Source organism: Acinonyx jubatus, chromosome A1 (genome assembly GCF_027475565.1).
Source record: "Acinonyx jubatus isolate Ajub_Pintada_27869175 chromosome A1, VMU_Ajub_asm_v1.0, whole genome shotgun sequence".
Classification (NCBI taxonomy): domain Eukaryota; kingdom Metazoa; phylum Chordata; class Mammalia; order Carnivora; family Felidae; genus Acinonyx; species Acinonyx jubatus.
This window is the reverse complement of record NC_069380.1, coordinates 9,916,850-10,060,729: the sequence shown is the minus strand read 5'-3', so window position 1 is coordinate 10,060,729 and position 143,880 is coordinate 9,916,850. Positions and strand designations below refer to the sequence as shown.

At 46.3% G+C, this 143,880-nt stretch overlaps 2 protein-coding genes and 2 long non-coding RNA genes across 4 annotated transcripts; 1 reads left to right on the top strand and 3 right to left on the bottom strand.

Annotated features, from left to right (window-relative positions):
• Nucleotides 1–1,325: 1,325 nt before the first annotated feature.
• Nucleotides 1,326–5,195, bottom strand: LOC128313769 (uncharacterized). Its single transcript, XR_008294828.1, has 2 exons — nt 2,881–5,195; nt 1,326–1,634 (listed from the first exon to the last, which is right to left on the bottom strand). It is a non-coding gene; the product is annotated as an uncharacterized LOC128313769 (long non-coding RNA).
• Nucleotides 5,196–42,338: 37,143 nt separating this feature from the next.
• TEX26 (testis expressed 26) lies at nt 42,339–73,155 on the bottom strand. Its single transcript, XM_015083725.3, has 7 exons — nt 73,032–73,155; nt 67,646–67,727; nt 62,777–62,942; nt 56,839–56,995; nt 49,222–49,398; nt 47,365–47,526; nt 42,339–42,514 (listed from the first exon to the last, which is right to left on the bottom strand). The coding sequence occupies exons 1-7, from the start codon at nt 73,090–73,092 to the stop codon at nt 42,423–42,425; spliced, it is 897 nt and encodes a 298-aa protein (XP_014939211.2). The 5' UTR covers nt 73,093–73,155; the 3' UTR covers nt 42,339–42,422.
• Nucleotides 66,891–75,095, top strand: LOC113601157 (uncharacterized). Its single transcript, XR_008294795.1, has 4 exons — nt 66,891–67,610; nt 70,350–70,434; nt 72,252–72,557; nt 74,545–75,095. It is a non-coding gene; the product is annotated as an uncharacterized LOC113601157 (long non-coding RNA).
• Nucleotides 75,096–80,514: 5,419 nt separating this feature from the next.
• Nucleotides 80,515–97,422, bottom strand: MEDAG (mesenteric estrogen dependent adipogenesis). Its single transcript, XM_027064634.2, has 5 exons — nt 97,000–97,422; nt 87,240–87,349; nt 84,510–84,622; nt 83,796–84,081; nt 80,515–81,706 (listed from the first exon to the last, which is right to left on the bottom strand). The coding sequence occupies exons 1-5, from the start codon at nt 97,284–97,286 to the stop codon at nt 81,582–81,584; spliced, it is 921 nt and encodes a 306-aa protein (XP_026920435.1). The 5' UTR covers nt 97,287–97,422; the 3' UTR covers nt 80,515–81,581.
• Between the last annotated feature and the right edge of the window lie 46,458 nt (nt 97,423–143,880).

Here is a 143,880-nt window from a genome sequence, read left to right as displayed (position 1 = left end):
AATCTGTCCAAAGCACTTTGGACTGAATTTTGGTGGATAATAAAATAGGAATATTATGTTGAATCTGAAATAAGATGTGCTAAAAGGTCACAAGACTGATATTATCCCCATCTGGCCCATACTTTCACTCTGGAAGTATTCCAAAAGAGGGCCTCTTGCCCGTGTTTGAGGCAATGACATCATTGCAATGGGCCAACCAAGGCCATAACTTTGCAAAGTAGCTTTGATTGATATTATGAGTGCCAGCATTTTTTAAAAAGGGCTTCAGGACTTTTAAATACCATAAATGTGTACGTGGCTGTGTAAACACACATGGAAATGGATGTCATACCACGACTGTTTCCTTCCAACTGAAGAGCTGCAGACACTCACCCAGTTGCTATGATCAGTTTGTTGTACTGTGGCATGCTGATGACATCTGTCACTCACCTGGGCTTCCGGCTGATGGACTTGTCCTAATGTGCGGAAGAGTGGAAATAAACAAAGATACGCCTTTTTAAATAGGACAATTTCATAAGACAGTAGGTGTGCTTAAAATTAAAGATTTTAGGGGCACCTGGGTGGCTCAGTTGGTTAAACGTCCGACTTCAGCTCAGGTCATGATCTCACAGTCCATGAGTTCGAGCCCCGCGTCGGGCTCTGTGCTGACAGCTCGGTGCCTGGAGCCTGCTTTGGATTCTGTGTCTCCCTCTCTTTCTGCCCCTCCCCTGCTCATGCTCTGTCTCTCTCTGTTTCAAAAATAAATAAAACTTTAAAAAAAAATGATAGTTTTTAAAAATTTGATGTTCTCCTTCAAGTAGAAAGAACTTACTACATAGATTCAAAGAGCCACCTTTATTCCCTCTCTCTAGGGCAGGCTTATTTCACAGCCTAATGGGTTTAAGATTGCAAGGAACTTCTAGTGTAGATGATAAGTTTCCAGAGGGCAAAGGTGAGTTTCTATACCCCCAGCACCCAGCAGAGAGCCTAGGCTATGTCGGAGACTCAACTATTTGTTGAATGAGATAACAATAATAATAAAGACTTTAAAGAGAGCATATATTCTGAAATAGGTCAGGCATTTTTATTCCTATCCTAAGTCTACTTCCCAGATGCTTTTTGCCTTCTGAATTTCTGATTCTGTGATTCAATAAGTTCTCTGAAGACAAACCCTAGGATAGCTAGCTACCTAAACTGAAATAATCATTTAACAGGAAAAAAAAAAAAAAAAAAAAAGAGAAGGAAAATTCTTTTCCATTTGTCATTCATTAAGACATACGACAAATTCCATGATGGAATCATGTGTAATTCATTACTCCATCTGATTTTAGAAGCAAAATGAAGCATTATCTTGTACTACATATAGAGATCATATTTTATTTGCATTCTATAGACTAGCAAAAGACAACGTGAATATATTACATTCAAGGACACAATTTCTGTAATCATGCCACTTGAAGAGCAGTTTAAAATAGCAAATAAAATCAAACTAGAGCACTCAGCATCCTTATCAAATGAAAATCACATACAGAAACTCTCTTTCTTCTTTTCAACTTCAGCAGCACAGCAGGCAGATGGAAGGAAACCTCTTTCTGTCGGGCCAAAGCATCCGCTTGCTCTGAATACTCGAGCTGCAGATATGTGCAGAAGCCATCCTGGAGGGTAAAAGGAGGTTCATTAAACATCTACTACCCTTCTTCCTTTCAAAAGTTCTCTTTACCATCAGGGTATGGATAATTCCTTTCTTGGACACGACCTAATTATTTGTAGAAACTGGTTCATTTGTATGCCAAAAACTCAAGAGTAATAATTGGGTGTGCCTGTTCAGCTGGGGCTGGAGGTCTGTCACCCAGCTTGGGCTCCCTTCCCCACCTCCAGTCTCTTTCTCTGTCTCTCTAAAGAAGATGGTGGTGGTGGTGATTGAAAGTATGCAATGTTCCACGCAAACTAGATCTTCCTCACAATTCTCATGATAACTGTATGAGATAGGTACCACTGTTCTTCCCATTTACACATTTGGAAACCCAAGCTTTGAAAAGCTACATAGCTTGCCTAAGATCAAACAACTGGTAAGTGGCTGGCCAGAGACTCGAGTCCTTACTGATCCCACTGCCCAGTTCCCACCCACCAGGATATATGCCTCATTTAGAATCTCAGCGGTATACCTAGGGGGAAGAACTATGGTCATAGGCACAGGGCGGGGGGGGGGGGGGGGGGGGGGGGACCTGTAGGGCCTGGGAACATCTCTTTTCTCTCCACTGCCCCCAAAGCCCCAAGGCGCTAGAGCTTTCTCTTCTCTGGAATCCTGATTTCCTATTCAAATCAGATGGCAATGTAAACACTTGTATTGATTTGGTTGGAGAATTGGCCCCAGGTCTGAATAGAGAAGTCATTTTAGAACTTAATTCATCCTGGAACAATAGAAGGGCACTGACAGACACAAAGGCAGAGAATGTTTAAAGCAGATGTCTCAGCTCCTTATTCTTATACAATCAAAATTAGGTAACATTAATAATAATGATGATGATGATATATGTTGAGAATTTACTTTGTGACTGTCCCTGTTCTAAACACTTGACATGTATTAACTGATCCAATTACGTCACAGAATTTCTTGCTCAGATGTTTCACTTTTGCTTTGGGGTAAGGTGACAAATGTATCCTTTATTCTCCGGTTTTAGGACACTCTTCTTGAAACTTGCCTTCGCTACTGAAATCCCCAGTTAAACTATTCCGAGTTTAACCTGACCTTATGAAATTTGAAAATTGTGAACAAGTATATCCTCTCAGATCAGTTTCAAGTAGATGAAGGCACTGAGGGACATATCATACTTGGCACCAACAGTTTTTGTGTTTTCCTTACTAATCTTCAATTTGACTATAAAGCATAACCCAACTTACCCATTCAGTTCTGCCCACTGATTCATAGTCTATTTTCATGAAAAGCTGTTCTATTTGTTCAATCCTCTGGAAAGGAAGGAAAAAAAACCCCGTTTATAGATGGCACAGGAGTAAACTCTTTACTAGGTTGTTGGGGGAGAGGATGAAGGAGAGGAAATCTTAATTTTTCCAATTTATAAATTTCATATTAAAATGCACCATACTCAAAGATCTCTGGAATGCCTGCTCCAAAACATGAATAGGGTGGTTAGTTGGAGTTCAGTGTGCTGACCCTAAAACTCTTTCCCCATGAGATACTGGGGCTCCTAGAACTTCTATCTTGGTATTCATGGCCTATGTGATCCCCTCCCCTTGAGCAGCTGGCTTGTAGCCAATAGAATACCTTAATGTAGAGGGTAATGTCATTTCTATGATTAGATTACATGAGAACCTAACTTGGGCCTTGCTCACAGGCTCTCTTCCTGGCTAGCTTTGATGAGGCCAGCTGCTCTGTTGTCAGCTGCCCTAATGAGAGGTCCACATGGCAAGGAACTGAGGGCAGCCTCTGGGCAACAGCCAGCAAGGAAATGAAGCCTGGCAACAACCATGTGTCCTCGGAAGTGGATCCTTCCCCAGTCAAGCTTTCAGATGAGACGCCGATCAGAGCTACCACCTTGATTGCAGCCTCATGAGACGCTCATGAGACGCCCTACCGCAGAGAACCCAGCTAAGTCATGACTAGATTCCTAACTCACAAAAAATGTGAGATAATAAATATGGATTGCTGGGGGCACCTGGGTGGCTCCATCAGTCAAATGTCCGACTCTCGACTTCAGCTTAGGGCATGATCTCACGGTTTGTGAGACTGAGCCCACAGCACAGAGCCTGCTTGGGATTCTCTCTCTCCCTTTCTCTCTGCCCTTTCTCCTCCCCACCCCCTCTTAAAATAAATAAATAAATAAATAAATAAATAAATAAATATTGTTTTAAACTTCTAGGCTTGTACTAATTTGTTATGTGGCTCAAAAGAACTGAGCTAATGGGTAAAATGTCAAGAAAGACCAATTTCAGTTCATAAAGGGGAAAAAGTTCCTAAGGTCAGAGCTCTCTAACCTTGAAATGGGCTGCCTTGTAAAGCACCGTGTTTTCTTTAGCTGAAGGTATTCAGGTATATGCTGACTCATGGCTTCTCAGAGAAGAAAATTTGAGCATGGAAGGGGTTATATACTCGGTAACCTCTAAAGTCATTTCAAACCCCAAGCTTCTGTAATTTCAGGAATGTATGCAGAAGGTAGCTTCAACAGAAATGGAAAGGTTATATGTCTATCTGGGGGAGTGAGATGCTACCTTTTCTCTTACAAGTCCCGGGTGTGTTTGCCTTTGTGTAGTAATGGCAGTAAAAGGGTAAAAATAAGATAATGCCTGGGTGTTCACGACACCAAGGCATTGCCCCTTGGTGAATCAACACTCCGTGCCAGTGTAGAGGTTGTGAGCAAAGACCCTGGCTGTGGAACTCAGTGCGGCCCCAGTTCCTTCTAAGTCATGCTCCAATGGAGACGTATCGTCCTCCTGGATGCGGCTGACAGTGCAGACTTCACCATGGCAACTAGACAATACCATGCACATAATATGGAACAAGTGTTTTTGAAATGGATATCCAAACAAACCAAAACACCCAGAGGGATGGACTCAAGAAGAGCCTAGGGCCAGAGATGGAACTGGAAACAGAAAAGCTCAGGATGGGAGAAATCGCTGCCTGGGCTCAGGCTGCCCACCTCGACCACCTTGTCACCACAAGGCAGAGTGGAGGAGAGCTGTGGGTACACCGGGGCATCTTGGAGCTCCAGACAAGGTGTATCCGGCAAGGGTCACGCATCATCGCAAGCCCTCGCAGGAGCTGGCCCTCAGGCAGGACGTGGGCCATCAGATGGTCTCTCTTCCAGTCCAGAGCTGGGGTGGGGATATGTCTATGCATATGGATTTTGCCCAAGGCTCTGCCTTCTCAGTGTGATGATGCGGGATTCTGACAGACACTTGCCTGCTTCCTCCACACGTTGACTCACTCATAGAAGAAACACAGGTTGAGCACCAGTGGTATACCAAGGGCGGTGCCAGATGCTGAGGCCTCCAAGAGCTGAAAGGTATGTTACCTTGCCCTCACAGCATTCGCTGTTTAGCGGGGTCACAAACAAGCAAATGAGGTGATGCAAAATGATTAGTTCTCTGCTCCAGGTAACCATAGACCGCTGTCAGGTTAAAAGAAGCACCTCTTAATTTCTAGGAAAGCTAGGACAGACCCCTTCAAGTGCACGGTGGCCACACCGCCTTCATGTCATCCATTCATTCAACAACATTTATTTGTCACCTGCACGTGTCATGCAGTCATGCACATGGTACTAGATTCTGAGGATATTAAAAAAAAAAATCATGGGGCGCCTGGGTGGCTCAGTCGGTTGGGCCTCCGACCAGCTCAGGTCATGATCTCGCGGTCCATGAGTTCGAGCCCCGCGTCGGGCTCTGTGCTGACAGCTCGGAGCGTGGAGCCTGTTTCCGATTCTGTGTCTCCCTCTCTCTCTGCCCCTCCCCCGTTCATGCTCTCTCTCTCTCTCTCTCTCTCTCTCTCTCTGTCTGAAAAATAAATAAACGTTAAAAAAAAATCAGGATTCAGAGAGTCATTTCTTAAGCAAAAAATAGGAAGAGAGCATTGTAGGCAAAGGGAACAGTGCGTGCAAAGATATAGAAATAAGAAAATAGGGTATCACCTCCTCTACTCCCCCAAAACCCAAAGGCTTGGTGGACGTTGGGACTAAGACTCCCGTTCCTACAGATGCCACCTACGTCTGAAATGCTCACCCTGTGCACTGTGCTCTCCCTACATGTTATTCTTCAGTGCCCTTGCCCTTTTCTGGCATTAAATTTTGACTAAGTCAACATTTCCTAGAAAGAGCCAAGGAGATACTTCCTGGTTTTTAGCAGGGACTAGACTATGAAACCCTAGAACAGTGGAGAGGACGTGGGGGTGTTAGCCATCCTTCCTTACTAAGAGAACGCACAACTTTTAACAGGATACATGCTTCCTCGGAAAAAAGATGACTTTTGCCTGCCTCCTTTGCAGCTACATATGACACGTGATTCATTTCTGATGGAAAAGTTAAAAACGTCACAGGCAGCTTCTGGGAACTGTCCTTAAAGGAAAGGAGTGCATCCTTTTTTGCCCCTTCTCTCTGCCTGCCGCCTGGAATGAGAGCATGTCCGCTGGAGTCTGAGCAGCCATCGTGAGCCATGAAGAGGAGCCCACGTGCGGAAGGTGGGAGAGCAGCAAAGCAGGACAGGCTCGCCCTGATGACTTCATGAAGCCCCTTGACTGCCTGACTTTTTACGTGAGAGAGAAAAGAATTTTTATCTTGCTTCCGTCTTGGTGGCTTAGCATTTTCTGTTACCCTGTAGGTGAACCTAATCTTAACCGATATATTGAGCATTAGTTTCAGACCAGAGTTTGAATCCCGAAGGCTTTCCTGAGTAGCTGAGGGGCTTCAGGTAACTTACTCAGATTCTCCAACCCTCTGTCTTTTCAGCTACAAAATAAGAATAGGAATGCTTTCCGACAAAGCTATTCTGCTGTTCAGAGACTAATGAAATGAAATATGTAAAGATTCTAAGACGGTATGGTCACACGGTCAAAAATCAATTAATTGTTTGATTAAATAAGAAAGACACACTTTCATGGCTCCTCGGTGATAGACTGGATAAAATTAACCTTAGTACAAATGGCCCCAAATAATCTGATCCTTGTCCTACATTTTGTTGCCCAGATTCCCCTAGAGGTATAACAGCAGTATGCTGGCTCTTGCCTATGTGCTTCTGGAAATGCTGTTCCCTCTTCTGGAAGACCTTGCCTGTCTGTCCCTCCTTTATGAAGCAATTCCCTTCATCCCTCAAAACTTAGCCCAAGGTTTGTCTCCTCCAGGCCCAACTACCTGGTCTGGATGATATGCCCCCACGGCCCCCATGCTGAATTAAAAAAAAAAAAATTTTTTTTAGTGTTTATTTATTTTTGAGAGAGAGAGAGAGACAGAGTGCGAACAGGGGAGGGGCAGAGAGAGAGGGAGACACAGAATCCGAAGCAGGCTCCAGGCTCTGAGCTGTCAGCACAGAGCCTGACACGGGGCTCAAGCCCACAAACTGTGAGATCATGACCCAAGCCGAAGTCAGATGCTTAACAGAGTGAACCACCAAGCACCCCTGAATTTTAGAGTGGCTCTGATCTCTCTGAAGGCGGAGACTATATCTTGACTGACTGTGTGCCACAGGGACTAAAACAAAGCCTTAGTAAATATTCACTAAGTAAATACTGGCCCACTAAATATATAGTGAATGATGAATGAGAGGATAAGGGAGGGAATGGCTGACTAGGTGACCAGGCATTCTTAGAATATAAGTAATTAGACTGCTTTGGTTAAAAAGAGCTGGAATGTTGGTAAATCACCCAATAATTTATCCATTTAAAACACTCTCTCCTCCAAACAGAAGTTCTTTGTATAGTATCGCACAAATAGAGGAGAGATTGTTTAAAAATAGGTTCCATTTAATGATCATTTCTCATTGTCGGAGAAATTTTAGACACACCTAAACTTCTACTGTAGCCATTAAAACTGTGGGCTTATACTTAGAAGGGGCATGTTTTTGCTCAAATTCCAGGGACAAGATCAAAGAGCTTTACCTTGAATTTGCTTTTATATATGATTTATGATGTAATCAGGAAACCTCAGTCACTAGAGCTTAAAGAGCCCCTTCTATCATAATATGATTATATATACATAATAATTACATAAATATAATTATCTATTGCTATGGACTGAATGTTTGTGTCCTGACCCCACCCCCAAATTCATATGTTGAAATCCTAAAGCCTGATGTGATGGTATTAGGAGGTGGGGCCTTTGGGAGGTGCTTAGGTCATGAGGAGGGAGCCTTTATGAATGATATTCGTGCTTTTATGAAAGAGACCCCACACTGCTCCCAAGTCCCTTCTGCCACATGAGGACATAAGGAGAAGTCTACAACCTGGAAGACAGCCCTCACCTGACACGGATCTCAGACTTCCAACCTCTAGAACTGTGGAGAATAAATGTTGGTTATTTGTAAGCCACCCAGGTCGTGGTAATTTGCTAAAGGAGCCTGAATGGCCATTCATTAAGATTTCATATTCTTTTTTTCTTTTTTTTCTTTTTGAGAGAGAGAGAGACGGAGAGGAGAGAGTGTGAGCAGGGGCAGGGAAGGGGAGAGAGAGAGGGAGACACAGAATCCGAAGCAGGCTCCAGGCTCCAAGCTGTTAGCACAGAGCCCGACTTGGGGCTGGAACCCAAGAACCGCGACATCATGACCTGAGCAGAAGTCAGACGCTCAACCGACTGAGCCACCCAGGCGCCGCAAGATTTCATATTCTGAGCTAACAACTGAGCTAACCAAGATGGCAGAGGGAATGTTTAAACTTTTTAATTCCAGCAGATTGGGGGTAGAATTGACGTCCACACTCTTTGGAAACAACAGATAGATCTTCCACCACTTAGGATTATCAGGGTAGGTCCTGATAATCCTACTGTAAATTGAAAATATTTTAAGTGGAAAATGCATTTAATATACCTAACCTATCAAACATCATAGCTTAGCCTAGCCTACCTTAAACGTGATCAGAGCACTTACATCAGCCTCCAGTTGGGCAAAATTATCTAACACAAAGTCTCCTTTATAATAAAGCATTGAATACTATACTGAGGGTTGTCTGGGTACAGAATGGTTGTCATTGTATTGTCAGCTTGACCCTCATGAACGCGTGGTTGACTAGGCACTGTGGCTGTGCCCAGCGTTGCAAGAGAGGATCAGACCACATCACTAGCTCTGGAAAAAAAATAAAAATTCAAAATATGGCTTCTACTGACTGTATATAACTTTCACATACATCTTAAAGTCAAACTATCATCTGTCGGGGACCGTCTACCGACATAATTAGTGATCCACCAAGAGCCTTTCCCTTCTTTTCAATAAAAATCTCTAAATACCTTGTTGGTCTAGTATTTTTTAAATAATTTAAAAATATTTTCCCCGGGGCCCCCCGGGTGGCTCAATCGGTTGAGCATCCGACTTCGGCTCAGGTCATGATCTTGCAGTTCATGAGTTCAAGCCCCGCGTCGGGCTCTGTGCCGACAGCTCAGAGCCTATGGAGCCTGCTTCAGATCCTGTCTCCCTCCCTCTGCCCCTTCCCCGCTCATGTTCTGTCTCTCTCTGTCTCTCAAAAAATGGATAAACGTCACAGAAAAATTTTTTTTTAATATTTTCCCCAATACACTGTTCCGTGAATCAGGTAGATACTAGCAGAAATCACAGTTTAGAGTTGAGAGCGATCTTACAGATGGAACATCAAGACTAATTGGTTCCTACAGGTGAAGTTTTAACTGTGACTTCAACGACCCAACATTTATAAAATGCATTTACTTTACTCTGTGACCTCATACTCTGCTTCATTATGCAATTGAAAGTTTCCATGTCCAGCATCTGTCTACCTCTCTTTTCATACTTCTTAGAAGGGAAAAAGAACAATTAGTGATGAACATAGTTGCATTTTTGTTTAGTCTAAGAGCAAGAACCCAAAGGATCGAATGTCTAATTAGACTTACCTAAACCTTGTCAACTTCTAACACTCTATCCCCCCTTGTTCATTTCTCTCATGCATTCGCAATTTGTTTCTAATTCCATTAAGAAATGACAACCAAGGAGAATTTCTTTTTCATTGTTATTTTATAGGAATTTAAAAAGATTAACCATGGAAGAGAGAAGCAAGTTACCCAATGAATATCTAGAAAGCTTACCTGGTCAAGTTTTACCTGAAAGAGTGCTTTTATGTTCTGTAGCCCTTCTAGAGTCATTAGATGTTCGATCTCATCAGAACAGAAAAAAAGTTAAAAACATATAATACTAATGGTAATGCCCATAAAATGCAACTTCTGGAAACCCATAATTTCTCCCTTTATGAGAAGCCAATGAGACAGCTAAGCCTCTGAATAACACTTAGGATAGCCCAACCCTCATTCTTCTAGCCTCTATTCCAATTCAACTGACCTCTTAGTTCCCAGTTCTGGGGGAAGATTGGCTGGATGGGGTTGGAAGGACGGAAGAAGTAGCGAGGCAGGAGGAGGAGAGGAGAGGACAGTTGAAGACCTGTCAGGACCTAGACGGAAATGGGGAAAGGGAGACTGGAAATGTTTTGCTACATCATATTACAGAGACTCTCTTTCCTGTCAGATGTCCTGTTCCGTAGTAGTCCTGTCCTGCTTTCTGCCACATCCTCTGGCCCCAGTTCCATCTCAACCCAGGCTGAACCAAGAGGAAGTCTTGGGAGAAGTGACCTGGGAACATTTTCTGAAGCTATGGCTAGAGGGCCCTTGGTACACTGGGTGTGAGGGAAACCAGCTGTCTCTTAGTCATCTGTCCTTAGGTCCATAAACAGACCACCAGAGGTTACCTCCCCTCACCCCCAGCCTCTGAGCTACCATCTCAACGATTAGGCTTTTATAAATGAAAATGTCTAAACTTCTGGCTTAGAATGAATGAATAAACTGTGCCCAGTGAGTAAAGCCAAGTTAAGCTCCCGTGTCCTTGCACCATGTCACGAGACTTGAGGAAGATACCAAAGGATGAAATTGGCTATTTCCCCAACAGAATCATCCTCTGAGATCACTACGTCCAGCCTCCAAGCTTCCAAGGTCGGTGGCCTTTACCATAAAACTCAGACCGACACCCAAGCTATTGAGAGACACATCATTTCATAAAATTGAAGTACCTTTCAAATTCTATCTTGAATGATCCCATAATTACTTTTTAATTTGCTTTCATCAAGGAACCAAATTGGAAACCCAGCTCCAGAAGGGAAAACACTCCACCCGAAGTTTCTAGTTAAAATTTCCCTGTAGAGCTTTTCTGGTAAGGCCTGAACTCAAAAGGTAGTATTAAAAAGCTGACTGGGGGAATCATCTCCATCGTATCAAAGATGATTCCATCCCACTGAGGGACCATTGCCCTTACCCAACAAAACCTATTATCACCGAATGAAAAATTTCTTGGACCAAACCTCTCTAGATCCAAAAAAAGCAGATGAGAGTTTACGAGGCTTACATACAACACATACAGAAAAAAGTACGTGAATCTGAGGTCTACCAAGATGGCACCTCTCAGAGCATATGACTTCTCATCCTGCACCCTAGATGTGAATTCCAGGGGGTAAAACAATTGTTTAAAGACTTTGAAAATTATTTCCCTTAAGATTGACAAATGATGGGGAAGACATGCTATCATTCCCATTGTTTTACATCGTATCTTTCTGTGTCTTTATGATTTTAAACATACAACATACTTTATGGGCCTATATGTTACATAAGACATGTATTCCTAAACTCACAAAGTGACTCTAGGTTTGTACAAGGCAATAAAAACATGTCGCATGTATGTTATCCTTCCTTCTGTCTTTTCACTGCCCCTGATACCTTTTCTTTCCTCTTAACTTCAAAACTTCCTGAAATTTTACGCTGTGCAATTATTTGTCCACTAACTCCCTGATTATGTGAAATTGGCCTTTGACCTTGCTCTATTTCCATTACTGAAAGAGAATAAACAAAAAAATTGCCCTACCTCCCAGGAGGGGGCTCCCCAATCCAGAAAGAGACTAACTCATCTTCTCTCAATAAATTTACTAGAAATGCTGCTGAAAGAGGAGTGTGAACGCCATCATAAATAGTAGTAATGAAGGGCACGAAATCTACAGCCGGTGTGATTATATGATTTATAAGGGGCTTTACAGGAATTTTCATTAAAGTATAAATGTAACCAAAAAGCCTCATTTTCTCCCCAGAGCCATCTCTCCATCCCCAGGAAATATCCTATCCGTCCCTGCTTCCTCCTACATTCATGACACTCCCACAGCCTTCCAATCTTCCAGGGTTCACTCTTTGTTATCCTAATCATTCTGTTCCATCCTGGCTACAAAAACAATTTTTCCTGCATCCCCTTCCCCCACCTTCCACCAAAAATAATAATAATAATAATAATAACAATAACAATAATAATAATGAAATGGATGAAAGGTAAGTATTTTTCAGGCTTGCAGTACAAAACGCTGTTAACTAAATTTCCACTGCACTTAAGAAAACAGTTCTTAAATCTCTCAGACCTCATCAAATTTTCATATGTCATGACGGAAATCGAAAACCCAATGATCATTAGCCAACTTCTTTTGAAAAGGCAGCAATATAAATCCGTTTTGGAGAAACACGGCTACAAAACAGAGCCATTATTGTGCTTTTCCTTGAAAATATAAATCAGGCCTTCACATAATTGCATGTTTTTTAAGGCAAATTTGGAACACAAAGCAGAGAAAACATATGTCCCTTCTGGGTACTCCTGTGCTTGGCAGAGCTTGAAAATTCGTAACTGCCATCGACAGCAAGTCACATTGTATCACTAAAAAGCTTGAATGACTTGTTTTCCTACAAATAAAAACAGGGAGAAAAGCCTGACTATTTTATTTCCAAACTATCATAGCTATAGTGACAACCATAAATAATTCAGTCTACAATTGTGGAGTCACATTTTAAAGATATTATCTATTGCCCGGCAATGCATTTTGCTTTACTCAAATGCAATTTCATAGAAAATTACCTGGATAATTCTCTAATATCCTATATTAGAGGGGAATTCATGGAGCTATGATTCTGCTTGTCCTTACACTGCAGTCTCCCCAAAGCAAGTGGTTTTTATGATTAGAGTGGTTTTCCCATAAGGATTCATTTGCCTGCTGGTTGCTCATTTGCATTGCAAATGAGCTCTCCTATTGTTACAACCCAACATCTCCGTGCTGCTCACTGTAAGAGTCTCCTCAGTCAGGATGGTTTAGGGGTAATTTCACATCTCCGACAAGGGAATTGACTAATTAATCGAATAAAGTATCCTTTTGAAAATCTGTTCCTTGAGCGGCTGTCTCTATAGCTTCAGAAAATAGATATGATCCTGTGCTCTTAAGATTCTCAAAGAGAAAATAACTCCAGAGGGTTTGGGGAGTTCTACGGGTTGAAATTTAGGAGATTCCGTGGCAGATCGTCCGGATGAAGAGGAAAAGAGGCAGGCTGCAGGGAGTTGTGCGACGAACCTACACGGTGAAAGCATCTGTGTGCCAAAAGATCATAGCATAACCTAGGGAAGAAGACGAAAAAAAAAGGGGGGGGGGGTATTCTGGGTGACTGTTCCGGGAACTCTCAAAGCCACCATCAGCCACGGCTCTAAGGCTCTAAAGAAAGATGGTCGTCTTAGCCATGTTCGGAGCAGGAAGATCAAAAGAGTAGCTTCAGTTTTGAAATAATGACTGCAGCCTAAGGCAACGCTGCCACACCCTCTAACCTTGATCGAGTGTATCGTGAGCTGGCCACTGGGCACTTTATCTGCATGTTTCCATCAACCTTCACAACTCTGTAAAGGAGATTATGTTCCCTATTTTAGATGTCAGGAAACAGGGGCGCCTGACCGTCTCGGTCAGGCAAGCGTCCGACGCTTGATTTCGGTTCAGGTCGTGATCTCACGGTTCCCGGGATCCAGCCCTGTGTCGGGCTCTGCGCTGACAGCACTGAGCCTGCTTGGGATTGTCTCTCTCCCCTCTCCCCTCTAAACAAACAAACAAACAAACACGCAAATAAATATAGGGAAACTGAGGCACAGAGAGGCCAGTGAACTTTCCCAGCTTCACACAATTCACACAACTAGTAACTGCTGGAACCAGGATCCCCACACAGGCTGTCTGTGCCGCTGACCAGGTCACTGATCGCCCAGCTCGATGTTTTGGTGCCCAGCCTCTGCCCGAGGTCCTGGGCCAGCTCCCAGGGGAACACAGACAGATGAATAGACTGTGGAGATGTATGGACTTCAAGACCTATACCGTTCATTATCACTCCCGTCCCTCCTCTGGACAGTCTAAAAATCAGAGTGGATTGTTTTAGCTCGGGCGACTGGTACCCTAAAGGTGGCCTTCAAATTCCCCTTTACTTGGAGGTATTCTTACTTTCTTATTTTGGTTATGGTCATATGTTGTGTGGTTAAAAGTGTGGTGACATTGGAAGAGGCAAATCCTCTCCTTTTCCTCAGCGAGTATTTAAGACTTCCCACCACAGGGAGATCTTATAGCTTGTGTAAGCTCTTAAGAGGATCCAAATTCGTTGCAAGGAGCAGCCCAAGCATTTCCCAGCTTGCTTCTCTAAATTAGTCTAAAATGAATACATTGCTGCTTTTCCAGCTGCTTGGGTAGATCCCATGGCCTCCTAGTGGTTTAAAGAGAGAAAGAGAGAGAAAGAGAGAGAGAGAGAGAGAGAGATGCTTCCTCCAGCCTCACCAAATAAGTAGGACACAGCTGACCTTGCATGTGTATTCTGATCAACAGTAGTGATCAAGTACTATGTCGAGGAGAATTCTGAGGCAATATTCACTCTTGGCAGAAAAAGGCCAGGGTGGATTTGCTCTGCCACGAGCACTGGAGGGACGAGTGAGTACAGGAACAACAGATCTGTACCACGAGCAAGGCAGCCAGGGAAAGAGCCAGAGAAAGACTGAGCTGGAAATGATCTTAGGACCCATATGGTCACCCCCCCTTCCTTTACCGTGGGGAAACTGAGGACCAAAGAAGATAAGTAACTTGCCCAAGGTCACAGTAAGATCACGTCTGGTTTCCTTCCACAACAGAAATGGGATGAAGCCTTCCCCTTGCTGGAACGGTTGACTGGAACTTTCCCCTTGAACCAAATGCAGAGTTAGAGGGACAAGGATGTTCCTGCGAAGGGAAGAGAGGCTCCTGTCCTACCTTCCAGAATTCTAGGCACCAGCTGTTGAAAGTCAAGATCAGAGAAGGGAAGACCAATAGCCTGGGGACAGAATCAATCAAAGCAAATCCAAGTTCATCGCTCATTGTTGTGGCAAACTGTGAAAATGGCCCTCGTCACCGGCCAGGTTACAATGTCTTCACACCTCGTTTCTGGATTTGGCGTGGAAACTTGCTGCTTTGGTCAATGGAAAATTAGAAAACGTGCCGCAAACAGAGGCGTAAAAAGTGTTTGCACAACTGGACGTGTCTTCTTGCTTATGCCATCAGCATAAGGACACGCCAGGTCTAGCCTGCTAGAAGATGAGGGACACTCATCTCAGATTGTCCCAGGAGTCCCGGCCACTCAGGTCTTAGATCAGCTGACAGCCTGCTGGTTTCCACACGTAAGCCAGCCAGGCGTGATGAGCGCAGCTGACTCTGCGGGCATGTGAGAAACCAGCAGGGAGTGTTGGATGCCACTGAGGTTTTGTGCTGTTTGCTAGGCAGGGTCACTGTGGCACTGGATAACTGCCACGCTGTCGCTCACCGATTGGCCGGGGTCCCACCACAGGCATGTATGCCTGAAATATCAGCCCTTGCAACGTTAGGTACTGTGAATGAACCACGACTTCAAAACTCTCTTTTATATCACAATCCTCGGTGAGAATCTGTTAAACATATACATGCATGCATGCTATAAATTACATATGTGTAAATACACATACATAAGCTCAGAAAACATTGTGAGCATGTGTATATATATATATATATATACTCATGCACACATATGATTTATAGCACGCATACATGTGTGTGTTTAACACGTTCTCAGGGAGGATTTTGATATAAAAGAAAGTTTGAAAGTCCTGATTTTGTGAAACGCTATTTCCCTTTAATATATTTGATGCACTCTCCTTCTTATTCTATTCTCTTTTATTTCCTTTTTTTTTTCTCCCCCTGAGTCGTGCTTATTATCATCCGCTAGGCCGATTTCATGACCCGCTGGCGGGCCGGGACCTGCGGTTTGAAGACCACAGCAGACCGTGTCACAGACTTTCTCACGTTAGCAAACGGGCCTCATTCGTTTTTGTGTTCTCGGTACCCTTGTCAGTCACGGGCACAAACAGTCACTCAACAAATATTTGTTGAATTCGGTTGAATTAAGAGAAGCTTATAGCCACCAAATTCCTCGGTTTGCATTTTTAATCCCTGCCTGCTGGATCTTCCCTTATCTCCCAAGACTTCAGAGTCACGACAATTACTCTTCCCCCAGCTCCGTTCCTAGACTCGACAGAAACCATTTCTGAGTCACTGTTCACACACAGCTCCATCCGGGCCAAGAATCTGGTGCCCTATCTGTCCACTCTCAGTGACAGACCAGCCGCAGAAGTGACAATCCCACTCTGAGTCTGCGCAGGTGGGTGTATGATGGTGGAGAGATAAAGGTAGGTACTGGATCACGTTAACCATTGCTTCCGTGCGTCGAGCATGCTGTCCAGCACAGAGTAGGTGCCCAAAAAATACCTATACAGTTGAACTTAGCTTACTTCAATCCTCTGGGTCTTGGTTTCTTTACAGAAAAGACAGGACGTTTGGTCCGGTTCTTCCCAGCCTTAAAAGCCAAGCTCTACGTGGTGCCAGCCAAATTTGAGTGTATGCACACGTGGGATGAGAAACTACCTACATACTGTGCTTTAACTGTGTCAAGAAGGACCCCACGTCCCCGACAGATGCTCTGCTCAGTGACCAATGTCAGAGTCCAGCTAGAGCTTTCTTCTTCACATTAAGGTACCCAGCCTCCCTAAAGCACAAAATCTTCTGCAAGGGTCAATTCAAGCTATTAGTCTGGCACACCCAAAAAAGAAAGAAACTTCTGGGTCTTGCCTTGGGAGGGCATTCAGAGAGGGAGGGGTATTCTATGAAGGAGCAGGTGGAACCGGAAGAAGGCTGGAGCCCTCGGGGATGGAATAAGTCTGGAGACGGTGATGATAGACTCGAACGAGCCCACAATGGGCTGGCTGTGCTGTCTGCTGTCTTTCCTCGGCTCCTTCCCCCTGGCCGTGGGCACAGAAGTTAGGGTAGAGCTGAAAAAGTCTTCCTCTCCTACATCCAAAGCCAGTACTCTATGAGCAACTCTGGCTCTTCCAGTTTCTAACACAAACTAAAAATAACTGCTGTGTGCCTGTTTTCCCACAGCTGACTTCAATATGTGCCACACAGGCCAGCCCTTTTGCTTTGAAGTGCCTTCAACCCACAGCCTCCTGCACCGCCTGGATTCCGCACCCTCCCACACCCGCCTCGTGCCAGGAGATTCAGATCCTGTCGCTATTCGGGACGGCAACAGGGAGCCCCCCGCCAGGCACAGCCCCGTCACCGTGTGGCCAGGGCAAGTGCAATTTGCAAAGGATCAGGCCCCAGGCTGGCCACAAGCAGCTAAAAACTCACCCTCAACTACAAAATGCCCCCCGTAGCTCGGCCATCCTCTGGCGATGGTGGAAGCTTCCTTCAATCGTGGGCGAGCGCACAAGAATCTAACGGGTAGAGCAAAGGCTCCCTACACAGAGCCACTGGTTTCAGACTTGTAGAGCCGCCACCCACTTTCCATCATGACGCAGCGCCCACTCAGAAAACAAAGGCTTCACCAAACACCACTTGCGCGTCTTCTGGAAGAACTCTGGTGTGAACGACCGTCCGTCTTTCCTTTAGATGCCAGTCATATTCCGGGAAATCCCTTTCCATTAGTTGATCTCACCCACAGTGTGCAGATCCCTTCCCCAGGAAAGCTCCTTTTGATAGATGGGTTGCGTGGGTCACAACGGCGAAAAGAACAAAACCCAGTTCTTCGCGCCCCATGATCCACTTCTAACCTCACTGTCCTGCAGTCATCGTGTATCGGCCCCTCCGGCCCTGTGTGCCTCAATCGCTTGTCTTGGCGTGTCCTGTTTCCTCCATGTGGATGGCCTCTACTGCACACGGTCTTGGGAAAACTCCTACTCATCCTTGGAGACCCGTCTCTAATGCCACGTCCTCCATGAAGCCTTTCTTGCCCCCTCCCCATCTCCTCATTAGGAGCATGTCTTTGATCTTCAAATCTTCCTCTCTTACCGAGCTCCTCCTCCGAAAAGCAGCCACGAATCCGTCATCCCCTGCCCAGCTTTTTGTCATTTCTCTGTTATTTACTTACTCTGTTTCTTTAAATAAACTTGTTTGTTTTACATGCTACCTTCTTTAGCCTCATCCTAAATAATGGTAATGAATGAAATCAAGGCTTTGATGTACTTGCTAGAGTTCTAGCACACATTTACCTGAATACTTCACTGTTACTAAAATTTTAAAAATCTCAGCCTACTACCATGTCCTGTGAGGAAAAGCCGTGCTAGTTGTATAAAGTCTCAAGAGACTATATTTTACTTAAGTTTGAGTTTTCTCTGGGGCTCCGTACACGGTATTGCCCCATAAATGTTTGCTGAATTGAAATCAAATAAAATGGATTAATTGGAACGTATTCACTCCCTTGACACGTTAGCATGAATCCGATTTATGTGAGGAGGCAATTGTGACCTTGAAAAGCAAAGAATGATACTGGAAAGCAGCCGGCCGTGTAAAAAAAAAGTTGCAAGACATGGAAAGGAGGGAGAGCAAGAAGCATGGCGAAGCTGGCCATGGGTTAGACGGAAGGGTCTGGGAGGTGCGTGCATTAGGGGAGAGGTGGTTAAGGAGCAGCAAGGACAGGGAGGACCTTATGCGGGAGGACACCACAGCGCACCCAGTAGGATCTCTGGCTTTAAACTGGGTTATCGGCCCTGGACCCTAGGGGATTCCAGCCAAGCCCCAGAGCTCTGCCCAAGAGACTGCATAGCCCAGGACGTTGTGGTCCCGCTCCCTGCCCCCTTACCTTTTCCGCCCTCAGGCTCCAAGCCAGGCCTGCGGGGTGCAGAGGCGTCCTCCCCTGAGCCAGACCCTCCATCCCGATGGAGTGGCTGCACATCCTCTGCCTGGCAAAGCAGGCCCGAAGCAGCCAGGCCGGGGGGGGTTGGCCCTCTGCAGCGCCTACTCCCCTGCAGGCTGAGGTCCAGTGGGGCAAGTCTGGGTTCTGAGCGTTACCGGCTCCCCCAGGATGGCTGCGGCATCCAGAATGCTGTCCAGACCCCAGCCCGGAACATGGTCACGTTAGGGGTCTCAGTTAGAAGACCGGGTCCCACTCCACCACCATTGCCCTCGAGCCCACATGCAACTCCCTTGGGAGCAGACTAAGCAGCCGCCTTCTCAGAAGTGGCACCAGAAGTAGGAAAGGACTTTGGGGTCGGGGTGTGTGGGAGCAGGATCTCTGCCTTCACTGACCAAGACGAAAGACAGCAAGCTGAGCTCTTCCCGCCCTGCTTTAAGGAAAAAAAAGGATAAAGGAAGAAAAAGACACCCCAATATAAGCCTAGAACTACTAATTTCTCAAATATTTTTCAGTTCTGGACAGACAATGTAACAAGTAAGCAGGAAACTATTAAGACAAAATCCATAGAAGTTAAGGATTGTAATTAAATAAGGGCTACACCAAAGTGAATCTGTCATAATTTTTATTGTAGTGCATGGTAATTAGATATAAGTGACAAGTTGTTTAAGCAATAATCCTAATTACTATTAATTTTACAAGACTGTTATGGGGGCTGCTCGGGAAAATCCCCAAAGGTGCCCGAGATTGCTGCTTTTTCGATGTAAGTATTTCCGTCTTAAAGAAACAGAGGCAATAATAGATCCTAGACTTTTTTCATAGGTACGTGCCCTTTTGTATTTGTGCTCAGAGAGAGTAACACTTGCTAGTCCCTCGCCTAAATTTCTTGCTCACTGGGATTTTTTTGAAATATAGAGACTCAGAAGAAACTCATCTCTTTGGCTGCCAAGTCAGGCAAAAGAAGTTTGTAATCTCATTTCATGTTATCGGGCTCATAATCTGGGCTCTCGGGAAAGGAACAAACAGGTAGACCGGTTATGCCGCTCAGAGGCTCAGCTGTAAGCTATAGGGTAGACTGTGGGTCCTCCTGAAGGTTCAGGATTATCGAGTGATTAAGAGGGCATCTTTCAGAGCATCCTGGATATTATTACTCGAATGCTGGATGTAGAAACTGAATCTACAGAGCCTGGGAAAACCTCTGAGTAGAGGCTCTTACTCTTGGTGCCCTGGAATTTTATTTCATGTGACCAAAAGGACATAGAGTCTGTCCTGGAACAAAACCTCCCTGCCAATGGTGGGTCTTACACCACAAACAGCCAAACCAGGCTTTTCCCGGATATGAGGAGGGGAGGGGAAAGACAGCCAGAGGCGAACTGAGTTGAGTAGGATTTGGATGAGTAGTGGAGGGGAGAAGGAGTAGGGATGCTATGGGAACATGGGCATTTAAATGAAGTACCTTGGATAACTGAAGTGAGGGCACTGGACCTCTGCAGGAAGAGGCCAAAGGGAAGAGAGTAGGCCAGGATATGGAAACATTGCAGAAGTACAATCCTTTTTTTTTTTTAAAGGATGGTAGCGTTTAGAGATACAGCTACTTGGCTTACGAAGCTTAATTTCCCCAACTGTGAAATGATCATAATCCTAGTACCTAACCCCCAGGGTAAAAAGTAAACGTGAGATGGAAAAGTGTATGTCAAGTATTTAGAGCAGTGCAAGACGTAGAGTTGGTGCTCTGCTCATATTAGCTATTGTTATTATTGTGTTATTATTGTTATTAAGGCTTGTCCTGCCCCCTCCTATCCTACATGAGATGGACCAAGGGCCCCCGACCCTCTTGCCCACGGCTGGTTGGATGAGGTAGAAAAGATTTCCAGCAGCCCATCAGTATCCAGGAATGGGCTAAGGAATCTCTAGGTTCCATTTGGGTTCTAAACATTATTGTTAATCTACTTATTATCCAGCTTAGCAGAATCTATACTCCCCAAACCTGCAGCTCGTCTACCAGCTCCTGAGTTCTGGAAGCAGTGACCCTTCAGAATGAGGGTGGGTGTGGGTGGCACAGCGTCGCTGAAACTCTGTTCATTTCTTCATTCATTCTCTTACCGAGACCAGCATTTGTTGAGCGCATGACCTATACCGGACATTGTGTCAGATCTTGGCGCTATAAAGACAAAAGAGATTACAGACAGGTGAGCCAATGATTTTAACACTGCAATAAATGCCATGTTGCGGGGGAGCACTATAACAACAGAGAGGAAGCACTTAACTCTGGCTGGACGGGTCCCGGTGGGGAGGTGCTTCCCAAAGGAGAAGCCATTGGAGAGAGAAGTATTCGTTCCAGGAAGACCAGAAGGGCAGTGCCTTCCAGGAAGAGCCAGAGCAAGTAGACCAGTGCAGAGGCCAGAGCGAGCTGGATGCTGGATGTCGTCAGGGAGCTCCACGCAGTTGAGCAGGGAGATGAAAGACACAAGGGCAAAAAAATTAGTGGGGGTCAGATCCTGAAGGAGCATGTATGTCACACTAAGGAGGTTTCATCCTCAAACAACGGAGAGCCAATGCCAGCAAGATATTTTCGAAAGACCCTTCTCTCTGTAGCAAGAGGAAAGATTAGAAGGGACCGAACGTGTTTGCAGGAGTCCACGGAAAACTGTAGAGGGCCTGAACCACAGCAGTAGCGGGAGTGGAGATGATGGTAGATGTCTGAAGTAACAGACTTCCGTGACTTTGTTGTGGGGCAGGCGAAGGATGGCTCCGGGTTTTGGACGAGATACATGGGGAGAGGCTATTAGAAAACCATGGCGAAAGGAAAAAGACGTGCCACTCAAGATCATACTGAATCAAAGCTCCTGTTGAAATAGCCAAGAAGAGAGATCTACCAGACGATCAGAAGTAGAGGTCTGGAGCGCTGGAGACCCGCCTGGGACACCGCCCCACGGTGGTCACTGCAGCGTGAGTGGAGGCAGGGAAGGCTGTGTGGAGACTGTCTTGTTCTCACTCAGAAACGTCAGCGTCACTGTTGATCGCGTGCCCAGGGAGCCAAGCACCTAATGGTGATGCTCAAGGTCGGCAATTCAGAGGAGCTAATGCACACACGTTAATAAAAAAGGATCAGGTTTGGGGGACAGATCTTGGGCGATTGGAAGCCTGAAGACTTGAGCACAAGGGAGAGAAGAGCCAGGGGCAAAGCCTGGAGCCAGAGACATTGGTGCATGCCCTTGCATGAAGTTTGGGAGGTGGAGGTGGGGGTTCCACTGTTCCCAGAATCCCGGGCAGCCTTCACTTCCCGGGCTGCAGGGTCTCTCCTTTTGGAGAGATGGCTTCCATCCTTATGGCTCCTGGGTCCCAGCATGCCGAGAGCTGTTCTAGTCTCATTTCCCTGGGATGGCCCCACCGTTGAACCAGCTGCCCGGTCCCCGAGTCTGAGACCTTTTTAATTCTTCCTTCTCCTCACTTTCCTGGGAGCAGAACCACCGTTTGAATAGCTGCCCAAACGCGGGAGGGTAGTCATCTTGTGCCCCCTTTCTGGCCATGTGTCCTCTTGACCGACCCACCAAGTCATTCAATCCTGTTATTCTCTGTTCCCATCCCCCCCAACCTGGTGGTTTCTGGGTCTCCCTGACTTTTGAAGCTCCCATCCCTGATTCTTCTCGAGCCCAGATCCACTTGCCTGCAGACCCTTTCCTCACGCCACCCTCTGCTCGAAGCTCCCCACTGCCCTACGGAACTGCCCACCTGTCACTCTCTGGTTTTCTGCCCACGGGCAAATTATGTAACTTCCGTGACCTTAATTTTCTTGTCTGTCTTTCTCGGATCAGCTGGTGTCCCAAGGACTTTTTGTGACTTCTCTGCTGCATTTTAAAGATTCCCATCACCTCAGACCTGTTAGGATGTCTTATTATAAAGAGATGAGATGACAAATGTGGACAAGGATGCGAAGAAAAGGGACCCTCGTGCCCCACTGGTGGGAATATAAACAGACACAACCACTATGGAAAACGGTATGGAGGTTCCTCAAGAGATTAAAAATAAAAATATCGTATGATCCAGCAATCCCACTTCTGGATGTTTCTCCAAAAGAAAAAAGAAACAAAAAAGGAAATCCTGTCTTTTGCAATAACACAGATGAACCTGGAGAGCATCATGCTACGTGAAATAAGCCAGACAGAGAAAGACAAATACTGCCTGGTACCAATTAAATGTGGAATCTAAAAAAAAAAAAGTCAAACTCGTAGAAATAGAGGAGACAGCAGTGGTTGTCAGGAGATGGAGGTGGGGAAAACAGGGAGAGTTTGGTAAAAGGATACAAACTTTCAGTTATAAGGTCTGAGGCTCTAAGGTATAACCGTGGTGACGACAGTTGATGACATTGTATTGTATAATTGAAATTTGTTGAGAGAGTAGAACCTAAATGTTCTCACTTAAAGAAAGGTAGGGAGGGAAGAAAAGAATCTCCTGATGGGTTTCCACACCAACTCACATAAACCCTCTGGCTTACAGGTCTCCCCCCCAGCCGCGGGATGCACAGGACTCGTCTCCTCAAAGACCTTCTGCTCACGTGGTTTGCACCTGAGGCACCTCTTCAGTGTCGCAGGTGTATAAACTGAGGTAGAACAAGTCCAGGCATGCTGCTGTCCAGTGGTGGGGGTGGGATACAGCCCAGGTCTCTCTGTCAGCTTTTCTTTGATTCTGACCAAGATTAGGGCCAGTGATGGGGGACAAGTCATGTCATAACATCACAAAACACCACCTAATTCTAAATGTTTTCATGATTTTTGTGAATATCAGTGGCTCTCTCACCGGGAACATCCCCTAATTGGGAACACCCAATACGCGTGCAGAAGCCCTGATCCCCCGGTGTGCTAGTACTTGGAGACTGGACCCTTGGGAGGTAACAAGGTCATGAGGGTAGAACCTCGGTGAGTGGATTCGTGCTCTTATAAAAAGAAACACAAGAGGGATGATCAGTTTTTCCGTGATGTGAGTACCCGGGAAGTTGACTGTTTATAAACCGGGAAGAGATGCCTCAGCAAGAATCCCACGGTGCCCACCATGCCAGCACCCTGATGCTTGGGCTTCCAGCTTCCAGAAGCACGAGAAATCCATATATGCTGTTTAAGCCACCCGGTCTGTGGTATTCCGTTGTGGCTGCCCGAGCTAACTCAGACCCCTTTGGCAGTGAATTTCGGTTTGTATTGACATTTTAAAAATTATTTTGAGAAGGGGAGAGAGAGCATGAGTGGGGGAGAAGGGCAGAAGGAGAGAGAGACTCTTAAGCAGGCTCTACGCTTAGCATGGAGCCTGGCGTGGGGCTTGATCCCTGGGATCGACCCTGGGATCACGACTTGAGCAGAAATCAAGAGTTAGACGCTCAACAGACTGAGCCACCCAGGCACCCCTGTGCCGACATGTTTGAATAGAACCATCATGGACCATTCCTGTGTGTCCTCCCTTCCTGCAACCCTTTTAGTGGGGCCTGCCTGCCTCTCACCACATTCCCACTATTTGCCTGTGCTCGACCACCTTCTCCTTTCCCTTCGTGACTTTTTGTTTCTGGCTCTTGTCTTCCCAGCCAACATAGGTCAGCTCCCAACATCTGATCAGGCCCTCTTTTGGAGAAGACCCACGGGGCCCACTTTTCCAGTTGACTAACCAGCCTGCTCCCTCACCTCTGACCTGAGTACTGCCCTTCGCTGTTCTGACCTTTAGCGGCCATGGCAGAGCTTCTCGTCACCTGCTCTACCCCACACAGCTCCTTCCACGCTCCCCACTCCATCCCCCAACCTGCTTAAACACAGACACAGAAGAGGTACTGAAGAAGTCCTGTGCAAATAGGAGCTTTAAAAAAGCTGAGCAGTTCAATCAAGAACTAATCCAAACCATCACAGGGTGCATTTGTGCGGCGGCCAGATCAGAGCCAACACTAACATCCTTGGCTCCCTTGGATTCTGTCTGCAGAATGTGCTTACCAGGCTGGGAGACATGGGCTCGTCTCAGATCACGAGCTGGCATGCCCTGGTTGCCCATGGCAACCCAGCTGCGCTGGAGCGTTAGCATTTGTAAATGTGTGTGGGCTTAAAATTATATTATTGATTCTGTCTGGAAGATGATAGTCTGATTTGTATATAGCTCTGAATAAATTACTCATTATCCTTTACAGCCATCAGAATATGAGTCTCTCTCTTTCTCCTTTAAAAAAAAAAATTAGAGAGACAGCAAATCGTGTCAGCAGATGTGGAATGAAATGTTTCCCATAACAACCGTACCAGAGGAACCAACATCCAGGGCACCAGCCTGGGAAGTTGTCTGGGCATTCCTGAATAGATAACTAACGGAATGGCTTTGGGAGGGATGGATATTATATTGGATAGCCTACTACAAAGGGACCGTAAGGTGTAGCTTGAATTACAGTGACAAGCAGACGGGAACAGAGGAAATTCAGCCCTACCCTGGGCTTGATTAGTTCAAGCTGAACCCGCGATTTCTCTTCCGTTTTCTTTGAAGTGTAGTATACAAGCAGGAAGATTGAAACATTGTTCTGATTCATCACCCCTCCCCCACATCCATGCTGTCTGCCCTGTAACCCAGTAGATCTTTCCGCAAAAGGCGTCCCTTACCGCTCTGGGTCTTGTAGCTTGCTTTGCCTCGTTGGCCAAAGTGGCAGTGTGCCAGTTCTGAGCCCACGACTTAAGAGGCTTCAAATGTTTGCATTTTCCCTGTCGTGCCTTTGTTGCCATCACCGTGCAAAGAACTTCCTTTGAGAACTGCTGTCCCTTCAGTTGGGACCCGGGATAAATACAAGTGGAACGGAGTCATCCCTGTCACACCCAGCTAGAGTGACGGCATCAAGAACTATCCCAGCAATGCCCAACCTAGATGAGCCACTGCAGCCAAGCGGCAGATGCGTAACATAACAAGGTTATGTTATGCGTAACATAACAAGGTTATGCAGCAGTAGCTGACTGGTGTAAGTCTCCATCTGTTCAACATCACGGTGTATCAGCATCATTAATGACGGCAAAGACAAGAATAACATCCCTCAGCTGAACAGTTCGTTAGTCACTGACCCAAGGCTTCTTGAGAGAAAATGCAGGTTTCGTCACAATTTCACTTCCCATTGGGCCCTCATTGTGCATTCACTATCAAACATGGTTTTGCTACCAGGAGCACGATGGAGGCCAATGCTGCTGAGAGAAATCCGAGTAAATTAGAAGATCCCACGGCCACCATTCCTTTAGCGCTCATGCAAGTCCTGTCGAAAACATTGGTGGGGGGGCACCTGGCTGGCTCAGTCGGTTAAGGGTCCAGCTCTTGATTTCAGCTCAGGTCACGACCTCACCGTTCATGAGTCCGAGCCCCGCATCTCTGCTTGGGATTCTCTGTCGCCCTCTCTCTCTGTCCCTTCCCTGCTTGCTCTCTATCTCTCTTTCTCAAAATAAATAAATAAACATCAAAAAAAAGAAAAAGATTGGTGGCATTCTGTTTGAACTGGGGAGGAAGACGCCATTACACCTGTCAGAAGGCACTGTGAAGGTTCCTTTCAATTTACCCCAGAATGAACATCTTTTATCAGAATGCCACCCATTATTACCCTCAAGCCCTTTCTAACCTTCACATTTCCATTCTCCAATCAAGGTATGTGCTGCATTAGCACATCCAATCAATTTGCAGCAAATGTTTGTTGAGCACCCACTGTGGGCTGAACCCTTGGGCCCGTGCTAGCTGCCATGTTGAACAGAAGAAAAGTAGTTGTGATGGGTAGTTAGGGAAGGTGAGTGTCAAGACTGACTCCCAGGCATCTGTTCTGAAACACTGGGTAGAGGGAGGTGCTGTTTTCTAGGATGCGAAGGCCTGCAGAGGGGCTGGTTGGGGGAAAATTAAAAGTTCAGTTTGGGACGTACATGTCTGAGATGCTTCTGAGGCACAGAAGTAGAGCTGTTGAGTGGGGAGTTGGATGCCAAATGTGGAGCTCAGAGGAGAGGTATGGGCTGACGATAGCAGTCTGGAGGGTTGCCAGTGCGTAAACGGCAATTCAAGCCACAGGACTGGATAGGATTTTCTAAGCAGAGAGGACACACAGAGAAGGGAAGAGGGCCCAGCTGAGCCCTGAGGAATCCCGATATTTCAAGGACAGGCAGAGGAAGAGAAGTAAGGAAAAGGACTACAGAGGAGCAGCTAAAAAGATGGGAAGAAATCCAGAGAGTGCCCTTGCATTCCGCCCCCCCCCACCCCAGCCCTCTGTCCCCACCCTTTCTTTAATGACAGAACTCTGCCTTTGGGGTGGGTGTCCAGGGGGCGTGCCCTTCATGAAAGGCAGGGCTCCTCCCTCGTCTCAGTGGGGGAGGGGGGGAATCCTGAGATGCAAGATGACAAAGGTAACCGCCTTTGTCCTTGCTGGTTTGGGCTTAGTCACAGGCACGTGACACAACTTGGCCAATCAGATGTGAGTGTAAGAGCACTGCGTGGCTTTTGGGAAAGGTCTCATGCGTTTAGAAAGTGAAGAGGGGTGCCTGAGTGGCTCAGTGGGTTAAGCATCCCACACTTGAGTTTGGCGATCTCACCGTTGGCGACTTTGATGGTGACTTCGAGCCCCACGTCAGGCTCTTGGCTGACAGCGTGGAGCCCGCTTGGGATTCTGTCTCCCCCTCTCCCTCTTCCCCACTCATGTGCTGGCTCTCTCTCTCTCTCTCTCTCTCACTCAAAATAAATTTTTAAAAAGAAGAAGAAATTTAAAAAGTGAAGAAAAGGGGACACCGAGGTTTTCCTTTGCCTCAGACGTGGGGACTCTGATTGGAGATGCCATAACCACATGCAACCCAGATAAATGTGGGGCCCAAAGCCTGAACAAGGAGGTTGGAAAGGATATTTTGTGTTAAATGACGCTTTTGTGTTGTTGATTTAACCAGCTTCGGAGCACTCCCTACCAGCAAATGGACGTTGTAAGGTAATGAGCTTTCTAAATGTCTAGGCAATGTGGGTCTCCTACGAGCTATGACACTAAGCCTCCTAGATGGTAACTGTGGCAGCAAATTTTAAGCGTATTGTTTGTCAATATAGATACTAATTTAATACTATGTTCACGGTTGTTTCTGTCACATCCTTCTGCCGAGCTAAAGGCACATTGTATCTTAGCCACCTCAGAAAATATGGATCACCTTTTTAAATGTTTATTTTTTTATTTTGAGAGAGAGATAGAGGCAGAGAGAGGGAGAGAGAGAAAATCCCAAGCAGGCTCCACAACCATCAGCACAGAACCCAACGCAGGGCTTGATCTCACAAACCGCGAGATCATGACCCGAGCAGAAAGCAAGAGTCAGTTGCTTAACTGGCTGAGCCACCCACGCGCCCGAAATGGGTCACTTATAATTACGATACTTCATCAACACTTGGCCAGGAGGAAGGATGGGTTGAAAGACTGAGCTGGAAATACTCTAGGGTTTCTTTTCCTGCTAACGTGCCTGGGCAGTGTGAGAAAAGAAGAACAGATACTTAATGGCCAGGACAACAAGAAAATTAGATAGAAACAAATATAAATAAAGTACCCCGAAGTCAAAATATTTGATGACACTTAGTACTTTAATTAACCAGATTTTAAGATAACGGCTGTAGAGTCTGTTATCTTCAAATGGTTTGGGATGTCCTTAAAGCTCTTCGAATAGTGTTCTTTTTATTCAATTAATGCTTCTGAAAGAGCTTTAATTTTGCATTAATCAAAAGCCCTCTCGTGATGTTATCAGGATTTACACCAATTCAAGGGGTTTTTTTTGTTGTTTTTTTTTTTAAGTGCAATCAAATTATCAAGGCAGAGGCTCTGATTACGGAGACAAAATTCCATAGCAACAGCCAGTTAAGGACAGTGAGCACAATCCACTGTAATACACTGATGTTCGTGCCGGTCCATGTGGGGTATGGTCGGGCTCCACAGTGAATGTGACAAATTTCTCTTTACCTTCCTCCTGAGGAGCAAAACCTGCTTCCTTGACAACGTAAACAGTCACCTCGTAATACTCACTGTTACAGCAAACAGCTGTCTGTACCCAAGCAGAATTCTAGAAAATTCTATGAGACTTAAAAAGAAAAAAAAAAAAAGGCAAGGAATGAAGATAACTTTTCTTACCTGTTAACGTGAGATGTTTCTCACCTTCCCAGAGCAGAGTCTGCTCTTCTTCCTCTCTGGTTCATGGTCTCAGACGGCAAAACCTGCCAGGTGCTGCTTTACTGATAAGAACTGTGTCCACTAGGTCCCCTAGGGCAATTACTAATGATCAGAGAGATGCCAGCGGAAGAAACTCTTGCTGCTTTCTCGCTGGGAGCAACCAGTGCTGATGAGCTCTGCCCAGAGTGGCTGCTTGCCTCTCGCTGCCAAGGTCTGTAATTGGAGTACCAGGGTAGGTACCTCCTCTCTCTGCTCCCCGCCCCCCCACTCATGTACCTTAAGGTACATGAATCCCATCACCGGAGAAGGTAACTGATGCTAACGTGAAGTTGGTGGTGGGGTGGGGAGGAGATGCCAGGGAGGGACCAAAGAGGAAAAATAACTCTGGTCTTAAAAGTGCTGTCTTGGGGCATCTGGGTGGCTCAGTCAGTTGAGCGACTCTTGATTTCAGCTCAGGTCATGAGCCCAGGGTTATGGGATCGAGCCCTGCGTCAGGCTCCACGCTGAGTATGGAGCCTGCTTAAGATTCTCTCTCTCTCTTTGTCTCCTTCTGCCCCTCTCCTTCTCTCTCTCTCTCTCTCTCTCTCTCTCAAAATAAAAATTAAAAAATGAAAGTATTCTCTCGTCACTTTGCCCTGCCAGGGCACAATTCATAATAATTACATTTGAACACCACTCACTGTCCAAAGCTGAACCCTTGATTACCCAACGCCACTCTCCCATCTTCCCGGACTCAGACAGCAACTCCATTTTTCCGGTTGCTTGTGGAAAAATCCTTGAGGTCATCTCGTCCTCTTTCCCTCGCGAACGCACGTTCAGTCCACCGACAAATTCTATAGGTTCTACCTTTGAAATCCCTTCAGAGTCCAACCATTCCTCGCTTTCTCCACCAACACCTCCTCCTGGTCCAAGCGACCCACTTCCCTTGCCTGGCCATTGCCACGAGCCTCCGGGTCGGTCTCCCTGTTTTCATTTCTGCCTCCCTGCTCTATATTCTGTGTAGAGAGCCATCGTTTAACAACAGAAGTTGGATAATGTCAATCCTCTGCTCAAAACCCCGCCATGACTCTCATCTCGTTCAAGCGAAATGCAATGCAAAATCCGTAGCGTCAGAGGCTCCTGTGATCTGCCTGCCTTTCCATCTTCCTGACCTTATCTCCTCCTACCATTCTCCGCTGGGTTATCTAGGACCACACTGACCTTCTCTTAGTACGTGCAGGCTTTCTGCCCCTGTTCCCCTACCTGGAAGGCCCTGCCTCTAAATATCCGCGAGATTCTGCCTTCTTCCGTGGCTTCTGTCGGCTCGGAACGAGCTCAAGGCCACCTTAGAGAGGCCTTCCTGACCAGCCCACCTAAAATAGCACCCCCTCATGTCTCTCTGTGGTTAGTCTGCTGTATTTTCCTTCACACTCGTGAATTCGACACTGGTGTATTACACGGGAAATACATATTTGTATTATATGTACGTTTCCTTCACCCTACTGGGACTGTCATTGTATCATGCACTTATTAGTTTGTTATCAATTTTCTACCTTCAAGAACATAAGCTCCATGGATATAAATTGATCTCTTTTCCAGCTGAATCCCCAGAGGCTAGAACTATGTCTGGAATAGGAGAAGCGAGAATGAATGGCACTTTTCAGTTTGCCCGTCGGTCCCAAAACTTCATCTGCTTATTCTCTGGGTCAACCGCCTGAAGTGTGGCGATCCTCATTTACACGTGAAGAAAGCAGCCCAGCTCGGATGGGACCCGTCTGAGATTTCTGCTTTGAGATGTGCCAGCTTGGCTCTCTGTCCTCAAGTGTGGGGTCCCCTGAACTTCACTACAGCTGCGTCCCCTTTCGTCTCTCCTGATGTTTTACACAAAGTGTGGAAGTGCTCTGACTTTAGGCACTACCTGTGAGATATCCTCTGGTAGCACTCTGATATGCATTCCTCGAGATAAGGCATATTATTGTGGACATCGGTGTAATCTTTTTTTTTATTTTACATTAATGTGAAGTTGTGTAATTTTATAGAAATGACATCGTATCACTTTTTTTCACTTAGCAAGATGTCTAGACTGGGTTTCTTTGTCAATAAGTAGAGATGTAGGGGGGCCTGGGTGGCTCAGTCGGTGAAGCGTCTGACTTTGGCAAGGGTCATGACCTCATGATTTGTGGGTTCAAGCCCCGCATCAGGCTCTGTGCTGACAGCTCAGAGCCTGGAGTCTGCTTTGGATTCTGTGTCTCCCTCTCTCTCTATTCCTCCCCTGCTTGTGCTCTGTGTCTCTCTCTCTCTCAAAAATAAGCAAACATTAAAAAAAATAGAGACCTAACTGTGTGCATGGTGTTACATTCTGAATTTACTTAACATTCCCCTTTTTTTAAAAAAAAAAATTTAATGTTTATTTTTTAAGAGAGAGAGAGAGAGAGACAGAGCGCAAATGGGGGAGGGACAGAGAGAGGGAGACACAGAATGTGAAGCAGGCTCCAGGCTCTGAACTGTCAGCACAGAGCCCTATGCGGGGCTTGAACTCAAAAACCATGAGATCATGACCTGAGCCGAAGTTGGACGCCCAGCTGACTGAACCACCCAGGTGCCTCTTAACATTCCCCTATTAATGGACATAATAGTCATTGACACTTTTCTCCAGTTTCATAGATCTTTGATTTAAAAAATAAAATGCGCATGTAACTTCTCCCATTTATCCAAAGATCTTATTGTGGTAAATTCGTGAAAGGGACTCTGACACATGTTGCCAAACTGAGATCAGACTGGATTAGGGTGGGCCCTTGTCTGATGTGATCAATGTCCTTATGAGAAGAGGGAAATTTGGACAGAGGCACAGAGGTGAGATGGTCTTGTGAAGACACAAAGACACAGAAAGAATGCCATGTGACATTGGAGGCAGAGGTTGAATTGATGCTTTTACAAATCAGGAAACACCTAGGTTTACCAGAAGCTGGAAGAATCATAGGATTCTCCCCTAGAGGCTTTGGAGGGAGCATGACCCTGCCAGTTTCCCCCTTGATTTCCAATTTCTCGCCTCCCAAACAGTGAGACAATAATTTTTGTTGTTTTCAGGCCGCCCAGCTCCTGGTCATTTGTTACAAAGTAATACACACCATAACCATGCATGAGGACATCCTTTCCCACCCTTGCCAACGCTGTTTGGTTCATCTTTGCCAACATGGCAAGCCTTTGCCCATTTTTCCATCAAGGTGTTTGTTAATTTCTGGTTGATTTGTAAAAACGATCTGAATATACTATTGCTACTTTGTTATAGGTGATGTGAATACTTTTTCAGTTGTCTCTCCTTTTCTTACGGTCAAGGTTGTTTTGGAGTTGGGGAGGTGGACAGATTTTATAGTCTCTTTATTTAAGAATCTGTGTTTTTTACCCTCACTAGGAAAACAAAAAATTTCTGGTGCCTGGAAGATGTCATGTTTTAAACATTTTACATTTGTTTATTTAATCCATTCTGCCATTTATTAAGGGAATGATGTATAGATATGTCTTTTTGCCCCCATGGTTGGCTTTCAGTGGCGTTTATTTGATAAGCCATTTCCTTCCTACAGTTTTGTACTGGCATCTTGATTAAATACCACATTCCCATATATGTTTTAGTCTTTTCCTCGCCTATTTTTTTCGTTAATCTGTTCATTTTCCCCCCACCTATGACAGAGTGTAGTATGGTAACTTTATGACACATTTTAATATTTACAAGGGAAATTTTCTCCCAATTATTTTCTCCAATTATCTTCTGGATTAAAAATTTCCTGGTTATTCTTGACATTTATTCTTTCCAAGCGAGCTTTGGAATTTTTTGTCAAGTTATATACACTCATGAAGCTACAGTTAAAAATTCTATTGGTATTAAATTTACAAGTCGATTTAAGAAAAAGTGGCATTTGTGCAATATTGAATCTTCTGTATGAAACTGCACCCCCTCTTTATTTCCTCAAGACTTACTTCATGTTCCTTAGAGAATTTTATGAGTTTTCTTCATATGGGTCCTGTACGTTTCTGATTAAATGTTACCCAAAGTATTTTATAATTACTATAAAAATAAGAAACATTAAACTAATAAAATAAAACTTAAAAACTAGTAAAATTAGTTAGTAACTGACTACTGATTAATTATATCCACCAATTGCTTAAAAACAGTCAACACGACTTTTGTTACTTTTTTTTACATTTATTTATTTTTGAGAGACAGAGGCGGAGCACAACTGGGGGCGGGGGGCAGAGAGAGAAGGAGACACAGAATCTGAAGTAGGCTCCAGGCTCTCAGCTGTCAGAACAGAGCCTGATGCCGGACTCGAACCCACAGACCGCGAGATCATGACCGGAGTCAAAGTCGGACGCCCAATTGACTGACCCACCCAGGCACCCTTAGTCCACACGATTTTAAAAATACTGTATGATTTTTTAGTGAGATATCCTTAACATGCCAAAAAAGACTCATTTTTTTAGTTTTATTGAGATATAACCGATATGTAACATTGTATAAATTTAAGGCACACAATCCAATGACTTGATACATGTTGGTATTGTGAAATGATCACCACAATAAGTTTAATTAATATCCATCACTTTATATAGTGACACATTTTTTTCTTGTGATGAGACCGTTTAAGATCTATTGTCTTAGCAGCTTTCAAATATACAATATAGCAAATCATCGTCTTCATGCTGTACATTGCATCCTCGGGACCTATTTATAAGTGGAAGTTAGAAACTGTTAAAAGACAGAAAACTTCAACTAAAAACCCTATTTCTGACTTTCAGCTTCCGCTCAGGGCTCTGGAGAGGAGGAAAAGGTATAATTCCCACCCTGATAAGAACAACCACCGCAGAAACCCAGACAAACTGCAAGTTTGCAACTTTTTTTGTGCCTATCACAGAGTTGAGGTCACAGGGCAAACCAACTAGCCCCAAATCTAAGGAGACACGGGCACCTGCGGGGCGAGATGGGAACTGATATTTGCTTAACCTAGGACAGAAGCAGCTGGACGCCAGAAAGAATTCTGCAAGAACAGTTGGTGATTTGATAGAAACTAAGTATGGGCTGGCAGTAGAGTGTGGAGCCCGGTGAGGCCGCGGGACTTGGGGGATCTCCCACCCCCTTGCAGACTTCTCCATGGACCCCGCCAGGAGTTCATGGGAGGGACTTGTGACTCTCCAGGGAAAATATGGTGCAGGCTTTAGGGAGAGTAGCTACCACAGGAGGAGCAGGAAGCCCTACCCCGACCCCTTTCCCTATCTCTCCTATGGAATATAAGCTTTATTCTATAAGGGGGGAGAAAATAATACTGCCTCTAGGGCCTAGGGGAAAACCCACTGCTGCTGAGGGAAGGGAGATGAAAGTATCCTCTATTCATGGGAAAGGGACAGGCACAAGGACTGGGCTCAGAACTATAGCTAGAGGGGAGGCAGGAGTCCTGAGAAGGCCACATCCCAAGACCCGGGAACCTAGTATCAGCCTAAGAATAAGGCTTAGCCAGTGCACCAGAGAACATCCCCACCACGACGCTAACAAGCTGAGTGACAAGTAACAGTAGAATACTGCCAGCAGAGCTACAAGTGTGGAAATATACCCATACTGAGGTGCATCGTACAGGAGACACTTAACGCTGGGAAGGAGCAGGAATTGAAAGTCTCTGGAAAGCCAGCTGCTATGGTACAAGGTACTGTTCCACTGCAAGGTATTGTTAGAGGAATCTGAAACCTGTGGTGCACCCAGGGTAACCATAGCAACAACAAACCTGACGGAAAGAACGCTAACTCCCACACCAAAGGTCTACTAGAAGACAAAGCACAACAGTACCCAGTCATGAAAACTGTTAACTCCAGATTCTACTGTCGTACGCAAGATGTTCCGCTTCCAGCAAAAAGTTATGAGGCACATGTAAGGACAATTTAAAAAAATCAGTACACTGTCAAGAGACAAAGCAATCAACAGAAAAAGACTCAGCTATGGCACCAATGTTGGAACTATGTAATGGGAAGTTTTAAACAACTACCATGAATATATTAAAGTCTAATGGAAATGTAGACAGTATGCAATACCAAACAGGTAAGGTCAGCACAGAGATGCAAACCACAAGAAAGAATCAAATGGAAATGCTAGAAATGAACAATGTAGAAATCGAGATGAAGAGACCCCTTGGATGGGCTGATCAGTAGACGTGACACAATCAAGAAAAGAATCAGTGAACTTGATGACTGGCCGATAGACATTAGCCAAACTGAAACACAAAGAGAGAATAGAGCACAAAAAAAAAAAAAAAGAACAAAACAGAATATTTCAGAGCTGAGTGACAATGCCAAGTAATATACGTGTGCTTAGCATCATAGAAGCAGAAGACAAGAGAACAGGGCAGAAGAACTCTTTGAAGGAATAATGGCTAAGAATTTCCCCAAATCAATGACAGAAACCAAACCATAGATTTAAGAAGCTCAGAGAACATTAAGCAGGGTAAATACCAAAGCCAAACAAAAGGACAAACAAAAACCTTAATATTATAGTCAAACTCCTTGGGGAAAAAAAAAAAAAAGAAAGAAAATTTTGAAGGCAGTCACCAAAGAAAGACCTATTACAGAGGAATAAAGATAAGAATTAGGGCGCCCCTTGTTAGAAATGACACAAGCAATAAGGCAAAGGAAGAACACCATTAAAATGTTGAAAGAAAAGAAATCTGTCAAGCAAAAATTCTGTAGCTCAAAAAATATCTTCCAAAACTGAAAGCGAAATAGAGACATTCTCAAACAGAAACTGAGAAAAATTTGTAGGTTTTGTTGTACCGAGGGTAATCCTAGCAACAAGTCACCTCAAACTCAGCCCAGCTCCTGATAAGATTAACCTTAATCCTCACGCAAAAGTCTACCAGAAGGAAAAGCTTTGGGAATGTTAAAGAATATGGCATCAGACAGAAACTCAGACCTACACAAAGAAATGGAGAGTGCTAGAGATACAACAAAGATAACATCAAGTTTGATTTTTCTAAAAGAAAGCTATCTAAAAAAGAATAGTAGTCTGTTGCATATTTATAACATCGGTGAAAATAAAATGTATGATAACAATAGCATAAAGGAAAGAAGGAGGAATTAGGCATATAAAATTATGAGGTCTTTAAACTCATAGGAGGCAGTAAAATATTTGATAGTGGATACATACTACTTCAAGATGTATGTTGGAGACACTAAGGCAAGCACTAGAAAATATTTGGAAAACAGCATATATAATAATAAGGAGACAAAGATGGAATAATAAAAATAATCTGGATCAATCCAACTGATTCAAAAAATATGCTGATATCAATCCACGAGAAGATAGAAAAAGAGGGAAAAAAGAAGACATGAAATAAAATGGAAAACAGATATCAAAATGAAACATTTCAATCCAATCGTACCGATAATCACATTAAAGGTGAATGGCATGAGCTCACTAATTGAGAGAGAGATTATCAGATTGAAAATAAAAGCAAGTCTAATTATTTGCTGTCTACAAGAAACCTACTTTATTTTTTTAATTTTCATTTTTTAAAGTTTTTTAAAGATTTCTTTCTTTCTTTCTTTCTTTCTTTCTTTCTTTCTTTCTTTTACTTATTTATTTTGAGAGAGAGGGAGAGCAAGCAGGAGAGGGTGGGGAAGGAGCAGAGAGAGAGGGGGAGAGAGAGAATTAATTCCAAGGAAGCTTCACACTGTCAGCACAGAGCCCAAGGCGGGACTCAAATCCACAAACCTTGCTATCATGACCTGAGCCAAAAATCAAGAGTCAGGTGCTCAACCCACTGAGCCATCTGGGCACCCCCATTTTTTTTTAAGTTTTTATTTAAATTCTGGTCGGTTAACATACAGTGTACAATATAGCGATTCAACACTTCCATAGGATACCCCGTGCTCAACACAACAAATGCACTCCTTAATCCCCATCACCTATTTAAGCCATCCCCCCACTCACAAAATACTAATTCAAAGGGATGCACACACCCTGATACTTCAGCATTATCTGCAATAGCCACATTATGGAAACAGCCCAAATGCCCATTGACTGATGAATAGAAAAAGATGTGGTATATACACACACAAGGAAGCCCACTTCAAATGGAGACAGGGGCACCTGGGTGGCTCAGCTGGTTGAATGCCTGACTCTTATTTTCAGCTCAGGTCATGATCTCGTGGTTCATGAGATCGAGCCCCGCATCAAAATCTCTCTAGGCCATTCTGTTGTGCAGCCAAGGTTGAGAAGCACCGCTCTGTCCTATACTTGCTGTACAGAGAGGTTCTTAGCACATAATGAAAATTCCACTACATATGCACCATGGTGGTTCTTCTCTTTTCCTCTTATTTTTTTAAAATAAATTACTGCAGTCTTTAATTTAAAGTGATGTTACTTTTCGACTCTTCCGTTCGTGAAAGCATTTTTTAAACAGAACAGAACAAATTTAAACATATTTATATCACAGTTTCCTCAAGAGGTTAAAAACAAAGAACAGATGTTTCTGGAAAGTATAAAAATCTGTTATGTATGTATTTTTTTTTTTTTTTGATTGGGTGTGTGTGCGGGGGTGAGTTTTGCAAGAGAGTGGAAAGGGAATAAAAAAAAAAAAAACCATCAGGGGATTCCACAAAAGAAACAAGTTCAGAATCATTATCTGTGTTGAAATGCAACTCTCTTTGAAATACGGTAATAGAGATACTAGGACCACATAATTAATTCACATCGGACGCATTGACTGATCTGGTCTTGACAATATGCTCTGAGAAGGAACCATAGCAAAGCAATCATTCACATCCTTTGGCACGTTAAAATAACCAGTGGCTACTGGCCTCAGGAGAACCTTTGAAGTTTTCAATGTTTCGAATGCCTTCACCATTTGGCAGGCTTTAAAATACAAAGGAAGCACAACCGCCCTCTCCTATGTTAAAAGACAACCACTTTTTAAACGCTACCCAGTTTTCAGTGGTGTTCAGACTTAATATTTTTAAGAGTGAGAACTGATTGTACCAAGCCTTTCATTTTGTTTTGAGGTTTCCCTGAAATGTCTCATCTAAATAAATACTGTGCGTGAATCATTTAGCTGTGGTTAGATTAATCTCAGTGGCATGCAACGAAAACCATTTATTTTTCACTCTCAATTTGTGGGTCAGTGGGGCAGGTCAGCTGGGGTAGGTGTATGAGTCTATTTGGGCTGCTGTAACAAAATACTGCAGACTAAGTAGGTGTTCAATAAATATCGACTGAAGTGGCTGCTCGTTGTTTCGTATTTGTCACAGGATCCCAGTGGTGTGTGGACCATGCTTTGGAGTGAGTGTTGTAAGGACAGTCAGGAAGCCCCACACTACACACACTAAACTAAGAGTGAATCCATGTGAAATTACTGGCTGGCCACAGCGAAATCCCTAGAACTCCAAGAAAGACATCAACAGCAGCTTGATGTTCGAGTGCTGGCCCAAGCGGGGCAATCACCAGCTTATAGGTAGAAAATTACCCATCTTAAAGAGACACCATTGGGATATTGCTGCTTTCATACAACATGGAAATGGAAAGTAGGACGGGTGCAAACAAGAGATCCATAAAACACTGTGTGGTCAAGCTGCCTCCCCACGCAAATCTTGCTGGTAATTATTATTCAGGGCAGGGAGCAGAGGAGAGAATGCCCCCAGACAACTTCCGGGGAAGTAGAGAGAGTGAGGCTGAGAAGCCTTATCTTTAAGGAGCTTCCGATGCACTCCAATACCTCACAACAACCAAACTGCACGTTACTGAGCGGGGCCCGGGCCTTGGGTGAAGTCACAAATTCGTCAGAAATTCAGAGTAGGTACAGATCTTTATTCTTCTCGAATCTTTGTGCCATGGTAGAGCAGTAGACACCGAGCCATGGGAGAAACCCAGAGCAAGGATCTCCGATTCAAGGTTCTCTGATGGGCCCCAATGGGCAGATGTGGGAATATACCTTCCAGAAGCACTACACCTGTCCCCTTGTCGCTTGTGGTTCCAAGACAACCTGTCCAAGCCTGATGACCATACAAAACCTGGAGGGGTTTGCAACACTCTTCCCAGTCTGCGCAGTTGAGAAAGAGTTGTTCATCCCCTTCTCGGAGGAGCCAGAGGGAGCATGGGACTCTCCCCTGCCCTTCAGTAGCAAGGGCCCCTCTATTAGCCAAGCCCTTCACTTCTCAGCCGGTAAACAAATACTGACCAGCCTTCCCCTAAGGCTCATTTTTCTTGGTTCAGAGGCCCCAGGGGACTGACCTAGCCTGAGGGCAGACAACGTATGATATCCTTTATGAGTACTCTATACATTGAGGGAAAAGACCAGACCCAAAAATTAGAAAAGGTGGCTCCAATTAAGGCAGAGTCAATGAAGAAGGTAAGGATAAGTTTAACAAAAGAGAAGTAAACTCTCAAGGAGATTCAATCATAGAGTGAAAAAAAGACTTTCTAAAACTAAAGCTAAAATAAAATTTGATGCCTGGATTTAAAAAAATTTTTTTTAACGTTTATTTATTTTTGAGACAGAGAGAGACAGAGCATGAACGGGGGAGGGTCAGAGAGAGGGAGACACAGAATCCAAAACAGGCTCCAGGCTCCGAGCTGTCAGCACAGAGCCCGACGCGGGGCTTGAACTCATGGACCGTGAGATCCTGACCTGAGCCAAAGTCGGCTGCTCAACTGACTGAGCCACCCAGGCGCCCCTGTAGAAAATGAATTTTAAATTTTGTATGTCTTGCCTATTGTTCGATGTGAGCACCGTTACATTTTTCTAGACTTAGTTTGCTATACCCTAAGATTATGAAAATACTTACTAACCAGCATTTTCTCGCTTCTGTAATCTTGCTTGCTTAACACATTCCTCCCCTTCCCCCTTCCCCCTTCCCCCTTCCCCTTTTTTCTCCCGCCACAAGTAACGGACAAAGCCTTCCCGCCAAAGGACAGACAAAGGACACCCAATCAGAGAACAACAAATGTCCTTACTTTAAAATCAACTAATCAGGCCCCCTATAATCTGAAACCTCCCCTATGCTATTTGTCTCTGTCTATAAAAACGCTGTACCAACCCTGATTGGGGCCTCTTATCGTCACTGGCAACGAGTGCGCGGAGGTCCAGGTTCGAACCTGCAATAAACGACCCTTGCCGCTTGGCTTTGACTTATGACTCTGGTGGTCTCTTGTGGGGGGTTTCACGACCTCGGGTGTTACACCCCTAATGCCTGGATTTTAAAATCTGGCAAACAGAAGGGTCATTGCTAAGAACCAAACTGATGTTTTGAGTGAGCAAAAGGAAGAAACATACAACAGAAGTTAAAACCATTTTTAAAAATGACAACGATAAACAAAAAGGCAAAAGACTAAAAGGACAGATCCAGGAGGCCTCTGCTGCAAATATTATTATATTCAGAAGGAGAAAAGGTAGCATAGAGAGTTCCATAGAGAAAGGCCATAATAACAAAAGGTGAAATAAAAGAAATGACCTGAAGTTAAAGAAAAATTCCAAATGAAACTGAACATAGCTTCAAAAAGTTACCGAAATGTCTAAAGATAACGAGAGAATCTTATAAACTTCCAGGAAGCACACACACGTGCACACACACACACACACACACACACACACTCACAAAACCCAGATCACATATGGCAGTAATTGAACCAGACCAGTATCTGACTTATAAATTGTACTCTCAACCAAGACAATAGAATACCTGTGGGCAATTGAGAAAATCAAAGTTAGTTCCAAGAATTCTACACCCAGACAAGATACCATTTAATTAAGACAAAAGGTCAAAAGAATGACCTTGTGGGATAAGTAAGGTTCAGGGTGTTACCATCCTGGGAACCCATCTGAGAAAATCCATAGCAACTATTCTAACCAGATAAAAGTAAGTCAGAGCACGGATCTCATCATTTAGGAAGACAAAAGAATGGAGGAACCGGTGATAGTTAAATATAAGTGGATGATACTGATGATGTGACTGAAAATTATACGCCTTACATCTTCTTTAAATAGGAAAGGAAATTGCAAGGAAATCCTTAAGAAGCGCTTGAAGCAAAAATTCCAAACTCCCTCAGCAGTGAAGTGTGTGTGAGCGTGTGTGTACATGTGCGTGCGGGGATGGGACAGGAAGTACAGTACGAGATGGGGAAATAAAATATCTCCCATCAGTAAGTGGGGAAGGGAGGAGTTGTGAAGGAGAAGGCACCGGAAGCATAGGAATTGTGTAATTTTTTATTTTAATAGAGAACCCCAAATTCAGCAACGGCTATGTATGACTTTTCAAAAACTGCTTTTAATTCAAAAAATAGTGTAATTTAAAAATCAGGGGCACCTGGGTGGCCCCGTCAGTTAAGCATCTGACTCTTGATTCCAGCTCAGGTCATGATCTCACGGTTTGTGAGATCGAGGCCTCTGTCAGGTTCCGCACCGACAGCATAGACCCTACTTGGGATTCTCTCTCTCCCTCTCTCTCTCTCTTTGCCTCTCCCCCACTCGTGCTCTCTCTCTCTCAAAGTAAATAAATAAACATTAAAAATAATAAAAATTAATGGCTTAAGAAAAAAATAAAGAAAAAATTTAAAAGTAAATCTAAAAAAAACAATAAAGAATAACAAAAACTAATATGGCAATCATAAAAGCAAGTATGTCAAGCATCATAATTACTAAATTCTCCCGGCAAAAGATAAAGACTCTCATTAGTTACAATATAAAACCCAGGCATAAGGTATTTCTGGAAGCATATTGAAACAATGCTACAAGGAAAGATTGGAAATTAAGGGAAGGCAAAGATATGCCAAGAAAAGGCAGAGAAAAGCAAGCCCAACATGGATGGCAACACTAATATCAGCTTCAAGGTAATTCATGGCCAAAATTATTAATGAGGTCAAAGAGGAAGAGCATGTAATGAGCAGGAAACTAATCACTGAAAAAGCTCTATGAGTCATGAACATTGACAAACAACACAGCAGCTATACATTATATATTTACATATATAAATATAAATGCATGAAATCCAAGGAGACATTAATGAAAACATTTTTACTGTGGGCTGTTTTTAATATTATTCTTTCAGAATTTGACAGTTCAAGTATACAAGCAAAGATAGACACGATGTGAGAAACACCATAACCTACACGTTTTTTTCTCCTCTTATATTCATGTAATTTACAAATTAATCATATGCACAACTAAAGAAAACTTTGGTGTATTTTTCAAAGCAAATATATATATTTTTAACTTTCAAACAGGCAATCAACAATTACACATTTTTTTTTAAATCCTCTAATTATTGGAAAATTAAGAATCCTCTTTGGCATAATGTCTGGGTCCAAGAGGATATCAAAACTGAAACCACAAATTAAGTATCCAGAAGATAATAGAACAAAACATTACAGCAAAATCTATTAGATACACTTAAAGCTATGGTGGTGGGAAGGATTTATGACCTTAAATGATTTTATTGTTTAAAAACAAAATAAAACAAAATTACACAGTGTCACGAATAAATTATTTAGAACAATTTGGATCTTATGTTTTCATTATTGAAAAAATGACTCAGGAGGCCCTTTGACCCGGTGTTTTCATTGATTTTCAATTTTCTTCATTTGTACCGTTTCCATTATTTTCCTGTCCCATGTCAACGCCACAGTGAGAGCGAATAAAGCGAGCAAGAATTTGTCTGTCTGAAAATTATGAAGAAAAACAGGATGAAATCTTCCATTTAACTACTTAAGCACTAAATAGAGAAATTCTAGGAAGAAGGAAAAATATCTGAGAATAGCGCTCTATATACAAATTTGATGGGACCAAAATATCAAAGGGCATATGTCTAATGTACAATTGTATAAGTATGGATTAAAAAGAGTACACTTCATATTGAAAGGATCATTAAGTCTTCCTGGAAAGAGCATGGAGTTTGGAATGAAACTGACTTAAGTTTCCGTTCCGCGCTCACGATCTTTGGCAAGTCACATGGCCTCTCCATCTCTTCACTTCCTTGTCTTTGAATATATATAATAGCGCTTACCTTGCACCTTTGCTGGACTGGGTTAGGAATGCTATGTGAGAAGCACCTGGGCAGGGCCTGGTCCATAAAAGACAATAAATAGGAAAGCCTTGTCCTTTACTACTGAGAACACAGTAATAAACCGTGATGACATAAAACCATAGAGGCTACTGTTCAAGAGCCAGGGCTATTTCTTCTGCCAACAAACCTTGGTACGCTTTGCTATCTTTGCGTAATAACTGACCATGAGAGGGCCCTTCAACCTTCTGGCCTCCATTTCCTCATCTGGAAAGTAAAGGAGCCTTGTCTGAGTCGGAACATCCATGGTTCCCTAATCGTCATTACATATACGTGTGCGCGCGCGCGTGTGTGTGTATTATATACATCAGAGAGGAGCTGTAAAATTTTTCTTACTCCCAGCAATTGTCAGGCTGGGAGTAAATTTGTCAGGCTCCTTCCCCGTCAACGCCTCCTCCCTCAAGACACTCACTCGTCTGATTTCCTTCATCACAGATAAATGTTGCCTGTTGTAGCCCTTTGAATAAAGGCCCACATACAAAATGTTTGATTTTGTGTCCGGCTCCTCTCACTCGGCATAATGTGTTTGAAGTTCTTGTCGTTGAATACACCAATCACTGGGGCTTTTTAAGATCTAGTAGTATCTTGTGAACATACCAGTCTGTTTACCTTCTGCTATTGGTGGTAATTTGGGTTGTATCCGGTGTGGGACTGTGAAGAATAAAATGGCCATGAACATTTTTGGACAAGTCCTTCCATGGGCATGTGTTTTCTTGTCTCTTGGGTGAACACCCAGAAGTAGAATTTCTGGGTCATGGAGTAGATTTGGTTTCACTTTGTGGGAAACTGCCAGATCTGTTACAAGTGTTACAGTGATCCTACTATTTGATATACCCACCAGCAACTTTTTGCTCCATACCCTCAGCATTTGCTAGTTTGAGTCCTTGTCATTGCAAGCCCCAAATGGCTCCATTTTAAACCTTACAGCAAAGAGTTAATTTTAAATAAGCAAGCAAATGAACCAAAAATCATTCTTATACCAAAGGTAAATATAGAGGGTGAATCAAATTTGGTGTGAATTAATTAAAAAAGATGAGATTGTGTCCAATTTAATATCAATTTAAATAAATTAATGTCAGACAGGCTACTAGTTGTAATCCAGATGCTACTGTATTTATTACGTACAGATTCAGACTCATGTCTCCGTGATTTCACTTATGCTCCTCCCTCTGCTCCCTCTGAAAGGCCCTGGTTCTTGTCAGGGTGATTCATCCTTAACCTTCAAAGGAAGCCTCCCTCCCAGAAGCGGCCTTCCCTCAGGCAATGTCAATCCACAGGGTTGGAACATACCCCAAAACTACTTCGATTACAGAGCTCATGACATTACCACTGTGTGCCTGTCTCCCACCCCTGACGATGAGTTCCTTGAAAAAAGAAGGATTTGTTTTTTATTTATCTTGGTCTCAAGTAGGCATTATAGGTATTCAATCGGTGAAGTTTCTCGAGTCCGTGAATATATTCGTCACAACACTGAATCACACCCTAGGAAGGAATATTCCTGGGAGTGTTGATTGGGAGAGATAGAGAGGGAGTAATAGTTGAAAGCATCTGAAGCTAGATTTCAGGTAATTTTGTCGTTCGAGGGGGGACTACCCGGGGAGATGACAGTCCTTATCAATAGATAACTGAGGCCCCAAGAGTCAGAGCTGTTGGTGGTCTGAATCACTCAGAGATTAAACCAATTTTGAAAACATAATGGCCACTAAAGACATCTAGTTCAAACCCCTCAAGTTCTCATAGAGAAACTCAATACCAAGTAGCGATCCTCAGAATTGTTGGAAACAAAAGATTTGCCTTCAGCTGCTCCCCCTTTCTTCTTCCCCAGCTTCATCTTGTGTCTTCCTGGAGTCTTCTCTATCCTACCTCCCCCCCACCACCTCCCTAGCCCCAGCCCTGGGCCATATCCTTCATCCCTCCCCTTCCCCTCTCTCTTTCAAAATGCACCTGTTCTGGGCTCTGAGACTGTCTAAGAGGGATAATCCAGTAAAATACTTTAGGCTGAGGTGGTAATCATTCATTCAGCCTAATATGCCTGCCAAGATTGTTATTCTCTTGCATCCTGGCTCAGCCCTACCAAAAATGAGCTCTGCTGAGACACTCGCCATCCAAAAAGCATAAGCGTCGTCCCAGACACTAGAAAATGACAGCAGGTTTTGGGCATAAGAATTCAAAGGGAACCTCCTACTTGCTTGTCAGCCTGTAGCATAGCTGGCTGATGGGTAGGTCATCCTAAAGCAAAACTAGGGAAGAGAAACCAAGACCCCAGAGCAAGCAGATCCTACAAGCCACCAAGTCAGTGCAAAATGGCAAGGCTCTGGGGCACAAGCATCTTGTACCTGCCCCAGCACCCATCCTGAGGGCACCAGGAACAGAGGAGATCTGAAAAGCTACCGAAGCCTAGCTTGGCCCCAAAGCTACTTTGTTAAGTAATAGGCCATGTCTCACTTGTCTGGAGAGAAAAGCCCAACTGGAGAAGTCCAACGGAATCGGCTTATGCTAGGAATCCTGGAGAAGGTACATCTGAGTGGAGCAGAGGCTGCAAAGCATCTAAAGAGTCCTCAGTTCACCCCTGGGGGGCACCACTAAGGCTCAGTTACAAATCACACAGACAGACAACCAAGGACAGAAGTGCCAGCAGCCACCACGGTTTTTCCACGCAGGCGGAGAAGCAACAGCTGCATCTGTATTTCAAGTCCCTGGGCAGATGGGAGCATCTGCTTTGGGAGCACTCTATAGGTCACACAGATGTGGCTCCAAGGTGAAAAGAGCACCTTACAGGACGCTGACTACAGTTTTATATATGTGAACCAAGCTGGGAAAAGGAACAGAAAGCAGGCTTGAGCTTGATGGGATGACTCCCTGGAAGATCTGACCAGCCCACCTCAAAGAGCCTCTTGGTTTCCTTTTGACGTGCCAAACGGGCCGAGAGGCACCTGCTGAGAGGAATGAGGCTCCCGATGGAAAATACAGACTTCTGCTTCTGCCTTAGAGTGAGGCAAAACACCTGTTTCTTGTACCTCTTAAAACCCAACATTTAAGCTCTTTTAAAGGCCTTTGGGCCATCAGCCCTCAGTCTGCAATCATGGGAAGTATCCTCTTTTCCCTCCTACATACACACACACACACACACACACACACACTCCCTTTTCTGTCTTGCCCACAGTAGGGTTTCAGTTTTGTGTGGGGTAGGAGATCTCAGGATAAAAGGGTTTCAGTGAAGATTTCAGAAGATCAAGCTCTTCCGATCGTAGCTGGGGACAGGCAAAGGACAGAGATTGGGGACCAAGGCAGGTAGGTGACAGGGAGCAGTCGGAGGATTACTGAGGAGCTGGCGGAAGACCTAAGCTTACGCTCGAGCACAGGGCACAAAACAAGGCAGTGACCCCCACACAGCCCGAAGCACTTCTTCCTTTAGCATTTAGTGTGTTTTATAACTTACCTAATACGTTAGTTTAGTGGCGTATGAATATACTTCACAAAAATAAATGTCTGCATTGGGGCATGTGCTCAAAGATGAGGAGTGACGGGGAGTCACTAACAGTGGGTGTTGAGCACAGCTGTTGGAGGAGTTGAGTTTCCTTCTCTCCAGCTGCTCTGAGTTGACATTTTACACAGGCACAGAATGACCAGCGGCCCCTGAGATGCTCTCGAGGAGATTCCTGTCCCCAGGCCCTGAGCTGGGATAAGTCTTTGTCGCGCAGAATGAACTAACACTGTCCTGAGCAAGGCCTTCGCTCTTTTTGAGGGCATTATACACAGAGATTCTCATGTACTCTAAAAGGCCGTCACAAAAAGTACCACCAAACAGGAAATAAAGATCACATAAGATAAAACGAAATCGTGAGACAGTATAAACACCCACGGAAGAAATCACTTAACTGTAATAAAAACAGAAGTTGTATGGGAGCAATTCAACCACGGGCTGAATGAGTGAAATGAGCGAGATCAAGAATGAGTGAAAAGCTAGGTGTTTCTTTTGTAATAAGTGGGGCTACAGTCACTGGGGCCTCTTTTAAGAAAGCTTTTTTTCCGGGGCGCCTGGGTGGCTCAGTCGATTAAGCATCCGACTTCAGCTCAGGTCAATATCTCACGGTTCGTGAGTTCAAGGCCCATATCGGGCTCCTTGCTGACAGCTCAGTCTGGAGCCTGCTTCAGATTCTGCGTCTCCCTCTCTCTCTGCCCGTCCCCCGCTCACTCTCTCTCTCTCTCTCTCTCTCTCTCTCAAAAATAAAAATAAACACTAAAAAGTTAAAAACAAAAAAGAAAAAGAAAACGTTATTTTCAATGGGCTGAGGCTTACACAAAACTATGGGATTTCTATGAGGCAATATCTATCTTTTCGTGAACATTTAACTCCAGTGGCTGAAAGTTGCAACAGTTTCTATTTGCATAAAGCAGTGTATTATGATCTGTAAATCCATTAAACAGTAACTCAAGACCTCCTCTTACCTTTGTAGGAAAGACTCTGAAGGTACTCTGTGATTTGAGAGGGAGTAAATGAGTTTAAAATCACTAAGAAATCCAGGTAGGTTTTCCCATAATCGCTTTGGTACGTAGTCTGCTTCTTTGTGCGTTCTTGATTCCTCATGTGGCTGTACAGCACGGAAGGGACTAGAGGGACATACGGGAGGGAAAGACACGGAGGCTGTCACTGAGGAAAGAATTCCTGCCCTTATTTGTCTAGCAAGCCCCCAACAGCCCTGAACCCAACTCGGAGCTTAATCATCACCCTTAAGGTGCTGGAAAGGGAGGCCCTGTACACGAGTGACTCCTCCCGGGACTCGGGCTGAGCAGAGCTGCTCCGACTCAGGACCGTTGCTGTTGGCAGTGGTGGTGACTGGGGCTGATGGCCGGAGACTCAAGTTTGACCTCCGTTTTCAGAAAAATGTTCCCTGAAATCGACTCTTCTGCTGCTCAGCGTGTTGGGATGGTAGCATTCACTACCTCCTTAGTAAACTACTGCCTTCACAGAAGCTTCTTTCCCTTTTGTGCCATCCCCTGTGCAGACGTGGGCTGACACACTAAGAGGAGTCCCTCAGGGCCCCAGGTGTGTTCAGGTGAGCGGTGATGACATCTCCAGCTGGCACTCATTACACGTTCAGACTAATAAAGGCATCAGGTGCAAGCAAAACCAAAATCACTTACGTTTGATTCTGAATATTGCTCATTTAATGTGGGTTCCGATGGTCATGGAATTATCACAGAAAAAAAAAAAAAAGCAATGAAAACATGAGGTGAGAACCTAACTTCTACAGCATGCCCAATCTTTGAACCTTAAGGACACCTTAAATACTGCTTTCAGTCCCAGCTTGTCCCTTTATAGGGACCACTGGCCAGGGGAAGGAAGCAGGGGGAGGAAGAGGGCACTGTCATGCTACATCCTCAGAAGAGCATTTGGAGGGTCTGGAAATGCTTTCGGTAGAGAGCGTGGAAGGTATAAAGGAAGGTTTTCATAGAATAACTCACACTAGTTAACCTCTGTAGGAAGACGAAGAACCAAAGCCAAAGTGTAGCAAGGAAGGTTCCAGCCGTTGAGAACTTTCCAACAGTTGGAGTAAGAATGAAAGAGTTGCCTTGGGGGTGGGGGGTATCCTCCAAAGAGTGACAACATCAGCCCTTGGCAAGGATGGGGTAGAGGGGATTCCCACAGGGTGTGAGATCCAGATGAGGTAACTTCTATGCTGTCTTCTAATCCCGAGAGGCTAAGCTTCTATCCTGAGATTTTTGTCTAGAGGACTACTCGATCCCAACTCCACACCAGGAATATATCACCATCTCAGACTGACACCAAATTATCTTCTTAACCAGTAGCTTGGAGGTGGCTTGATCATGGAACTTTTAAGAGCTTTTCTGTTGAAAACAGTAGGAATCAGGATCGTAAAAGAATACATGAATGGAATGGTTGCTGAATCTGAAGAGACTTGATGGACATACCATACGGTCAAGCTTCCAGTGGATGATTGACAAATCTAATTTCAGTCCCACTCAGTCTCTTTTTTTAGTCATTTTATAGTAACTAAATTCTTCCTTTTGTTTTACAAGGAGGAAGTGTCCCTCAATCCCCACTGCTGCCCCCAGGCAGAGCGTGCACTCATTTCACAGCAAAAGGAATCAGTTCTTTCCCAGGACTCACTCATTCCCTGGGTATGAAGCTAGGCCTAGTTTTGATCCCTTGGAGGCTTACAGGGATCACTGGCATTCTTTGTGACTGTCACCAAGATTACCTGCCAGGGCCCAATGTGCTGAAGAATCTTGGAACAAGGACAGAATCTATAAAGTTGCTTTAAAAGCTATAGGTGTACTTACCTAGACCCTGAGAAGCAACTGGGAGGCTTGAGTAGCATCCATATCTGAAGCTAAAGTCCTGAAGCTCAGGAATTTTAGCTGGAACTTGGTAATTCCATCGAAACTCAGTGTCCTCAGGTCGAGGGAGTAACTTTTTCTGTCCCAGCGACATCTGAGAACTTTCCTGAATCTCCTGAGCTGGAATGGAGGCACAGACACAAGGCAGTAACCCCTTGTAAGCTACTTAAAATAGCATCATATTTTCATTCCATTTTTACTTCCGGCAGTAGCTTCCGATTTTATCACACTAAACCCACTCCTCTCGTATTTAGAGGTACAATCAATGTCGTTTTTATGGATATTTCAACCAAGAAATAATTTTCTGCTTTATCAGGCATGGGAAGTATATGCTCCAATGATTAGAAGTGGGTTTTAATGAATATATTGCATGTCAGCTTGGAACGCTCTTCCGTTCTGCTCAATGGACACAGAAGGCATCCCTCATTCCAGTAGGGATGCCTCGTCCCTGGGGCAGGGTGGGGAGTGGAGAGAGAGATCTCAGGTAAGGCTACGATTGACATGTAAGACATAAGACGCCCGTTAACTTTGAATTTCAGATAAATAACGAAGAATTTTTGTAAAATACTCGCTTATTTACTCAATACTGTTATTCTAACGTAACAGGGCATCCTGTATTTTCATTTGTTAAATCTGGCAACCCTAGAAGTGCATACCGTCCCCATCACCTGGAAAAGAACCACCTGAAGCTCATCCCTTTCTGATGGAGGGTTAGGTAACATCGTTGTCACTGGCGGACAACGGCGCCATTATTTTGTTGTAATAACCCTGCTAACGAATATTCCTCAAATACTGATGATATGATGATAAATAATCAGTAAATACCTACGAGGCACTGACTAAACGCCAGCTTCCCCAAGCGCTACCAGATCACAGAGGAGGCACAAGCTACCTCACTTAGAGGGAGTTCATCCCTAATTCTGGCTACCAAGGTGGTTCAGAGGCACGTCACACACCACCAGTTTTATTCAGGACAAGAATGTTAACATGGCCATCTTGAGCAATATCCGAATGGTGCCACGATCTATGGAAACTAAACTCGAGTCTTGTCCTGAATTCATTTTTCCATAGTCTTTTCAAAATAAATTCAAAGGTACATCCAACAATACGTGATGGCATCTACTGGCATCCAAGAGCATCTTAATGATCTGTTTAGAAATGATTTACGTCTAGACCAGCACAGTGAGAGGAAGCTTCACTACGTGCTGCCTCTTCATTTCGATGAGTCAGGAAGAGAGGATGTGGGTACTCAATGGCCCTCATAATGACCTCATAACCTGTCCAAGGAGAAGACAAAGTTATAGAGAAGATGCAACTCTAGGGCTTAAAAACAGGATATCCCTGAAGATATTTTGGGAAACCATCTGGTATGGTTGCTAGTAAGCACCATCTATACCTTGGTTTTTGTATATCACTAGTAGCTTTATAGGAGGAAAATAAATTCTTGGGGAAGTCCTTGAAGTGCTCCGTGCCAAAGCTAAAAATAACTTAGTCATCGTTCTACCTTGCACGACCTGAAACTAGCGTGATTAGAAAGATGTACACACGACAAACAGATACGGAATGTGACATCTTGTAACCGTAACACTTGGAACCGTGGTTCTCACATGGAGATAATACAGCACACTTACCTAGGAAGCTTCTTCCAAAACACAGTTGCTGAACCTCATCCCAGACATTGAGAATCTCTAGAAGTGGGGCCCCAGGCACTTACATTGTAAACAAGCTTCCCCTAGGCTTAAGAATCACTGACTCAGAGCCTTCAACAGGTGCTATAGAAGCCCAGAGAGGGTATAATGAGCTCTGTTAGGGGAAGGGAAGGAAGACAAGAGTTAAATGGCAGACACAGCGAAGGATGTGCTTCGGTGATGGGTCAACAGGGCAGCAAAAGTTGTGCACTGTGTTCGTTAAGTATGATCTCGCTGGCAAGAGTGTGAGGTATGCAGGGCAAGGAGTAGCTGAGGGTGAATCAGGAGAGGTAAGTTAGAAACCAGGTTGTGAAGGGTTTTGAGGAGCTGGTCCGTGTAGACCAGGATCAAGCAGCGTAGTGGAGCAATTGGACGTCAAGACCCAGAAAAGACAAAGTTAGAGCCTAGACTTACTCTGCGTTCCTTTGAAGATAAAGATTAAGTCTTACTCCTCATTGATCCTTAGCCATTATCACAGTAATCGACCTCGTTCTCAACGCACGCTTTTATTGTCTTTACAAAATTTCACGTTAATGAGTTCCTTCAGTATCATCAAGAAGAGAAGTTCTTGATCCCAAGGGACCCAACTTATGCCTGAAGTCCCCGTAGTGGAACTGAAGTTTGCCCTGACGGGATAACCATGACTCAGAGCTGACGTGACCCAATGGTAACCACACCTCCAAGCCCTGGACTCCTCGCGGGGAGCCATCCCTGCTCCTCAGGGGCTCAGCTCCCACTCTTTCTTTTTCACTTGAGGACGGTTGATGCCGCACTAGTGTACCTATAGCCCAAGGAGAAAAACTGGCCCATTTAAGATTAGCATGGCACTTGCAGAAAGTCCCCAGTCAAACGTGCATCTACAGCAAGGACTGTTCAAAACCACTGGGACCATGCGCATCATCTACAGCCAAGCAAGAACCAGTTCTGCTGTCTCTGTCTGCTGTTCTAATTCATCGAAGCCAAGTTCCCCAGGCCTCCATGTGAAAACAAGCACCTTTTCGTGCTTCTCACTCATTGGCCTTAATACAATGATGAAGATACAAAGATAAGACATGGCCCCTGCGCTTTAGAAGCCTCAAATACTAGAGAAACAGAACAAAAAAGAGAGAATGACAATATTGGGTGCTAAATAATGTGGAAAAGATAAGAATAAGATCTATAAAAACATATGCGAGGGCCAGCAATCCAAACGCAGGGGATCAGAGAAGACTCCCAGGAGAGACACGAAGCCTGTCTTTGGACTTCATTTATGGACAGACATAGGCTGCAAGAAGGGAGCGGCCGGTGGCCCACAGGAGGGGGGCAGTGTGTGCGCAAGGCACAAGGCCGCCGGGGGCGCCGTGGGTCTGGAGGAAGGAAGGCAGACGGTCTCGGGGAGAGTGTGGGGGCTGGTGAGGGAGCACGCTGGCGTGGCAGGCAGGGACCAGATTGTACAGCCTCGCATTTAAGGCATTTAGCTTAGTGTCCCCTGAGGACACTGGGGAGTCACTGAAAGGTTTTCAGCTGGAAGGTGACATCAATTCGCACATCTGGAAACTATGGTGATGGTCCTGGCAATGGATCGGAAGCGACAAACCTGGAAAAGAGAGCTGGATTAGAGGTCATCCAAGGGGGAGACATGGGCGGCCGTGGCTTTGGGGAGGAAGAGGAACAGACGGAGCTAAGAGATTTAGGAGAGACTCTTGGCAGGTCTTGGGTATTTATCTACACAGAGGGAGATGGTAATTTGTACATGCAGAAAGGCCTTTGCTTAGAAGCTCGAAGACATCTTTTAAGAAGGCTGACATTTCAAATCTTTTCCCATCACCCTTAATATTTACCTGAAGTAGGGAGGTCTTTTGATTCTATACTCATCTAATTTCAAAAAGTGTACTTCCCGTATATTTTTTCCCTCATTCCACAAATATTTACAGAGCACCTCCCATACCCAGACTAGACTAGGCTGACCGTGCCAGATTCTGAGTGAATAAAGGCCTTTGGGGCACCTGCCAAATAGTGGAAGAAAGAATAAAGCAAAAACAACAAAAAACAAGAATCAGTAAACAAATGACTGCAAAATGCCAGGTGCTAGAAGGCAACAAATGATATGGTGGCACACTTCTTCAGCTAAAACAGTAAGGAAAGGTCTCACAGGCAAGGGGACATTCTGGAGTCTACAGAATGACACAGTAAAATCACAGAAAGAGCTGGGAGAAGAACAATGCAGGCAAAGGGGACAGCCTGTGCACTGGTTGAAGGCTGGGGGGGGGGGGGGGAACGGTATCCTATAGGAATTTTAAAAAGGCCCATGTGGCTGGAACCTGATGAACGAGGGGATGGAGGGAGGAGGAACAGTGAGGAGGTAAGCAAGGGCTATGGCAGTCTCGCAGCACCTTGTGAACAAAGAGAAGGAACTGAAACTTGGATTTCATTCCAAGTGCAATGCAGGGAGCCTGGGTGGCTCAGTGGGTTAAGCATCTGACTTCAGTGCAGGTCATGATCTCACGGTTCATGAGTTCAAGTCCCTACCACCCTGAACGCGCCCGATCTCGTCTGATCTCGGAAGCTAAGCAGGGTCGGGCCTGGTTAGTACTTGGATGGGAGTTCAAGTCCCACATCAAGTGAACTCATGCCCCACTTCTCGTGAGCTCCAGCCCTGCTTCGGGTGAACACGAGCCCCACTTTGGGTGAACACAAGCCCTACTTCCTGTGAACATGAGCCCCACTTCAGGTGAGTCCTGTTTCTCTCTTTCTCTCTCTCCCTGTCTCTCTCTCTCTCTCTGTCCCTCACTCACTTGTGCCCTCTCTCTCTCTCAAAAACAAAATCAAAACAAAATACAATGCAAAGCCAGTGAAATAAAGCAGTGGAATAATATCCAATTTAGATTCATAAAAATTATCATATATCATACTTGACTCCTCCCTCCCCAAACTTCACCAGAATGATAGCAGATTAGAGGTTACCATATTTTTAGAAGCTGGAGACCAAATACAGATGTGGCAACTGAATTAGCAAAGTAGAGGAAGCTAAAACTAAGTGATTGCCGAAAGGAATAACAAATCAGTGAGCTAATCCACATTGTAGACCCCCAATAGGCTTCTGTAACAGGAACAGGGTAAGGCAGGTACTGAGGCTCAGGCTGAAAACAAGCAGCTTGGGGGAAAGCTTGTATACAGCATGGTTGAGTTCCTGCACAATCTTCTTAACCTCATGCAGTCATTTGGTGATCCTTTCCTAACCAGAAATTTATTAGGTGTAAAACTGAATGAGAGAAGCTCAGGAGATTCCAGGACACGAGGCACAGCAGAAGGTGGGGTAGTGAGATGAACAGGAAAAAGAAGGGTTCAGTAAGTGTTGCAAGGGAAGCAGGAAGATCCCAGTTTCCTCCCCAATCCTGCTCTCAGCAGGCCAACAGCCAAGGGTTTCTCTCTTTGGAGAAACTGACCTATAAATATGGTTATTTGGGGGTTTCCCAACAGAAAGAGAGCTTATCACCTAACCACCTAAATCAAGTACCAGCTAATAAGCCCCATCTCTGTATGTAGTTTGCAATCAGATTTGTGTGTCTCCCTTGTAGGTTTTGCGAACCTTAGAGATTAATGTTTTGCCTACACTCACTTAAAAAGAGAGTCCAAAGAATTAAAAGAAGTTTTATTAGCATCATAGTAAATCTGCCTCTGCCCTCTTGTAAGTATGAACAGAAAACCATATTTTCATTAGACCATTAAAACACTCAGAAAATAGAGACAATGCAAGGAATAGATGAAAATGTTGAAAATTAAGTGTATCATAAACATCCTAAAATTTATAAGAGAGTTACTACATATATAAAACAAGAACAGAATGCTGTTTTAAAAAATAATCATAATAATCAGACCATAACAGACCATAATAATCAGAGGTCTATATATTGCAGTAAATAAAACTTATTAATTTTACTATTCAAATAAAAAATCAGAGAGAGGAAGAAAGCTAGTGAATTAAAAATCCAATAGAAGAGGGGCGCCTGGGTGGCTCAGTCGGTTAAGGGGCTGATTTCGGCTCAGGTCATGATCTCGCGGTCCGTGAGTTCGAGCCCCGCGTCGGGCTCTGTGCTGACAGCTCAGAGTCTGGAGCCTGTTTCAGATTCTGTGTCTCCCTCTCTCTGACCCTCCCCCCGTTCATGCTCTGTCTCTCTCTGTCTCAAAAATAAATAAACGTTAAAAAAAAATAAATAAATAAATAAATCCAATAGAAGAGCTAGATTAAAAACTAAAGAAATTTTCAAGTTAGCAAAACAAAAATACAAAGAGAAAGATACTAGGAGAGAAAAGATGAGAAAATTGGAGGATCAGTCCAACAAATAGGAGTCCCAGAAGAGAACAGAGAAAAGAGATGGGAGAAATGTGGGAAGGGACATTCAGGAAACAATGTCCAGAATTGAAGGACATGACTCTAGCTTCTAGGGCCCCTAATTTCCAATATAATCAATGACAAAAGATTCTCACTAATGCATACAGTTGTGAAATTCAGAATGTCAGGAATAAAGAAAAGATCTTAAGAGCTGCCAGGAAAAAAAATATATATGAGAGGGTCAGGAATCAAAATGGCATCAGTCTTGTACAAAGAAATCCTGGATGCTAGAAGATATTTGGAGGAATGCTTTCTGAGGGAAAATGATTATCAACCTAAAATTTTATATCCAGCCAAACTATCAGACAAGTGTAAGGAATTAAAAAGGACATTTCCAAATAGGGCAGAACGCACTCAAAAAACTTCCTCCCGTGCACTCTTTCTTAGGAACCTACTGAAAGATGTGCTTCAGCAAAACTAGGGAGAAGGGATAAGAAAGAGGAAGAGGAAACAAGATTCAATGCAGGCAGAGGCCAAAGTCATTCCTAGAATGATGAGAAAGGAAGTCACAGTGCAAGGTGGGGCAGCAAAGCTACAGAACAGCCAGTCTGGATTAGAAGAGAATGATGAAGGGTGTCAAGCAGAAGATCTCTGGGAAAAACAGAAGTGATAGAGTGTTTGAAACTGTGTTTGGAAAGAAGTCTTGATAAGTATGTGATAAAGAATTTGGCAAAAATTAGTGACAGGCCCATAGAAAACTAAGCATATGAATAAAAAGTCAATTATTAACTCTGGTAAAAAAAAAAAAAAGAAAAGAAAACAAAAAGGAAAGGAAACAATTATAAAATACCACCTAGCTCAGCAATGAATGTTTACATAATCATAATATATCATATCAGTATCACAATATAAACATTAGCAATTGAATCAAACAAGAATTTGTAATATAATTATAGAGAGAATGGATGGAAGGGGAGTGAGAAAGAGTTACAGGAGAGACAAATCCTCAACCACTATAACAGGAAGTCAATAACAATGTCTAAAATTGATGAACCAAAGATAAAGGTATATGCATATTATTTTAAAATATGGAGTATCACATAAGAACCACTGAAAGGATTGAATTGATCACCAATGGGGAATAGGGTCAAAGAACTGCTATTACTTTGTAATAAGCCATTAGGTTACTATTTGATTTAGATGTACACATGCATTAGTTTAATAAAAGTTTTAATTTTTCAAAATAGCAATAATTGGAAATGGCATGTTGAACTTGACCTCTTCATCTTTGCAGGGCTGTTTCATCCTCGTTTTTCAGGCCCAGAAAGCCTTTCCTGGCTTCCCCTTCCCAACTTCAGGCTACATGTCCCACTGTGTGCACCCACAGCACCCAGAATTTCCCGTATGATACACCTTTTCATATGTGACCTTTTGTTTGCTAAATTGCCTCTTTCTGTGTCTGTATTGTGAGTTCCTTAAGGAAAGAGACTGCATCTATGCTGTTCCCCACTTCAACTCCAGGGCACAACATATGACCAGAGAGAAAATGAACATGTTTACCTTTTTCTGTGTCCACAAAGTCTCTTCTAGTACTAGAAATAAACTGATTTGCTATCGCCTTCCTAACCTCTTCCTTTGTAGCAGTGATTTTCCAAGGGAGGTGGCTCTTTATTGATGCTGTTGATTGGCCCTGAGGCAACGTCCAGAGAAAGAAATCCTATTAATACAAACACAATTTTCAAGAAAATTGATATAGGTTCACCTAATGGAATGAAGATTATGTGTTTTTGTGGGTATATATTCTTCTGGGTCCTCTACACCCACTTACCACACTGCAGTGTGTGCAGAGTCCAAAGAGTGTGCCTCCAACCAGAAATCTCCAGCTGAGACCAGAGAAGAAGACCCACGTGAGTTCTTGACCTGGCTTTAAATGCCCAAGGAGCAGACAGTCTCAGGCTTCAAGAGACACCCTGCTTCCCATGCAGAGTTCTCAGAAGCAGCCTGTAAGAGGGGGAGGGCAGGTGCGCTCTCCTCTTTGCCCCCAAAGAGATTTTACGATTATGAAACTTGAAGCCTCCAGCACCTCTTTCCATCTACCCACTCTCATGGCCTTGCTTCCTATTTCCTTGAGAAAACTGAAGCCATCTGATGAGAACCTCCAAACACCGCCCGGCACGTCACCACATCTGCACTCATTACGCTGTGATGGGAGACCACTGTGTTTAGCCTACTCTGGCACGTGACCCCCCTCCCCCCCGCCAATTCTCACTTGTCTCTTGCAACTTCCATTTCTCCCTCTCTTTGGGGACATGGCTGTCCAAGCTTGCCTTCACTTCTCTTATCTTAAAAACACCCCCTTCACTCTACTTCCCCTCTAGTTACTTAGATATTTCCCAATTTCCCTTCGCAGGAAACCCCCCAAAATAGTTACATACATTGACCGTCCCCAAATTTGTCTTTTACGTGTCTTTTAATCTTCAGGGTCCCTCTCCATCCCCTTCTTTCCCTTATAATCTATTGAAGAAACCAAGCCATTTGATGTGGAGAGGTTCCCACGCTCTGGATTTTGTTGAATGCATACTCATTGTGTAGTTTAACAAGTTCCTCTGTTCCCTGTATTTCCTACAACTGGCAGAGACTGACTTACTCTCAGGATAGATCCCTCTGATGAGACTGCAGGTGGTATGTGACAAGGAGGATTACAACATATAGTTGTTTCTCTTTGTGTGAGGTTACCAGCTGTTGATGCTCAATGCCTAGATTAATGGATGAAAGGGGGTGATAGTCTATCAGTTCTTTTTCATGTGTAAGCTAGAATATGTTTATAACGAGACATTTTCCCTCATCTATCATTTAGTTTACCAGGGGCATAGTTCATATAGGGAAGGCACGGGGGGGGGGGGGGGGTGGGGAGCTTGATCGTTTTCCTTCCATCAGTTTCTAAGATAATGAATTGGTTTCTTATCGTCCTCTGAAAGTGGCCCAATTTTTTTTTTTAACAGAACTCACAGATTTAAGCATATTTGATGTGTCTCAATCTATTGCATATGTTATCCTTATTGAAGCTCAAATTACCTTTGAGCCTGTGGGCACCTCTTTAATTTTGATATAGCTCTAGTCTTTTTTTTTTTTTTTCTTTCTATGTAGTTCCAGACTCATCTTGCACATTTCCCACCCCAGATCTGGACTCGGCCAGTTCTCCCAGAAGCCCTCTGTCTCACACTGATCAAGCATTCTTCTAACCACAACTACTCCTGTCAAGGCAACCCATGAACTCCATTCCATGCATGCCAACGGCCAAGTCTATCCTCGACTTCCTTGACCTTGACAGTGATCAGTCCTTTTTCCTTCATTTTCTTCACTTGGTTTTCAGCACAACACGCTCTGTTGGGCTTTCTCCTTCACAACTGACTGCCCCTTCTCAGTCCATTTTGCTGCTTCTTCCACTGACCGCTTGTTAGTGAAATGCCCCAAGACTCAGTCCTTGAACCTCTTCTCTTTTCTAGCTTGATCATCTCATCCAGTCTCATTTGTTTCAAATACATAGGATGACTCCCATTTATCTTTGGCTTAGACCCTCTCCCTCAACACAGATCCCTACGGTCCAACGTCCTTCTTCTGTCGATCTCCAGTTGGAAGCTTGCTAGGACACTTCTAATTTCACATTCCCACAACCGAACCCCTGAGCGTCCCCCTGAGTCTTGAATATTCTACCTTTCAGTTAATGGCCACTCTATCCTTGCCACTGTTTCAATCTAAATCCCTGGAGTCATTCTTGGCGCATCTCTTTGCTTCACACCCCACATTCTTTGCATCAGGAAACCTTATTTACCTATGAAATATATTTAGAAGCAGATCAGTTCTTCCAATCACACATAACACCCTAGTCTGAGCCATCATCGTTTATCTCCTGGATTATTGCAGTAGCCTCTTAGCCAGTATCTTGGCTTCCACCTTTACTCTCTTATAGTCTACTCTTGCCAGGGCGACCCGTTAAAGCATAATCATGTGACCCCCTCTTCTCAAAACTCAGCAGTGGCTCCTCCTTATTTCAGAGTAATAGTTATACTCTGCAATGGCCTATAGGACTCTACACAATTTACAACCCCCCCACACACACACACACATCTACCCCTCACCCCCTTCCAACGCACCTCCCCTTTGTTTTCTGTCCTCACTTCCTTCTTCTCTCCAGCTGCCTGGATTGCCTTACAATTCCTGAAACATCAGCCACGCTCCTGCCTCAAGGCTTTGCCTTTGAAAGGGTGAGAGGTTCTCACCCGAGATTCCAGCATGACTTTTTCTCTCACCTCCCTCAAATCTCATTTTTCATGTCACCATCTAAATGACACCTCCCTAAATTACCCCCACGTAAAATTGCAAACCCTTCCCCCACCACTCCAGTGGTGGATCTGCCTTACCCTGATCAATTTTTTTCCCCATAGAATTATCACTTTCTAAACTTTTATGGTGCATTACAGTTTGCCTGAGTGTTATATTTATCATCAGCTGTCCGTCTCCCCCTACTAAAGTGTAAGCTCCATGAAGACAGGGGTTTTTTCTCATTTTCTTCACTGCTACATCCCAGATCTGGAAGAGTGCCTGACATATGAGGCACTCCGGAAATATTCGTTGCTTAAATGAATGAATAAAAGGTGGCACATATAACCATCCACTGCCTGAGGTCTTTGCCCTGCCAGTCATTGCTAAACCCAGGTAAACTGGTTTTTTCCAATATCCTGAATGGGAACTGCAGTCACCCTTGACCTCCGGTGGGACACTCCATAGATAGCAGAGATAATTTACACGGTGATGGATCTCTCTTGTATCTCTTTCCCAGGCATTTATGATACCACCTCCTTCAGGCTTTCCTCTGGGGCTGCTCCTTGGTCTCCATTTATGGCTTCTTTCTTTGACCTGCACCTCAAACCTGGGGATTCCCCAGGGCTTCATCAGCCGGACGTATCTTTATGCTCCACACGTTCATCCTCGTAATACTAGTCACTCTGAGGCATCACTATACACATGCAAGCCTTGCCCACAAAAGGGGCCAGCGACAGAAACGGCTGCAGGGTCCTGTGATCACTAGTCAAGCCCTGACCCACCTCCAGCCCGTGTTCTGCTTGACTGCCCACACCCGGATGCATCACAATTGCTGCCAATATATCATCAGGCCCCTGTTTCCCACCACGGTTTCCTTGAAGGAGCTCCAACCCACCAGTCTGTATTTTAACTCCCAGGGTAATTGCTTTTGCGGCAGATCCTCTCTGTTGGCAGAGAGGGAGCACCTTGCCAGTCTCATCCTAGTTCAGGTCCTGAGCCACAGTCGCAACTGTTCAACAGAAACAAATAAATGGCAGATAGAGAGGCCTCGGCAGAGTAAATAATGCAGCACACCCTCATTCAGGTCGATTGGAAGAGCCTTGATGGCTGGAGGGGCTACGCCGGGTGTGAAACCTCATTGATTGAAAGCGTACAGAGCAGTCGCCCCCACTACAGCTCATTGGCTCCGAGTGCCCAGGACCACCTACCGCTCTAGCTCTCATTGGCTGGGAGCCTTCAATAACACCTAAAGAAAACAAATGCTTTGTGTGTGTATATATGTATACATACACAGTATAATATTGTAACTGACTGCTTTACATTAATTTTAAAATCTTAAGGCAAATATTTAAGAGGTAAATTCATTATAATGAATGGGTTCCAGGAAGAAAGGGGGTGTTAAATGGGATATGCGTGTATGTCCTGATGACTCCCAAGTCTACATCTATAGCTCACCTCTTCCACACAAACTCCAGACCGAGATATTCAACTGCCTGTTGGACATATTTTCAACCAACGTGTCTTCAACTGAGTTCACATTTCCCCTATGCCCTTTCCCACCCATCCTGGTCCTCACCCATGCCTGCTCAGTAAACAGCAGGAGTGTCCACTCAGCCATGCAACTCAAAACCAGAAACATCATCTTTCATTCTTTCCCCTTCCTTGCCATTTATATTCTTTCAGTCATCAAATCCTACCCTTTCCACCACCTTATTACCTAATGAATACATCCTGGTGAGTACCATTCCGGGGGGCATCCAAATAAATGAAACTCTTTGCTACAACTGAGCATTGCCTTTTACGGTGGGAAAAGGGTACCCAGTGCCCAGAAGACAGAGGGAGGGTCAGTTACTTCCACCTATAGGAGAAGGGAATTAGAGATAGCTCTCTTTAAGCTGAGCCTTGGTGAATGTATGAATGTCCTTGGTGGACAGGAGAAGGGATTCTAGGTAGAGTAAACAAAATGACAAAAGATCTGGCAGTTTGAGGACGCATAATATGAAACACAAATGTTTGCGAGTGCCAGTTGATAGCACTATTGACAATTGGCAAAAGGTGGAAACAGCCCAATGTCCAGCAATGGCTAAATGAATGAAGAAACTGTGGTATACACATACAATAGAATACTATTCAACCATAAAAGGGAACCATAAAAAGGAATGAAGTACCGATTGATGCTACAATGCGGATGAACCTTGAAAGCATTACACGAAATGAAGAAGCCAGATGTGAAAGGTCACATGTTCTCTGATTCCCAATAAAAAGTATCCAGAATACGTCATCCACAGAGATAGAAAGTAGATTGTTACTTACCAGAGGCTAGGGAAGAGGGAAACAGGAAGTAATTTTATTTGTTTTTTAATGTTTATGTATTTTAAGAGAGAGAAAGAGCACAAGCGGGAGAGGGGCAGAGAGAGAGAGAGAGAGAGACGGGGGGTAGAGAGAATCCCAAGCAGGCTCCAGACTGCCAGCGCAGAGTCTGATAACAGGGCTTGATCTCATGACCCGTAAGATCATGACCTGACCCGAAATCAACAACCAGACGCTTAACCGACCTAGCCACCCAGGCGCCCCAGGAATTAATTTCTTAAAGAGTAGGGGGTTTCCTTTTGAGATGATGAAAATGTTTTGGAATAAGATAAAGGTGGTAGTTGCAGGACATTATGAATGTATTAATTGTCAATGAATTGTTCATTTTTAAAAAGTTAATGTTATGCCCTGTGAATTTCGTTTCAATTTAAAAAAATTTTTTTTTTAATTAAAACAATTTTTTTCAAGGTTTATTCATCTTTGAGAGACAGAAAGAAACAGAGTGCAAGCAGTAGAGAAGCAGAGAGGGAGGAAGACATAGGGTCTGAAGCAGGCTCCAGGCTCTGAGCTGTCAGCACAGAGCCTGACGCGGGGCTCGAACTCATGAACCGTAAGATCATGACCTGAGCTAAAGTCAGACGCTCAACCAACTAAGCCACCCAGACATCCCCTAAATTTTAAAAAATGTTTTGAAAACTTGGAGAGATAAGGGAGAAGGAGTTATAAATGAGAGAAGGGGGGCAGGGGGAAATAGTATAAGAAAGACCATAACTGTAGATGAGGATCTTTGGAAATATTCAAACTCTTGTTCTTATGGAGTACTGGTACAGCATTAAATTCAACAGATATGTAGATATCATCTTACTTGACTGGGGCGAGGTATTTGGCTCCTGACTCTTCTTGAAGTCCTGGTTTTGATCCAGTCTTCTTTAGAACATGATTTCCAAACATACTCATCGTTGTACTGTGTCTGATCGGGAATAGGGTCACTAAGAGAATAGGTATATCCTAGTCTTCTGATACCCTTTCGACTACAAGAAAAGATAGTGAAAATCAGAATAAGGGATTAAATGCCAAATCACACAGCAACGCACAGGTCAAATAATTTTCCTTATTACATTTTTTTTTTTAAAGATTGGCTCAAGGAAGACTTGATGCCAGAAAGAATTTAATTTCCAGATTCCCTTGAAAGGAAACAATCCCATATCTTAGAACGGCTCTTCACAAAAGTACTAGAGGCCTAAAATGGAATTTAAAAGAACAATAATCTGAAATTCATTGATTTTTTTAATTAAAAATATTTCTTAAAGAGGTAGGTCCTCTCCTGTATAAAGAGTACTTCAATGTAATCAAATACTTGTTAAAGAAATGTTTCTCTCTATGCATGTATTCCTTCTGGTTAATAAAAGGAAGGTAGGTAAGAACGGGACATCACTGGTCTGCAAGGCTGTAATGAAACCAAGCATCCAGGCAACGATCAGCATTTGTACTCACAGTTCAAGAAGAGGGTCCACCAGCTATCATGTTCCCTAGATGGACATACACAACACCCATTAAATATTTTTGCCGAAATACCCAGCTTGAACTAGATGAAGTCTTTGGTATATTAGATTATAGGAAATGCATAAAAAGAGGAATATTTTAAATAACACAGTGGAGATGAAATCAGAAAAATCCAGAATTCTCAGGAAAAAAAAAAATGAAATTCTCAGAAAAAAAAAAGAAAGGAACCTATAGATTAAACGAGGCAAAAAACATAATAACCAAGTGCAATGTGTAGAACTTATTTGAATTTAATTTCTAACGAAATTGTTATTTTTTTTTAATTGTGAGACATCAGGGGGAAATTTGATTGCTGATTGGCCATTTGATATTAAGGAATTATTTTTTAGCCAACACAATGGTATTGTAGCATATGATTTTATTATTATTTTTTAATGTTTTATTTTATTTTTGAGAGAGAGAGAGAGAGAGAGAGAGAAAGCAGGGGAGGGGCAGAGAGAGAGGGAGACACAGAATCTGAAGCAGACTCCAGGCTCCGAGCTGTCAGCACAGAGCCCAACGCGGGGCTCGAACTCACGGACCATGAGATCATGACCTGAGCCGAAGTCAGATAGTTAACCGACTGACCCACCCCGGCGCCCCTATATCGTAGCATACTTTTAAAGAGTCCTTATCTTTTGGAGATACATAAGAATAATACTTAGAATTAAAATGATAGAATGCCTGGAATTTGCTTCAACATTATCCAGTGGGAAGGCTGGGTGGAAGGTATTGTCTGGGTATTGATTATTGTAGCTGGATACTGGCTGGGGATTCGTTGTATGTTCGTTTGTGTACGTCTAAAATGTCTCATATTGGCTTTTTAAAAAAAGAAGACTGGGTTAGATTCAGGTACTATCTATAAGAAACCAAACGTCTGGGAAGTGGGATACATCTGGATGATGAGCCAGTTTACTAGTTATTCAGATGTGTGGGCTCAGGTAGGACTGTGGTCCTAATAAAGTAATCAAAGGCACATGACGATTTTCCAAAGGCAACACAGCACAATCGGCTTGAAAGGAATTGATTTTCAGATCTCCATCTCCCAGTGTAATCTTCCTTAACGTGTCTCTGCCTGAAAGCAAACCCGCGTCGCTACCCAAGTGCTTCTGTCCCACACCTTTCTTTCTCCCCTAGGTCATGGCAGGATCTTAGGAAGGTTCGGTATGCCTCTGGGTCTAAGCCTCCAACAGTGAGAGGGGTGTGGTTCCAAGGAAGCCACCTTGTAATCCAAGTTCCATGCCCTTACCTTGGGCTCACGAGGATTTCTGAAGAGGTGGAGGTTGGGGGTGCTCTAACCAGGGCAAATGCTCTATGGGGGAGGGGTGTTCTGGTTTTAGGTACATTGTGCCCTGCTTTGGCTAAGAGCAGTGTCTAGCTTCTCATTTCCTAATAATTACAAAACGTCCATCCCTCTTTGGGGAGAAGCCTCTGAGGAGAGAGCAGAGAATATAGAATGCTTTGAATGGTTCTTCTCCCCACCTATTTAAACATTTTTTTTTCAGGTTTTTTAAAAAAAAAATCCCGAAGACATGTCATTAGCTAGAAAGAAAAGCATCTCTGAGCAGGGGAAGCAGGACAGGGTGGTGATGCTGATTCTTTTAAACACAACTGGAATCTTTTCTGAGACTACCAAATTTTTAAGGATGCGCTGGGTAACTCTGGCACATAAAAATGTTGTCACGTTTTCCTTCAGATTTCCATCATTCAATAAGGTACTCAAGTCTTGTTTTTTTTTTTTAAGCCAAACATGCGATGAAATATTTAATCCAGTCCAGCCAGTCCTCATCTCATTCTACATTGTAAAATATTTAACGATACACGGAAATATAGGCTGGCTGGCCAGACCAATTAATTTTCAGCATATAGAACTTTCTCCTTCATTAAATGCATAGTGGATGTTTGATTTGTATCTATAGGAGAAGATGGATGTTAGCTGAATCTATTGTGGCGATCATTTCACAACGTATGGAAGCCAAGCCATCACCCGTGGTGTGCTGCACGGGTTCAATTTATACAGTGATGTGTCTTAATTATTCCTCAATAGAACTGGAAAAAATATTAAACAAGTTCCTTCCATGTGAAAGAGTAACTGATGTGATTTAATAGCCATTTGTTAAGACATAGACTTTCAGGATACTTAGAAAATGAGATGGGGAAAAACTCAGTAACTGGAAGACATATCATCTAATCAGTTGCTTTCAATAAACTCCAAGGAGTTCCCAGCCAGGTTGTCAGCTGTTCAATCATTAACAAAAATCACCTTGTCATTTCTGGCACTTAGAGAGAGTTCAAAGTCTTGAATGGCAGTGCCACACACCCAACTCCTTTCATTCACGGCTACTTATTCACGTGAACAAAACTGGTTAACATTAGCATCTATAAGTTGAAAAATAAACAGCAGAAGCAGAAAAAAATGGATGCTGAATGCAGTCTCACTCCCAAAATAGTAACACTTCAAACAGGATACATAAACTAATTGCAAACAGAACAGTCACGTTTATCTCGTTAAGATACAATTCAAAAAATGTCCTTCTTGTGTTTAGTGACTATTAACACCAGTAAAGTATTTATTGCTTTGAGCCATCGTGTACTAAAAATAATTGTTATAACTCAGTACTTAGGGTCACATAATATGTTTAAAAATTAATTTCAATTAATACACTAAAATAGTTTCAAAGAAGTGTAATGGGGTGATCAATAAATTGCTTTCAAACACAAAATATATGATAGCAGGGTAAAATTCTACGGAGGAAGTGGAGAGGAATAAAAGTTCAAGAAGCAAAAGGAATGAAATAAATTGTTTACTGTCTGGTGTATTTTTTAAAAAGATCATAGAAAGTATCAATTTGCTAAGGTGTTTAGATTACTCATTGGCTATATTTTTTAATGACTTAATAGTTTTATCTTAAGATGTCAATGTCTAGGATGGGCTATACATTTTATCTTCTTCAATTATTTTAATTTACGATGAAAACTTTCCTGTGAACTTTAAAAATATGCGAATTTGAAGACCACTGACCTAGACTCCATTAGTACCCATTTGTTTTTTGGCTCTTATCCCAAATGTTTCTTCCTCAGACAACTGTTACTGTCTGGGAAGCTGGCATGATCATTACCGTCAGATGATAAATCTCCCAGTTAGGGGACATAATGTAACTCAGTGGGATAGCCACTGAGGAGTCTTACAGCCCTGTAGTTTGTGAAAGTCTATCAGAGATTACCCTGGGGGGGCGGGAATGAATGAAAAATTTGAGTTACTTCTCCATGCTGGTCACCGTACTAGTGTTTTCTTCTGTCATCAGAACCACCACCTGAGGCAGGAATCATTATTCCTACTTTGCCAACCATAAAGCTGAGCCACAGCTTGTCACCTGCCGAAGGTAGCAGAGATAAGAAGGGGTAGAGCAAAGAGCGGAGGTCAGAGCCCATTTCTGCCTGACTCCTCAGCCGTGGTCTTGCCCACGATCCATTTGACTTCTCAGCAACTTGAACTTGTAAGGTGCCAGGATCCTCTTTATTGGAAACAATTCACAGAGTAAACACAGGCCGGTGAAGCATCTCCATGCTGGTTTCCCACCCACCCGGGATGCAATGAACGGTAACGAGGCTTTCCCGATCCCGCTCTCACTCACCCACCAATGAGTTTAAAGAGGCAGCCGACGGACAGAAATTCCCACCCCGCACCATTCAGGTGGAAATGGGAGACGCTGAAAGGCCACTTAGGAAGCAGTGAGTGGAGGAGTGAAGGGAAGGGTGAGTGGGTCATGGCCTTCCAGCTTCCAAAATGAGTGTTGATGATCAAGTGCTAACAATTCTTCATTCATCCAGTTACTGAATCGTCATTGCCTACTACATACCAAGTAATGAATGCAATGCCTGCTCCATGTTTTTGAGTAGCACAATTCTGTTAGCCTACACACTGGCTCTATTGCCCTGACCCGCAGTGACTTTATGAAGGATCCATGTGTTTCTTTCCTTAGTTTTCCTGTAGGAGGTCTGGATACGGTCCGAAGGGGGGAAAGCCTGTCTGGTGCTTGGAGGAGCACTGTGCACGCAATAGGTTCTACCTGAGTGCACCTTTCTAAACCTTCTCTGATGACTGCTTTCTGTTGCTTTGGGACTCCGAATAATAGAACACAGGTGAACAGACGAAGGTGAGTCCATCAACCTGACACAAATCGGGATCTACCGAATTAAAGCAGGCACCGCTCCCGTCTTGGGCGTGAATGCAGTCCTCATTGTGGTCGCGCAGGAATCCCAGGTGGCCTCGCCTGGCAAAAGGATGACAAAACGGTTTGAAATGTGGCAAACCTGAATACTTCCATCGTGTGTCGTCTTCATAATTAAAATAATTTTGCAGGAGAAAAAAATTGGGGGTAGTAATTTAAAGTCTAAAGGAATAGGGGCGCCTGGGTGGCTCAGTTGGTTAAGCATCCGACTTCGGCTCAGGTCATGATCTCACGGCCCGTGAGTTCGAGCCCCGCGTCGGGCTCTGTGCTGACTGCTCAGAGCCTGCAGCCTGTTTCGGATTCTGTGTCTCCCTCTCTCTCTGCCCCTCCCCTGTTCATGCTCTGTCTCTCTCTGTCTCAAAAATAAATAAACGTTGAAAAAAAAAAAGAATTTAAGCAATGCGTAAAAATATAAAACAGAAAGTTCGATTGAAGTTCTATCCCCTTAAGATGCCCACTGTGACTTTAGTGACCAACTTCTCATGAACCCTATTAGATAAACCTATATGCACATGAAATGATTTTGCACAAAGGGGCTCACCTCCGGTTTTATTCTGGGCGCCTTCCCCGTGCTCCCTCCTCCTCCTCAGCCCTCCTCCCAGACCATGTTAACAATTGTGCTGGTTTCTTTCCACGCTTTTACGTCTGCTGATACAATGATACAGAGATTTATATATGCATATATAAGGACGTTGACATATTGGGTTTTAGTTTCCACCATCTTGTTTTACCAAACTGGGCTCATAATACACAAAGTGTCCTTTTCTTCTGTCTGTCACTGAACAGTGTCATTTGGGGCAGCTCTGATGCATTCTCTGCTGCGACTGTGCAGGATTCTGCAGCATGCGTGATATTTCAATCTGCATAAGCAGGTAGATTCAACAAGAGAGGGAGCATAGCTGGAGGAGACCATCCCAAAGGCTAAATAAAGCCTGGGGCACGCCAATGTCAAGAGGTTGGGGAAGGCTGACAAAAGCAGTCAGTGAGGGCAGAGGACATCAGGGGCCACAGGAAGGAGGGCTTTCCACGAGGCGGTGGGGGAGGGATCGCCTATGGCAACTGCTGTTGGCTGGGTCCAGACGACTGAGGATAGAGAATTAACCATCAGGCACCTGCTAGCAACAACAGGCTTTGACTGCCCCAGCCTCCCACTGTCCACAAAGCACCACGACCTTTCTTGGGAATACAGATTTTAAATTTAACTCCGACATTTTCTCATTCTTCCTATCTAGGCAATTAACCTGGTTACATTTCACTAGAACCTGGGTCCAAAGGGTCTCCTTTATTATTTGAATAACCTGCTGTCCGGGGTCTAGGGCCTCACCGCAGGAACCCTGTAGCCACCTAACTGCCTGTGTATCTTCCCACTCCTGTATCCCGAATACAATCGCTATGCTTTTCTCAAATACGTCTGCAGTTTCCAAATAGCTTTACAATCTATATGCACCGCCTGGCCTGTAGGGCCCTGACGGAACATTTCATTCGTGCTGCCTCTATACTTCTGTTTCCTCTCCCATCTCCCAGGCAGGTCTTGTTTCTCATTTAACAGGCCCTTTGGGGGAGCCAGGCAGCTGGACCCGCTCCTCCGTGACTGTTTCCCCACTGCCCTCCCACGGGTTGAGACTCCCCTCCGCCCGCTCCCCCGGATCTCACAAAAGCCCGAGCCCCACAGGCTACGCTCTGTGCCTCCGTTTACACACATGCTGCGGGTGTGCGCGCCCCGAGCCCACGCGCCTCCGAGAAATGACGTCATGCTCTGACACCGGCTCGTTAGTGGGAGTCACTTCATGCTTCGAAGCATTTTGTTCCAACTGCGGCATTAAATGTTCTTTGTTCAGGGAGTTCCAAGTATGGACAAGTGGGAAGAAATTGGGAGGCAGTGCGGCTCTTAAAAGAAACCTCCATGGAACCTGATTTGAACCTCGGAGTGTGACGCTTGCAGGGCTCAGGAAGGATCCTCTCTGCACAGAGCCCACGCACCATTTCCCCCTCTTTTTCCTAAAGCAAACAACACTGACCCAGGCCAGACCAATTTCCTGTTAAGCCCAAATATACCTCAAACACCCTGGCAACACAGCGCTGGGGTAACATCTCCCAACTGATCACACGGGCAGGCCAGGAACACCTCTGGCTGCCGCTGGCTGCGGCCTTTCCTCCTTCTGAGGACAGGCTGGGTGCTGGCCGCCTTCTGTTGCCAAGATCCTATTCTGGAAGGCATCGGGTGCAGGAGAGGCCATGCCTGGCTGCCTCTAGGACCAGAGACTGAGCGGACCCCCCACTCCCGAATGCTAATCCGCCTGGATGACCAACATGACGAGATGTGCACTCAATTCCCAGGACATCTTTCTTCAATTCTTTTTGTCTAACGGTTTTTCTTACTAAAAGTCTCTAGGTCAGGTCTGCGTCTACGCTTTTTATTTCCATTGACAAAGCTCCTGGAAATAAAATGCTATTAGAATTAACCCTCTTCGTTAACAGCAGCAGTAACTTAAAAATCTATAATCCGAATGTTCTAAAAACGTCTTTGCAAGCCATATGCCACTGCTTTCTTTTATGCTTATTCTTGCTACGTATCCCAGTGTCTTTCCCTCTAACTCTGTGTCTACCCGTCCCATGATTCTGTCTTCCTCTTTCTACCTCTCTCATTTTCTGTTCATCCTACAGGCAAGGCTTGAGCCCCTCCCATGGACCATAGAGACCACAGGCCGGAGGCCATAGAGACCCTGTCCTGGCCTTGGGGAGCTCACAGGTGAGGAGAGGAAAGAGAAAATAGCCAACGAGCACTTTAAGTGGGGTGCTGTGCTGTGTGCCGTGGGAGCCCCCAGGAAGGCGCAGTTCTTTCTGGTTGGGTGAGAGAAGGGGCATCGAGGGTGGATCCGGGAGGGACTTCATAGAACAGGTGGCATCTGAGCCGGGACTTAAAGCAGGGGTTTGACCGCGATTACAGGAGGACGCGGAAGGAAGCATTCTTCAGAGAAAGCAGCGCGAGGTATGAAAAGTCTGAAGTGGCCCGATGTGAGTGAAGCAGGGGAAGAAATGGTCAACGCCAGGCCAGCGAGGCCTTGTTTGCCTTGCTGCCCCCTTGAACTCACCACCCCTGGAGGTATTCACAATTACGAAAATGCATTAGGAGGTTTTGAAAACAGTATAAAACAGTAACGAACATGTGCGTATTCTATTACGTTTTACAAAGTGTTTCCACGGGTGGAAGCTTGTTTCATCCTTACCATAGCCTGCTGGGTGGGCAAGTATGAACAGTACCTGGTGATTCAACGTTTTCCTAGTTGTCGGGAGGATTAAAGGGGAGGGTAAATTCAAGCATTTAACGTAGGCCGAACAGAGACCCAAAAGATAGGTCCACGTCCTAACCCCCAGAACCCGCGAGTGGTACCACATAAGGGCAAAGGGCCTTTGCAGGTGCAGTTAAGGATCTTGGGATGAGGAGATCGTGCTGGATTATCAGTGGGCCCCAAGTGCAATTTCATCATCCTTATGGGAGGCAGAGGGAGACTCGACCCGGAAGAGGCGGGGATGTGACCGTGGAGGCACACGCCGCGGTGATGAGGCCACGAGTCGAGAATGCCAACAGCTCCCAGAAAACACAAGAAGCAAGGAAGGCTTCTGCCCCAGAGCTACCGGCGCAGCACAGCCCTTGATTTGGGGCTTCAGGCCTCCAGAATAAATCTCCTTGGTTTCAAGCCACCAGTTCCTGGTTATTTATGGCAGTCCCTCAAAGTGATGCAGCACTTACAAGCCCACATAGAGTAATAGTTCAACAGCAAGTAGTCCGTGGCAGTCATTGTCAACCTCTCATCTTATTTTTGGACCAAAGCCAGGCAGTGTGACACATCAGTCCCCCACCTTTTGGAGCGTGACACTTTTAGCAGTGGAAGATCGAGTGGCACAGAGTGCCTGTTAGAGCCCCAAGACTGGGCGTGAAGAATGAAACTCACCCACAGGAAGGGGGACTTGGGGGGCAGAATCAATGAGCCCCGGTGATCAAACTGAGATGTCAGCCAAGCCGCCCTCCCATGTACTGTGGGCAGCTGGCACCCTCCTAACTGAGCCTGCAAAGTCGAGTGGACAAGGAGTGTAATTTTCTACGTGTTAGATCAAGGCCCTTCTGTGACACCCAAATGAACTATCCGGTAGACAGTTGCGTACTTTGGTTTGAAAATTAGGGGGAACACTGGAGTGAGAGGTAAGATTAGAAAGCCGGTGGGGCATTTCTGTAGACTTGAAGCCCTTGGCAGGACACGGCCACGACAGAGGATGTGAACCAAGGAGGAGAGAATCTTGGAGGATTCCCACATTCCCCAGACTGGAAGGGGGAGGGGAGACAGCGAAAGAAACCAAGAGGAGTGACTAGAAAGACAGATTCAAAAGGAATGCGGTTCCTGTCTCTCTCTTTTTTTTTTTTGCCTTGTCATCATATAGAAACAGAGTGTTCTCAATATGTTTTTTACAGGTTAAGTATTTTCATTTTCTGTCCTTAATTTACAAAGGGATGAATGGAATGGAATGAAAATACGCATTTCATTCATTCTGGTGGGTCTACGATTCCAGGGAATGCGCCATTGAACAGTTCCCACTGCTCTGTAGCCACTGTGGAACCACAATTACCCAGCGAGGCGGCTGCGGTGGGTTATTATTGCCATGAAAAAGGCCAGGATGCAGCTGAGTACCTGGGAATCACTCTCCCTCCACTGACACAGAGGCGGACTTTGTAAACCTGCTGCATTTGCACGCACAATTAGCATTAAAAGCTCTACCCGGGTTCATGCAGAATCGCTTTGAAAGAAAAATCAGCAAAGGTCGCGGAGAAGTGGCAGCTAAACGCCTCGGTGCCAGCCTGGCTACGACCACGCAGGGGTAAGGTGCCTCTGCACATCTACCTGCGGGGTCCTTTCCCTGCCTTCGGGCACCTCCCCGCTTTCTGTGCACTTCCCCAGATCCTGCGGGGGGGGGGGGGGGCAGGTCTCCGCTGGGTCCACTGTCTTCAGAGCGTCTGACCTCCGTTCCTTCTTTGTCTTTGACTTTGGGATCCTGGAAAGGCACTATTCCTTCTTTTTGCTGTCCCCTCCTAGGCACTTTGGGGGGGGGTGTTTGAAAGCACCTGAGAGGTTTAGGGAGAGGTTTGGCAGAAACGGGACCAAGGACTGTAAAAGGGCAAGATCATGAACATCTCATTCTCTCTGACTCCCAGACTCTCCATGAAGTGAGTCCCACCCGTAAGAGGGAGGCAAACACCCCTGCAGACCAAAGCAGCCTTTGCTCGGTGTACCCCATTCCCAGGGAAAAGCCTCACCCCCCCCCTTCCCCTGCCGGCAGGGTCGGCACCCTTACTTGGCTGAATCTTGTGGCCTCCTTGAAAGGGGCACGCAGCCTCCAGCCCAGGCAGTGCCATTCTTGCTGGAAAGAGGCCACCGCGATGCCCTCTGCTCCGGCTGGACTGGGTGCTGTGGGTGGAGTGCGGCTGCATTGTGATGTGTCGCCATGGAGACATGGGTCACTTCCTGCAGCTCAGCTGGGGGCCGACAGGTGCTGGAGGGAGGCTGGGCTCTTCATCAGGAGGGCCGGGGCACCGGGTGGGGAAAGCAAGGAGATGTGTTTCCAGTAATGTGGCTACTTACTTTTGTGTATTTGTATGGTTCTTGCAATGAGCTTTCCTGAGCATGGTCTTATGTGGGGAGAGGAGCAAAAAGAGTAAGCTGAAGATTTTCAACTGCAAATTTTCTTTTTTTAAGTTTTTAATTTTTTGTTAATTTATTTATTTTTGAGAGAGAGACAGAGACGGAGCATGAGCGGGGGAGGGGCAGAGAGAGAGGGAGACACAGAATCCGAAGCAGGCTCCAGGCTCTGAGCTGTCAGCACAGAGCCCGCCCGACACGGGGCTTGAACCCATGAACTGGGAGATCAACACCTGAGCCCAAGTCTGATGCTCAACCAACTGAGCCATCCAGGTGCCCCAATTGCAAATTTTCATCCACGCATAACTTTCAACTTAAGTGACTGTGCGCAAAATTGTCATAGATCTTTGCATTAAGTAGGAAACAAGAGTGGGGAAGGATGTGAGCTGACACCTTTCTCCTCACTGGGGTTCCTGGCACAAACCTTTGCACTTTGTGATTGCCAATTTAATTGTCCTTCTATCCCCACAAAACAAAACTGTGTCTCTCACCCCAAAGTTTTCCCAGAATGTGGAGGGGCTTTTATCCTCATATTCTTGGCAACCACCTTGGTAGTTTGACACTTAGTAGGGGCTTAGTAAAACTGAATGCCTCCAGGCTAGGACACAGCTATTAGCCACCTGGCTGCAAAGAAAAGACAGGAAGTGCACATTGGAGACTGTTGGCAACATATTTAGAAGGCAATCTACAACAATCCCTTCTCTGCAAAGGGGTTATTCAAAAGTCAGACCTCTGTTAGCGGTGATATCTACAAAAAGGGAAATTATCAAAGGACACAGAAAAAGCATCAAAGTAAGCATCCCAAGTGCATATGCGAGGTATTGCTTAAAAATCAAGATCCCAAGTAGAATTTTCGGAGAGGATTCCTATCCGTTTTACATTCCTAATGCATTTTACACTTTTAAATTTTACATCAATGAATGGTGGTGGGAACACATAGAAGGTATAGAGTTCTGTCGATGTTATTAAAAGGAATGAGTCTAAATTAGGATTTAGTAGTGGCATCTAAATGAAGAAAATAACACCCAATAACAGATTACTGTCTGAAAATGGCAGCGTTAATTAGCATAGCATAATTTAAGAAAAATATATTTTTTTAAACAGAGCAGGGAGTCTATAGAATTTTGAAAGTGAATTCGTATTAATATCTTACATTTGTCTCATCTTAGGCAAGCTGTGAAATTGTGGCCTACACACCGAATCAAGAGCTGGAAGAAATCTTTGCACTTTCTACCTGGGGGGCTTTGGGATCAAGCAGATTCTTCTCTGAGCCCCAGTTTATCTGTAAAATGAGTATAGCAGTACCTACCTCACCGGGATGGAAAGATGAGTAACTCCAACAATAATTTATAAGTTATAAAGCCGTGTAAACCTAAGGTACTGCTCTTTTGTCTCACTGCTATTCTGAGCTGCCTTCTTTTTTGGTCTTGCGTTTCTGCTTCAGAATGGATTTTTGGTACAAGTCCATTTTATCGCGAGCAGTATAGCACTATTCCTGCCCTTGAATTCGGGTTGCTTGCGGTAACCCCTTTCAATGATTAAGTTGATTCTTTTTTCCTTGGCTTCTTTCCCTTCACAAACACGGACTGTGCACTGAAAATGAGCTGGAGGGTGACATTAAGGGGCCCTGGATACCATGGGAGCTGAGGGAGCTTGTCCTAGAACTGGAAATGCCTGAGCTGGGTTCTCAGCTCAATGGGAGACAGGAGACGGAGAGGGAGGAGAGAATGTTATGCCCAGAATTCGTGATCCCCAAAGACCACTAGGGAGCCGAGTCCGATGCAAAAGCAAAGAGCCTTTATTCGAGCTAGCTCGAGCTCAATCCCCTACCTGCACCGACGCAGCGGTGAGATACCAGGGAAAGAGAGCGAGTTTCAAAAGGACAAAGGTTTTATTGGGGCCTGGGGGCAGTTGGTGAGGTAATGGCTATGGCCTCAGCCGATTGGCTGGGGAAGGGTCCTGGGGAAGGGTCCGAGTCCAGTTAGGCAGGTGAGGGGGGGGTTACTCAAGGGGAGGAGGTGTGGTCAAGGTGAAGGACACAGAACAAGATGGAGTCGGCTGGCGTAGGCCCGCCCTTTCAAGCTGCCACAAGGGGGAGAAGGGGCCCAGGAGGCAGGGGACAGCGTGGGATTGTCACACAGTAAAGAGTGAAGGGAGAGCTAAGAGACACTGGAGCACAAGGCCCTGCAGGCCTTCTACGGTTTTCCGTCATGAATTTATTGTTCTTCTTAGCTTGCACACCTGTCTTCTTTTATAAAACTGGATGCCCCTTGAAAGCAAGGGCTTCGGGAGTGCCTGGGTGGCTCAGTCGGTTAAACATCTGACGGTTTGTGAGTTCAAGCCTGGCATCAGGATCAGTGCTGGGAGCCTGGAACCTGCTTGGGATTCTGTGTCTCCCTCTCTGCCCCTCCCCCGCTTTTGCTCTGTCTCTGTCTCTCAAAAATAAATATTTTTTTAAAAATTTAAAAAAAGAAAAAGAAAGAAGGCAAGGGCTGTGCTTGGGCAACCCCCCCCCCCCCCCGCCCCAAAACATGAGAAGAATTCACTGGAGTTAAGTTAAAGCAACAGGGTGAAGAGATCAGGTCAGAAGTTTACATAAATCCTGAAGAAGAGGGAAGATTATCCATATCACCTACCAGAATAAGTTCATCATTTGGAAATTAAGACATCCAGGTTACTAATACGCCTTTTACAGAGTTTCAAATTGATCTAAAACAATAGACAGTAGTTATATTGAATGGGTTAAATGTTACACGGTTGTTTCCAATTCAAATTATTATAATGAATTTCTTTCTGTGCACGCACGAGCACACACACACACACACATACACACAGAGGAACCTGCTGTTAAAGCAGCGGAGAGACGGGTGGGTGGCAGAGGGAGGGGACAGCAAGTATAGAACACCCAGCTTTGGGCTGTGAAGGAGACGGAAGTCTCCAGCTGGAGGAGAGGGAGTGTGTCAGGTGGACAGTTAACGTTCCAACGAGAGATGAGTAACCAAGTTCACGGGCCGTGGGTAAGAAGCAGGGAGAGAGATGGCACTTGCCGCTGTGGAGAGAGCATATGGGGCTCAGACCTGGAGAAGATGTCTATGCCCCTCCTCGGACTGAGCGTGCCCACCTACAGCTGGGCATCTTGCGAGAACACGGATTCTGAGTAAGTCAGTTGGGCGGGGCCTGAGGTTCTGCTTTTCTAACAAGACCCCCGGATGATTCATAAAGTTTGAGATGGGCAGAGCTAGAGCCGAGTCCTAAACCCAGCAGACTCTGCATCATCCAGGAGCTTGTTAGAAATGCAGACCAGGGTGCCGGGGTGGCTCAGTTGGTTAAGCTTCCTTCCGACTCTTGGTTTCAGCTCAGGTCATGATCTCACAGGTCTGTGAGACGGAGCCCCGAGTTGGGCTCCATGCTCATAGTTTGGAGCCTGCTTGGGATTCTCTCCCTCTCCCCTTGCCCCTAGCTCCCCCACCCCCCCACAAGCATCAGCGTGTCCAGTGCACATGAGCTTCTCTCTGTCTCTCAAAATAAATACATAAACTTAAAAAAAAAAGAAATTAAAACATGTAGACCTCCTGAATGAGTCCACAGCTTGACAAGACCTCCGAGAGATTCCCAGGCACATTCAAGTTTGAGAAGCTCTGCTCCAGGAAACATGACAGGCAGCAGTGTCTCCTGAACAAGAGAGACGATGGGAAATAGTTGATGGGAGAATTCAAAGAGCAAGCCAACAAAGGATGTGTAAAAGATTTGACAGGGGGCTGCTTCCAAAAGCCCAGGAGAGGTCACAGATGATCTCCAGTGTTACCCAAGTACTTTGGATATGGATACACTGAGTGAAGTTCCTCCCCCGGGTTGATATATTTGGGCAAAAGTCTTTCCGTTATATAGTATGCAATGCTTTTAGTCAAGGGTCTTCATGTTAAAAAAAAGAAAGAAAGAAAGAGACTAAAGTGGCTGAGTAGCTCAGTGGGTTAAATGTTTGACTCTTGATTTCAGCTCAGGTCATGATCTCATGGTTCATGAGTTTGAGCCCTGAGTTGGGCTCTGCACTGACAGCCTACTTGGGATTCTCTCTCTCCCTCTCTCTCTCTCTCTCTCTGCCCCTCCTTCACTTGTGCTCTCTCTCTCTCTCAAAATAAATAAGTAAACTTAAAAAAAAAAAAGAATATTGCTTTTGCTCCTTTGTTTCAGCTTATCGATTAACTCATAAAACATTTTCTCGGCGCCTGGGTGGCGCAGTCGGTTATGCGTCCGACTTCAGCCAGGTCACGATCTCACAGTCCGTGAGTTCGAGCCCCGCGTCAGGCTCTGGGCTGATGGCTCAGAGCCTGGAGCCTGTTTCCGATTCTGTGTCTCCCTCTCTCTCTGCCCCTCTCCCATTCATGCTCTCTCCCTCTCTCTCTGTCCCAAAAATAAATAAACGTTGAAAAAAAAATTAAAAAAAAAACATTTTCTCAATGTCTGTTATGGAGTCTATATGATTCAGGTTCTCAAAAGAAAAAAACCAATAGAATGTGTGTGTGTGTGTGTGTGTGTGTGCGCGCGCGCGCACGTGTGGATAGAGAAAGAGATTTATTTTAAGGAATTGGCTCACAGAGCTGTGCAGCCTAACAAGTCCAAAATCTGCAAAGGAAGCTGGCAGGTGGGTGGCCCAGGGCAGAACCCATGTTGCCATTCAAGTTTGAAGGCCACCTGTGCAGACCCCTCTCTTGCTCAAGGGAGGTCAGTCTTTTGTTCCACTCAGGACTTCCACTGATGGGAGAGCCCCACTGACATTGTAGAGGGCATTCTGCTTTACTTAAAGTCCACCGATTTCAATGTTAGTCTCATCAAAAATACTTAACTAGAAATATCCAGAATAATGTTCAGACCAAATATCTGGACACCATGGCCCAGCCAAATTGACACATAAAATTAGCCCTCACTGACCTAGATCTTTCCGAAGTCTACTTAATTCATATCTGTCACTCAGAGGGGGTGTTGTTAAGCAGTCGAGAATGATTGCTATCACTTTATTGAAAGATCCAGAAAAGAAAATTCTATAATGTTCTCGATTTTATTAAGACAGTGCAACCTAATGGAGCAGATTCTAAACTCTGCTTCTAATGTGCCACTCAACATACTTACTGACATTTTATTCACATAGAGCCAGAGCAGCAAGTTCAGACTGTTGATTCTATCAAAACCTTGTCAGTCCAGTATGGACGTCACCTCCCTCCTGGGCCAGCTCTGCTGTCCCTGATTCTTGTGTTTTCCTCTCCTCTGAACTCTGAAGAGGTTAAGTGGGCCAGGCCAGTCATTGGGTAATTACTAATGCTCCACACTGTCAGTCCTTTCAAGTGTATTCAAGTAGTGAATATCAAGTGTGAACACTCCTTTTAAATCTGTTATACCAGCATTTACCCATCCAAATGAATGTTCTCTTCTTCAAAGTAATAATTCATTCTAATGACACTGCCATTGCTTAAAGCATTTTTGAAATTCTTTAGAAACTCCCTTCAGAACTAGATGCAATATTCTTTTGAATTTCTTAAATAGGGGCATAACTTGGCTCTTTGAAGATAGATTGGGATTTGAAACAGTAAAAAGACATCCACATTTGAGCTGATAATTAAGGTAGGCAATCAAGTTGGGCAATATTATCCTTTAGCCAAAAATCAACTATAACCGTGAGGTAATGAGAAAAAAAAACCTCCCTCCTTCTGTAGATAACGTCTGGATTTGCATTCTTGTTGGAATAAATTAATAGCCTCCAAGGTGACTCTTGTTCTGAGAGCTTCAACAAATCAATCACTTGGATAAATCAATCCTCACATATTTATTTTAAAACTCGATTTTACAGTTTTATGTCATTAGTTTCACTCCGGAAACTGGATTCTAAGTGTTTTAGACATTCCCTTTTTTGAACGTCTCTCATAGCACTCATTTTATTATTCTTCTTAGTTTGCACACCTGTCTTTTTAAAAAAATTTTTGTTTTTTTAATTTTATTTTTGAGAGAGAGAGAGAGAGAGAGAGAGAGAGAGAGAGAGTGAGGGAGGGAGGGGCAGAGAGAGGGAGACACAGAATCCGAAGCAGGCTGCAGGCTCTGAGCTGTCAGCACAGAGCCTGATGAGGAGCTCTAACCCATGAACTGTGAGATCATGACCTGAGCCGAAGTCAGACGTTTAATCCAGAGCCACCCAAGCGCCCCACACACCTGTCTTCTTTTGTAAGACTGGACGCTCCTTGAAAGCAAGGGCTGAACTTTATATACCAGCACCCACCTCAGTGCACCGCAGAGTAGGCACTCGATCATATGTGTTGCATGCATGAACTGAATGAATGGATGACTGAATGAATGAATGAATTGCTTAGATCGTTGTTGTCCTATAGATTAGGATCGATCTTAAACTGTTAAAATATCTGAATAAGGCTGCACTTATACCCAGATTGAAGCCTCTTTTGCCCAGAAATATCTGTTCTAATACACTTTTCACCAATTTAAAGGCTGCCCGACATTACTTCGTTGTGACATTTGCTAATAAATACATTAGCACAGTGTATATCCCCTTAGAAGCAGTTCATGAAACTTTGCTGAGTGAATAAGGACCGAGTGAATGCATCCAATAAAAACCGCTTTTAATTCAATGAAAACACTGTTTTTAATTATAAAAGAAACCTTCCAGATTTCTAGTCCATTCCTGGAGTGATTACTGATGGTTTGTCTCAATTCAGCTACTTTAAAAAAAAAAAATCTTTGTCAATTTTTGTGAATTCGAGTTTCTATTTCCTTCGGGAAACATTTAATATTTGAGATCTGCCTAAGGTTTGTTTGCACTGACACTTATTTTACTATGAACACTCTTCATCTTGTACTGAGTTGAATAACAAATGTTTAGCCTCTTCTGTTATTAAGGAACATTTTTTTCTTTTCTGGAAGATCGGTTATCAAATTGTTTCTATTCTCCAAATACTTCATAGACCTGTTCCTCAAAAAGCTCTTCTTGAGAAAGTAGCTGTGAAAACCACAATTCTTATTGTAATTTGGTAAGTTACAAGGCAAATCTACCACCTGCAAAGCATGATGGAAATATCACACACACACACACACACACACACACACACACACACACGGTCACAAATTTAATCAATTCCATGTTGAATGCTAAGAAAAGTTTTAATTGCACAGAGTACCCAACATATCAAATATAAATGAAGGGACAATCAGGAGCGCTATCAAAATGTATAATACAGGAAGTTGTTTAAAAAGAATATAAAAATTATACTAAGGACCCATAAATCTTCCTTTTTATAAGCATATGTAGCGATTCCTTCAATGCAGGTTTTATATGTAAATAGGAATTTTTTTCTTTTTGAAGAACTCCATTGTAGCTATGAGATGAAAAATGTACTGATGTAACAATGTATTATGGTAATGTTATAGCTTCCTTCTTTTTTGCTTTTAGTGTTAGGATTGCTAAAAGCTTATTTAAAACACCCAACTGACATAACCCGCTTTCACCAGAGGACACTGCCAAGTACGTTATCCTTCCCCCGTCACTATTTGGTCCCGCGTTACCCGGCCTCTTTCTACACAGGTCATTTTGAGGAGAGAGAGAGGCCAAGGGAGCTCAAGTTTCAGGCAGCGGGTGGCAGGTTACCGTCCTCTCGACCTGGCCAATCCTCCAGTGACCCCTCCCCAGAATGTTTCTCCTAAGGATGGGAAACATACTTGTCTTCCAGTGAAAGGTGTCCTAGGCTTTTTGTCCAGCCACATTTGCAAGAAAATAGCACTGCTAACCATCCACTTGCTGGGGTTGGGTTCAGACGAGGAGGAGATCCCGAGCAGAGGACCGCTGATGTATGCAGTATCCACAGTCAACGCCCAAGTCAGACTGGCCCCTCAAAGGCTGCCTGGGGAGCTCCCAGGATGCTGGGGTTCTAAGCAAAGCATTCAGGGTGCGCCCTCTGCCTCTTTGGAGAAGTGTTCAAAGGGGAAGATACCCCTCTGGGCCACTGGGCCAAAGCCCGCCCTTCCTGGAGTCAGCTGCATCGGGCTGGCCAGGGCATCCCCAGGGAAACAGAAGACAGGAGCCTCCCGTGGGAGCACAGGGACGGACAAGCAGGGGGAAGTGCCCGCCTCCCACCACCTCTTGCCTCCCCCCCAGCCTTCTGTCTTGGCACAGGCCTGGCAGGTAGCAGGGACCACAAAGTGTTCAATCCAATCAGATAAATTGATTGGGTGTCTCTTCCGATTCCAGAACACTTGGAAATGGCAATTCTGCCAAAAGAACCTCCGTCAGAGATGATCTGGGTGACAGACTGCAGTTGAAAACGTCATCTATTGAACCTGAGAAAAGTAACAAGGCACGTTATTATCGTCACTGGAAAAACAAAGCCCAAAACCCAACAGTGCCTTAAAACTCATACAACATACAATGTAACAATTTCAATAATTAATAGAGAACCTTGACTTCCTCAGAAGAACTCAAAAACCCAAGCAGCTTTTTATGGTTGTTTGTCTACCAGTAGGATATGGATCATTCGCTTTTCCAAGGGCCGGAGCAGATGTGCAGAGTTTTCCCACTTGTGACAAAAGGCCCCCAGTTGGCGAATAGATGCCCAGGACAAAGGTCAGTTTTTGCAAAGGCGAGAAGGGGATGGCACTAGGTTGATTCACCAGGGCAGAGCCAGTAGAGGCCAGGCTGGCCTGCCTGCAGGGGGTTGCAGGCAGCTGATGCATCTCTGGCTGTGTGACCTGCGACCTGCGGTGCATAATGATGGCTCAGGCCTCAGGCGGGGCTCCAAGAGTCCCTCCCCACAGCTCTGTCCTGGAAGTGGCCCCAGCTTGACTCCTAGTCAACTTGCAAGGAGGCACTGGCCAACTTCACAAGCCCCTTGGTGTCCCCTGGATGGCAATGGTCATCCCAGGCAGCCGCACTCACGGGCGCCAAGGCCAGCGGGTGGGGCTGGAGAGATGTCACAGGAGGGACCAGGCACCTGGGACTGCAGCCACCACTGGGCAAGTTAATCCTTCCCCCCAAGAATCCGTGTATGATTCCCCACAGGGCTGCAATGGAGCGAAGCACAAAGTGATTTTGTAAGGAACACCCAGATAGAGAAAGCTAAAGCAATGTGGAGGGAGGGAGGGAGTTAGGGGGAGAAAGAGAGGGAAAGGGAGAAAGGTGGGGGAGGAGAAAGGGAGGAGGAAGAGGGAGAGAGAGATCAGGGCTGGGGGAAGCAAGGAAAGAGGAAGGAGGAGGAGGAGAGTGAGAGAGAGAGAGAGAGAGAGAACACGCGCGTGCACACACACACACACACACACACACACGCACACACGGGAGGGGAGGGGCTATCTCCAAGACAAGAAATCCTCAGAAGTAAGCATTTTTGCTATAAACATCGGAAGAAAGCAACCCTCGTTAAACATAATTGAGACTCTTGTTTTTTTATATCTGAGTATTTTTTAAACTGCAGGTTCATAGAGATTGGTGTTTTTTCGTGTGTTTGTGTTCGGGCTCTTTCTTCTTGCAATTAGCAGCAAGAGTCCTGGTTCGAGGAAGTTGCCTTCGGGCCCAGACTCACGTGGGACAGGAGAATGGGCTCAGCGGAAGACAAACCCAGAGGAGACTGGACAGATGTCCTCTGCCTGAGCCACAACCAGACTGAAAAGTCGCACCAGCTCCTGAGGGGGAAGCACTGGATACTAGGATCTAGAGTAAAATCTGGTAGGCGAAGCCTTCTCCAAAGCTATTCTTTCGTGGTCTTACAAACCCTTTCAAAAGTTTTTAAAGATACGTATCGCCCATGGTTAGTCTTCCCCCAGCTGCTCCTGGTTGTTAACATTCTGTTGCCTTGAATATGCACATCAGGAAAGCATCACGCTTTCATAACATTTAAATTGTTGTTAATATTTAAATGAGCAGTAAGATGGACTTACATGAACAATGTATTTAAAAATTGTATTCTGGGCATGCTGCACACTATAACAGCTACATCAGAAAACGTTAAGGGGCCTAAAAAGAAGAGTCACCGCATTTTTTTCTTGGTAGTAAACATTTCTCACTTCTTACTTTCTGAAGTCCGTGATGTTATATTTCCCTTTTATCAAGAGGCCGTTTTCTTTCTTCCTTTTTTTAAATGTTTATTTATCTTTTGAGAGAGAGAGAGACAGAGACAATGCACAAGGGAGAAGGGGCAGAGAGGGAGACACAGAATTCAAAGCAGGCTCCAGGCTCCGAGCTGTCAGCACAGAGCCCAACGCGGGGCTTGAACCCATGAACCAGGAGATCATGACCTGAGCCGAAGTCCGACTATTAACCGACTCAGCTGCCCAAGAGCCCCGAGGCCTTTTTTTTTTTCAATTAATTGTCCACTCCCATGATATTATTCTACCCTCTTATTTACCTTCCTCAGGTACTTGAGAATTTGTAACATACCTCTGGAAGTTACACTGAATTTTCGGTCAGAGAAACTGCTCCTTCGGATTAAAGGTTCACTCATTTTTTCCAGAAATAATTTAATTGTCTCCTTCTTTTCTGGACTTGTGCTTGACAAATTCAGAACTTTTCCTTCTACCTTTACAGTAGAATTGCTGAGCCCAAACCAATAGAAGAAATCAAATAATGCATCAGCTTTGAATTCATACGCAAAGCTCAAATGTTCTCCATTAACCACCTTATTTCCTGGAGGGAAAAAATTTTGTACCACCTCTTGAAAATCAAACTGAAAGAGAGAGAGAAGCGTTTAATTAATGTCATGGCTATAATGTTATATTACAGAACCGTATATTACTATAGAATTCTATTATTGAACTAACGACTGCCCAAATATCCAAAATATCACTTATCTTCTTTCTTTTTCATTCTGACATATTTTTCAACCGTTGACTTTTGTTTTTTAAAACAGACCTTCGCACTTATACCTTATCCATCTGAAGCCCTTGAACCACTTGGTCACATTGACCTTTACTGTTACCCCGTTTCTAATTGGTTGCTCGAAACCAAGCTCATTTTATTGGTAGTGATAATGAAACCACAGAAAACGTATGGGTCTGGTTATAACTCAGCTCTAGGGACTCAGCCTCGCATGAAATGCCACCGACCCCTCTCTATGTGGTTAGCAGCCCTGGAATCCGACTGACGCAAGCTTACCTGAAGCCGGTAGCTTTCCCCGATCACTGAGGAAATGACCATGTCCATTCCATGCTCTATCTGTCTTCTTATCTTGGGGTGCCTTGTGTTCACGAGAAACGCGTACGTTCTTTCTAGGAATTAGGAGGCACGATTCAGATTGAGGTGCGCACGTGCGACATCAACATACTTCTCAGCATTTGATAAAGCAGTCACTCCCACCTTATTTGGAGACTTTGTTCATTTATAGCCTCCTCTGCAGCTCCCTCAGACCCTCACTGTAAGGCCTAACCAGATTTCTAGAAATGTTATCCCTGAGAACCTTGGGGATGCAAAGGAAGCTCTGGGCAACTGTAAAAGCCAGTTAGAAAAATCAGCTCCAAGTCTACTCTGTCACCCTTGTCTCAAAAAAATAAAAAATACAAAAAATAAGTCCCCTTCCCCGATTATCATGGATGAGAACTGACTCCCACTGTGTGCGTCCGGCATGGGGAGCTCATGTCACTAGGAAGAAAATCCCTCCCACTGTTTAAATAATACGATGTCTCTGCCCCCGGCAGGTGTATCCTTGGTGGTGTGGTGCTGGTTTGTTTTGGGGTTGTTTCTTTCTTTCTTTCTTTCTTTCTTTCTTTCTTTCTTTCTTTCTTTCTTAATTTCTTTCTTTCTTTTTTTAATTCCTTATGTCCACTTCTGCCCAATCCTACACAAGCTAAACAAAGAGAAAGTTGTTTCTTCATTAGCAAATTTGAAATATTATGAACCAACGATCTCGTAACTTTTCCAGTCCCCAGAATCAAGCTCCTCGGCCTTAACAGTCAACTGTTGTTTTCTAGACAGACACGTTACATGGATTCCCACTCTCTGTTAAAGGCCACGGACCAGCCATTATGTGGGTTTGAGAACTGAGTATTTTGCATTGGCTTTGGGAGTCAAACCTACGGTCCCTCAATAATTAGTCTTACATCCCTCAGGAATATCATTTGAGCTAACTTTTGCACTAACTTTGTTCATCTTATATTTTTTTTTTTACCCCTGTTTCCTTTCTCCCAAATTGCCATCTTGGGGGGCACTTTAAAAATATAAATGACCTTATATCCTCTTTGAGACAAGAGATAAAGAAAGCAAGCAAGCTATTGGAGACTTTGAACTAACTTTCACACAAACCAAACTAAGATCTTTAGGTTCGTTAGATGCTAAGGGCTACCGCACTCCACAGTCGTGCTGGCTGGGCAGGTTGCGCACTGCACAACTCTAGAGGGTGCCATTCACATTCATAGACATTGTCTATTTGTACAGTTATTATGACAAACTTCTGGAAAGGATTAGTAAATGATGTTGAGTTACTGGTGGCTTTTTCTAGTTTGCACAAAAGTGCAGCTTAGCACCAAGGTTAGACGTGTTACCTTACTTATAACTTTCACAATTTAAACTTGACCATCTCAAGCTTCTGTATCACAGCAGCTCTTTTTTCATGGCTTTCCTTACAATCGCACAGCACTGGGTTTCTGTACCTCCTTCCAGGATAGTTGTCACACAACCGTATACCTTTTACAGGCCACCCGCACATTTCCTGCACCACTCCCTGCTACTTTCGTTAAAATGTAAAAATGGAGAGGTCTCTTATTCTTTCTTAAGATTCCTCCTGAGAGATCGACGCAGGAGGCGTACTTGATATGTCTGTGAATTACATTCCCGGAGAACTCTCCAGCTTTCTGGTCATCATCAAGCCAAATAACATCAGGGGCTCAGATGCTCTAACAAGCACTACTTGCTACCTTGTGTTCCGTTCCCAGCCCCTCCTGCCGAGAGAGCATTGTGGCTGGATTGTCAAGCGAGCGGAGAATCTGAATGATTCTGAAGGAAATGAACAGAGCAGCAGCTCCACGAATCTGAATGAGAATGAATGTTTGAGAGAGTCTATCTGGAATTTGCAGATCACTTCTTATTACTCTGGGCTCCTTTTAAGAACGCTATTGAGAAGTAGGATTAAGAAATTCTGCCTCTATCACCGAGCATTATGCCCATGGCTTTCCCCACAGAACACTGTGCAGGAAGCAGGGAAGATGGAGATATTTTCCTATCGGAACGGGAAGTTAATGGAGTTGTTATCAGTAAATCTGATTGCTTGGAAGAAACGGCAAAGAGATATCCCTCCAGTTGAGATTTGAAGGCCACAGCATGAAACATAAAAGCCTCTACAACAGCTCTTTATCTTAGTTTTCTTATCTGTTAAGTGGGTATAAGCACCTCATAGGTAGGATGACTATACATCCTAGTCCCCCTGGGTTAGACCTTAATCCCAGCATAATTATTAACAGGACCTACTTTCATGCTCGAAAACGTTCCCATTTGCATGAAAGTCGTATGGGGCTATTGCATCCATCAAGGACATGAGCCTATGCCTCACGCACGTGAGTGTCTGGAATGTGGCAGACAGTATTATATATCATCAGCAGCGTTCCAGTCATTTTTGCAACCCTCGTAGACTCAGAACCTGATAGCACTTCCTGCCTAGACAGGAAGTACAAGACAAAAGCCCAGAGACAGATGGCTTCTGCCCTAGGATCATGTAGAGGTTCTGCAGGCTGGTGCTGTGCTTCAGATGGTCTAACGCACCAGGCTCCTTGCCCCCAGCGTTGTCACAAGCTGACATCTACCTTGCCTACTCCGTGAACAACTTGTACCTCATTAGCATGCCACAGTCCACAGCCCCAGGAAGCAGCATCAAACCCAAAATATTTATATACCTACCTTTTGAGGTGTCTTTTTTGGTCTGTACATTAACAAAGAACAGCATTGGCTTGCTCAGTATAGTTTCCCTGTAGTCTTTATAATCGCAGTAGTTGGTCAGTTCCACATACCTACGAAAAAAGCAGAGATAATTGCGAACGTAATATACCCTTCCATCTAGGTCAGGAAGGGGATGTTCTGGACGGGCGCCTGCCACATCCACAGAACTTGTGAGGGAAATAGCCTAACGTGTGCCCTCTGGAGGCAGTCATCTTTTGTACGATATAAATAAATCTCCTCCCTAGTCAGCTGAGACATCAGGACACAACCTGAAGGCAGCCCTGGTCTTTGGCGTGGCCTGGCACCAATCCTGGGCTCTCAGAGGCAGCCTTTGCTATGTGATGGCCAACACCATCTATCTTTTGGGCTCTTAAGAGTTCACTGGAAGCTAGAAGTGCTCTGTCTCTCCGGATTGAGAATGAATTACAATTAGGGGATTAGCTAATTAGTGGGATAAGCTAGGGTGGGTCTGAAATTTCCCTCTTCTCCTCCTCCTGTCTTGCCTTCTCTGATCCCTAGATCCCAGCCGCCCTATAGATTATGCAATCAACCAAGAGTCATATGAACTAATTCATGTGTCCCCGATCCTGAGCTTTGTGCAATGAAGAAAAAAAAAAAAAAATACCACTAATGTTGGACTTTTGCCCATGACCCTATTCAGACTAGCCTCTTTGATTTTCATTCACTACCCCAGCCTGGGAAGTTCTTCTTCACACGTTGACTCGGTCATCCAGGATGTCAGCTTTCTCCCCCTATTCTACAGATTTTCCAGGTAGTTTCTATGTTTCTACCTGTATTGTTGATCGAAAGACGGATCGAAGCGCAAATTGGCTTCCCTCAAGACGATGGCTAATTTTCTATCCATACCTCAGCTCAGACGCCACATGGGCACAGGCAGGCTGAATGGCATCCAACAGGCTGGAGGATGTGTCTGCCACCGTCCCTCTTCAACACAGAACTGGTTCCCCATTGACCGGCCCAGCTGTGTGCACGTGCATGGAATGAATGGCCGCCCTGCCTGACAGCACAGGCTGATTTTGCTATGCTGTGATGTGTTTGCTTCCTACATCTAGTCGCTGGCAGAGACAGCTCGAGTGTTCTTTCTGGCTTGTTGTCCGTCCAGTGCCTGATGTGAAAATCACAGCCTTGGAGAGAGCCCCACTGCAGGGAGCTGTGACCACCCAGCCCTATTAGCCTCCCGCCCCACCCCACTTCCCATAACCCGCTTAGGGGGGCCAGCGCACGAGACCCAGACCTGGGCATGGGTTGGGAACACGTGGGAGAATATGTACCCCCAAGGCAGAAAAACACAGCTTTGGCTTGTCTGTCTCCCAGCTTGGTTTCTTAGAAATCTGTATCATTCTCTCTTTTCTGGGCATTGTCAAACCTGATTTCGAGAGCTTTTAAAACCTGACCCCTGATGGAGTCTCTAAAATGCTTCCTGCCTTGTATTTCATCAGGCTTTTAATGTAGTCTCTGCTTCCCACTCCAGGGACACTGGCTGGTCAGGGGGCTTGTCCAGGGGTGGGGAAGGGGCAACAGGGCTGGTGTATTCCGGGGAAGGGAAGCGGGGACAGGTGTTGACATTCAGGGGTGGGGTGGGGAGGGCAGGAGTAGGGGGGAAGGGGTGGGGGGCCAGGGGGAATAACAAGGGAACAGACTGCGGAAGATAATGCAGCCCAGGGATTTTGTATGGTTCTACCGTCATCCCTGCCTGCCCTTACCCTCACCTGAGCAGCACAGTGCCCAGTGAGAATGGGGAAAGGGGAGGCGGGGGACTGAGGGGGAGTGGCCCTTGTGTCCCATAATCAGCAAGGAGAGAATGTTCCTGTTCCTTTTTGTCCCAATTGGCCAACTGCCAAAAGGCACTGAAGAAAGGAAGCAGAAGAGGAGGGAGAAAGGGAACCGTAATTTGCCGAGTTCATTTGCTCTCATTCATTCATTCAACAGCATTCACTGGGCGCCTACTGGGTGCTGGGCACCAGGCAGGCATCGCACGTGCCTTATCACACCTGAGGGGCTCAGGGCCTGCGAGGTGGGGCTGGGATAGAGGGTGGCAGTATTTGGGTGCCCTCCCAGCCCCTCTGCCATCATCTCTTAACTGTCCAGGACCCAGGACGACCACGCAAGAGTGGCCTGGGACAGGCTGTGTAAGGTCTGTAGTCGTAGGGGGCGTGGGGGGAGGAGCAGAGGAAGAAGAAAGGAAGAAAACTCTTATCTGTCGTCGTGGAAAGGAAAGGACAAGTCCAATTGGAGTAAACATCAACAAGGCAGATGCGTGAAGCTGGGGCAGAGTCGGATGTCACTTGTGACCCATCCAAGGCAGATTTTCATATTCTCCTGCCTTGTTTGCCATGGAGCTAATTTACAGTCACTTAAGCATTTCATCTTTTTCTCAAGGTGACTCCTCTGCTCTCTCAATATCCGTGGTCTGAGTGTCGTTCTCTAGGGCGTGAGCACAGCATTTGTGTACAACGCGTCTGGAAAATCTGCCGTCCCGATTACTATTCTGATGTTGCACGTTAACAGTGCAACACTCACCTCTGTGCGAGGCCCATCAACATCCAGTCGAAGGGACCCTCGATTTTATTCCGATGAATCCGCAGCGTATAGGAAAAAGATGAAAATCTCAACCTAGAAATGATCACTGGTTGGGAACATAATCAGTTTTCCCCCGAATTCTCTGGAAGGTTTTTTTGGAATGCGAGGGGGCTCAAAGAGCTGTTGTCTGTCATGATCAGAGAAGGGGGACCGGGCAGGGAGTGGTGGGGGCTTCCGGATAGTCGCACGCTCACTGAGTTTAATGCATAACCTATACATGTGTCATCCTTCCTGGAGTCTGAATTTCATAAGATGCCCTGAATAATAAAACTATGCTCAACATAATTTAATTTTCCTTTGATGATTTAGAGGTACTTTTAGGATCTTAACGGGGCTGTAAACATCACCACAGAGCATGTCAGTTATCACTATGCCACAGATGTGTGAAAATGCTGCTATTTATATGAAAGCTCTGTAACAGAATTTACAGACAAGAGATTGTAGCAAGATCCCTGCTTAATGAACTCTCTATTTAAACCAGGTCACAAATAAGAAATACCTCCTTAATTCATCATTCCCAGCCTCCCAGGTACGGTACAATTGTTAAACACCTTGAAATTCCAGAGAAATTAATAAATGTGAGCACTCCTTTGGAATTCACTGTTAGAAAACTTGGATATGTAAGCCACTAAAATACAAAAAGATTGAGGACCTGGCTGTGAACTCTCACAGGTATTTAAGTATCTGGCATTCAGTCACTGGCTTTATTTTAAGATGAGCCTTACCAGACTACATTAGGGAATAGTGATTTCATCTTTAATCGTGCATATTTCTGAATTACTAATGCAAATGTTGCTTCTTGTGTACTGGATGCTTGTTGTATTAGCTGAAATTATTAAGGATGAAAAGCAAATGGTTTAAGATAGCTCTCTTTAAACTCTTATTTCTTCATGGCTTTTACCCTGGCCCCAAAATGCTTCTAGGCTGAAACTTTCTATGCCTGGCTTCAGTCCAAACATTGAAAGGCAGACCAATGTGACGGCCTTTCGAATGCACAGTGATTCGAAATGAGAAGATCGAAGTCATGCCCTAATTGACAGGCAGTGTGAACTCCGCTGCAGAGCCACATCTCACTGTGACCTTGGGTGAGTTACTTAACCCATCTGAGCCTGTGCCCTCATCTATAAAAGGGATATAACAGTATTTCTTTCTGGGCGAGGACTCAATGCAGTGCAAGTGACATAGGTGTATGCATTTGGGCCCATAATAGATGCTCAACAAACACTGTCAGTATCTTTAATCTGAGCCAACTCTGCTGGCCAAAGGGTGAAGTTCTATAAACTTGTGCCACACAATCAAGGCTGTGTTCATTTGAGTGACCGGGAAAAAGGACAACGCAAGCATCTGAGAAACAAGTGAGCAAGAGTTTCTCCTTCTTTGCTCCAATTTCTTTCCTCGGTTTTTCAGTCTGGAAGCTAAAGCTAAAGTTTAATGAAGGCAATGCCAGAAAGATGAGACCAAGAAAGAACACTGTATTTTTGCTCCTAGCAAACCAGGAGTGGCCGAAAGATCACTCCCCTCTGAGCTGCCTACCTTTCTCTGGGGATTCCTTCAGGCGTTACATCATTTCTAGCACAATCTGAAAAGCTGCCCCAAGTTTCCCTTGGCTCCAGCAAATGAGTGCTCAAAGGCGAATAAGAACTCAACCCTATGGCTTTTCCATCTGAGGAGAGGTGGGGGGGGTGTGCATGTGTGTCCCTGCATGTGTTCATTTAAACAATTATGGAGTGGAGCACAGACAAAGAGGAACACATATTGAAAACAGGCCTTGTGTAGAAGTCCCAGAAGTTGCTTATAGCTTTCATAATCCTTTGCTACGGCACTAAGCTCAAGCGTTCTGCCCTTGGGAGCAAGCAGGATGGCCCTGCCGTGTTTCCAGTGTTAACTTGACAGCTTTATGTGAGGCCTCAGCCTAAGCTGTCAGACAGCTTCTTCTCTTTCACTTTCTCCCCTCCTTCTGCCCCAACTCTAGGGAAATTAAGCAATGGCTTCAGATTTATCACTCCGCTGTCTGCTGATTCGAATCAAGGATGCACATGTTCATCTACTCATTCATTCATTCATTCATTCATTCCTGATGCTCAGCTCACGCGAAGCGCTGTCATGGCACAGAGAATGACGCATTCGTACGTCCATTTATTCGTGCAACAAATACGTACTGAGCGCATGCACTGCGCGGCGGGGGCACAAAGAAGCAAAAGGAAATAGTCTGGCTCGCAAGAAGCATCTAGTCTACTAGGAAGGCATAAGAAAATGCACCACTTCGATATCAAACGATAGACAGGTAAAGCCGTGTTGCTTAAAGCATGACCGCTGGACCATCAGCACCGGCATCACCTACGAGCTAATAAAACTGCAGAGTCCTAGGCTCCTCCCCAGTTTTGTTCAACCTAAACAACGGTGTTTTAATAAGATCCCCAGGAGGCCTGTAGGTTTATTACAGTTTGAGAAGCACCGGATCGAAGACATGGTCCCTGCCATCGAGAGGCTCACAAACGAATGTGATGACTCAAACACGCAAATGCCAGAGAAATGCATAGCTCTCTGCCTTCGTGTGTCCAACCTCCACTGGCTTACGTTCTAGGTATTTAAATAAGAAAGAGCAAAGCAGGAGGGGTCTGGAGTTAGAACCGTGGACTGAGCTGAGACAGACGAGAGGGACCAGACGTGCCACCACTGGGTGGGCCAGAGCAGCAGGGAGGTGTCCCCAGCAGGAATCACAGGTTAGCCAAGCCTTGGGGACTGTGGGGTGGCTGTGCTCAGGCCTGCAGGCAGGCGTCTGGCAAGGACCAGGTGAGCTGAGAGCAGGAAGCAGCCCGGAGTGTGGCTGGAAGCCCACAGCAAGGCTCCTGAGGAAGGCAGGCAGCAATGGCACGAAGCTTTTGAATCATCAGATCTGGGGTTGATTTCTGTCTCGGCGACCTCAGCAAGGTTATTTTAGCTTCGCTGAGATTAATTTCCTCACCTGTAAACCCTGGCTAACCAAAAGGACCCCCATGAGGCGGCTAACAGATTAAATACTGCGTGTGAGGCACTTGGCTCACGGGGCTGCAAGCATTTGTCAAGTGGTCAATATGTCACCATATCCGATGTCACCATATCCGAGACTCAGACACGGGGACCAAGGCTGAGGACCCACACTGACTGACAGGGGCTGCAATGCTGCAATCGCGTCTATGCCTCCGCCTCCCGTCCGGGGTTCCCCCAGGGAGGTGGGCCCGGGGCCAGCAGACAGAGCCCAACGCTTCCCACGGCAGGCGGAGGTGAGACTTGCCCCTGAAAATCTACCTAGGCTCCAGCCCTGACTCCACCCTCACCTCACCCACCTGTCTCCCCGCTGCCCCCTGCACCCTCTGCCCCCCACCCCCCACCCCCGGTCGCTGACCTCGAGGTGGGTGTGACTGTCACCATCTAACAGCTGGTCTCATATGGGCGCATATGGTCTCATATGCGTCTCTGCTTTTAGTGGCTTCCTCAAGGCCGCTGGGTTTACCTTCTCTTCTAGGCTGATTATCTACAGTGCGTCCTGTCTGATAGAAGTCCAGTTACTTCCTTGTGGATTCGGGAGACCTCTGGGAAAGCTGCTGCCGTCTACAGCAAGCCAGAATTATTCTGGCTTCCAGGCAGCTGGCTGAGAGCGGAGGCTGACAGTTAGACAATGCTGCACAGGAGCCCCCGTGCCACGACTCACCAGCACCTTACTTAGGCAGGTTATTTAATCTCTGCGTCCTAATTTCCTCATCTGTAAAAAAAGGGAAATACCAACAGAGCTGACTTTGAAGTCTCTTGCGAGGTAACGGCTGTAAAATACTTTGTACCATTCCTGGTACTCAAGTAAACATGAGCAGCCGCCCGTAATTATTGTCATACTTATTTTTATCACCCAAATAGCCTCTTTGATGCTAAGGAATCTCCGAAAAGGAGGCTGGAGCTCCTATTTGCACACCACTACATCTCACTAAGGGGCTGCATCTAATTACAGGAAAAACGTGTGTGCATGTGTGTGTGTGTGTATGTGTGTGTGCGTGCGAGTTAATGGTTACTTTCACCTGGAATCCTGAGCAGGTTGTGTGTATAATACAGCTAGAAATTCTGAGCTTGAAAGAAAAAAATAACAGGAAAGAGCTTGCCATGCATCTCCCAAAATTAGGACAAATTTTTAAATAAGGCTCTCAGGAGTTCTGCAGCCCTGGTGGCCATCCCTCAACCTCCCCTTCACCCCGAGTTCCCTTCGGCTTATTTAGTAGGCATAGATTTGGAAAAACGTTCAAGTATCAAAAAACACACCCCAGTAAGTTGGGCCACCAAATCATCCTCTTGTCTGAATGAGTGACTCATATGAACGTCAGGGTCAGTAGCCCTAAGCGTTTTCGTAAAAGACACAGCACACGTTTCCGAGGCCTCAACAAGGAAATCCTGCTTACGCTGTAAGCCGACCCACACCAAAAATAGTTGCTGAATGACAAAAATAACTGAATTCATTGATAGAGCAAGGATCCTTAACTTGGATCCAAGTAGCTCATAAATTACCTGGATGGTCAGCAATGTTAGTGTATATATACACATCTGGGGAGATGGTCTACACAAATTCTCGAAAACCCAATAGTCTGAAATGATTCATAACTGTCTCTTGGCTTTTTCGTTTCCTGGCCATTTTGGGGGCCATCCTGCATATGAGGGAGGAATATGGTGGCCGCAGGAAAGATGAAAAAGTTGTTGGATTCCATCAACTCTAGGTCTTAACTGGTCATGAAAAGGAGGAAGTATGTGCTGGGGTATAAGCCTACTGTGAAGATGGCTGACAAAGCAAAGTCAGACTGGTCATCCTCGCCAGCAAGAAGTCTGACATAGAGCACTGTACCACACTGGCCAAGGCCGCTGTCCAACACGACAGTGGCAATAATGTTGACTTGGGTATGCCATGCAGATAATAAATAATGCACGCTAGCTCTCATTGATCCAGATGAGTCTGTGATCTTTAGAATTGTGCTGTAATGGGCTGTTTAAAAGTAAATCATGCTGTTTGTCTTTAGTAAAATGGGCCAAAGCTTACGGAAGGAAGGAGGAAGGAAGGAAGGAAGGAAGGAAGGAAGGAAGGAAGGAAGGAAGGGAGGGAGGAAGGAAGGGAGGAAGGAAGGAAGGAAGAGAAGGGAGAGATGGATGGAGGAAATGAATCACTGCTTTGGAGTGGTAAATATTCTGAGAGAGGAAGCTCTATGCTATCCCCAAAACCAAAGACAACCGGGTAAATTTGGCAGATCTGAGGAGACAACTTCGGATGTCTCCATTCGGACTATCTGCCCACTTTGTAGTCTATGAAGACAAAACTTCTCACTGCTGCCCACAACTCAGTCTTCCCTCCCTTTCTAGAAGGCTATCTCCATCCAGATCAGGTTCATCCTTCAGGACCGCACACCCGCCTATAAAAGCCTATCTCCCCTGCCATAGTATGTCCCCTGAGAGGAAGACAGATTGTTCATTCTCTCACCCAGATTATTCTCAGATGCTCCTTAGTATTTCCCAGGGTTCAAAGGCCCTCACTCAACTGCTTTGACAATGAGAACCCTGTAGTTGCATCCTGATGGCACTCTGGTCTGTGTCACCTGGCCATTGTTTACTTTGGACTCTATACTCCAGGGGAGCACTGCCCTTTAAGAGTCTTTTGTGTGGGAGGTGCTCAAAGCAAGAGTGCACACTTCGACATCGTTTTAAATTTTGCCACACTGTTTGCTAAGACTGAGGAAGCTGGCTATGTCAAAATGCTAACCTCTAGCTTCAATTAATTCTGGACATTTTAATGTTTCATACTCTATTCTCAGATACAATGGTTACCTTTTTTAAAATAATCTTTGTAAATATAATTTCTAACTCAGTTCCTCCCATAGTCCCCTGCATATGGGTGGGAATTCTCCATTCATCAGAAAGAGAGATTTTTTTTTTTTTTGGTGCAAAAAGAAAGGGTGAAATTCTTGCTGCAGAATGGCTTTTCAGGCATTCAAAGTCCCCACTCTCTTTGTGTGGAAAAGCAACATTTTTCCCAGCAGCTTCGAAGCCAGTATTTTAAACATCTCATTTCGTTTGCTTGCCCTTGTTGGCTCGATCCCACTTACAAGGTACCACGGTGCTCCTCTTTCCCAATAGCAAAGGCTTTGAATCTTAATAGGTGGCCAGCTTACTCATCTCTGATTCAGACTCTAGACTGCACTGCCTGCTTCCCGATACTCCGTTCCACACCGCAAATATAAGACCCCCCCCACACACACACAAGCACAGGGTGACCTCTGGAAGGCATGAAGCCATGCAGAATCAAGCATGACGCTCCCTCCTCCTTTACCCCATGATGATCAAAATCTGCTTCGGACAGACTACAGCCTTCTGGCTGCAAGTTTGCTAAGAAGCGCTTCAGACACTTTGGCCACCACAGTGAGGCATCCCGGGCCCCCCTCCACCAAGTCAGGTTTGGGCCCAGCTCTGCCCCGGGATCCTGGAAGCTCTAGGCATTGCACCGATTTTCCCAGAACCTACCTGCCCTCACCACAGCCCACTGGGCCCTCGTTTGGACTTCACAGGGCTTTGTTCCTTTCTCAGCCGCGCTTCTGTATTTTTTGAAAACCGAGGCAGGCCAAAGATGGGAAACTCTGAACTTCTGCACCTTTTCCACTGGGTCTCCTCACCGGCTAAAGCCAGTAAATACACAGAATCGAGCATCCTCTCCCCTCCCCACAAATGCAAAGCCAGGGCCTGAGTCTGTCCCCCGCAAACACCCCTGAAGGGCGTGCCTCGATTTGAGCTCATATGACCCAGTTAAGGAGCCAGAAAGGGAAAAATCACCCTCCAGTTATGCGCTCTCCACCCAGCCCTACGCCACGCGCCTGCCCTGATGCCCTCGTGGGCGGCTTCAAGTGGCAGCTGAAAAAATGTCATCACTAGGGGCGGAGAAGGCGGGGTGGGGGGGGGGATGTGCACCTCCAGGTGACGTTAGTAGGGAGGCGATCGCACAAGTGGCACGAAAGAGGGGGAGTCCTGGTGGGGACGGGGTTGGCGGCAAGCCGGGCCGGCCGGGGCTCCAGGCACCGCAGCGGGGTGGAGGCCTCTGCGGGGACCCGGCGGGGCCACCCACCTCTTGATGTAGCTGCTGAGGCGGTAGGGCTGCCCGTCGAGGCGCACGCGGCCGTCGCCGAAGACGTTGAAGCCCCCGCGCGCCGCCGCCGCCGTCGTCGCGGGCCCCCCGGGGCCGGGCACCACGAGCTGGTCGCCGCGCAGCTGGAAGGCGCCGGGCTGCAGGCGCAGCAGCTGTGCCAGCGGCAGCAGGGCCAGCTCGCAGTCGCACGTCCACAGGCTGCGCAGCTCCCCCGACGAGATGGAGGTCAGGCTCGGCCTGGCCGGCGCGCACGCCACCCCCGCCATGCCGCTGCCCGGCGGTGCCTCCCGCGCCCGGCTCCGGCGTCGGGTGCCGGCCGGCGAGCGGCGCTCTGCGGGCCCGGCGCGGAGAAAGCGGGCCCCGCGCCGCGCCGCCCTTTTATCCGCCCCGGGCGCGGCCGCCCGCCCCCTCCCGGGCCCCGGGCACGACCCCGGACGCTCCGGGCCGAGCGCGCGTCGGGTTGGAACTTGGCACACGCTCCCGGCCGCGCCTGCTCGCCGCCGGGGGTTACTCATCCCCCTCGGGTCCGCCGCTCCACACCCGCGGCCCGGCGCGCCCCCGCCTGGCCGACACGGCCGGAGGGGGGGGGGGGTGGCGACAGTCGGCCCGCGGTGCGGGTGGGGCCTGGGGGAGAGGGGAGCATCCATCCGCCCGCGGGACCCCGCGCCCCTGCGGACGGGTGGGAGGGAGGGAGGCGTGGCGCTCTCCTGGCTCTCCCGGGCTCTCACCCCGCCGGGGGTCGGGGACCCGCCGGCCCTCCGCCCTCCGCTCCCAGGTCGGGCCCCGAGTTGGAGTCAGTTACCGATCACGGCCTCCCAGCCTGTTTGCTGCCCTTTTCCCCAGCACATCATACCCTGCATCTCCGCTCCTCTCCCTGATTCCCCCCCCCCGGACCCCCACCACGTGGAAACTCCACTGATCATCATGTGATGGTCACTTTTCCACGAGGCCTTCTTGAGTCCGCCTTGGAGTTCATCGCTTTGCTTCGGCTTGCTTCTCCTGCACGCGGCCCACAGGCCTCTCGGTGCGCGGGGTAGTGGGGACGGACAGGACCTAGCAGTCCTGCGTCCGTAGTAGGCTAAGCTCTCTGAGTCCCGGAATCTATTTCTATGTTGAGTCAGTCTATAGTCAGTCAGCTATGTGCTCATTCTGTAGACATAATGAATGTGCTTGACCTGAAGTATGAAAGGACTCTCTCGTTCACTTTAATGAAACACCTGTTTCCGAAATACCCACTAGGAGCCCGACAATAGGTCAATTCTGAGCAGAAGAGGATGTGTAAGCACCAGCCCTGCCCTTGCCTAGCTGTCCGTGTGGTTACAGAGGGTAGGCAAGCATTTCAACAGCTGCGTTGCACTGAATAAAACGCGCGGCTGAGGGTAAACCTGGAGCTATGGGGGGGGGGGGGGGGCAATTCAGCCCCGTTTTGAGGAGCTGGGGAGGCTTCCTGAAGTAGGTAATTTAGAACACTAAACTGGATCTTTTTAAAAGCTGACTAGAACTTAGAGAATATTTTTAGTTTGTCTTTGTGTGCAACCCAGCATGGACCCCTGCGTAGGTTTAATCAAGTCGAACCAAGGGCCTTTCACTCACATCTCATTGCAATCCCAGAATATAAATGAACGCCATTCACTCCTTTCTCCAGACATGGGTCGTTTTGCCCCAGGATCAATCCCCATCGCTGAGTCTCTCTGAACAAATCTAATTCACCCGATACATTGGCCACTACTGAATCAAGCTTTTGTGGGGAGGAAGGGGGAATCCGCCTGTGAAACAAGCAGCCAGGGGGATTCTTTCACAAAGTGAAGCCTGAGGAACACTGCACAGAGAATAGGTGTGGAGTGGGCTGTTTGTAGGCAATACCCAAAGGCTGGGGTTGTGTTCACAGGGAGGGATGTGGCACCAGGTATATACCCATCGCAGCCTACTGGGGCATTCATTCTTGCCCCAAAAGAGATCACGAGATCACGATGAGTGCTATAATAGATGTATTGTCTCAGTACTATGAGATCAGGGTCAAAGGGGTGGTTGGTTCTACCTGGGAGGCCCCAGGAAGAGTTCTCAGAAGAGGTGATGAGTGGGCTGGAACTTTGAATACAAGATAGGAGCTCCCAGGTGCAGAAGCACCATGGATGAGAAGTTGGGAGAGAAGATGCTGGAATAACTCATGCAAAGAGAGAAAGTGTGGTCTATTGGGGGAAGAATGGGAATTCTGTATGGCTAAAACAGACAAGGCCTGTTTAGGGTGAGAGGGGTGAGTTTTATAAGAGATGAGGCCAGAAAGAGAAGTTGGAGCCAAAGTATGATAAGCTCTCTGAATCGTCTGAGAAATTTAGATTCTTGAGGCAATGGGATGCCTTTGAATGTTTTGAAGGAAGGAAGTGATATAATTATGTCTGAGCTTGGATAGACACCTTTGGTTATGGTCACGTAGAAGATGTTTTAAAACTGGGAGATCGAAGGCAAAGAGACTAGAAAGGAGACCGATGTAACAATCCAGGTAAGATATAATGAGAGTCTTCTGCTAGTTCACATAGCAGCTGTAGGAATGGAGATGACAGGATGAATTTGGGGCATTTTTGAACCAGGATTCAGCAGGATTTTATGAGCAAATAAATGGAAGAGGGAAGAGAAAGACAAAGGAGTAGAGAGAGACATTTAGACTCTCACTGGGGTACCTACACAGATGGTGTAGATTTTGAGCCACTTAAGGAACAGCCAAGTGGAAACGCGCAGGAGGCGGCTAATTAGGTGGGTCTGGAGTTTTGGAGAAAAGACAGGATTAATCATTGAAATTTGAAAGTGGCTAGCTCAAAGACAGTGGTAAAAACCAAAGAAATGGATGGGAGCATCTAGCTGATCAGCGGTCGGGCGGGAATTTGAGCGTAAGCCTGTAGTTTGCGTCCACCATGTTTATTGAGCACTGCTGTATTCTAGGACCGCTGGTTCGCTGAAGATTAAGAGGTGAATAGACCATGAAAAGGAGTAAAGGAAAACCGCATTCAAAACGGGGTCAGAAAGACTGGAAGGGTGGGGGTGCTGTCATACAGGCACCCCTCATCCCACTCATTACTTTACATTCCCTATCAGGAACATGCTTACTTTCCATACCCTGGCAGGAGGAGGGAAGATTTTCTCCTCGCCCAGCAACAAACCCAGCCAATGAGAAGCTTCCAAACTCAGCCAATGAGAAACTGCCACAACTCAACCAATGAGAAGCCACCACAACCCCAAACTCTTACGCTCCTCCAATGAACTTTCACTCAAAACCGCCCCTCCCAACTTCCTCCTTTCCTCTATAGACACAAGTCTCTCTCCTTTGCTGTCTGTGCTTGCCCGCGGTTTGCCACCGTTTGCATTTCCCTGGTTGCAATTCCTCTGCTATTCCACAATAAACTCATTTGCTGCTTGATAACCTTGGAGGCTTAATTGTTAAGGTTTACAAGAGGCTGGTCCTGTCCTCAAGTAACGGGGAAGAAGGCAGGGATCAGCACAGCCAGTCTTCTGGCATCACGTCCAGACTTATTGATGAAGTCTAGCTATATTTTGCTTATAGCAGGCCTCTGATCTCCTCAGCAACGGCAACAGCAACAGCTACAAATGTTGCTTTCCCAGTTAGGAAGGTCAACAGGGGCAGGTCCACTGCAGAGGCCCACCCAGCCCTGCTAGACTGAGCTCAACATTGTTGATCACCCTTAAACCTACACTATGGATGATTTGACTTCGTTGAGGGATACAGTGTAGCATAAAAGATTTATGTCAAGTTACATGCAATTGGTTAAGATGGGTATAGCAATCTCTCCCACCAAAATCTGTTTCCTTTGCAGTAAAATATCAACATTTGTTGTCTGAATAGGATTAAAGGAAATTTTTCTTTGCTTCTCCATAGTTCTCTGATTTACAATTCTTCTACATTTTCCAAATGGGTGTATATTGTTTTGCGCAGAAAAATGGTGCTAAGCACAATAAAAATATGCTAGAAAGATTCTTTCCTACTGTGTTATCTAGAGGTTTCATTGGATGCGTTTTCAGTAACACACCTGCATTTTTTATGGATAATTTATGCACTACCAAAATGCCAGAGAATGGTATGAAAAAGTGAACTGAAAAAAAAACAAAAACAATTGCGTTTGTTGTAATGCCAGCCATTGTTAATCGGGGGAGAGCTAGAGAGATCTTTTCCTGGTTAATGTCTTTTTCATTGCCAAAGAACCAACCAAGCAAACATAATCACCTCAAGAGAAGATATTTCCGGTCTGTTTTATACTGTTGGCTTGTTTACACCGTTGTGTTCATACTGTAGAATTGTTATTCTGCTTTTCTCACTTAACATCGTATGTATGACAAGTATCAAAAATTATCTCTGTAAGTAGTATCTGAAGCCACTGCATTATTTTCCATCAAGAGGATTCTCCACTGCTGGTGTAGACATGCCTTTACTCAGGACGACTCAAATTGTTACCGCTTTTTCCTTATTGTAAACAATGCTGCAATGGACATCTTTGTACTTCGGCTTCTTTCTGTATCCAAACCCGCAGACACGGAATTATTGAGATAAATGATACCACGATGCGAAAGGTGGTTGAAACACACGCCATTGTTTACTAAAAGAACACCGATTTGTCTTTTCAGGAGCAGGGAATTCTCATGGCTTTAAATTTTTTGGTAGTGGGTGTATGGTACCCCCTGGCTGTTGACAGTCGTGTGTCTTAGATTTTACCAGTGAAACTAACAGTTTAGCTGCGATGTTACTCTTCAGCTTGGGACACTGTTTATAGCAGAACAATTACCCATTGATGAGTCTGTGGCTATGTCCACAGTTAGAACCAGGCAAAATAAAGATGGGGGCCATCCCCGTGTGCCCCCACTGGGATGACTGCTCTTTGGCAACGTCACCAGCTTATAGGCTCAGTTCCTCAGTGGAAGTTCAAAGTTAGAGACCTTGATTCAAATTAACCAAACTCACAGCAGACTGAAAACCAAAGCCCCACCACCCCTGCCCCTGTTCTTGAATTTCCTGTCAGCATACAAACATCTGCATGTTTCTCCCTCTTGATTAAAAAAAACAAACAAATTTTTAACATTTTTACATCCCGTTTTTCTTTTTAGCTGCCTTCCCATCTCCCTTCTTATCTCTATCGTCCCTGAAAGAATCATCTAAATTCCTTGCCTGTCATTCACTCTTCAAGACTTTACAAACCCGACTTCTGCCCCATCATGACACTGACCTTACTAAGTCCCCAGTGCCTCCACGTGGCCAAATGTAAGACACCTTCTGTTCCATTCTCACTAGATAACACTTGTCCCTGCAATTCCCTATTCCCTTAGTTTGTGAGCAAGGTGCACGGTGTAGCAGAAAGTGCAAAAGCTTTAGTTTAAAACCCGACTTGGACGCTTTCTAGCGACATCATCTTGAGCAAATTTCTGAACCTCTCCGACCCTTTGCGTTCTCATCTCTAAAATCAGTTCGGGACCGAGTGAGGCAGAATAGCTCCTCGGTTGGGCGCTCGGACTTGAGTCCCTTATTACCCGGGTCCAAGGGCCAGTCTGCTTTGGGATCTTGAGCACATCACTTCTCTGGGCTCCAGTCTTCCTGTGTATAAACAGCAGGGCTTTGTGAGGATTTAATGAACTATTGCAGAGTACTCCGAGCAGTGCCTGGCACATAGTAAGCGCTATTTCAGTTTCTGCTTTATGCCTACATCAGGGGACTTCTGCAAGAGTAGAATGACCCCTGGTCCATGGGCCCTTATTAAATCAGTGCCAGCTCCCTATCTTCTCCTGGTCTCCCCCGCCCCCCCCCCCCCCCGAGTCCCAGAGCTGTGTCCTTAACTACTTTCCCTTTCCCTGGGTGGTTTTGTTTAAATCCTTGGCTCCCATGACCTCAGATCTCTAGCTCCAGGCCAGGCCTCTTTTCAGATTCTTACACCAACGTGCCCGACAGCCTGCTGACCTCTCCCTGTGATTTTCCGCTGGCACCTTTAACTCACCATCTTGCTCTGGCCTCCAGATGTGCCCCCCTTCCCACGTTCCTCATTCCAGGGAGGCATCGCCGTCCTTCTGTTCAGAGTTGTGACGTCGTCCTAGACTCATCCTCTCGCTTCCTGCCTCCACCCGGGCCCTCCTCCACTGCCCTCCGCCCCAGCCAGCTGGCACATCCAGGTACAGGGGAACCTTCCTCAGGAACCTGTCATTCTCTTCCCATCCTCACGGCCGTTGTCCACTTCGCCCTCCCTCGCTTCACCCCCGGAACCATTTCAGCAGCCGCCCTCCCAGCCTCGGCCCCCGCAGTCCCTCCTCCTTATGGCTGGTGGATGAATTCTGCCTCCCCTGCCCCCCAAGCACCACAGAAGGTGACCGTGTTTGGCGACAGGACCTTTAAAGAGGTGAGTACGTTAAAATGGAGGCCATCGGCGTGGGCCCTAATCCAATACGACTGGTGTCCCTATAAGTAGAAGGGGAGACACCAGACATGCTTGCACAAAAGGACGACCGTGTGGGGACGTGGCTAGAAGACAGCCATCTATAAGCCTCAGGAGAAACTTAAACTGCTGACCCCTGGCTCTTGGGCTTCCAGCCTCCGGGGCTGTGAGAAAATACATTTCTATTCAAGCCTCCAGTCTGTGGCGTTTTGTTGTGGTAGCCTGAGCAGACCGAGACCCCTCAGATACCCCTTGTCCTCAGATACTGTGCTCCAAGCTTATGGAATACGGCCCATGGCTCCCTAAAGATGCAGACTGACTTCCCTCAAGGCTGCGCACAGGCTGTTTCCACTTCACAGACCCCTCCTCGCTTCGCAGGCCCTCCGTCGCTCTTGAAGACACAGTTTGGACATCACCCACTCGGAGCTAAGTGACACGCCCTTGCTCCCGGTCCCCAGGACAAATGACATATACGGTGCATGCCCTTATTATGGGCCCTGTGCTATTGATTTACTTGTTTGTCTCTCCCACCAAAACCAAGAGGGGGGAAAAAACCACCCTGTGTCTTGCGTCTTTTTATTCCTAGTGCAGTGTGGTCCCTCAGAATATATCCAATTTATTTTTATTGAAGAATGAATAAATGAATGAAAGGCAGCATCGTGTTGTGGTTATATATAAAGTTCTTAGAATGGTACCTGACACATAATACGTACTATTGAGTGTTTGTTAAATAAATGAACAGAAATACACTGAACATGCTTCAGATCAGTTTTTTTTTGCGATGATATCTGTTGAAGTCTTACGAAAGCTAAAGTAGGAACATATGGGAAAATAAAAGCCCAGATTTGCAGAGAGATTTACCCATGCAAATCAGTTCAAATTCGTCGTTATTGTACCGATTCCTGACAACTTTAGTCATGGCTAAACGAGAATGGAAAATTTTACTTCTTTCCCTCTGTGCTTACCTCATTGGGCCCTGGCCGTGTTATTCTCTGAGTTCACTGCTTCCTGTCCACCCAAATAAACACTCCCTCTTGGTAGCAGAGTTCATGTGGAAGCCTACCCAGGCCAGTCCTGCTACATTCTTTGGCACTTTGGTTAAACCTCTTTGCTGGCAGGGCACGGAGGAGAATGTGGGTTAGGATGTTGTAGCCGCTGGAAACCTCTAGCACATGGAGAGTTTAGTGCAAATGACTGGAGAACCACATAGGAGAACAAAGGAGCAATGCCATTCTACGTCTGGTCGGGTGCTTGCGTGGCCCAGGTGCCTGGGGTGTGAAGATGCTGAAAACCTGTTCCTTGTCTCCAAGGACCTCAAATCAAGCCAGCTACAAGTGTTCAGTAACTGTTGGAGAAGGAAGAAGACACAGAGAAGGAAGAAGGGGGACGTGAGGGCAGCCAGATATGGGAGGCAGTGTCGGGAGGGAGAGTCTTGCAGCCCAGAAACAGAAGGGTTGGCTAGTCACAGGAGGCAACCAAGGGCATCTCCAGAACTTTGAAAGGGGGTTCCATGCAATTTTAATCTCATTTGAGGGGGCTGACTCTGTAATGGTGGTGGAGACGATTCCCACCTTGGACAGGAGGTTGCATTAGAAGGCCTGAGATAGCCCACCCCACTCTAAAGGCTTCTACTCTAAGGTGAGCAGATGGGAAGGGCCAGGAGATGGACCCAGGGAACTCCCTCCATAATACCCTCCAGATCACTGCTCCCTGGAGGAAGCAAATGTGCCAGACCGTTGTTGGGATTTTGCCTCCTCCTGTGTCTGTAACAGCATCAGCCATGACAGTAACCATCGTGACGATGGCTGACAGTCAGCGAGGACTTCTCTGCTCTAAGCGCCTTCAGAGGATTATCTCATTTAATCCTCCCAGCTAGGGACTATTCATACTCATATTCCATATTCATACTTTATGGAAGGAGAAACAGAGGCACATAAAGAACTCCAGCAATACGCCCAAAGTTATACAGGTGGTCCAACAGAGAAGCACTTTTCATAAACCCCGTTCTACCCCAGGTGGCTGAGCTCACATCCTGGATGGAAAGGGTCACTCCTCCCATTGACCTGGACTCCAGAGCAGGGCGGGCAAACTCCCATCCACAGGCCAAGTCCTGCCTGCCACCTGTTTCTGTACAGTTGTGAGTAAGAATATTTTTTTAATAGTTGGCAAAAACCATAAGAAAAGAAATGCTTCATGACACGTACAAATTACATGAGGTTCAAAGTTCAGTGTCTGTAAATGAAGGTTTATTGAACACAGCCACACTCATTTGTTGACATATCACTTCATGTGTGCTACGGTGGCGGAATTGGACAGTTGCACCCGAGACTGCCTGGCCCTCAAACCTAAAATATTTACCGTCTGGCCCTTTACTGAGAAAAAGTGTCCGTCCCTGCTCTGTGGTCCAGTCTGGAACCTAGACCTCTCCAGAGCTTAGAGTACCCTCCGCCCCCATGTAAGAGACTCTGGATCACAAGAGAACAAAAGCCATCCCCAAACCCAGACCCTCAATCCCCCTAGGCCCTCTCAAAAATAATAACAATTAAAACAAGGTCCTAGACTTAATGGCCATTGTTCACATTCTCTGGCAAGATGGCGGTGGCTCAGTTCATGTGTTCATTCTCCCAGTCATCCATTCATTCCGCGTTGGCTGAGCCCTGTGGCCTTGGTGCTTTCTAGGGTGGGTGAAGGAATGGGAAGTGGACCCACAATCTCACATAGTCCACAGTTTCCTCTAGTCTTAGACCCTGACCTTGACGGTCAGGCACCGACTTTGAACTTGGACAGGCCAGTGTTAAGATCCTGGTACTCCCACTTCTGAGCCCCAAACCCTGCAAGAAGGGAGGATATTTTCACCTCCCTCCCATTTCTGTTAGGGGTGGTGGGCAAAGCAATTGGCATAGGGTGGGGCATCGGACCAGTCCCAGAGAACTGTATCCACCCTCAGAGTCACCATCAACATTACCCGTGTTTTTGAAGAATCTCATCAGGCCTACCTCCGAGTTGGTAAAGCTGACATAGATTTAGAAAAAGCCACCTCTGACGTGTTCTCTCTTTTTTTTACAGATTTCATACCGGGAACCACTGTATTATCTCTAGGCCCTTTGATATTTGTCACGATCTCAAGAGCCAAAATGATTTGAATCAGAAAAAAAAAAGAGAGAGAGAGACTTTTCCTGTCACCAAGATCCTCTGGGATTGTGAGAAAACACAGAGCAGAAATAACCAGGATCTTGGCAATGCTGGGCTGACAGCAGCAGGAAGAGGGGCCGAAATCCTGGTCTGAACGTCAGGACTTTGGAATGCTGGGCCCAGCTCAGTAATCCTTTCAGAAGAAAAAAATGACAGGCACAGAATGTTCAGAAAGAAAGAAAATTAGAAAAAAAAAGACACACAAAAACACATTTTTGCCTTTGTGAGGCCTTACAGTGAAGGGTTTAGCAGAGCCCAGGGTTACGAAAGCTGAGCTGGTCCTCCTTAATCCTGTTTTGGTCGGTAAATTACCAAAGCAGCAGAACAAGGGGACGAATGAGTACTTGCTCACCACTTGTGACAATTTTGCAACCTTGAAAACCTTGCAATTCATTACCACCCAGTGATAGGTGTTAAGGGTAGAAAAATCAGAATATATTGGGTTTACTTTTTTTAATTAATAAACAGAAGCTTGTCCCCAGCATCCTCCCACCCAGAGGTAAGCACTGAGGGCTGGTCAGTGTGCACCCCCCAAGTCTTTCCCTCACCGCGTAAAGTGAGCACACAAAGCACACTTTTGCCCCTAGTGTAGCCGGGTTAGTCGTTAAGACTCTGGGATCTGGAGCCTCGGGACCTGGCTTTGAATCCCGGCTCTGCCTTGCCAGCTGTGTGACTTTTTGGGTAAGCGCTTCCCTCTTTCTGCCTCAGTGTCGTCATTTGTGAAATGGGGTTCTTTAGGGCACCCACTCCCCAAGGTTGTAATGAGGATGAAGTGAATTATAAGTAAAGTACTGAGAAGAGTGGCTGGCACTGTTCTGTGTGTGTGTGTTTGTTCTGTGCTGTGCATGTATTTATTAATACACGCATTTTTAAAAATAAAATTACATCAAACTATTTATGGTATTTGGTAACCTTTCTTTTAATGGGTTAATTATAATATGTACGACTCTATATTGTAAGTATTTTAAGATGTTTCTTATTTTTCACTATTAAAATTTTTAAGGGGCGCCTGGGTGACTCAGTCGGTTGGGCGTCCGACTTCGGCTCAGGTCACGATCTCACAGTCCGTGAGTTCGAGCCCCGCGTCGGGCTCTGGGCTGATGGCTCAGAGCCTGGAGCCTGCTTCAGATTCTGTGTCTCCTTCTCTCTCTGCCCCTCCCCCACTTGTGCTCTGTCTCCCTCTGTCTCAAAAATAAATAAAACGTCAAAATTTTTAAGTTATTTTTTAAATATTTATTTATTTTGGGGAGAGCACAAGCGGGGAAGGGGCAGAGAGAGGGGAACAGAGGATCTGAAGCAGGATCCCCGTGCTGACAGGCTGACACGCTGACAGCAGCGAGCCAGATGTAGGGCTCGAACTCATGAACCGCGAGATTGTGATCTGGGCCGAAGTCGGATGCTCAGCGGACTAAGCCACCCGGGTGCCCCAAGGTGTACCACTTTAAATTCCCAACAGCACGGCGTAAAGGTGTCTATTCCCCCAAATCTCTGCCAACAATGGATATTCTTTATTTTATTCCTCTTTTCTCCCCATCATTAGGGACTTTTATTGTTTTTGTTTTTATTTGTTTTGTTATGAGGAAAGTTAAAAATTTTTGTTTCTGTTTATTGGCCATTTAAATTTTTTTCCACTGGGAATTTGCTGTTTGTGTCCCATTATTAACATATGGATTCGTATTTTCTTTATTGGTTTGTAAGAGCTCTTTATATATTAAAGATGTTCTTTACTTTTTCGATTTCATTATTTGCCTTAAGTTTGTTAAATTACAACGCATATCAGGGTATATTTTTCACCATTCAGAAATTTCACACGTGTGTGTTTTTAAGTACTCAAGCCTAGCAACACTTTTCCATCATAACTTTCATCCTGGGGGGGGGGGTCACAAAGTCCTTCTCTACCACCACCCCTCAAATAATAACAATATTCTTTTCATTTTCTTCAAAAATATTTACAATTTCCTTTTGACATTTAAAAATTGGGTTTATATCAAACTTATTTTTCAATTTGTATCTCATATGTGTGGTTTCACCTCCAGACTCAATGATTCTATAAGCTGATCATCATCCAAATTGGTTAATTTCTTTGAACATCAATATTTTCCTCCAAAAAGTGAAAAATAGGAAACCTCTTCTGCTTGTTATGTTGTAAACAAACATGTGTTTGAAAGGTATTAAGTGATATAGCAGTGCATATAATTCTTGCCAAATTCAACTTTAGGATGTGAAAGGAGTCAGACATAGATGTGCAAGGTTTGAGAATTTCTTCTAAGACTTTGACGAGAAGTGAGAATTTCAGCTGTTTCCCTGATTCTGAATGACTCATAAGCTCACTCAGGTTTCCTAAGCTGGGTCCGGGGAGGCATTTGGGATTGTCTAAACATGTCGATGACACTTCATACCTGTAGAATATCACAGAATTGACTTCATATACGATCAAAAATAAAGCACAAAATTGCATAACTTAAAAATTAGAAGTGGATCATTATCACACGTTTCAGTGGAAAAGGACTTGTATTTCCTAAATTGCTTTGATCCTCCATAAACCTAGCCCCAAATATACTGGTATCGTGCAAGACTGACACGTCTTTGCAGGATATTAGCAAACTTTCACCTTGTTATTTTCTCTAAGCAGAATAATGCAGCTGGGAATAGGTCAGCCAAGCTGCTTCACTGCCCTTGAGGTTCTGGGCTCTGCTCAGAGCTGCCTCCACCCACACCCTAGCCTTGCACACTTTCTCTGTGCTCGGCATCCATCACCCCAGGGGGCAAACGGCAAGAACCAACAACCACCCACCATTTTGCTTCCTCCTTTGGTCCTCTACCAGGGATAAATCGCGCCAGTGACAGCTGTCATGGACTCAATTTCAAAGACGAGAGACATTCCTTAAGGGGAAACAGCAGCAAGTGTATGAGCGAACAGTTAAGGCACCGCTTTTAAAAGTCTCTGAAAGGATGCCGGGAACCTGCTGAATAATCCACATTCATCCATTTCTTTTATTGTTAGTTTGCTCAAGGCCCTGCAGGACATTATCAGAAACATGAGACATTTCGAATGGTATTCAAGGATGTGAACTAAAGCCTCCCTCATTCTTTCAGATGAACGTGAGTAAATTTAGCCATAAGAGATACAAGAGGGCACTGTTCCACCCTCATTATGCAGCCGTGATTGAATTTGAGTAAGAAATGTTGATTCTCCGGAAAGTAACATGTGTTCTTTCCTTTCGTGCTTTTTCCTTTCTGTGCTATTGGACACTTCTGAAGATATGTCTTTTTTTTTCTTTCTTTCTTTCAAGAAAAGCAAGAAATAAGCGTGACAACACTTTTTTAACGAGTCCAAGTTTGTCCTACTTATATAAAAAGTACAAAGTAACAGCCGCCATTTGTGGCTGGTATAGGCAAGGCCCTTGACACATGTATCCAATTGCTGTAACAGTCTGATAAGGTCCATCTTTCCAGGTGAGGAAAGGAACCTCAGAAGAACTAAATAACCTGCCTGAAGGGTCAGAGGTGAGATTTGAATCCCGCTCAGTCTCAGTCCAGAGCTTTTCCTTTCTCCACTACCCAGGGCTGATTTTCCCAAACTTGACCTTCAAAATGCAGCCAACAGACCTTTCCCTCTTTTTCTCTCCTCTTATTCGGGACACAAAGAAAGGAAACAGACCCTTGCTGAGTTTTTAAATCTCGAAAACATTTTCAGCCATTGCTTCTGTGCATTTAATTCTTTGAGGTTTCTATGAGATCTCAGGAGTTGCAATGCTTGGTCGTGACTTCCTTCCATTCTGCATTCCGTCCCTGGGGAATTACAATTCAGGCTATTTTCCTAACTACCTGACTAGTGCCTCATCCCCACAGGGTGATCTTCCTTCTGCTTTCTTGTCACTCTAAACTCTGACAGAGTCTCAAATCTGTATGTTGCCTTTGCCCGTGAAGTATGGATTCTTGATCTACTACGATACAAACTAAAATAGTAAAATTCATCCTTAATGGTCCCCCAGAGATTCGAATGAGCGGACATCTTCACATACTGCCAGAGAGAGACTTAACATTAAGAAGAGTATATAATTCAGTATCTGTGAAGTATTCAGACTGCATCAAGCACTTAACAACTGTTGACATGGCTTTCTACCTGAGAAGTCCATTCTCAAGGTAAACCAGGCAGAAACCATGCATACGTGCAACAGAACAGAGGTTTTGTTTTTCTAACCTTTTAAAATTTTATTTTTGAGAGAGAGATCATACACACGCGAGCAGGGGAGGGGTGGCGGGGGGCGGCAGGGGCGGGGGATGGACAGAGGATCCCAACAAGGCTCTGGGCTGGTAGCAGAGAGCCTGACATGGGGCTCCAACTCACAAAGGCGAGATCACGACCCGAGCTGAAGTCCATCGCTCAACTGACTGAGCCACCCAGGCAACCCCAGAAAAGAGATTTTAAAACACAGGGATCCTCCCTAGCAAATCATTGCAGGACTTTAAATATACATAATCTCTTAACTGTTTGAAACTTTTAAAAGAGTATAACAATGTTCTATTAAATGTTATATATAAATATAATATATAAATAAATAAAATATACAAATAAAAATATAAAAATATAAAAATATAAGATATAATATATAACATAAATAAATATAAAATATAAAATATATAATAATAAATATATATATAAACAATGTTATATTAAAAACAGCAACAATTTTTCTTTTCTTTTATTCTTTTGCACTAGAGGTGCTGGCAGAAACACAAATACAAAGAGAATTTATTTATTCATTTATTTATTTTTAAAGTTTATTTTCAGAGAGACGGCATGAGCGGTGGAGGGGCAGAGAAAGGAGAGACTCTCAAGCAGGCTCTGAGCTGTCAGAACAGAGCCTGACGCAGGGCCTGACACAGGGCTTGAACCCACAAACCACGAGAGCATGACCTGAGCTGAAATCAAGAGTTGGACGCTTAACCAACAAAGCCACGCAGACACCCCTAAAGACAAAGAATGTTTAATTTGAACACTTAGTTTCGTGTCTATGTGGTAAACATTTGGTAGATATTTGCTGGAAAAGTGAATAATTAAAGCCATAATTAAAATAATTAAAACAAAGCCTATTACTTTTTTACTATTCAGCTCTGTTCTTCAATTTATTATTTATTCAACAAACATTATACCCACTTGACAAGCACATCAAAGACACTGAAAATACAACTTTAAAATATGTATGTAATTCCTATCCTTATGTAACTTTTCTACTTAACCATCTGTGTGTAACCTAGGGCGATGCCTTCACAGTCCCTTTCTTCATGTAAAATGAGAGGAACAACAGCCTTCCTGAATATCCCTGTGGGGATGTTGTGAAAATGAAGTAACATAATGTGATTTGTAAACTATTAAGTTGTATACTAATACATCATCTATAAACTATATCAGGTGGAATGTAAGTAACAGAAAGCCTCCCTCAAAATGGTTTAAACCATTAAGTGAATTGGCTAGCTCAAGTGACCAAAAATGGCTTCAGGTAAGGCTTGATCCAGTACCACAACAATGTCAACCAAGAATCTTTCCAGTTCTTCACTTTGCCCTTTTTGGTGTCAAATTCTCAGGCTTACTCCCTTAAGGCCCCCTATGGCATCCAGTAGCTCTCAGAGCTGGTATTTCCTCATTCTGGTCCAGAAGGGAAGAGAGCACCCCTGCCCAGGCCTTCCAAGAAAAACCTGAAGATTCATTCTGATTGGGCCCCCTTAGGTCACATGTCCACTCTGCAACCAATGTCTACGTCCAGAAAAATGGAAGGCACTTATTGGCTTAGCTTACACTATACGCCCTATCCCTGGAGATGGGGGTGAAACCAGGTCCTGGAACCTCATGGACCCCCCAGGGGAAACTGGTTGGCTGCTGGTAAGAGAGAGAGGGTGGAAGAGAATAGACAATAAATATGTGACCAACGAACTGACCAATTAGCTGCATTTGAAAAAAGAGCCAGTTATAATGCTGGAAATCCGTTTTATGGTCCCAGGTAAACTGAAAAAAAAAACTCAATCTTTGGAAAAATTGGAGACATGAAGAGACGTACTATGATGTGCATAAATGTTATTGACATATATATGCTCTGAAAAGTAAGATAATAAAGAGAATCATTTACATAATGCACTATTTTACTCTTAATAGTGGCCATATAGTTTAAGGGAATTTTTGACATTTATTAAAATTATTAGAAAAAAATAAGGGCCTGTACGTCTGGTAACAGACAACTTTCGAGGATCTTTTTTAAAAGATTTTCCTGTTTAAATCTCTTATTCAGGGGCGCCTGGGTGGCGCAGTGGGTTAAGCGTCCGACTTCAGCCAGGTCACGATCTCGCGGTCCGTGAGTTCGAGCCCCGCATCAGGCTCTGGGCTGATGGCTCGGAGCCTGGAGCCTGTTTCCGATTCTGTGCCTCCCTCTCTCTCTGCCCCTCCCCCGTTCATGCTCTGTCTCTCTCTGTCCGAAAAACAAATAAAAAAACGTTGAAAAAAAAAATTTAAATCTCTTATTCAAATCACTAGTTAGTGAGATATAAAGTCAGTTAGTCAGTTTAATACAGTCAGATTGCTCATTTCCTTAAAGAGATAAAATACATTTCACCTCCGAATGATTTATCTGGATACGGTTTTGCTAACCCCTAGGTCAGCCTTATACGTATACACAAAAGAAAAGGAAGTCTAAACCTGTAAAACCTGTGAAGTGATAGGAATCTTCGCTGAAGGTATCACAGAGGCCCTAAGGGAGGCCCTACACACAGCAACACATCCAAACGAACAATTCTTCGTAGTCGACCATTCCCCGCTACATGGGCAGGAGGCAAATGGGGTTCCTCACCCCATATGCCTCTTGCATCTGGGTCACATCCAGCGGCAGGAAAGATCCACATCAAGTGGTTACAAAGCATCTCTTCATCGGTGGAACTTACAGCCATTATATTCACTACATGCTTGAGATGTGACATCCACCTGACTAAGTCATCAGAGAGAACTCAGGGAAGCAGGTGGCTTGCTAAACAGACCCACTAATGGCATCAGTACCTTGCCGAGCTCAGAAAATGCCAGTTCTTCGCCAACGAGCCGAGATCCTTTCTCTTAAGACCAAACGCAGACATTCCAAGGGAGGTCCCAAGGGGGTTCCAGATTTCTCAGTGGGAGAAAAGTGATCTGTCACTATTTGAGGGAACGGGCTATTGGGATTGTGGTACCAACCGTCAAGGCAACTGCCATAGCCATGACATAAATGTTGGTGAGTGGTTTTCACACCACACTCCACAGAGTGTTCCCTGAAGCCTCCTCCCAGGCGTGAGGGAGAAGGGAAGCAGATTCTGGAGTCCCTGCCCTTGCTTCAATCACAGGGCTTCATTTTATCTTTTACATCTCGAACTTCATCAAGATTTGACTCGAAGCCTTGCTTTTTCAAGATGGTGGCCGAAACACATACAACTGCCTCCCCTCCAGGATCAGGTTTTCAGAGATGATAGAAAATGGATGTGATGTAACAACACTCAGAAAACTCAGAAGGGGGGGTTTTAGTGACCCAGAAACTGTGAAAATCCCTCAAAGATGGAAAGGACCACATGCAAGGGAAAAGGAACAGCCTAAGATGTGTTGCAGGACAAGAGGGGCCTGCAACAGAGGTACAGCAGTGAGTATGTGTCTCACCTGGTGGGTGGAAGCAAGGAGCCGGGATGGTTTAGACACAAGAGTGTGGTGCTTATGGGGAAGGAAGACCAGAGTCCGGCTGGACCCATTTCTCCCCACCGTCTCTGTGAGCAGAGTAGAGCGGCCTCTTCCTGTCAGCAGTCTGGGCAGTGTTCGGGTACATCCTGTTAATAAATAAAACCCAGTGGGTGAACCAAATACCCAAACAGATGCAGGTGAGGGAAGGAGGAAAGTCCTCCAGAGAGCAGCACATAGGGATAAAGAAACGGAACATAAGAAAGGACAAGTGAGAAATACATGTTATAAACTCTGGGGATCTTTAACAGTTCCAGGAGGAAAAAAAACTGAGAGAAGGGAGCAGAAGTGACATTTAAAGAAACGAGGGAGGGGCGCCTGGGTAGCTCAGTTGGTCAAGCGTCTGACTTTAACTCAGGTCATGATCTCACAGTTCCTGAGTTCGAGCCCCGTGTCAGGCTCTGTGCTGGCAGCTCAAAGCCTGGAGCCTGCTTCAGACTCTGTGTCTCCCTCCCTCTCTCTCTGCCCTTACGTGCTTACTCTCTGTCCCTCTCTCAAAAATAAATAAACATTAAAAACATTTTTAAATGGTTGGATTAAAGAAATGAGAGAAAAGAATTTCCTAAAACTTAAGTCCTCAAAATGAATGTATCTGGAAGGACATAACAGGGCTTATTTATTTACTTATTTATTTATTCATATATTTAAATAATAAATTTAAATTATTTATTTATAGAGCATGAGTGAGGAGAGGGGCAGAAGGGGAGAGAGAGAGAATCTTAAGCAGACTCCACACTCAGTGTGGAGCCAGACTTGGGGTTTGATCCCACGACCCTGGGATCATGACCTGAGTTGAAATCAGGAGTCAGATGCTCATTGACATTGGAGTAAAACGTCAGAATATTAAGCATAAAGAAAAACTGCTAGAATCTTCCAGAGAGAAAGCAGATCATGTGCTTCAGAATGTGAAACAGTCTGACATCACACTTCAGCAGCAGCACCCAGAACAAGAATACAATGCGGTAGTAACTTCATGAAATGCTGAGGAAAAGTGACCTTGTTCTAGAATTCTCTATGCAACCAACCTATCAAGCTATCTTTCCAGTGTGAGGGCAAAAGTAAGAAATTTGGGGACATATGAGAGCTGAGAAAGTGTCCTACCCTCAGACTTACCTGAAAGAATTACCCAAAGATGTAGTCCAACCAGAAGAAAAATCAACCAGGAGTTGTTAAAAAGAAAAAGGGATGGGGGGCAAGTTTCTGCTCTATGATACCTCTGGCCAATGTCCCCGCGGCCAACTCTCTGTCCACAGCGTGTGTCTTCACTTACCCTCTGATGAGCAAAGTCAGTCTAGGGAGTGGCCCTGACCATCCCCTAATAGGCACTGTCTGTCCTGTCTGCCATCCATGATGAGGCAGAAGAGATCATCCATCGGATAGATGGTCACGGGGAAGGGGCCAGACACCTGCCCCTTTGACCTCTTCAGACCAAGCATCTGCTGGGAAGGGTCCTCAAGGCGTCCTCACACACTGCAGAGGTGCACTCTCCTCGACGGAGAACACCTCATTGCCTCCCTCTCTCCCCACCAGTTCTCAACTCAACCTTTACCCAGAAATCCTCTTTCTCTGTCTCTTTCTCTCTCTCTGTTAACTTTTTAACAACTTTTACAAAGCTGCAGTGAAATATACAGAACATAAAACTTCCATTTTAACCATTACCAGTCTTTGTGAGTTTTTAATTTGGGGAAAACAACCATAACATAAAATTGACCATGTAACCATTTTTCAGTGTGCGATTCAGTGGCCTTCAGTACATTCGTGCTCGTGTGTCGCCATCACCGCCATCCATCTCCAGAACTTTCCCAACATCCCAAACTGAAACTCTGTTCCCATTAAACACAACTCCCCATCCGCTCCCCCCCTCCCCCGCTTCCGCCCCGCCAAATCCCTGGCAACAGGGATTACTTTCTGTCTCTATTAATTTGACTCCTTGAGATACCTCATATGAGTGAAACCATACAGCATTTGCCTTTTTGCGTCTGGCTGATTTCACTTGATAGATGTTTATAAGGTTAATCTATGTTGTAGCACAGGACAGAAGTTCCTTCCTTTTCAAAGCTAGGTAATATTCCGTTGTAGGGATGTACCACATTTTATTTACCTATTCATCATCAGTGGACATTTGGGTTGTCTCCACCTTTTAGCTACTGTGAATCATGCTACTGAGAACATCGGTATCCAAGTATTGGTTCGAGTTCCTGCTTTCAATCCTTTTGCGTATATACTCAGAAATAGAGTTGCTGGATCATGTGGTAACTGTTTAATTGTTTGAGGAACCACCATCTTGTTTTCCACAGCAGCTGGACCATTTTACAGTCCCACCAGCAGCGCACAAAGACTCCAGTTTCTCCTTATCCTCCCGAACACTTGTTATGCTCTGGTTTATTGGGAGGGGTGGGGTGTTTTTTTATGATAGCCACATGAACGGAGGTGAAGTGCGATCTCACTGTGGTTTTGGTTTGCATTTCCCTGATTAGTGAGGTTGAGTCCCTTTTTACATGCATGTTGGCTACCTGTATGTATGTCTTTTCTGGAGAAATGTCTGTTCAAGTCCTTTGCCCGCTTTTTATGGAGGTTTTCTTTTGTTGCTGTTGAGTTGTAAAAGTTCTTCACATATCCTGGTTATAAATCCCTTAGTAGCCATATTCTTTGCAAATATCGTCTCAGAGTCCAACGGTTACCTTGGCACTCTTTGGATTGTGTCTTCCGATGCACAGGAAACCCTCTCTGGTCGCCCCCACCACCTGCACGGAGCCCCTTTGCTCAGGCTACCCCGCACCCCCCACCCAGTTAGCTGGTGTTGGGGCTTCCTGGGCTCCATCTTGGTGGTGGGTGGGAGAACGATGGGTGCTTCAGCTTTACTGGCTGTGATTTCAGCCGCCCGGCGGGGCTGCCCCAGGCCAGCTGCCCACACACTTAAAGATCAAGATAATAGCCTACCATCAGGCATTGCTAACAGCTTTTTTAAAACATGGAAATGGGTTGTGAGCTTATTTTAGGGACACTTTTTTTTTTTTTTTTTAAGAAAAAGCAACCCGTATGTTTGAAAACCTAGGGAATGTAACAACTCCTGGGTCCCAGCCTGAGGGAAAGGCTCTGCTGAAGAGTGATTGGCAGCAGCTGAACAAGAGAACAAGGCAAGTGTGTGCCCGAAGCCTGTGAGACAGACAGTGGGGACAGCGTGAGGTAACCCAGGTCAGGAAACACACCCGTGGGCTCTACTCTAGGCCCCACCCCCTCTGGGAAGCCTCTGGTTTGGGTCCAAGGTCGTCCTTGGCCTTCTCTGGGTAAGGCCACCTGACACAGAAGAGAGAACACAGGGGAATAAGGAGACAGACAGCTGTCCGGGCCCCACGCAACTGTCATGATTCGGGGCTGCCCCTCCCTGCCCTGAGCCTCAGTTTCGTGCGTAGAAAATCAAATCAATAATTGTTATAAATCTTACTCGTTTGTTATATGATACAATTTACACAGGGCTTCGTCTGCATTATCCAATTTAAAAAATACTACAGAGCAACGCACTTCGAAAATAATAAAATGCTTAACATATGTAAGAAATTCTTTTCTGTCTTTGAAAACTGCTCTGGGTGGTTCCGCTATTGTTTAGTTAAGAGAATTACACAATTTCGAGACACGGTTCCTTATCTTGTGTAGACTGAGAGGCAATTAAACAATTATTCATGTCAGAATGTGAGGTAAGGAGAGGGCTGCTTCAAAGGGTCCACTTGACAAAGTGGAAAGCAGTTGAGTAGAAACAGAGAGCAGTATATAATTTCCTTCTGGAATATCCACTCCATATGGCCCAGAGCAAGAATTTCAAACTCATCTGTGGGGAGAAAGAGACAGAAATAAAAACATCAACTCAGTTGCTCTGATTTCTTTCAGCCATTTTCTGAATAACCTATGGAAGCCGTCCATTACTTTAAACAGAAATCCACTAAGAGACTCCAAGGGTGTTTTTTTTTTTTTTTTTCTCTGCGCAGAGGGATTGTTCAGTCATGAATCAGTGTCTTTTTTCCAAAAGGAAGGTGCCAGCAACAAACGTTGGTTATAAAAAGGACATGAAACCTTAGCCTTCTCTTCATTGTCCTCTATCACCTCCAAATGCCAGCAGCAGAGATAACCAGAGGACAGAGGGCACTGAAGGGACCCACCCCACAGCCCGCTGGCCAGGTGACCAGGCCCCCAGCTCCCCTTGCAGAAGAATGGGAAGTTCACGGCAAATATGTCTGCACATAAACCAATGCCGCCCCCTCACTAGCTCTATCGCTGTTCACCCCGAACCTGGGGGGTCGCCCTCCACCTGCGGCTCTTCTTCCGTGGGTATTCTTGTACTCCAGTGCCCAGGAAATAGAAAATCTTCCCCAGGCTTGCCCTCCTGAGACGAGCAGTTCTGCCATCTGCTCCCACGTGCGATCTTCACCCAGCTTGGACCCGCAACCCAAAGCAATTTCAAAATGACTCCAATCTTGTACTCATTTTCCCAAAAACCAAAGGGGACCCATGGGCATCATCCACAGCATACCTCAGGGAAGTATCCTGATGTATTTCCGCCCACCCCACAGCTTCTCACCCCACGACTGTACCCGAAGCTCGTCCAAACACCCAGCCCCCTTGCCTCTTTCCTCTCCTCTCCCTCCAGTGTTTATTCCTGTAGCTGGACCAAGCGTCTACCCCACCAGGTTTCTCACTCTTTGGAGGAGGGCACGGGCAGTGACTGGGCTTGGCTCTCACGGGAGTGTCTGGTGGGCTGAGCGGGTGGATGGGGGCTGGGAACACTGTTCCTGCACAACTGGGTGGGTGGGTGGGTGGGGGCTGGGAACACTGGGTACACTCTTCTACCAGCCTTCAGAGCTTCCGTTCCTTGGCCTCCTCCGAGCCACCCAAAACCTGAGCTCCCGCCAGGATGTCCAGAGGAAGTGGCCGCACCAGGGAAAGCCTGGTTGGAAAGATCTGGAGAACGCTGAAGAAATTGCTCCTCACCCCCTCCCCACCGCCACGGCAGCCCCTCCCTACCCTGCCTTTTGGAATCAACTTTTCCCAGCCTGAAAAATGGTGATGGGGACAGCTCCTGCCACAGAGGGGTTTATCGTAAGCCCACCCCAAGGGCATGCCTCCCACGGAGCGCCACTGGGTGGTTCTGCACCACTGTGCTCATTTCTGAAATCTTTCTCATTACAACCTCAGGGAGGTAGAGGGGACAAAACTGAAGAGAGGTGGGGGCCAAGCTGGGACTTCTTTTTTTTTTTTTAATAAATGTCACCTTGGCTGCAAGGACAGCTGTTACCATTTGAAAGGATGTCTCAAATGAGCATTTGGCGTTCCTAGTAAACCTCGCTGTAATACATGGCTTTTAGCATTAGTCATCTCCCTGATGGGAAAGAAGTTGGAAATTCAGAAATAAGGATATTGCAGAATGGGACCGTGTGGTTCACGAAACCACAGGGGAAAGGGTGGGGAAGCAGCCGGTGCCCTGCTTAAAGTCACAAACCATTATTTCTGCTTAAAATCCAGAGTCCGAGTGAAGCAAGCGGAGAAGGTTAAGATCTGAGTGAAAATTAACTGAGGCTAGCTCTGCCGTGTGGATTCTGAGAACGTGCGCGCTGTATCAGAATGCAAACCACCTTCGCGCCCCTTCCATGAGCGGCGCCGAGGAAAGAGTAGGCATGAATAAGGATAAAGCTAAAGAAAAAATGCTGGGGCACCTGAGTGGCTCAGTCGGCTGAGCGTCCCGACCAACTCTTGATTTCTGCTCAGGTCACGATCTTACGTTTCATGGGATGGAGCCCCACGTCAGGCAGAGCCTGCTAGGGATTCTCCCTCTCCCTCTCTCTCTTCTCCCCTCCCCGCCAAATAAATAAACATTTAAAAAATGCTAATTATTGGTGCAAAATGGCAAGAAAATTTTGTGGAATGACTTTCCTTGTGGGGCCCCGAACAAACCAGATGTGCGAGCTAGGTGCAAATGCTCCTGGAAATGAACGAACTTCTTTCCCTGGGGCTGTGAAGTCTGCTGTGTGTAAGCCTTAGTTCTCATGCTCCCCCCTGGCCGGGGTGAGTCATTCTAGAATGCAGGATGCAATCATCATGCTCATGCACTCATGCAAACCCACTGGCCTCCACCCAGAAAGACCGTGGGTGTTCTGACCTCCTTTCTCCTGTCAGGGTCTCTGGGAAGTCATGTCCTCTTCTTGGCGATTAATAAAGATTTCTGGTCTCTTTCCAGCTTGTGACTTAATGGCCTTAATTTGCCACCATTTCTGTTGCTAATGGTCACTCTGGTGTCTGTATCAGCCTAATTGTTCTTCCAGCTGTTGGTGTTGGCCTTCCTGCGCCAGAAGCTCACAGACAGGGGGGAGCGGGGTCTCCCCACCAGGGTTTCTAGTAAAAAGAGGGGCCCCTGCGTTCTCAGATCGTTGTTGAATTTCCGCTGGTGGAGCTAACCACAAGATTTCCCGCAGTTGAAGGAAATACGAGGGGACCGTCCCCAGGACGCCCAACACGCCTCCCTCAACAACACTCAACTCGTGCTCCGGGACAGATGCTGAGAACAGGAAATCCATACCCAGGAATTGGCGAAATGCTCTCCATGTATGAGCTCATTTGATCTTTGCTTCGGCCACACGAGGTGGGTGCCATTAGGATTCCTGTTTCACAGATGAGGACGCAGATGTGTGGAGACCCTGATCTCTCATGTTGAGGGGGCAGGGGCAGCCCATCTGTTCTTCATGTTCAAGAGGAATTTTCACTGCGTTGCAGTGACCAACGCTCATTTTCATCCTTCTGTCTGTCAAGTGTCCTTGGGGTTCATCAAGGCAGTGGCCTTCCAGGAGACATCGCTGGCACCGCCTGACGCATAGGTGGACTTTAGGCCTCACCACGTTACATGCACCGATAGCTCTTGGTTTTCTTTTGGTTACAGCGCAGTTCAAAAATGCAAATAAAGGCTCCAGAAACAGGAAGTGCAGCCCAAAGAATGACAAAGGCTAAGATATTGAGTATGTACTATTACTGTGCTGTGTTCAGTGAGGACCCGGTCTTCATAACAACCCTAGGAAACAGGGACTATTATTATCCCCATTTTCTAGGCACAGAGAAGTTAAGCGACTTGTGCAAGATTGCACAGCTCTTTTTTTTTTTTTTAATGTTTTATTTATTTTTGAGAGACGGATCGCAAGCAGGGGAGGGGCAGAGAGAGGGGGAGACACAGAATCCAAAGCAGGCTCCAGGCTCTGAGCTGTCCGCACAGAGCCCGACGCGGGGCTCGAACTCATGGACCGTGAGATCACGACCTGAGCCGAAGTCAGATGCTTAAGCGACTGAGCCACGCAGGTGCCCGAGATTGCACAGCTCTTAAGTGGAGAGGCCAGCATTCAAATCCAACAATAGTGCGAGCCTGTTCCCTGCAAATGCCAGATGCAACAAAGCTTTCAATCTTTGTTTCTCATCACACTTTAGAAAAGAACCCACCCAAAACACCAAAATTCAAATAAGACGTGAGAAGTACTTAAAACAAGGGCTCAAGACCAAAGGAGTGCTGTGGAGTCCAGGCTTTGGGCCTGGTCCCTCCTCTCAGTTCAGCAATGAACATGATACTACACATAAAAGTGTCACAAAATACAAAGAAGCAAGTGCCCCAAGAAGGACACAAACACAGCCCTGTGGGAGCTTAGGTGACAAAAAGGCTCCCCACCCGCTCCTTCTTCACAGAAGAGGCACCATTGAACTGGGTCTTGTATAATCACTAGGATCTCCATGGACGGACGTGGGAAAGACAGCAGCATCGTAGGCAGAAAAAAAAAAAACAAACAACTTTGTGACAAAAGTGCTCTAGGGTCCAGAAATAGTGAGTTGCTGGGATTGGTGTCCCAAGGACAAAGAAGAGATGATTCCAAAAGAAAAGATGCCAGGATTTATGAGAACCATCGGCAGGTGAAGCTGGCGACATTTCCAGCATACTCAGGGTCACTGAAAAACCCTTGGTAATTGGCCCAGAGGGCAGAAGAACTCCATCTGCCTGGGGGAACCTAGGTGCCTGTTCGGCAGGATGTCCTGGTTTATACCTGCTGTCCTAGCATCCCATCCACTTAGTACCTCTGTCCACCCTCAAGAGGGTCCTTGCATGGACAGTAAATGATGCGGCTATCCTATACCTGGCCAATTGAAAGAACCAACAGGGAGGGCCCAGCACTTACGTGTATTGAAGATGCTTAAGAAGTTATGTCTTTAAAAGCCTGCATCACAATGCTAGCTAAGGCTTATGCGGAAGGTGGGATCATGGACATTTGTGCTTGCAAACAATTTGCAAGCACAGTGAGTTTTGAAAGCCAGAATCACTTGTTCCTCCCCGCCCCCCCCCCCCCCCCTTAGTCCGGGCCCAATTTTTCACAGAATAACCCCAGCCGGTGTCTATCACAAAGATATGCAGGGAAAGCCAGCCCCTTTGATTAAACACAAAACAAAACAAACAAACAAACAAAAACCCTCTATCCACAGCCATTTCTAGCAAGGAGAAAGCTTACCACAGGTTGAAAACACACTCTGACACAAACTGATCATCCTAATCTTTATCCAGGCACACTTTTGAGTTTAAAATAACTGAATTCAAAGCACTTAATTAAAACCAGATCGAGTTGTCAGGGAGTTTGAAAATCAAACACATCGGACTTTGAAACAATGAGACTGACTAGCTCCCCGGTAGACCAGCCAGCGAGTTTCTGCGGAGGAATCAGCCTATTTGTATCCATGGGCTAACATACTTTCAGGAAAGAGAGTAAATTGCAAAGTGTTTGCAGAACAGAGAGCTCTGAGTGCAGGGAGGTAGGGTGGGGGATAGAGCCCTTCTAGCCCTCCTTTCAACTTGGAAGTGGAATCTGTCTGCAGGGCTCCCCCAGGGGCGAGTGCAGACTCTTTTAGGGAAGTCTTATTTAGTTGATTGATGCTGTGTTGTTGCTGGCTTTTATTACTCGGTGAAGTTGAAAGGCCTGATGTTAACGCATCTCTGACTTCAAGTCTGGCTCTGCGCGCTCCCATTTAAACTTGCCTGGGTTTGGTCAGCGAATTTGGCTACATGTTCAGCTTGTGTGTTTCCGCCTTTCCCCAATGTGCCAGATATGGGCTGAGCATTGAGAGGGCGAGCCCGCTTTTTCTCTGGCTCTCTTGGGATTGTTCGGTGGGTTTTGTTCGTTGGAAAATGGACAAATAATGATAAATATTAATAAAGTGTCCTGCCTCCCTTGCCGAAGCCTTACATTTAAAAGAATATGGAAAGATGGGGCTTCGGGGTGGCTCAGTCGATTAAGCGTCCGAACTTGGCCAGGTCATGATCTCCTGGTTCATGAGTTTGAGCCCCGTGTCGGGCTCTGTGATGACAGCTCAGACCCTGAAGACTGGAATCTGGAGCCCGGAGCCTGGAGCCTGGAGACTGCTTCTGATTCTGTGTCTCCCGCTTTCTCTGCCCCTCTCCCACTCACGCTCTGTTTCTCTCTCGCAAAAAATGAATAAACATGAAAAAAAAATTTTGTTAAGAATATGGAAAGAAAACAATGAAAATAAAGCAACTTGAGCTAATTTACACTATGAATAGGGAATAAAGAGTTTGGACCTTCCCTAATTTTGGATTCCAGCTTCCAAACATTTCATAAATAAAATATGACCAGCTGCATGAAATTGCAAGGTATGTACCGTGTGAATTATATACACAGGGAGAGGTTGTTTTAAAAAGTTCCTGCTGGCAAAGCCAGACTTCTCGTTGCCACTTTTAACCTTGTCAAATAAAATCATTCCAGATAGGGAGGTTGGAGAGACTTCGTGGTACATTTTAATATGAAAGCTCAAAATCTGCACTCCAGAGTGGGGGAAAATCTGATTATATTCATTTACTTTCTATTAGGGGCGTCACATCCAGCTATATTTTTAAAGAGAGAAAAAGCATGGCATTTCCTTTGTACATGTATAGTATAAATGAACATTTGGAAGTCGGTATCAGGTGTCAGTGAAATGCCATATGACAGAACTAAGATCGCCTACATAAAAATATACGGTTGTACTCATAAATGCACATCTTTTTATCCTGATAAATATTATGACACATCTACCTAAAAGGTTATCTCATAAATAAAATCCAAGTCATTTGCAGATGCTGATGGTCTGAAAAGACCTCACGGTGGGGTTGAAAGAAAAAGCCTTCAAACATACTTGCTTCACTCTTAGAGAACTCTTACATACTTAAAATGTGATAAGTTGAAAAAGGGCATAAACTACTATAACAAATTCTTGAGGGAAAGCAAGAAACTATTTACTCTAATTAGCGGGGGAGCTACTTTCATAGCGGAGGAATGCTGAACACATTGAGTTTATTGCAAACACATAACGCCTTTATTCAGAATCGAGTGGACAGAGCGCCTGGGTGCAAGTCTCTGTTCCAAACCCTCAAACAAAAATACACGAATGTCTCCTGAACTCTTGACTGTGTGGTAGGTACTATTAGCTCCTGAGACATAAATGAGAAATACTGTAGTGGGCTGAGGTGATAGTACCTTTTGGGGAAAAGATACGTCCACAGCCTAATCCCTGGAAACTGCGATTATGATTTTATTTGGAAAAAGGGTCTTGCCAGATGTAATAAAATGAAGGATCTTTTAGATGAGTTCATCCTGGATTAGCTGTGTGGTCCCTAAGTTCAATGACAAGTGTCTTTATAAGAGACGCACAGGGAGAAGAGAAAGATGGAAAAGGTAGAGGCAGAGACGGAGGTGGTCCAACCACAGGTCGAGGAATATCCAAAACCACCAGATGCTGGAAGAAGCAAGGAAGGCTTCTCTCCTAAAGCCTTCAGAGGGAGACAGGACCCTGCCAACACCTTCATTTTGGATCTCCGACCTCCACAACTGTGGGAGAAGAAATTTCTGTTGTTTTAAGTGACTGAGTTTGTGGCAACCTGTTACAGCAGCCACAGGAAACTAATGCACACACCATCTGTATTAGTGGGTTGAAGGATTTGATGAGTAATGTGCATGCTGTGGTGGGCATGGGCTGTACCCCCTGAGGGGCTTCAGCCTTGACCGGGTATGTCTGACACATTGGCGAGTTGGACCGGATCAAAGTGTTGAGAAAGCAGTACTAGGAAAATTCTTGCAAGAAAGTCCTTGTCTAGCAGGATTCTTACCCAGAGGCCCAGGCATCGGCTTCCAAGGTCCATAGCTTCTGAGTTTGTCTCTGAAATGCTGGCGTGTGTGCATGTAGTTTGCCGTGAAAGGTTTCCAGGCTTTTATCACCTTTTCCAAAGGCTCTGTGACCGCCCAACCCCCCCCCCCCCCCCCCAGAAGTTAGGACTTGTGTCCTAAGAACCCAGAGGAAGAGCAGGACCCACTGGAAAAGCCTCCGTTGTCAGAGAAGAATAACCTTTCCGGGTACAAAGGTGTGGCTTTTACCTGGGGGGAGGGGTGGTGGTGGCCAAGGCTAGGTCTGAGACAATGACAGAAGACGTGAGCAGCAATCGAAAGGCTGGTACACCATATAGCCTTGCTTTGGGGGTCCCAGGAGGGACTAACGCAGCAGAGAAAGGCATTCTCCATCCCTCCGCCCAGCACCCCGCAAAGGGTTGGCACACTGAGAGGTTTCATAGCCACCAGTGGAGAATGGCTGACCCCTGCAGAGCAGAGCACTCACGAGATGCCCCTGCAGACACCCAGAAATCTGCAGGTAAAGGTTCAGGAGGCTAAACATCCTGCTGCAGCCCGAGGGGATCGCGGAGCCCAGCAGAACTCAGGTCGTAATGTTTTATAAACTCATTTCCTCCCCCAGACATGGGAACATCTGGGTACCACATGACTATGACACAGGATCGGTACCCTCAAAAGATCACATACAAATGTACTTATGTCCATCGATGCTCATCACACTGGTGACAGATTTTAAGATTTAGTCCCACTTGAAAACCTCCTGCTAGATTCCTACGCGGATTCTCGTGACCTAAAGGGACGTGGTAACGCTCATTGTGTGACGTGCCCAGAGGACTGTGCTGTTCCCTGAACATCACACAGTGAAGAACCTCTGTGCATGGGGAGCGCACGGGGGGTGATAAGAACATTCGCGTCTCCATAGATCGTGACCGCACAATATTTTCAGACTCCTGGTAGACTTCTACTGCGTGTGATGGTAGGCTAGTGAGGCCTTCTACCCTCCTGGGCTGATGCCGTGAGCATCTCTGTTCCAGATGACAACCCGGAGCCTTTTCACCGAGGTAAACAAGAAAATAGAATCTCTTCTCCAAACACTTGCCAAAAAAAAAAAAAAAACACCCAAAAAACAAAAACCCCAAATGCATAGTTTTCGTCTTGCTTTGTTTTCATGGTCTCAACAGAGACAGGTAAAGGCTAGACAATATATTTATACAGAATGTTGTTTTGATAAAATAGAAAAGGAGCTTAGGGAGTTTCCATTTTGTGATTTGCTTAAAAAATAAAAAAGCTAAAGCCTCAGCCCTAGTCTCTATTGAAAAGGGAAAAAAAAAAAATCAGAAGAGAGGAACTTGTTGCAAACTGGAGTGAATGCTGGCTTCCCTCCGGCCCACTCAAGCCCGTCACCATGGAGACTCCTGAAGGTTCCAGGAATGACTCACGCGATTCGCTGGCGAAGCCTTTGAAATGGAAGCAGCACCCCAGCACAAAGACAAAGTTAGACTGCAGCCCTTGAAGAATGAGCCTTTGACTCCTGACTGAAGGCCCGGGATGTGGAATCCGGGCTGTGGCAGGGCCCCCAGAATGGCCTTTCCTCCTTCCAGGTCCTCGTTATTAGGGACACTTGCTCCAGAGAGCAAAGGTCGGAAAACACTTTGGCTTTGGAGCGGGCTCTCCCACCACTGCTGGAGAGATATTGATGTCAACCCCCCCCTGGGAGTGCAAAGGCTGGAAAGGAGAGGTTGTCAAGGTTGCCCGGGAGGCTGGGAGTGGGGAGGGCTGGGTCTCAGAGGCTGGGGAAGGAGGCTACCAGAAGCACAGTGCTGGGGAACGTGTGCGGGTAGGCAGGTGCTATGGGCCAGGTGTTTTCCTGGGCGTCTGGAGCTTACTGCCCACCCCCCCCCCCGCCCCCCCAACAGTCCCTCTGGCTGTGTGAGCTCTCACACTGGGCTCCTGCAGAACTCATGAATGCAGGCCCCGGGGAAGCCGGCCTGGGGCCCCACCCCCGCCACCTGACCAAGGATGTAAAGGCAGAGAGCCACAGAAAAAAGCTCAAAGTAGGGACTCGTCCTCTGCCCAGAGTTTTATCTGCTGAACACCCCTGAGAGCAGCCCGGGGAATCGGGGGTCCTGGGAAAGTGCCCTGCCCAGGGCTGCGGCCTGTGCCTCCCCTGGGGAATCTGGGCAGGAGAAACGTGGGCATGACCAGGATCTTCCTGAGGAAACTCCCTTGCCACACATTCAGGGTGCATCTTTCTTTCTTTGTTAATTTTTTTTTAACGTTTATTTATTTTTGAGAGAGAGAGAGAGACAGAGCATGAGTGGGGGAGGGGCAGAGAGAGGGGGAGACACAGAGTCGGAAGCAGGCTCCAGGCTCTGAGCTGTAACCACAGAGCCCGACGCGGGGCTCGAACCCACAAATCGCGAGATCATGACCTGAGCCGAAGTCGGATGCTCAGCCGACTGAGCCACCCAGGTGTCCCCGGGGATGCGTCTTTCTTAAGGGCCTCAGTGATGCCGCAGGGTCCTCTTGTTCCAGGGCCCACGTCAGCGCCCCAACTTGGGGGGGGGGTTGCCACTCATGCCGTGGCCCTCCCTTGTCACAGGGCTTGCCTGAGGCATCGCGGCTGGCTCTGGGGACAGCCATGTCAGGCTGGGCTGTCCACTGGATGGATGGACACAGCCACGCCCGCCAGCCGCAGTGGAAAAGCCTAAGGATGGAGAGAAGCTTCTGGGGCTGAGCCTTGTCTCAGACTGAACAAAAGCACTGAGTCTGAGACTCGAAGGGATCCTGCCAGGTTTGCCTCCCCAACACTTTCCTACGACCAGAATTCGAGTCCAAAATGCAGGGAAACGACCCCCTTTCTTCCCTGGAAGCTGTGTCTTCCTTCCTCCTCAACCCTAAATCTACATGCTGGTGACTGCAGACCTGCTTAGGCAGGAAAACAAATAAGAAATAAAGGTCTGAGCAGAAGCCGCAGACGTCTCCTCTCAACTATTTATTCTGATTTCTCGACAAGTGAGTTAATTGGATGGGCCCCCGTGACAGACATTCCATACTAAAATTCATAGCTTTCTGCCAAAACAACATATTGTGTGCTGCTATATTTTCCATGCTGGAACTTGGAACTGACGTGGGTCTTGAGCAGTTTTATGTGGGAAAAGGGAGACCGAAGGCGTAAAACACAGGCGGCAGCTCCCGAGGTCCCAGGCCAGCCCGAGAAGAAGAGCCACAGGCCGGTACCCTGCCCTTGGCCGCAGCCCCTGCTTCCTTTGCTGTTTTATTGCTGCCTGTGCTTTGCAGGGTTGCAGTTCAAAGGGAGCCGCGGGGAGTGAGAAGCAGATGCATCCCTGGCTGGGGCCTCCCTGCAGCCTGGGAAGGACGGGGCTGTCTGGCGGAGGCCTCCGTGGGCCTGGCTGTCCCTGGCGCCGTTGGGTCCTACCACGTGGCCCTGCCCCATGTCCCCATCCCTGTGCTCAGGGCCCACAAACAGGCACCGGGGTTTGGGGGACAGCGGGATGCCTGCTGACTGCTTCCCCAGGGAGGAAGGGCATGGCCAAGAGCAGGCTCAGGGCTCCAGGCACGTGCTCGCCAGCCTTCAGTGACCACCTGCGCCCCCCAGCGCTACCTGGGGGTGCCCTTCCCTTTCAGGCCCCTAGGACACAGTGATGTTTCCCCTCTGATACATCTCTGTCTTCATTTTCCAGGATTTCCTGTCTCATTTCCCTCCATCCGTCTGCCAGGGTCACCCACCATGCTTCTGCCTCCTGGGCCCCTTCTCTGGTCCCCTCACTTTCAAGGAGCACCATGCCGTGATGCCAAGACTGTGGCTCTCCTCCCGGTACTGGGGGCTTCCCCACTCCCTCTTCCCCACTCTCTGTAGCCTGTGCTGTTGGCACGAAACAGGCAGAGACGAGCCACTGCCCCCCTGGGAGACAGCAGCCTGGTGCTTTCCTTCCTGTCGAAGGCACCAGAACCTCAGCAGCGAGCAGGCAGACACCAGCCTGGAGTGCACTAGCCAGAGACAAAAGGCAAGCCCCCGACTCCACAGAGCCCCACCTGCTCCCGGGGGCACACGCCGTGTGGATTCGCCAGTCCTCCGCTGTCACTGTTCCCTGCTCCCTAAGGATTTCCCCGACGTGACTTCATACGGTGTTCTTGTCCACGACCTCGAGCAGCGCCTAGCCTAATGGCATCCTCCCCATTCTGCGGGTTCCTCCCTCCGCCTCTCTTGATGTGTCACCTCACCTTTCTCCCTGGCCCATCTCACCGCTGAACCTCCGGGTTCAGGTCACAGCCCTCTTGTGGTCCCTTGTCCCCTGACACTACCCTCCCTCTGGGCATCCTCACCCACGTTCAGTTACCACTAATGCTTCCGGGCAGAGACTCTCTGGCCAGGAGTCCAAACACCCACAGCGACTTCCGGTTGGACCTCCGGACCTCAAAGTTTTAAGGCGACTGAAATTCGGTATGTAGTGAATGAAACAGAGCACCTGTCTTTACGAGTACCCTGTTCTTTGTCTGGGATCACCTGTCTTGAACTGGGCCCCCGTGCGCCCAGTCACCCAGACACCTGGAGTCACCCCGGACCCTCCTTCCCATCATCATCACTGTGCCCACCCGTCCCCCGAATTGCACCTTCCAAACTACCACATGCCAGGCCCTGAGCTGGGCACACAGAACATCCCCACCACACTCTAGAGGACACACTCGTTTAACCCCTATCTTAACGATGAGAGCGGCAAGGGTCCGAAAGACTACCCAACGAGCCCCAAATCCCACAAGCGGTGAGTGGTGGCCTTGAGAACCACACTCAGATGAGCTGAACCCGGAAGAGAGGCACACGCCTCCCCGACTCAGCCACAGGCTGCTGTGCACAGTCGAGGACCCGTGAGGAAAAAAGAAGCCATTCTGTAAGGGAGAAAACTGAGGTTCAAAGCCATTCGGAGACCAGGCCCGGGCTCACCAGAGCGACACCCCTCGAGCCTTTGAGGGAATGGGATTCCAGAGCCTTCGGCGACGCTTTCTTCCGCCAAATGCTACCCGAGTTTATAATTCTTGTGGGAAGATTATTCCGGCGATGACGAACAGTCCCTCTGAGGGACTGCATGAAAGATCTAAGCTAGGTATTGAAAAGTCCTTTCCAGATCTGGAGAGCCAATAGACTCTGCACTCCCTTGCTGAGGGTGTCCACGAAAGCTCTCCCTCACTGTTTCGGGAAATCCTTTCCAGTGGCTCGGAGACCAAGGATAGGTGGAATGAGTTTGGAAGAATCCAAAACGAGGGTCACGCTGCTGCTGTGTCCCCGCCGTTGCTTTTGGCCCGCACACGTATTTGATTTGGCACGCGTAGTGTTTCATGAAAATCCCAATCTCTGGCTTCTCCAAAAAGATCAGTTGGTATGACAACCCTGGGCTCTCTGTCCCAGTTGGCATCAGCCCCTGGTGGAGCAAGGCCAGCTTGTCTCCTTGGACAGGGCCCGCACGCCCCGGCCAGCTTAGCTACTGGTGTTACCTTCCTGGCCTCGTTAGCATGCAGGGGTGACGACCTCAGATGACACGGGTAAGGTCGGCCTTGCCAATGTGCACCTGGCCACGTAGCCAAAATCTGGGCTGTGCCAAACTTTGTTAGACAGCACTGGAGCACACACGGCAAGCTGAACCGCTTCTGTCCTGGGAGGGCCCGACGCCCACCGTCTCCACGAAAACAGAGCCGGATCAAGGTGTCTTCCCGCCCAACCTTCTGAGGAGATCAGAAGCGCTTACCAGGTGTAGAAATACTAACTCACTTCTCAGAATGGCCGACTCCGTCGCGACGGAGTCGCCTGTTGATTTCCGCCTCGCGAAAAATCCAGAGCAGGCTGGAGTCTGACAGATAGAGCCCAATCGGCTGTTTACTCTGGTGCTAATCACAATCATGTTTACAGGAAAATGCCTTCATCTGCTTCCAGTGGCTCCAGCCACTCAGCCATGTGAGAGCTGTCTTCAAAGTCAATTGCCTGTCATTTTGCTGATTTATGTTGAGCAAACTGCAAGGACCCCTCGAGGTATTTGTAGCTAGCTTGATGATTCCCGGCTTATAAAGTGGCAGTGGGCAGAGTATTTCAGTTCAAATTCCCATCAAGACGGAATTTAAATCCCCAGCTCCGCTGCTCATATTTGCAATGTGAGCACTTTAGATAAGCAGAAACCATCACACCCTAAATGCTGGGGGGACGTACAACCTGGGTTTCTTCAAATGGAGCCTGAACCCAAATCTTTTAGACCTTGGCTAGGAAAGTGATTCCAGCAGTCTTTAAAATCGTGATCACATAGGCTGTTTCCCAAGAAATACTGGTGATGGAGGTAGGACGGGAACCAGCAGGTAAGATTGGAGGAGGAGTCACTTACCGCCTGCCTGGATTCTTACATTGCAGCCAGCAGAATCTAATTTCTTTGGAATAACTTGCCTCTTTTAAAAACGAAAAATATTGCTGGAAAGGCTGACCTATTCAATTACTAACCCATTAGCTTCTGGTTTAACTTCAATTTTAATGGGGCACAACCTCCCTTCTGTGCCGATTTCTTCTCAACACCCCCCCCCACACTCCACCCCACCCCCTCCACAGGAAAGTGCTGGAAGGTTCCAGATCCCAGGGAGCTGGCCCTTCTCTGCTGATGCTGGAAGGTGAGACCGCAGGTTCTTTCTGAGAATCACGCACGTCCCACGGGCCTACTGTCCCAGCACCGAACCTCCAGGGGCTGAAAATGGGTGTGTCTTTTATGCCCTCCTTTACAGCATCTGGAAGTCAAACGCAGATGATTTAAGGATTGCCCACAGCTTACACTGCTGCCTTTCTGCATTGCTTGCTCATTCAGCGTTTCGGATAATAAAGCCACATAACGTTAGGGCGGAAAGGAGATCCAGAGGCCTAGTGCAGCCCCTTCAGGTCCAGTGGCGTCCCCCAAATCAGTAGAGCCCAAGGATCCTTAAGAATCCAGACATGTGAGACTGAGTCATCCAAATTGCGGCGACTCCGAAAAGAGTGCCATTGACTCATCTTCCCGTCATCTTTCTCCTGCTCTCTCTTACAGAAACTGTGTGTTTCTTCCATCTAGAAAGGACTGCCCAGACAGACTATACCATTACCTTCTTTATCCTTCTCTTTATAATCCAGCCGCCTTTCTCCGGGTTTCTGTCACCTGTCCTATTTAGCCCGTTCCAAACCAGCTACCTGTCCTTGTGCCATACAGGTGCTTCTCTGCGGCTGGCCTCACCGTCGATGCCCAGCTTGCACACCCGTCTCCCTCTTTACCCTTCCGCATAGGACGCTGGGTTCCTGGCTCCCTTGCTGGTGTGCTGTAATGGCTGGGAAGTGCCACTGGGTGGCAGTGTTTCAGAACATTCCCAAGCCGTGCGACGTGGCCTTGGGCTGGGTTGGGCTGGTGGTTTGTCTTTTCCAGCACAAACAGGGCTGTGGGAACAGGCAGAGAAAAGGGACAGACGCACGGTGCCGGGGAAAGCGAGTATTAGACACGATGGTAACGAGGGACAGAGGTCTGCGTACTGTCTGTGTATGCTCAGAGCTCGCTCTAGTCACAAAGCTGACATCTGCCATCATTCTGACAAAGGAATCTCAAATCCTAATGCTGTTTGGGAGGTGTCCTTGGAGAAAATGGCCATAACCCTCTGCCCTCCTCGTTTTGATTTTTTAACCGACCACTGGGCCCCGATTCATCCAGAAAAACAACAAGCAAAGGGGAAAAAAAAAGGCAATCCTCGTGAGCATTATGTGTTTGCTGGACAGGATAGTAATGGCCTAATCCTTCTAATGGCTTTGGTCACTGCAGGATATTAGCTATTAGAAGGGTCTGTTTACGGCGGGGGGGGGGGGGGGGGGGGAGGGGGCGGGATGTAGGGCCGTCTGCTGATTACAGCATGCATGAGGAATGGAAAAAAAACATTTAAAGAGACACTGTCCATTACTCGGACACAAATAATTTGCCTGTCATTTACGAGGTTTATTTAGAACTTGAATTTTAGTATGTGAATTATTTGCACGGCCCGAACTCTAAATGCAATGTTTCAGACTGGAGACGGTCCCAGGAACTATTTGTTCCCACCCTCATCCTTTGCTGAAAAGAACTTCTCTGGAGACTAAAAGGAATGTGGCCTGAACGCTTCAGCATTTACATCATGGCTTGGATTCTGGGGAAGTCAAACCAAATGTTTTTATTATAAACAAGTCAGCCCAAGACCAAACTGTGAAACACCAGTTTGCTTTCCAAGCCTCCCACCCCAGCGCCAGCCTCCACACAGGAAATAGTCCTCTGTGTCCGACCAGGGGCCGGCCCCCTCTCCCGGTCCTCTCCCGTTGCTTTAAGTTGTAGCATACCTTCCCTTCCAGGCCTGGCAGGGAAACAAAGTGAGATCTTCCCCAGGATCGGGAAGGACAGGGGTCCCTCGCTTTTCGGAAGTTCGTGCTAAGCCGCCTGGCTTTCCGGAAAGACCATACAGCAGTACCTGTTTCGCTAACCACAAGAAACCAGAGGAGAAGTTTTGCTTTTACGAAAAAAGGCGGAGGCAAAAACAGCATTCGGCATGTTTGCCGTGAACCTTATAGAGGCAGCGGGGACCCCAAGAGGTGAGAGCGGCACCCCCCCAAGCTCCATCCCCGGGAAGAACATGCAGCATCTCGGCCTCAAGCCGCCCCAGCTTTGAACTGTGTCGAGGGGCACCTGTGCTTTCTCTGGAGTTATTCTGTGCATCCACTGGCAAGCTGTGTCCTAAAATATCAGGAAAGCCTCAGAGGGGTTTTTTTCGGGGGGGAATGAGAGTGCTCAGATTTTCTTTTCCATATAAATTAATGGCGATTGTGTCTTTGCTTTTCGCTATTTCGGCTTACAGAAGATGTCATAGGAACTGTCTACTTTCAGATAGCGGGGGAAGCCTGTATCGGGAAATGAATGTAGGTACCCATTCAGAAGAGCTGGAGGCCGGCAGACCTCCCCTCCCAGAAGCGGTTAAGCCGAGACAGAGAGGTGAGTAGATCTCTGGCTTCCCCTCCTGGCCAGCCCCTGGCTCGAGCAGGGCAACCCAAGACGTCACATCTGCAGATTGTATGCCCCAGCTCCGTGACAAGGACAATGCTGAGGGCGCATTCGGCATCAGTTCGTCCTATCGTCACGCGAAACCAAACATTCGGTCCCCGGACCAAGAGAATGTGAAGGCTCCGGGAGACATCGCTCCTGAATACTGAGAGGCGAATCCTGAAGGATGTAAGGTGGCAGAGGCTGTCCCAGAAACGTCCCCAGCAGTAGATGATGCAGGTGTCCAGAGAGAGGCACGGTTGCTATGGTGGCGGAGTCATGTAAGCCTCAGAGGAGAAGTGAGATTCACACTGGAACTTGGGGGAGGAGTAGATTGGCCAAAAGAGCCTACGACGGAGGCAGGAGGGAGGGTGTTCCTGCAGGAAGAGCTTGGTTCGGGAGCAAGGTTCAGGAGACAGGAACATTTCTGAGTAAAAAGCTGTCACGTGTGGCTGAAGCTGAAGGGTCTGAGAAACACAGCAGGGAAGGTGGGAGAAGTAAGTACAGGTCACATCTGGATTCCCTGTAGTTGGCTTGTGTGTGTGTGTGTGTGTGTGTGTGTGTGTGTGTGTGGCAGGGTTTTGTTTTGTTTTGTTTTGTTAAATTTAAGTTAGTTGACCTACAGTGGAGTCTTGGCTTCAGGAGTAGAGCCCAGTGATTCACCTCTTACATCGGACACCCAGTGCTCATCCCAAAAAGGGCCCTCCTTAATGCCCATCCACCATCCAGCCCATCCCCCCTACCCACCTCCCCTCCAGCAACCGTGTTTGTTCTCTGTATTCAAGAGTGTCTTATGGTTTGCGTCCCTCTCTATTTATACCTTATTTTTCCTTCCCTTCCCCTATGTTCATCCGTTGAGTTTCACTATAGTTGCCTCTTTTTTTTGATTGCAAGGAAGAGAGCCCCCCAAATGACCTTAAGTGAAGGGGGTTGAATCCAAGATATGAGAGGTGAGGAAGCGCCCATGGCCCTGCTTCAAGGAAAAGCAGGGCCGGCCACACCACCAAGCTACCTAGACACAGGAGCGTGGTGTGGAAATCGAGTGTCTGAAAACATAGCATATTAATAGAAACCTTGAGGTCTGTAAGGCCAGCCAGTCAGAAGATGATTGTTACTGAAAAGACGGTTTGTTACTCAGAGTTCCCAAGAGAAGGGGGCATAATACACCACCCAGGGCCACGCAGGGACACAGCGGGGCCAGTGGGGCACCGGGAGGGAGGAGGAGGGGAGGACTGGGGGTAAGAGCCTTCACTGTGGAGAAGCCTGTATGTGAGAAGGAACGGGTGAGGCAGGGTAAGCAAGCTGAGGATTGGCTTGAAGGAGGAACTTCAGCAGGCAGTCATCTCAGCTCCCTGGCGCTGGGGCGGTGAGTGGAGGTGGATAGGGGCCCAGGGTGTGCGAGCAGAGAGAGAAGAGAGCGGGGGTGTGGGCTGGTTCGTCTTCGGAAAGCGCAGTCCTGGGTGAGCTGTTTAGAAGCTCTGGGCCTCACCGTGGGAAGGGCGGTCCCTGCAGGGTGTGCAAGGCCCCAGATGGCCAAGCCTCAGAATACAGAAAATCAAAAGACACGGTTGGGACACCAAGAGGACAGAGTGTGGCTCCAGCACTGCTGTCATCTTGTCCCTACGGCTGTCACTCCAGTGCAGATCGGGCGACTCATCCCCGCCCCTTGCTGACTCTCCTGGACCGTCCTGGCCGCAGCTGGGCTCCCAGGAGAGGACCGGATTGGTCCAGTCGCTTCCATCCATCAGCAGCTGTGGGAGCGGGTCAGACCTTAACGACAGGCCACCCACACTGGCTGCACCAAAAATCACGGGTGGGTCTCACGGCTCCGGGAGCTACGCTTAGAGCCCACTGGCTGGGGAAACCTGGAGGGGGAGGGGGAGGGGAAGAGGGAGGGGGAGGGGGAGCGACATCCTGAGGATTCCCGGAAGGAGAAGATACAAGCAGCCAGCCCCTCACTTGGCCTTTTCCACATAAAGCTTCTGAAAGGCCAGAAATGAATCTGAGTTGCAACTGCAGATGCACCGGAGAATTTCAAACAGGATGGGACAAGGGAAAGCAGTATTTTTATTTAAAGAAAAAGAAAAAGAAAAAGAAAAAGAAAAAGAAAAAGAAAAAGAAAAGGATGAATCTGGCAAAAATATAATGAGAAACGCATTGGAGAGGGAAGAGCATGGAAACTGGAAGAATCATGAGGATCTTGCAATAAGTCCTCATGGCTCCGGGCACCCGGAGTGGGTGGTGACCACGGGGACAGGGAGGAAGGGGCAGTTCCCAGAGACCCGCTGGAGGAAGCATTGATGGAACTGGGGAGCTGAGAAGTAGCCAAAGAAGGAAAGGGAGAAAGGCGACCCAAGGCCAACACGCAGGCTGTCAAACGGGGGTGGGGGGGTGGGTGGGGGGGAGAGAAAATGCGTAACTAACAGAAACAGCAAATAAAAAAAGGAATGGCTGAGTGGGAGGCAGCGTGGCCCTCGCAAAGTGTCACCTCGCTGTTTAGTAACATACTTTTTAAAAAATGTTGGGGCGCCTGGGTGGCTCAGTCGGTTAAGCGTCCGACTTCAACTCAGGTCACGATCTCGCGGTCCGTGAGTTCGAGCCCCGCGTCGGGCTCTGGGCTGATGGCTCAGAGCCTGGAGCCTGCTTCCGATTCTGTGTCTCCCTCTCTCGCTGCCCCTCCCCCATTCATGCTCTGTCTCTCTCTGTCTCAAAAATAAATAAACGTTAAAAAAAAATTTTTTTAACGTTTATTTATTTATTTTAAAAGAGAGAAAGCTTAAGCAGGGGAGGGGCAGAGAGAGAGGGAGGCAGAATCCCAAGAAGCTCCGTGCTGTCAGCACACAGCCCAACGCGGGGCTCTATCCCACAAAGCCTGAGGTCGTGGCTGAGCTGAAATCAAGAGTGGGACATTTAACCAGCGGAGCCTTCCAGGTGCCCCAATGATGTACTTTTCAACTCACAAGTCCGGCAACTCCAAGAACACAGTTACCACCTCCTCCATTTTCCCAAGTTTTCTCAGAGTCCTCGAAGGCCAGGTCCTGGGTCCCCAGTAACTCAGTACCGACCATGCTTCTCTGACATCCTCTACCCACCCCTGTCCGAGGGATGTCTTAAATGATGTTTAAATCATTAAAAGCATGACTTCCGTACGAATCTATACTGAACATGTGCTTACAGTTCTTTTCCTCACTAATGAGGAACCCAGCAGGATGGTAAAACCGATTCCAAGAGCATTTGTGCAACAGACGTCTATATGCTCTCTCAGGAAAGGAATGTTACAATAAGTTTGGGAAGTTAGATACAGAGCAAGTTAACGTCCTCCGGGGCCATACAGCTGTAACCTGTTAGGCTGTGTTTTTGAGGGGACGGAAATGTTTGCATGTCTGCTAAGACAGAAAGTCATTTGCGACCTAGCAATGATAACTTCTAACTTCACACAGCTTCGGCTTTGGTCAACAGTGAATAGTAGGTCAGACTTGGTATCTGGCTCTAGACAGCCTTTTCCGCAATGTTCCAGTTTGGCACTGAAAGGTCAGGCCATCATCCTCTTGCATTATTTCCAAGTTTTGGGAGATTCTTTTTTTTTTTTTTTCAACGTGTTTTTTTTTGGGGGGGGGGGACAGAGAGAGACAGAGCATGAACGGGGGAGGGACAGAGAGAGAGGGAGACACAGAATCGGAAACAGGCTCCAGGCTCCGAGCCATCAGCCCAGAGCCTGACGCGGGGCTCGAACTCACGGACCGCGAGATCGTGACCTGGCTGAAGTCGGACGCTTAACCGACTGCGCCAGCCAGGTGCCCCAAGTTTTGGGAGATTCTTAAGGTTCAGCTTCTATCCTGCCTTAGGATCTAAGATCTAAGCACCATTTCCTCCCATAGGCCTTCCTTGACTTCCCTGATAAGGTCAGATTCCCCCATTCATTCGCTTCCACAGCACAAAGTATTTCACCTTCACAGCAGCTAAGGTAAAGAAAAACTTATCCTGACACTTGTCACCATGGTAATGAAGACTTACTCAGGACCATTGCAATAGGTGTCAAGACTTTCACAATAGGAAAGAACGATGGGGCTCAGCGCGCAAGACCAGAAGTAGGAGTTTACAGCCAATGAGCAGAGTGAGAGGGCAAGAGAAGGAACATTACTAAGAGGACACATCAAGGGCAGGGCCATTCTTACCAAACAGACTTAACAGGATCCGAGCTGAAGGCAGGCCAGGGAGATCAGATCTCAAGGGGTGGGGGGGCGGGATTCTCGCTAAACTTATTTAGCAGGATTCTTGCTAGGACTGGACGATGCAGGGCCTGCAAGGACAGGAAGAGGGCCAAGGTCGAAGCTTACTTAAGATGAGGGCTCGGAGAGCCTGGCGAAATTCAGGTCAAGGAGAGACTTGCTGTCGGTTTCCAACCCTCCAATGTTTACGCGTTGGTGCGGCCGTCTCATTCACATCTGCCTCCTCTGCTAGACCGTAAGCTCCCCGACGACCAGACCATTGTCAGCTCCCGCCTTACTGTCCCACCCCAGTGCCCACGCTGAACTTGAAGCATAGAAGGTGCCCAGTAACTATTTCCTGAATGAATGAATGAATGAAGGCCCGGGATATTCAGCCGGAGGAATGCCCTAGGAGGCAGGAAACGCTTGTCCACACACTGCAGCTAATCCACTGCCAGCCTGTCATTATTTCCCTTCCTTGTTTCTGTTTGCTTTAATTGCACCTTTTCTCATTTGACTGCCTGGCTGGGAATTCAGCTCTAGGGGGACCCGGAGCAAAGTCAAACTGTTTGCTCCCGCAGCTCGCTGATGCTGACTCAACCAGCTCTGCCTGCTGGGGCCTAAACACACTGATCAAAGACTGGGAAGCAGCTAACCTTAGTCTGTTGCACAGATAGCGTGTGCAGCCTGCCCTCTGCCTCTCCTTCCTTCCCCGTTCTCCAGGGGCTTCTGGAAAGCCAAAGCCTCCCATTGAGGGGTGGAGGGGGGACGCACCTGTGAGGACATGGCCATGTCATTGCTCCATTATTTAATTTGCTCAGGATCGAGAGGGTGAAGGGAGGGTTGCCGAGCGCCAAGGATTGGGAAAGGGATCCTCCTTTCGATAAACAACCTCTTTAAGAACAAAGCACCGGGAGTCGGATTTGGGTATCGTGGCTCACTCCCCTTCCCCCCTGACCTCCTGAACGGTATGCCGGTGTGGTTTTCCACTTCTTCGTGTACATTTCTGATCAATCCCAGCCCATGCCACCTATCTGACCTCACTGGTGCTATCTCATCTCTAACTGGCCTGGCAGGTCACAAAAAAGCTGTGTGCGGCCCAGTCCGCTCCCCAGAACACCAGGCCTGCATCTCGTGCAAGGCAGCCTCTGGGATGACCCCGGTGATCCCCACTTGCTGGTGTTCACGACTCCCGTTGACTGTAGGCTGGATCTAGTGACTTCTGACAAATAGGAGACGGCCAACGTGACGGGATGTGGGTGATCTGAGATTAGGTGTCCATCCTGCTGACCCTCTCTTCCTCTCTCACCTGCTCACCACGATGGAGGCCAGCTGCTATGCTGTGAGCTACCCTATGTGGCCCTGATGGCCAGGAACTGGGAGCTGCTTCTAGCCATCAACCGGTGAGGATCTGAAGCCCTTAGTCCGATAGCTGGGAGGAACCGAATCTGCCAATGGCCACGTGAGTGAGCACGGAAGCGGGCCCTCCCCAGTAGAACCTTCAGATGAAAACACAGCTCCTTGATTACAGTCCCACAAGAGACCCCAAACCCCGAACAGAGGCCCCAGCTGAGCCACACCCAGACACCTGACCCGTAGAAACTGTGAGATACCAAATGTTTGGTTTGTTTTAAGCCAGGAAGTTTAAGCATAATTCCTTACACAGCCATGGATAACCGGTATTATATATAACTATCTACTCGGATGTCAAAAGGACCTCTCAAACTTGACACCCAAACCAAACCTCGATTTCCTGTCCTCAGAGGAGAGAGACCAGGATATACCAACGCTAAAGCAGCACAGACAGGTAGACCGGCCATGCTGCGGAAAGCGCTGAGGGTCAGGTGACGGACCCGTAGGAGAAATCTCCCGGCAGGAAGTAGCATGCTGTGAGATCAGAAAGCAACAGTTGGCTCACAGACACAGCGTGGGCACTCCGACGCGGGGGAACGTTCCGTCAAACCTTCTGCCGATGATCCTGCTAAGTCACGTGGGTTGGCCGAAGCGGCTAACATTGACACGGCCCGCACTGACACTGTCCAGTGGACATCCAGACAGCCTGGCCTCAGAAGGACGGACCTCAGCACTGTGCTAAAACCCACACTCAACGCCAAGGGCGTGTCACTTGGACATTTCAAAAACTCCACCCCAACTCCGTCACCACGTTTCAATGCGTTTCAAGATAAGACTCTAACTAAGCACTAACTTCAGGGAAGTCATGTTTTCAACTTCCCTCTTATGTGAGCAATTTTGAAATGCGATGCCAAGTTTCCCTCCATTAAAAAAAAAAAAAAAAAAAAAAGGCAAAAATCGAGCTCAGCTCCAGCACACCTTCATTCCAGGCAGAGACGGTGGGGAGAAGCCGAAATCTGAAAATTTCGAGATAAGCTCCCTCTGTACAGTTTGTGTTTTTCTAACACCTTATATGGAGAGTGCTTGTGAAATAGAGTGTGTTCTTTCACATATGCTTGCTCGTTTGAGCCTCATACAAGCTGTGGAAGAAATGGAAATCATGACTTCATTGCCATTTTAAGTGGAAACTGCTGCTCAGCAGAGTCAGAGACTTGCCTTAAGGTCATATAGCTTGTCCCTTCTGGAACCTGCTCTCGAATCAAGTTTCCTGACACCTAAGCCAGAGGGTCCCCCGTTCCTCTGCAGGGGACGCCCAGCGTGACCTGTGGCTGCGTCCACCCTGGGATTCACCCACCACCTTGGGAGAACAGGACCGTAACCATGACCGTGTTCGCCGAAGCACCGAGGATCCGCCTCGGATAAGAGGGAGGCACGCGGGCCTGCATAGCTCTGTGGTCGCAGGGCAGAAAGGGAGGTGTGCTCCTGCATGTGGTGGTGACAGACACCAGATCTCTCTCTCAGGTCAGCATCCCGGGGGGCTGATTGTGTAGCCTAACTCTCTGGACGACATGATCACATGGAGTAGGGCCCAGGTGCCCCATGCGGGGTGCAACATGAAAAGGGGAGTGAGGATCGCAGGGCACCCAACAGCGTTGGCGTTCCAGGTCCAGAGGTGCGGCCACGGCAGTGAGCGGAGGTGAAAATGGCATTGGTGAGAGGCTGCTGGGCTCACAGACCCCACCTCAGTAGTTCTGAGAGCAGGACCAGGAGGAAAGGGACACAGCTGTGGACCCCGCATGCCCATCACCTCGTGGTCTGCAGATCTTTGCGAGAGTGGAAGGCACAGAAAGGCGACTGGAGACGCTGAGCTCAGGGTTCCAGGTTTGGTGAGAGGGAGGCGGCCCTCTCGGGAAGGGAGAGAGGGAGAGAACCAGGAGCGGAGGTCCGGGGCTTTGTGCAAACTCAGTGGGGACTTTGGACACCCCAGCTGTCCAGGTGGCCGTTTGAGGCAATCTTATCTCAACGTTCAGGGAGGCCCTGGTGACCGATTACCCTGATGATGAAGATTAAGGCCTGGAGGGTTTAAGGGCTTGCCCAGATCATCAAACTCCCAAGCCAGTACTCTCTTCGCTACATCATGAATTTACGTGACACCTCCAGGTCACTCGACTCTGTAGGGTTTCCCCAGTCAACTCTGGGTGACAGCCTGACAGTCACATGATAAATATCCAGCTCTCCCCATCCTTGTCTGGCCCGGCCCTCTCTATCCTGAGTGCCACTTTCTGCCTGTCTGTCCTGTGCCTGTCGCCTCAGTCTAAGGGAGCGCTCATTTTCGAAAGGTTCACTCTCATTATATAGTCAGTGACAGGACTTGGCAAATCCACCCCTAACTTATTGATTCTGACAGCATGCTCCAAGGGGCGCGCAGTGAGCGTGGGTCCCCCGTGTAAGGACCACCCAGGAGCACCCTCGGTGCTCTCCGGCTGCCCCTTCCTGCCCAGAGCAGGCAGGCCCAGAGCAGAGTTCCACTGATCGTGGACAGCGGGTTCCTCGTTCATTCACAAACAGCTAATCCAAGGGCGGAGATCAGAGGTCTGGATCCAGAACTGCAGGTCGTGGGGCCCTTCTTGGACCCTTTACAGCACTTCCTCCCAAAGGGAGGCTGGAGACAAGTTTAAATCACCCTGCAAAGTGGAAACATTCACAGCAGCTATTCGTGACTTCCCGTATCACAAGCTTATCAGGCAGAAGCATGTGCCAAGCACTGAGTTACATGCCTGGAACTCATGGTGAACAAGATTGACACATGGTCTCGTCTCCAGGCAAGAATGTGGGGAAGACAGACAAGTAGCGGTTATAGCAAGTGTGGGGGAGGCACGCAGCCCGGGTACCGAGGGTGGGGCTGGGGAACCAGGCTGGCGACAGTTAGCCGTGGCAGGAAAAGTTGAAGGTGCCAACACAGTGGCCAGCAATTGGTTTGTTGGCAATGTCAGGCTGTGAAGAAGCTGGTTCTCTGAGAATCAAGAGTCAGTCTTCGACCCTAACTCCGGGGAACCCTTCGGCAAATGGCTACAGAAATGGCATATTCTTGGGGCGCCTGGGTGGTTCAGTCGGTGAAGCCTCCGACTTCGGCTCAGGTCACGATCTTGCGGTCCGTGAGATCGAGCCCCGCATCGGGCTCTGTGCGGACAGCTCGGAGCCTGGAGCCCGCTTCGGATTCTGTGTTTCCCTCTCTCTCTGCCCCTCCCCTGCTCGCACTCTGTCTGTCTCTCTCTCTCTCCACGCATCGCTGTATTGAAGCCGGATTCTGAAAACAACCCCAGGTCAGCCTCTTGCGAGCTGGGTGACTGGGCAGGTTCCCTAATGACCAGGCCTCTGAGACTCAAATTCCTCAACCACAAAAATGGAGATAATGGTAAGATTGCCAGAAGATATGTCAGCCAGGGTTCTCCAGAAAAGCAATCTATCTCTATCTCTCTCTATCTCCTTCATGTGTATCAAGAGATTTATTTGAAGATGTTTGGCTCATCCACTGTGGTGACTGGCAACTCAGAAACCCGTAGGGCAGGCTGGAAACTCAGGCAGGAGTTGACGCTGCAGTCTTGAGGGAGAATTTCTTCTCCTCCAGGAAACCTCAGTGTTTGCCCATAAGGCCTTTCAACTGATTGGGTGAGACCCACCCATGTGATGGAG

Bases quoted from the DNA above. Each gene is read 5' to 3' on its own strand.
- TEX26 (XM_015083725.3), bottom strand. From the start codon at position 73,092: ATGGCACTGCCTGGGCTGGAGGCTGCGTGCCCCTTTCAAGGAGGCCAC. The intron at 62,943-67,645 runs GTAGATCCCGAT...CTTTTCTTGTAG, and splicing joins GCGGTGCCTGCTTTAATTCG to TCGAAAGGGTATCAGAAGAC. The intron at 49,399-56,838 runs GTAAACATGTTC...CCTCCATTCCAG, and splicing joins CTTTGTGGACACAGAAAAAG to CTCAGGAGATTCAGGAAAGT.
- MEDAG (XM_027064634.2), bottom strand. From the start codon at position 97,286: ATGGCGGGGGTGGCGTGCGCGCCGGCCAGGCCGAGCCTGACCTCCATC. The intron at 84,623-87,239 runs GTAGGTATATAA...CCTAATTCCTAG, and splicing joins CAAAAAAGACACCTCAAAAG to AAAGAACGTACGCGTTTCTC. The intron at 81,707-83,795 runs GTATGTTACAAA...TACTTTTCTCAG, and splicing joins ATTCAGTGTAACTTCCAGAG to GTTCAATAGATGACGTTTTC.